Raw genomic sequence first — 144,179 nt, 5'->3', positions numbered from 1 at the left:
GGTCAGGGTTGGATGTCTGCACCCTTCCGTCCTGCACCTGTGAGCAGCACCCCAGTTTTCCTTAAGGCTGCCCTCTCTGAAGAGTGGGAGAACACAGCGCAGGGAATGCTCAAAGTGGTCAGTGGGGTGCAGGGAGACCATCTCAGACATTCTGCTTACATCTTACAATAGTCAGACGGGTCAGTGATGCGCCTTAATCCTCAGTGCACGGGTTGGCACTAGGCCCTCACTCGGCCCGTATACTGCCTGCTGCCCAGGGCAACCTGAGCGAGGAGCGCACGCTTCCCAACACAGGGGGGCTTGACAGTGACACCTGCTTTCCTGCATTCACACGCAGCGCTCTGGAAATGCTGCGGTTTACAAGTGCCTGATTAAACAATTCTAAAAGTTGGATTATCTGATTTTGACTGAATTAAGTAACAAAAAGGACAAGTGAATTTAAAAGAGTCTGGCAAAAAATATGCATTGGAGATCATTCAAATAATGGAAGTACACGAGAACATGTTTTTAAAAGCAAAAAGGGCAGAGTTGAGACTCCTCGACACCCCAATACAAGGTCTTTGGAGTCACATCAGTAAAAACAATGACAATTGAATCGAATCTGATGAAAGAACGACCAGCAAAATTAGACATGATCAAAAAGCCTTGAAGTATGAGATTGTATCCACTACACAAACAATGACCTCGCCCTAAGTGAGTGGGATGTGCCCAGAGATACTATTTAAGGAATGGTTTCAGTCACCGTGATGAGCAAGGCATTTAAAACCTCAGCACCAGGGACATGAAATCCAAACTGTGACATTTTCCAGCAGCTTTTAAAGTCATGTAATAGTCAGGGCTGGACAATTTCTCTGAAACTCCATAGAAGACGTTTTGAAGTCATTTTTGAGGTTTCTTGCGTAATAATGAGAGACAAGAAATGTTTTTCTGGCACAGACAAACAATGCGGGCTAAGATTACAGAGATGTCTTTGCAGCTGAAAGTCACACGCTTCCCCACTCGAGCTGTTGCAACAAGGAAGGGAAAGGCGGGGAGCCAGTTCCTGGGGGCCGCACACTCGCTTCTCCAGCACAGTGCCCCTCACGCTCCGTCAGAGTGATCGTGAAGCCTTTGGAACCACAGAGGGTCCTGGCAGTCCCTTACTAAGTCATCGTAAAACTCTTCCAACTTGAGAAAAAAGTGACGCATTCTCCTTTTACCATAACACAAGTGTTCCAAAATGTCAGCATTTTCCGTGGTGACTAGTAGTTCTCAATTGTACGCTAACTGGCAAATCCGTATCATAGGTATCTATCTATTTATCTATATATTTTAAATTTCATCTATCCCTTCAGAATGAAGGCGACAGCTTAATAATACCTGAAAAATGATATCACTCTTAGAGAGTAATTTAAGCTATGGATTCCGAGCATTTAAAAAGAGAAGTTTAGAAACATTGTCACTATTCTATGACTTGTGGAAGGAAAAAATGTATGTCACCATAAAAATTTAGAGCTGTGCACTCAAACCCGGAAAAGAACTTTCTAACCTGTTTTGGAATTTTCCGAAGAAGGAATTTTAGAGTTTTTTTAACTTAATATAAAAAATCAGCATATTCTGATGAATTTGAAAAATAAAATAAAAACTAAATGACATCAGAGAATACAGAAATTTACCAGCCAAATTTCAGTAAATATGTCACACGATTGATGAATAGAATTTAAAAATGAGTATCATAGTTCAAAAAGCCAAGCCATGGAGCACATATTGTTTTCAGCTATAAAATCTGTTTTAACCAAAAAGCAAAATAAACTGAATTTTGAGACAGATCTTTAAATAACTGCTACATAATATATTTAACCCATGTTTTCAAAACAATGGGGCACAGTTACTTACACTGCTTTTTTAAAAATATAATTAGTAATAGCAAAGAGTTAAATATATTAATATTCTAGTGAGAACAAAAGAGTATATACAAAAATGAATAAAACAAAGTTTTAATATTTATAAAATATTATTTGTTTCTTCTTGAGAGCACCCTAAAATGTTTAGCTTCCCTTCTTACATAGGTTTTACAATGCACAGAATGTATGTGCATATAAAAATTTAGGTTGGTATGCAATTTATAAATAAATAAATAAATGTCAGGGCAGGGTGTACAACCATTTACTACTAGGAATTACAGGTTTAAAAGAAAAGGCATGGTGGATAACTCCATTCCAGATGAGTAATGTTTTTAAATGTGGTCCATGAACTACCTGCCTCTCAGTTATTTAGGGTGCTTGTTAAAAATAAGAATTCACCCAGAACTACTGATTTGGAATCTCTGGAGGTGCAGCCCAGGGTTTTGCATTTTTAGCAAGCTCTCCAGGTGATTCCTCTGCATGCTACAGTTTGCAAACTCGGGCCTCTAGCCAAGAAAATCATGGCTGACTCTGAGCCTTTTATATACTCCTTGATCCCAGAGACCATGGACTGAGTATAAAGGATCCATCCCCTTGGCTGACAATGATAAGTCCATTAGCCCATTTTCAGACTCACTAAGAATAACTGTTGGTAGCAGTGATATGCCCAGGAAAAGAACACATCACATATTCCTTCCTGTAACAGGAAAAAAAAAAATTGGATTTTTAAAAAATTTTTAAAACTTTTTTAGAACTTTTCATCCCTAGAGCTCATGATAACTTATAAATGCTAACTTCTTTAACCATGCAAATCCCTATGAGATAATCAGGAGGCCAGACTATGAAATTCTGAATATAAAACAAAATATCTAAAGGCTAATACTATAAAGAAATATCCAAATTGAAATAGGCATTTAAAAAATAAATACTAGTTTATCTCCAAGTAAAATTACACAGGAGGGAAAAATGTGTTTTTATATCAAAATTTCTGAGAGCTTGTAAATACACGTCCATCTGCCCTCCTGCATTTTAAAGATAAATAGAAGTTGGCTTCAGTAATTCAGAACCAAGCTTAGCAATTCCAGTACTTCCTGAGGCCCTCCCTGGCCTTATAACCACAAAGTCATATGCTTTGGGGGATCTTACCTTCCAATTTAAAGGGACATCTCAGCTTTCCTCGCCGAGTGAAATGTTTCTGCATTTTCATAGTCCTGTTCTGTGTCATCTGCCTGTCAAGAAAGCAGTTGCTTGTTTGATTGTTAATTGCCCTTGTTTTTTATTATAGAACGCATTTGAATTTTGGTGAGCAACATGTTCTTCTTTGTAATTAGATATAGTAGTTAAAACGTCTTTCAATTCACCATGGCGTTCCCCTTTAATCAGCACATCAGGCTTTCTGATGATGGAACCATATCTGTGTTTTTACCACAGCAGACCTGCTCCAAGAAAATTGTGCTGCCAATACACTTCGTAATTGGAATGAAATTCAAAGGTAGGAGTGCTTTTATTTTGCAGGCCTGAAATGTGTAAGCCAAATGAAAGTAAATGGGGATACTTCGATCATTTGTATCAAGGTTCAAAGGTTTTCTGTAGGCTGCAGGACATCTGTAGCTGTAGCTGCCTGGTGACCATATATGAAGGGCCTGTTAGAAGGTGAAGGGCAGATGGGCAGGCTGGAAACGCAGACAGGATTTCTATGTTGCAGTCTTGAGGTGCAATTCCTTCTTTGGGGAACCTCAGTTTTTGTTCTCAAGATTTTCAGCTGATCGGAAGAAGCCCACCCACAGTATCGTATCAAGGGTGATCTTCTTAAAGTCAACCCATTGCAGATGTTAGCTACATCTAGGAAATACCTTCACATCTCGTGCCAACATCTCGATTAATGTTTGATTGACCCACGGTACTGTAGCCTAGCCAAGCTGACCCAGAAAATTGACTGTCACAGAGGACAAGAATGTTTTAAACACTTCCTCACTAACTTTCCTTCCAGGGAAGTTTATTAGCCCCATTTTACAGATAAGGAAACTGAGGATTAGAGGGATTATGATTTACCCAATATCAGTGAGGAAACAAGCAGGTCAATCAAGCCTCCCTGGTTCAAGCTCACAGTCCACGGAGCACACCCATCCTGTTGACACCCTCTCCTCTGTCCATTGGGAAACAGTGCAGATGTGGGGCATTGTATCCCAGTTTCCTGCATTTATCAACTGGTGACCAAGCCCCACTTCCCTCCCTTACCCTGGAACCAAGTCATTCATGAATGAGGGATCAATCCCAGTGACAAACCAAAAAAATATGGGAACCATTGGGTACAGCCAGTAAATGAAGAAGGCTCTGGAGTCAGACTCCTGAAGTTCAAATCTCAGTTTTGCCATTTACCACCTGCTGTCCACTCAGAAGCAAGTTCCTAAGGGTGGGACCTGTCACTAGCCCTCACCACTGTATTCCAACCACCTGACATGTGGTAGACAATTTAAAACTTTAAGAAATATATAATAGTGTATATAGTCAAAGGCCATGCCCAGCAGAATGGCATCCTGGGATTAACCAACTCATTGGAAAGGAAAGGAGCTAGAATCTCTCACTACGAGCATACGCAGAACGCACCATACTTCTTAAATTTTAAAAAACCGTGATGATAAACTACAACTTTTGCTTCATATATACACATTCTAAAACATATATATTTCTCTACTGCTCTTAGCCTACTCAAACAGCAGAAATAAACCCAGACACAGCACCCAGAGAGTGGTGCTTAACGTGGGTTCTCTTAGCATATAGCCGGCGGGCCAAATCCAGAATACCTCTGTCTGTTTATGGGCCCTCGGTTAAGCATGGTTTTTACAGATAAACATTTACAATTGATTTGATGGTGGACAACTAACTTCGAACGTCAATTAAGTGAAACGTTACCCCCCTAAAAAAACTTTTTTTTTCTGTTTAGTAGACCTGCATTACAAAAATTGTACACAATGATTATTGTTTTTATATTTTTAATCTTGTCAATAAAAACTTGTTGAAAATGTCTCCTCTCTAGTTATATAAGGAATTACATAATATCTTCGATTTTGCCTGTTAGCCTACGAAACTTAAAATGTATTCTCTGACCCTAGCCAGTGTGGCTCAATTGTTTAGAGTGTCATCCTGTACATTAAAAGGTGGCAGGTTTGATTCTCGGTCAGGGCACATGCCCAGGTTGTGGGTTCCATTCACCATCAGGGCACCAATCAATGTTTCTCTGGCCCTTCACAGAGAAAATTTGTCATTTCCAGTCCTAGGGAATCTAACTTGTGACTTCCCTTCCCAACAGTTGGCTACTATGAACTACAAGCTCTTGGCTGATGAGCAGATTTGCTTTGAAGAGGAGTATATTGGTGTCTGAGGACACTTCTGAAACCACAGGAGAAAACAAGTTCTCTGCCTTGGCAGTTTTAAACTACAAAAGCGATGCCCACCCAATTCCAGTCCCACACACTTAGCCATGAAATATATTTATAAAGCCATGTGATCAGAAACAATGTGTAGTGTTTTCTGGTCGTGGGAAACAGGGTCATCCCATTGCCTCAATGGATCCATTCTTTGGGAAGACGTTAGCTCATATCACATGATTAAAAGTTAACTTCTTGATTCTGGAAGCTACTATCTTCTCATTGATTTCACTTGTTTGTTTAAAATGTCACCTCTTTCCAAGAGCCCTTAAAAGTACATATTCAGCCTCGGTTTCATGCTGGATTAAGATATTTTTGGCTGTTGACGCTTCTTAAATGATGCCAGTTTATAATTTCAACTAGCTGCAAACACTGAAAGTCTATTAAACATGAGCTGATCCTCCATTGGGGGAACATAGCTCTTGCCCAATAGCCAGAAAATCAAAACTCTGGGGCCCTAACGCCTGAAGGGAAAGGAAATTGTAGAGACAATGCCCTTTATGGAGATTCAAAAAATGGTCTCTCAGCAAATTCAAAAATCAGGATCTGTGTCAAATGGCAAAAAACAAACTAACAAAAAAATGAGCTAGAAATGTTCAGCAGTCTTCAGTGAAGGGCTATGTGTATACACATTAACAAAATATCCTAAAGCACGTGAGAATATGACATAAAGGGGGTGCGGAAGTGCAGAAAAAGATCATCAGAACCGGACGGGCTGGATGGACCTTGCCTGTGTTTGGTCCAGAAAAATGATAATAAATGAGGCTAGAGGCCAATTGTGACACCTCATGCCTCAGATCTGCAGATAATCCGGCAACATCACAAAGCCTGCTCTCCCAAAATAGCAACTTTTCACTTATAGAAGCCAGAGGTCAGTGACCTCTTGGATTTGGCCTCCTTCTGTATGGCCCATTTCTAAAATTACCACCAATTCTGCCTGCAGGGTCCACGCTGGGAAAGGAAACAAAGAGGTTTTGACAATTCTTAAAAAGTAGGAAACCAAAGAAGCGATGCCTTTGCCTGTTTTTCCCCTTTTCACCCACTTGGGTCGGGAACATGGGGTTCCATACATAGCAAGTTACGGGTGATTCATTAATACATCCAAGTATTAAAACAGTTTCAGGGGGCTTCGGATGTCTCAAGCATCCACACAACACCCCTTTAAAGGGGTAAATATCTATAATTTCTCACCACAAAAATTGTAAATACACATTTGAACTAAATAATATAAACTGTCAAAAGACCTTCAGTGGTGCTTTTTATTGACTTAAAGTTCTCATAAAAAGGTCCATATAACTCCAACACTTCTATAACAAGTTTTACTACAGAAAGAACAAAAATTGAAGAGAAACCACAGAACCACAAATCTTAAAGCTGAAATTGACCTTGAGACATTAATTACTCCATCACTCAGCTGCTCCCGCTGCCTCCACGTCTACCCCACACCACAACCCAAGGAATAGCTCTCATTTTAAGCCTCAAAATATGAGATACCACAAATTTCCAAAACAAGCAATTGCCTCTTAGAGAAAATTTGACTTAGAAGTGACCCATGCATATGAATGGCTACTTTCTGTCCCTTTTGATTCCACACTAACAGTCCCGGGGCTATACCTCCTTAAGGAACCAGCAGTACCCTCGGCCTTCCTGGGAAAACCCCCCTCCCACCACCCATCCCAGTCATAAATGTAGTTATTCTCATAGGAGCATCTTTTTAGTAGAAGTCACAGGAGTCCCCAGACCCCGTATCCAGTAGCCAAATCTCTGCCTCACTCCTTTTTCAAACCCACTACCTACGTATACCACAACTTTGTCTAAATAGACCAAAAGTGGAATGGGGAAAGCACAAAAATTAAAGGCATGTAGTTATACAAATACACAAATGCATAATACATACACATTGTAAACATATATGTACATAGATGCATAGGTGTACTTATATACCTGTCTGTGTGTTATGTGCACATGAATCTATAGATACACGTAAATGTATGTGTAGGAAAGGAAAACACTTGACACGTGAAGCCAGATCTTGAGTGTAAGAGACACAGTTGGTACCCACCCAGACCCCCGCTACTGAGCTGGTGCTCCCAATCCTAATAGTTTAGGGCTGTACCCTTCACCTGAGAATTATCCTTGGCTAGAAGAGATGCCCTGCCCAAAGATGCCGGGTCCTTAGTGTCCTACACAAGAGGCCTGCCCCCTTCAAGGTGGGACAACTCTGGTGTCATTCATGCTCCAGAGCTCCCTGTGGGATCAGACTGCGGCTGGGCTTCAGTCTCACTCTGCCACTCTTCCTCCCTGACAGTGTTCACTAGGGAGCACTACCCCATGAATCAGTGGCTCAGGAATCCCTGTCTCAGGCTCTCAGCATCTTGGGAACCCAACCCAAGCCAGGGAGGAGCAGAGGAAAACACCAAATACAAACTCAGGAAAAGGGTAGGAGTTCATACAAACAAAGCCATCTGTTACATTGGGAGTTGGTTACAGAGCATTTCGGCTGGGGAAGAATCGCACACTGAGAAACAGATACTCCTCCTGCTGTTCCTAGGAGGGCGTTGGACCGAGGGCGGAACTGCAGAGGAAACCCAAGAGTTAGATTGGGGGCGGGATGGTGTCTAAGCTGCGCATTTGTTCTGTGTTCTTTTTTGTATCTGTATCTTATTTTAAAGCTTAAGAAGAAAGTCCCAGGATAGAACTATGATTAGTCCAGCTGAGACACCTGTCCTTGCTGAAGTTTGGGGGATTTTGTTCTGCAATAGCAATGATTTAATAAATTTATTGGGAGCTCTTCTCCTAAATAAATACTTGGTTGTTTATGCACCATTCCCTATTTCAATTTCATCCATCTACCGCATTTCCCTTTCCCTTAAATGAGTTCATCACACCTGAAAAATGAATACTTACATTATGCTATGCCAAAGATCCAACCCATTATAGCTCATTGCACTAAAAGAATGAATAACAAGTTCATGATCTAAAATGATGCCTCTCATTAATATGGATGATTTCACATCTTAATTATGCGTGGCTCGAATTCACACTAAGATTAAACAAAATTGAATTTTGGGCCATGAACAGAACTGATCCACAGAAAAATGGGAGAGCAGAGCTGTGTTTGGTAATTCTAGCTTGAGCACAACCTGCACAGTTTACAAGCAACTGTAGGTCCAAGACATAACCTTTCTCACCTGGACCATTTCAGTAGCTTCCTCCCCCATCTCCCTGACTCCACTTCTGCCTTCCTAGTCTATTCTTCACACAACAGCCAGAGCGATCCTTTAAAATAAAAAATCAAAACCCTCCAGTGTCTTCCCTTTGTGCTTAGAGTAAATTCTAGTGATCTGACTGTGACCAACAAGGCCTTGTGTGATCTGGACCTGTCCTACTCCCCCAGAAGCACATTCCCCCAATCTCTCTCCCTCACTCCTCCCCAGCTGAATGGATCCTCTCATATCTCTGCTCTTTCTTTTGCATTGACCTCACACTCGCTGATCCCTCTGCCTAGAATCTTCTGGCCCCAGATCATCACATTTGTATTTCTTGTCATTCACACCTGCTCAAATACCTCCTGCCCAGACACACTAGGTCTAACCCTGTACCTAAAACAGCAACCCAACCCTAACTTCCTATCCTGCTTTATTTTTCTTCTTACCATTGCAGCTTGACCTGGCACATATTTATTGCCTGTCTCTTCCACTAGGATGTGATCTCCATGAAGGTAGGCACTTTGGGTTTCGAATCTTTTTATCCCTGGCTCCTAGAGTTGTATCTGTCACATAGTAGACACCCAATTAGTGAATTTATATAGTGGCAAACGTTGGCCACAATGTAGTAATTGTGATGCTTTCACAAACAGTGGGAGCCCTCCTTACTTATTAAGAATGCTTGTGACGTAGCATTTGTTAACACTGATGATGTTATCATTCTTATAACCCTTTCCACAGTGTCACTGAAAATTGTGATATCAAAACAAACACAAAGGGTCTCTAATTAGTCTATAATGTCAGAGAAATCATTGACCAAAAGAGTGAGACAATCTGATCACTATAAATAAATACACATTAAATATACTGTGTCTTTGCCTTAACTTGATTACTATTAAGAGGATACATTTCTCTTATATTCATGGAAATAACCTGTGGAAATAAATGACTATTAATGGCCACCAATGAAAATCAGAGAAACACTAGTGTTGTAAGATTTCTGTATGTTTTCAAGTCATGGAAAGGAAAAATGCCAGCTTTCAACTCCTAGCTTTCCAGTAAAAGGATATAAAACAGCGCTGTAATTATGTCCTGCAGATGTGTGCTAATAATTTTCCCATTGCATATGAACTCAATCAGGTTGGGGGGTGGAACTGACATACTTCCATATTCAGTGGGATTAGCTCATAAGCAAGAAGAAAGCATGCTCTGCTGCACCGCATACACTCCCAATGAAAGCAGATTCCCAATGAAAGCAAAAGCCCACGGTCCTCCCAGCCAGATAACATCATAAGTGACAAATTCCTTGGAACTAGTCACCATTTGATTCAAATGGTTTTTCTTCTTTTTCTGCCCATAATTTAAAAGAACACAATCCAAAAGCATTCCATTACTCATGTTCCATGATAAATCAGCGGCATGTGAATACCAACTTATAAAGGGGGGAAAAGTCATTATAAGTCATGTTGCTTCTTGAAAGTCCTTTTGTAAATAAATCAGCATTTTAGGAAGTGGGTCTTTTTTTTTTTTTTTTGGTCTTTTTTTGCTAAAGGCATTATCTGAGTTTAGGCAATAATTTTGGCTCACTGGCCTGGAATTAGCTGAATGCGGTATCTGCAACCCCCTTGAGATAGGAGCCTCTACAGCTACTTAACACAGTAGCCTTGTTTCAAAGAATATGCTCGTCTTCAAAGTAATAGTTCCCCGCCGTGGCCGGGTCGCATTCTCGTGTCAGTGCTGACGCTCACCGAACGGGGCGAGATCTTTCTTTGAAACGGCTTTCTTGGAGCAACCATAACCCAAAAAGACAGTTAATGCCGGGAAAGAGCAAAACAGCAAGACAAAGAAAACGAAGCAATCGGCGTTGTCATATGGTTTGGATTTGGGATTTTTTTTTCTCTTCTGCAGCATTTTTTCCTCCGCTTTTCAGTTTTCTTTCCAGTAGTTGAGAAACACTGAGAGACCCGAGGGTGCACATCCCTGACTCACCCTGCAGCCTTTATCGAGTGTACGGGAGAGGGGGTAACTTCCACGGCAGGCCGCGCTGGCGTCCTGCTCATTTCCTCCCTCACTCCCTCCTTGGTCATGCGGCCGAAGGCCAGCTCAGGATCGTGATCTGCCCTAAAACCCTAAGTACTTGAGAAGAATGCTCATTTCTAAAACTGAAACCAAAATGCACTTACAGACCAAATCCAAATATGTTTATTGCAACTTTAGCTAAAACACGTTTTAATATTAGAAAGTGCAAGCTTGACTTCGCTTTTTTATAGGAAAAAATAAATTGAAGCTGAAAAAGACACATTGGTTTAGTGTATATTATTTTTAAATGATAGTCTGAATCATGCCCCTCATCTCATTGATTTGGCCTTGAAACAGAGAAAGAAAAGGCATAATCTCAAGTCTTCAGGATCGACTCCAAGTTTAGTATTTTCACTGTAGTTCTCAAACAAACAAAACCATCTTCAAACTTCACTCCCCCCAAAAAACAAAATGCATAAGTTTCTCAGAAAATGAAATCCTGAACCGTCCCGGGCAAGTCGACGGCACGGGGGGAATTTCAGATGTCTTTTTAGTGTAGTTCGCCCTGGATCAGGTCCCCTTGCTTGGTATCAGTGCCCCAGGCTTCTGGGGACTCAGAGTTCCTATTGAGTTTTACCAGCACGGCCATCTAAAGTAAATTGTTGTCTTACAAAGTAGTGAAACCCTATCTCAGCTACAAACATGCCCAAGCACACGCAAACACTCAGGTCTCCGGACAAACGACAATCCCAGCTGTTTCTGCCTCGGATCCGAATCCTCCTGGCCAAGCACGCCCCCCTTTGAAGTGCAGGGCACCTCTGCCGGCCTGCAGTTCGCAAACTTTGCACTGTTTCTCTAAGCTGACCCCTGAACTGATTGTCTGATCACTAATTCACATGCTAAGCTCGCGGTGTATCGGTATCACCGGCTCGCCTGCGTATGTCATTAAGGGTTTGTAGTAAAAGGAAAGATGAAAGAGGAAGGTGTAATATTAGACCAGCGGCCAAACATCTCATGAGTGTGTTTGGAAAATGTGACTTGGAAGAGAAATAGGCAATTCCCTTTCAATCAGTCTTTCAAGTTCTATGGAAGGGCTATATGTTTTTTAGTTCCTCACTTCCCTGGCTTGTATTCATTTCTGTCCAAACTATTGGCTACTGTTGAAAGTGTGCCTTATGCATGAACGATGTCATTGCGTAAGAAAATAAAGCTTAATTCTTAGCATTGCCTATATCTGAAACTTACCTGTCCCTCTCCCATCATCACTGTCACTGAAGCAGTTTAACAGAAATTAAAGAAAAGGGTGCCCATGGGCGCTTCTGTCTGCAAAAGCTAAGTGGCTTGTTGAATCAACTACCAATTTTTTCCTGAGCTGTGAAGACACCCTTTTGTCTTGCACACACATATGCGGAAGATGACAAATCTAATTTTTTAGATCTTTTCGTCACAAGAAATGATTTCACTTAAGCATTATTTTTGTCCACACGATTTATGTTCTGTGGATACTGTGAAAGAGAGTCTGTCGGGACATCTTGGCGAATGTTGCATCAGAATTCTTTAGAGAAATGGCAGGGCCTCTAAGTGTGGATAATGGCTCTTTGAACAGACTCTAAAGAGCCCTTTCCATAGACTGGACCAGCTCTTTTCAAGAAATACGCAACGAGAAGGCAAGTAAAAGGGGCGGGGCAAACCGAGAAGATTAAAAAGAGAGTAAAAGATTAAAAGAGGGAAAGAAATAAGGAAAATGCAAAAGGAAAAAAAAAAAGATCAAAAAGGGGATTAACCATGTTACTTGTTGTTTCTCAGAAATTAGAAAAGTATGGAGGATAAGGAATTTGTTTCCTTTTGGCCCAAGAAAAATGCCAATTATGGTAGCTAAACTGCCCGGATCGCATATCAGCATGCTTTGGAAATGTGAGAAATGGATGGGAAATATAAACACGGAGCAATAGCGTACAGTTATGTTATGAATTAAGCCAGAAAAATATCAAGATTTAGTCACTGAATGAGCTGCCAAGGTTAATTTTCCCTGATGAACTTGAGCAAGATCAGAATAGAAGCGATAGCACCATAGTTGGATGTTTTCTGCGAGACACCCCCCTGCCTTCTAGAATCAAATTCTTCGTTTTCTCAGGGAAAAGAACTCCAGGCTGAGAGCACAGTCAACAGAAATGAAGCCATGACGTTCCCCTTCATTTCTTGGTTTTTATTTGATCAGTGCCCTAGGTTCTGAGGTTAGGGCTCTGATATGGTAAAACCAGGCAGCCAGCGCTGTCCAGTCCAGTCATTTACTAACGGTCTCCGTATGTCACTACCTTTCGGCATTGTTGTTGTTGTTGTTGTTGTATCATTTTGATACCGGGAATTAATCATTTAAATTCACTTTAAAATGTAGAAAGTGTTTCAAGTTGTACATATTTGACAAAATTGATCTTATACATCTTAAGAAGGAATCTACACTTTACTATTAAATACAAGTGCATGTGTGAGGCTACTTAGTTTATTCTACTCCTGGTGAATTTATAGAGATTTCTTTTTCTTTTTTCTTTCCTGGCCCACATATTCCCTTTAGGGTTTGGCTTTTTGGTTGCAGTGGTTGCCTACTCCAGCTTACCTAAAACTAAACATGTTTAGGTCTGTTCATTTTTAAACTGCAGATTTAATTGCCAAATATTAATTGCTTTACAAATCAGAAAATCTAAGAACTAGAAGCTCTAAAACATAAAGCAGAGAAAGGGTAAATCACGAAGAAAAGCAAGAACGAAGGGAAAAATGAAAAAGGTCTTATGTTGCATGAATGCCAAAGGAAGTCTAATAAAAACAAATATTTAAATTAGAAAGCACGTGATAAAATTATATAAAAAATTCTTTATGGCATTTTGGTACTCTAATGTTATATTCAATATATTCTCTCTCAAACACTCAGGAGATTATATATATATGTGTGTATATATATGTGTGTGTATATTATATATATATATAATATACACATATACCAGCGATGCAATTTAATGGAACTTTGAATAGCATTTAGCAGCATCTCATTTTTCTTCTCCTCTTTTATAAACTACATGAAACTTTTCCTAAATCCCAGGTGCTTTTAGTTTTATTCAGAGTCCTCTTAACGGCAGGTAGCACAGAATACAATCCGGAAAAGTGCATGAATTTTATATTAATTGACCCCTTTTGTCAGTGGTCAAAAGGAGCGGCCTGTCACTTCCAAGGCGGGTCACGAGAAACAAACAGCTTAGGTCAGGAGGCACAATAGATACTTTACCTCCCGCTGTCGCCCTCTTGTGTGCACTTTGGCGGCACGGTTGGGGTGGGTGCCATGCTGAGGCCAGGGCACGAAGGATGACAGGTGACTGAACAGTGCCAAGCTGGCTGAAGTTAGAGCTGCTCACCACAGCAATCCCACTGCTGGAGAGCCGTCCTGTGGGAACAAAGTGCCAACATGGAAGGATATAGATATAGATATAAAGCCTGTCCCAGTACGTTTACTAGCAGAAAAGAAATCTGGCTATCCAGCCTTCCACCCACCCGTCGGGAAATGAGGGAATGAATTAGGACAGATCCATCCTTGGCAGTAGGATGTAGTAGGATGTCCATCCTATCAACTGTTACGTGAAAAAATAAAGCACAAAGTAATGTGCTAAAAACAAAACAAAACGCTGTAAATGTAGGTTGCACAGGAGCGTAAGGAATAAGTGAAAGGATCCTGTTAATATTGGGAGACCAGAGGGAGATGTGCAGACTCTTAAACTTTTTATTTCTATGCTTCTTTCTGGTTTGGTTATAAGAAGTATAGGATTAATATACTGACTGAATCAATTATAATAATATATATTAGACTATATGTATAGTCCAATAAAGGGTTATAAGGATAAAAATACATAAGTTTTGTCCCTTACCCACTTTTTTAAGATTCTTTGTTCTAGAATCTAATTTTTTTAACCAACCTTTAGGCCCCTGAACATGACAAAGAAGAATGCAGGGAGGGTCTCTGAGCAGGTAAAGGAAAGTGAAGTTGCAGAATAACTGGTGTTTCACAAATACCATGTGCAAAGGCCCTGAGGTAGTGGTTGCTTGAAGTGTTAGAAAATACCAAGGAGACCAATGTGGTTATGGCTGAGAAAGCAGGAGGTTTAGAACAAAAGAGGTTGTAAAGGGACCCAGGGGACAGATTATAAAAGATAGGTTTTACAAAAAATTTTACTGCAATTCAAAGTAAAAAAAAATGTCATTATTGCAAACCAGTACGTGCCTACATACATGCACACACTCAAGTGACACACACACAAACAGCACACACACACACAGAACACAAACCACAGTTTGAAAACCACATTGACTTTTATCCTAAGTGTGAGAAGCAGACATCGGAAGGAGAGGTGTTATAAGATTTGACCTACATTTTAAAGAATCAATCAGGCTGCTAAGTGGAAAACAGGCTTGGGGCGGGTGGCAAGAGTGGGAGAGAAGATTCCATTTGTGAGGTACTGGGCAAGATAAGGTGGTGGCTATACTGGAATGTTAGCAGTAGGAGTAATAAGGAGTGACTGGATTAAGGGTGTATTTTTATTTTTATTTTTTAAAATATATCTTTATTGATTTCAGAGGGAGGGAGAGGGAGAGAGAGAGATAGAAACATCAGTGATGAGAGGGTCATTGATCAGCTGCCTCCTGCATGCCCCCCAAGGGGGGTGGAGCCCGCAACCCAAGCATGTGCCCTGACTGGGAATCGAACCGTGATCTCCTGGATCCTAGGTCGATGCTCAACCACTGAGCCACGTGAGCCGGGCTAAGGATATATTTTTAATGCAAAACTACTAGAATGTTCTCATAAATTGGATGTGCAACATTAGAGAAAATGAGTTAAAAATGACTCCCAATTTGGGGGCCCAATCAACTAACTGGGTTAATGGTGATGCCATTTACTTAGTTGAGGAGCAATATGATAGACTCAGATAGTGACAAAGGGAAGCGTTCTACTTAGGATAAGTTAATTTGAGTTGCCTTCAGACATCCATTTGGAAAAGTTGAGTGGCCCCTTTTGAAGTTAGAATGGCTGTGCAGCATTCTTTGGCTAATGAAATGCGAGAACTGAAGGGTGTCATTCTGATGGACGCATAAATTTAGGTGACATCATTGTCCAAATGGCCAGCTAGTACAGCACAGAACAAATGAAAAGCTCTGAAGGCAGGATTTTTCCAACTGTGAACCTTTGCCATAAAATTAATGTAGGGGTTGTGACCAGAATTGTTTTTAATGAAATGAAATTAGTAAGATAGAACAGGACGGGATGGGACAGGATGGGACAGGATGGGGTGGGACAGGACAGGACAGGACAGGATAGGATAGAATTGGACAGAATAGATCAGAGCACAAGAACTACACACTTGGCATAAACTGCAGCCAGTTATGCGGAGCCATGTGAGAGAGACAGATCACTGTCCTTACTAGGAAATGTGATGAATGTTTGTATTAACAAACAACATTTGATTTTTACTAACCCACATCTCATTTATCTTTGCAGTAGGCGATGGTTTACCATAACAGGATAGTTAGTGTTGTCCATATTTTAGTTAAGACGTTGGGAGTGAACTTAAGTCAATAGGGAAAATTCCCAGATCACACAACCTAATGCTAGCCCCGACCCCCTTCTGCCTTTTCTCTTTCTTTGTAGCATTTTATCACTCGTATGGGCCACAATGGATTAATAGGACTGCTCCTTCCATGGTTATTTTTGCATATGCTCAAGGCTCTGGACGATAGTGTCATTTTATGCATTTATAGTCAAGCCTCTACTCATACATGAGAATACAATGAAAAGAGAGAGAGAGTCTCCATGGTGTCCATACATTTGGATGCTTACTAACTACTACCTACTATTATAGTAAGATTCAGTGTGAACAAGCCCTTAAATCTAAGTTCAATGACTTGAAACACTCACCCAACAAATACTTATTGAACAGCAATTAGGCTGCAGGAAAATTATCTTGTTTCTCATATAACCTTGAGTGGGATAAGCTAAGATCTCTATTTTATAGCCAAGAAAGCCAAGACTCATGAGGTTGAATGATTTGCCCATTCAGCTAATCAGTGGGACTTGGGATTGCAAACCAGATATTTCTGAAGCCAAGACACTCTGGGTCTTGTTACACTACATCACAGCAGCTTCATCTAAATACACTGTTAACACTGTTGTCAAAGGAGGACCCTACTTCAAAGACAAAAAGGGAGTGGTACATCCAACAATGGCCACGAATGCAGGAGAACTAGGTGATACATATAGAAAGGTTTTCAACATATATGTAGAAATAAAACAATCCAACAACCAAGAAAAGACAGAATAGTGTTTATTGAATATTCTTACTTGAGTTCCAAAGACGGGATATATACATATATTCATATACCCATCACATATGTCTACGTACATTGAGCATAATATACCAGAGCTCTTTTAATAGTGGCTGTCCCTGTAGAGAAGGACTGGGGGTCTATGGTAAGAAATGAAATTACTTTCCATGCTTTACCAAGTGTCCTATTAAACCACGAGGTCATCATGAGGGCTATATATGGTTAGAGTAATTCCAGATCTCTTCCTAGGCACAGAGTGGGAATGCATCTCCCCCAGCCTTTTTGAGATTAGGTTGTGTGGCTTGCATTGGTCAATAAAACGTGACCAGATATAAAATGAGTCATGTCTGAGTGGAAGTATTAAAAGCCAATGCCGTTTTTTTAAGGAAACAAGCTGGTGGCGTAGGTAGCAGCTGCACCCGCCGCCTCCCGCAGCCACATCAAAATCACAACTAAAATACAGAACCACCATCACTCAGAGCCCCCTGAGATCTGGCTGCACAGAAGCCCCACAACCAGGGAGCTAAGAGACCGGTAGGAGGGGCAGAGACACGGGCAGGTCCGGGCTGAATCCCAGAGGCACGGCCTCGGGCCCACACCCGGTGCTGCGGGGTAAACCCGGGAGGGCATCTAGGTGGCGGGGGTTTCCCGGAGGAGTGAGGGGTCCCAGCCTCACAGCAGTCCCCCAGCCCAGGGCTCCAGGGCCGGGACGAGACGTCCCCACAACTTCGGGCTGTGAAACCAGAGGGGACTGTCCCTGAGGGTCGCGGAGGCTGCAGGAGTCCCAGGCTTTCCTCTTAAAGGGCCCGGCACGGACTCACTCAGACACTCCCTCTGAGCCCAGCGCCGGGCAGCAGCCTGAAGGGACCTGGGACACTCGGGAGGAACTAACCTGCCTGAGATCCGGGCGAGAGGTGGAGGGGCGGCTTCCTCCCGGGCAGAAGGGCTGGCGGAGGCCGTGGCTCCTGTGGCGAGTCCTCCGGGCACAGCCGGCAGGCAGGCGCCATGTTTGAGTCGCCAGCGCCTGACTCACACCGTTGGCCCCGCCCCGTGATTCCCGGAGGCCCCGCCCCTCCCCACCTGCAGCTCATCCAGGCCATTTCCAGGGGCTTCTCTGTGCAAGTGGCCTCTTGAGCCTCATGCTCAGGACTTTCCTAAAATCCCTCAAACAAGCAGCAGCTGCCCCATACGGCTTGATAAGCGGCCCCAGGCCTGGCACTAGCGGCAGCTGCACTGGCTCACAGCTGGGCCTCTCCTGGGCTCCTCCAAGCCCAGCACAAGTAGCAGCCAACTACGGTTTGCTGTGCAGCTCATGCTGGGTGGCCCTGGGCAAGGCACTGGCACAGGCTGACTTTGCACCTCCCGGGAGGCCCCAGAGACAGTGCACCTGGTAGTAAGACTTGACCACGCTGGATTACAACCCAACCACATCCACGAGTGGCACACTCAAGGGGCACACTTGGTGAACACCAAAGCCCCACTGAAGTAAATCCTGCTCCGTAGGGGTGTCTCCAGCACAGCAGCTCTCTGGCTGTAGCTGCAGCTGATCCTCACAGCCAGTTGGCCTGGGAGTCAATTCCTCCCAGTGATGCCAACAGCAACCAAGGCTCAACTACAACAGGACAGTGCACACAGCCCACACAGGGGAGCACCTAGAAGGCCCAGCTCAGGGGACTGGGGAGGCTGAGCGACTGGACCCTATAGGACACCTACTACACAAAGCCACTCTACACATTCCAGGAGACATAGCAGCTCTACCTAAATACATAGAAACAAACACCTGAAGCAGCCAAAATGTGGAGGCAAAGAAACATGTCACAAAGGAAAGAACAGAAGAAATCTCTAGAAGAGGAACTAAATGAAATAGATCCAAGCAAACTAACACATACAGAGTTCAGAATGATGGTTATAAGGATGCTCAAGGATATTAGTAAGAGTATGACAAAAATAACTGAGAAAAACGATGACATAATAAAGTACCAATTTGAAATGAAGGCTACACGAACTGAAATGAAGAATAATTTACAGGGAATCAACAGTAGAGTAGAGGACGCTGAGAATCAAATCAGCAATTTGGAACATGAGGAAACAAAAAGCACCCAACTAGAAGACCAAAAAGAAAAAAGAATCCAGAAATATGAAGATTTATACTGTCTTCATAAATATAAGGAGCCTCAGGGACAACTTCAAGAGGCCCAACATTCGTATTATTGGGGTGCCAGAAGGCGAGGAAGAGAGCAAGAAATTGAAAACCTATTTGAAAAAATGACAGAAAACTTCCCCTCCCTGGGGAAAGAAATAGACTTACAAGTCCAGGAAGCACAGAGGGTCCCCAAACAAGAGGAACCCAAAGAGGCCCATAACAAGACACATCATAATTAAAATGCCAAAGGTTAAAGACAAAGAGAGAATCTTAAAAGCAGCAAGAGAAAAGCAATTAGTTACCTACAAGGGAGCACCCATTTGACTGTCAGCTGATTTCTCAACAGAAACCTTGCAGGCCAGAAGGGAGTGGCAAGAAATATTCAAAGAGATGAAAAACATGGAACTACAACCAAGATTGTTCTGCCCAGCAAAGCTATCATTTAGAATTGAAGGTCAGAGAAAGAGCTTCTCAGACAAGGAAAAGCTAAAGGAGTTCATCACCACCATACCAGCACTATAGGAAATGTTAAGAAGAAGCTAATGAACAAAAGAATCTGAGGAACTAAATAGATCCAGAGACACTGACGCATGTAACAGACGATCATATTTCAGAGGGAAGAGGGAAGGGGGATGGAGGGTGGGAAGAGATTAACCAAAGAAGTTCTATGCATATATGCATAACCCATGGGCACAGTCAAGAACGGGGTGAAGGCCTGGGGAGGGGGTGGGAGCGAGGTAGAGGGGGTCAATTGGGGGGGGGGGAAGGGACACCTGTAATTCTTTCAACAATAAAGATAAATTTAAATTAAAAATTAAAAAAGAGCCAATGCCCAACTCACCCTTTGTTCCAGCCACACTGAAAGCATAGGCAGAGATAAAACCTCCATCAGCCAGAGTCCCAGAGTGACCACGATGAGCAGAGTTCTCCTGCCAAACTACATTGCACACTTAGAGTGAGAAATACACCTTTGTTATCTTAAGTCACTAAGACTTAAGGTTGCTTATTATGGCAGCATCGCCCAGCCTATCCTGACTAACACAACATAGAGAAGAAATGCTAATGTGTAAAGTAACATAAACCTAGCAATTGCATTCAAACTTTTTACTATTTTTAAATGTTAAGGAGAAAAAAAAAATGTGTTTTCAAATAATAAATTGGTTCATTCATTCATTAAGCAAGTATTTACTGAGGAACAAATATGTCCCAGGCAATTATAGGCACAAGGGAAGTACCATTAACTTAGACAAGGTCCCCACTCTCACAATTAACACAAATAAATGAGCAAGGTAATAATGTGGGCTCTGATGAAAATAAAAGCCAAATGATGTCACGAGAGTGACTGGGTGACAAGTTTGGGGAGTCAGAGAGGCCTCTGGAAAGAAATCGCTTCAACTGATGGTTGCAATTACAATGGTAGTTCTAAAACCACAGAGAAGTTTTTTTAAACTTCCCCAATCTCCAAATATTCTCAAGTAGGCCTATATTTCATTTACATCAGAATAACACCATGAAATAAATACATCACAGCAGATAAAGTGATGGAGTAATACAGTGCTCAGTAGAAAACCCAGGAGGTCCTGCTTTCACCCAGAAAGTGAGGGGCCATATTTAGTTACACCTGCAGATGGAACTGATAGAATCCTAAGTGGAGACAGAAGCAAACGTTGGCACCTCTCTAAGTGGGGAGGCCACCAGTTGAAAATGTATCCCATAAAACATCAATCAAGATAGCAGTAAAAGGGGTGAAATGCATACACACGTAAAAACAATTGAAAACATGTTTGCCTAATTATACAGACAGAGATATCAAGACCAGTGCTGAAAGGAAATGAAAACCTAGGAGATGCTGAATCTCTGCTCTGATGGAACCCAACTCCAGGGCTGGTAACATGGCCTGGGGGACAAATGCCACCAATTGCAGCAACATTAAAGAGTTAATAAACCCTGTGAAGTGTTTCCAAAGAAAGGAGGATCTGAGAGAAGGAAGCCACAATCCCGCTTTTATCAGCAATTACTCGTTTATATTTCTGTATCAAGCTAACTTTATTAAATCATTCTGCAAAGGTCAAGTGGGATGTGTCTTTCCTGGTCTATTTTCATATTTTATGCCACAGACTGAGTAACTGGATAATATACACTGTATTTCCAAAGACTGGAAGACATTTACGCTCAAGTGCTGATTTCCTGTGGTGTGATATTAGTCACTTAGACAATGGGGTTTTATCCGATGCTGTGTATGTGTAGGAACTCGGCCAATTCCTTTTTTTTGGGTGCCTGAAATTCTTCCAGTTACCAGCTGTCAGAAACACAGTTTAACTGCTTATCATTAGACCAAGCAACTAGTTCCAATTCATCTCTTCCAGAAATTTCAACTATGGAGGAGATAGACAAGTTGAAAATAGTTATGAAACTGTTTATATGGGTAAGTCTGATGTTCCAGATCTCCTGGAACTATTAAAAATCACTCTATAAAGAACATTCTCACTTTCTTAAAGTGCAAACACCCACACTGCTTAACCCCAAGAAGTCCAACCTTTGACCGGATTCCTCTCATCCAAACAGCTCTGGGAATGCTAGATAAATGACTACATCTTACATAGATCTCACCCAGCCATCTCAGTCAATCATCTGGCTGTTCTTCATGACACCTTTAGCTTCTCCATGTCAGCCTTCCTCGGGCAGCGTCTGCTGGTGCTCCACCACTTCTCCCCAACTTGGGTATGGACCCTTCCTCCATTGCTCAGGACAGTAGCTGAGGCCTGACTTTTCTCTGAAAAGTCAGGAATAACAGAATCTGTGAGACAGAAACCTTAAACCTTGGTACAATCTGTGAGCCCCCTCAGACCCTCTCCACCCTGCTCTCTCTGCAGGGGACTTCTGTACAGATCCACATGCTTGGCTCCTGTGCCCTCTGGCTTCTAACTGGGTTCAGCCAGTGGGAGCCTCAGCAGGAGCTGGGAGAGTTTTGCTCGCCTTGCTCCCTTTGCAGCTGTACCTGAATGTCTGTGTCCTTTCATCACAGGCCACTCTTACAGCCAACTGCTCTACAGGACTCTCTCACCAGGTTCCAGGAAGCCCCCCCCCCCCCATAGAGCTCTCCTCTCCCCCTTGTATAATCCCTTGCAATTCCTCTACACCCCTCCAATTTTGTAAATAGTCTCTTTATTAAAAACCCTCCTCTACATTTCCAAATTCAAGAGTGGCATCTGTTTCCTGTTGACCCTGACTGATACAACCCATAATTGCCTGAGACCCAGACCCAAATGCTCCCACCGGGCTCTCCTCCTGTGTTTCTGGGAACAGTTTACCTCCCTTGAGCTGGTCTCTACTTTTCCAAACCCAGGAAGAAGGAACTGGATTCCTACAAGTAAATATAATATGTAAACATAAACCTCCACCTACAAAGATGGCCTTTGATACCCGTCTGCAAAGTTGCTTAATTTCTCAGCATCTGAACATACATCCATTCCAGGGTAGGATATTTGTTTTCACTTTTCATAACCAACAGACACACTAGGGTATGTTTGGAAAGGGGGTATAGTTTGCCCCCAAAATAATTTAAACTTGGAACTTAAAAAAGAAAAATAAGAAAGGCAGTCTTCCCATTTTTGCCCATCAAGGCTAAGCAAAGAGATCTTGGGGTCCAGCTCAGAAAAACACCCAGTTACACACCTTTAGATAATGCGTGAAAATGGATCACCCCAGGCAACCTGTGACAAAAGGCACTATGGCATCCAGAGCTTTCACTGATGAAATGCAGCCAGGCTACTAAGGTTACAGCCTTACCAACCTATGGGGGGACGGTTTAGAGAGGTGACAACCATGGCAGATACATGTTCCTTCTCCCATGAGTTTCTTATTGGGCCCTGAGGTTGAAAGTCTCTCGACCCATTTTTAAGGAATAAAGAATTGTCTTATTTTTCCTCATCTCAGATGTTCTGAACCCTATAATCTGGAGATCCCCAGAAGGCTCTGGCTGTGGGCCTGTCTTACTGGAGAATCTTGGAGGCCCAGCTCCTGTCTGATCTCTCTGGCTTCTTTTGTCTGGCAACCCCCACAGCTAGTATCGTAAAAATGGAGCCAACACCCCTTTGCCACTGCATCTGCCCAGGAATTTTCTATTGATCCCTACAGATTCAGCCCCAAGGTCACTTTTCCTGAAAAGTGTTCAATGCCCTCTCTTTGGCTTCCCACACTAACTCTTCCTTACCCATTACTTTGTATTCCAACACTTTGTTTGCTGACCTAGCTCATTCAGCGCTGTGGTCTATTGACAGCAAGAACTGTCTTACTCACCGTGACAGCCCCACTGCCCAGCATACTGTAGGAGTTCGCTAAGTAGTGGGCACATTCATTCATTAGGAAATTAAAAACCACTGCCGAGCTCCCTCACTCCGCACGTAGAAAGAGCTGGCGTGGGGGGGGGGGTGCTTATTCTCAAGGATCAGGAGCTGTATAAATGCTTGGCTTCGTGGAGTTGGGGGAGCAGGATCAAAAGGCAGTTCTTTTTTCAGTTCCATGATTAAAACTCTCCTGAATGCCACAGGATTACAAGAGCCTGAGTAACAAGATGTCAACACACTTCTTGGGGGAAGGTCCCAGCCCTGCTGATTTTTGTGTGGTGGGGCTTTGGAGACCTCCTGCTGGGGACACCATGGGATTGTAGCACACGCCAACCAAACAGCAATTCCGAGACTCTCCCTCGGGCAGCATCGCTGCTCCTCTTTACATCTCTCCCTCTCTCTCTCTCTGGGTCAAGAGCTGGTGGTGAGGTTTGGGGGGAAATGAAGCTAACATGCCCCCATACTCCAAAGTGACTTCCCTCTCTCAGCTCTGCTGTGGTAAGTGACCCTAACCCTGCTTCAGGTCCCAGAAAACTCATCAGTTAGTTTTCTGGCCAAGTGTGGCCAAGGCTTCAATGCAGCCAAAGACTTCTCCCTGAGTTCTTGCCTTGTCAGCCCTCCCTGCATCCATCTCTATGGATTCTGAGTCCATTAGTCTGGGTGCAACCAAGCACTAGTCTGTTTGCTGCTGCTGTTGTTTTAATAATTCCTCAGATTACTATATAGCCAGGGCTGAAAAACAGAGCTCTAAACAATAAACTAACTAGCTATTTCTCTTTTCTTTTCTAATCCTCCTAGTGGTGAAACCAAAAATTCAAGACTTTGTGCCATCTGCATCAGTCAGAAACAGAAATACGACTTTTAAGTGGCTTATTAGACCCCCTGCCTCTCCCTTCTTCCATAAGGCTTTGCATCAACCCAGGCTCAAGACCTGTGTACCTCTGGTTCATAAGCCAAATGGCTGGTCCCCCCAACCCCAGGGATTACTGCAATACCACCCTTGCTCGCCCCAATTCACACACCCTTGAGGTTGAGCTCCCTCTTCAGAAGATCATGTGGAGACACAGAGTATAAGAGAGTCACTCTCCATTCACTTCTTCATTCTTTTATTGAACAGGCAGACACTGGGTATCCATCATGGGTCAGGCACGATGGGATACGATGGTCAGCAATACCCAAGGGTGGGTCTATAAAAAAGATAGAGCCGGCTTATATCACTGGCATTCGACCAGAAGCCCTAGCCTACCTCTTTCTTCCTTTTCTCTCATATATCATCCAACACTAATTCCAGATCCATGAATGCATGTCTAGGACAGAGACTGGCTCTGTGAATCTCTCTGCGTAAATACTGCCACTTATTCTGCTCCTCAGCATTTCATCCCAGCTCTCCTTATCCATACATGACCAAACACCAAGAATTATTTACTCAGAATGGGTGAGGCCCAAGTCTTCATCCCCAAAATAGACTTGGTTCCTATGGAGATGGTGGTTCTGGTTCCATGTGGGAATTACGTAGTTTGAGGAGTGATTCTTCCATGGCATGTCCACACAAAGGGTATTAATTAATCCGTCCCCTCCCCTTTTAAGACTCTTCCTAAACTCACAGCAGTGAGTCAGTGACTTTGTCCATTACAGTGGTTCTGTATGCCAGCACTAATGAAGGTCCTTCTAACACAGGATGTTCCCCAAACATCCAAATGTATGTGAAAATGCATCTCCAAATTAGGCTGATTAAAAGCCTAGAACAATATGTTTGTTTCCATCACAGATGTGAAGTACGGTATCTGTTCCTAGGAAAACTGCTGCCAAGGAATGATTCAGCAGCTGACATTAATGCAGCCATTATTCAATAATTTTTAAGTTTTGATTTTCAGCTTTTACTTTTAACTTTACAAATTCAATTGTATAACTCTATGGACAAAGGGGAACCCCTCCAGACACAATCAGGTTGAAGCCCAGTTGAGTGCCAAGGGCTCAAAGTTCTTAGGGATGCTTGTCCCAGGGGGTGAAAGTAAGGACCCTGACTGGGGTTAGGATGGGGAAGTCAGGGCCCCATTCCCTTGGAGATGGATTTGATACAAAAAACAAATTAGAAAACAAATGATCTGCAGAGACTTTCAACAGGAGAAATATGAGCAAAGCAACAGACCTCAGAGGCATGCAGAAATTAAAGGGCATAAAGAAGTATATCAAAAAGAGACACAAGCCACACATGGCACATTCTGAGATCAGGAGGGAAGGGAAAGTGATATGTAAGGTCAGTTGCGGTTGTGCAATCCCATATCCTGGTAGTTTCTCTAGCGTATCGGGAGTGAATTTTTTTTAATGCCTGTTTTCAACTTGAGTTTGGCATGAGGACAGGTTGACTAACAAGGTGACTATCGCAGGCAGCATTTGAAAAGGCAAAAACAAAAACAGGTTCTGCCACTAGCCCGAGCAGAAGTCAAAGCCTGCTTCTGCTATGTCGCTATGTGTGACCCTGGCCAAGCTGACGAACAACTGCAGACCTCAGTCCACTCATCTGTAAACTGGGGCCAAAAGTGCCTGCCTCACGGGATTTTTGTGAGGATTAAACAAGGTAACAAAAGAAAGTGGGTTACCTTCCTTTCCTCTTCTTATAACAGTTTTGGAAGAAATAATTATCAAGAAAAAAGGCAATACAGTTGACTGAAAGGATGAGTGTGTGAGCTGAAAAGACCTAAGGCATTTAAAGAATTTGGAAATTTTTACCTACTACACTTCAAGTCCTTGGGGTTTTTTAAATCATTGTTGACTTTTCTGCAATGACGGGAATGTTCTCTATCTACCCTGCTCAAAGTCGTAGCTTTTGGCTATTGCACACTGGGGATGTGGCTAGTGCAACTGAGGAACTCACTCTTTAATTTCATTTACCTTTAATGACTGAATTTAAATAGCCATACATGGCTAGTTGCTACTGAATTGAAGAGTGCTCCTTGAGATCTTTCTAACCCTAAGGTTCTCCCACACCAGTCTGGACTTGAGGAGGGAGGAAGGAAGGAAAATGAAGGAAATAGGCAGCAATGATTTTCATGAAGAGTGAAGAAAGCTTCTAGAACAAAGTAAATAAAACATGAGAGCTTTTGATAAAATTTCAGCAGAGATGAAGATGAAGTGCTCTGGGGGAAAACATGCCTCCAAGGGATGGAATGTGATGCGATAGCTCCGAGAGGCCCAAGGACAGAGGAAGCTGGGTGTGACTGCGCAGCTATGGAAACACAAACATCAGTCCTTAGAAGGGTGTCTGACCAAGCTCCTTCAGGACAATACCGCTGTGAGTTGTGTGACTTTACTTGTCCATGTTATTATCTAACCTAAAAGGCACCGTTAGGTGTGAAGTGCATGTTTCGTTGGCTCCCCATTTCCAAGTTTTTATTAATACTACATTCACCAGTTCCCACAAAAAGAGCAGTGTTGGGCAAGTTTTCATAACCGTTTATTCATTATAAATAGTAAACATTTACTGCACTTTTTACATGAAAGACATTTTTACAACACATTGTTGTTGGCGGAGGCTGCAACACAAAAGATAGAACTTCTCTCCATCCGTCACCCACTAAGACCAATGTATGAACTGAGCTCGGTGCTACGTCTAGTCTAACTCACTATGTCATAGTCTCAACTCTAAAGGGAATGTATCTGTGCCTATCTCGTTCGTGATTCCAAGAACAGAAAGAAATAAATAACACTGCCTTCCCCCTTCTTGCCCCTCTTAACATCTCCAAAAGCAAATTTATTGACATTCGATAATGTCACCGCACAAATGTATGTAAACCTCAGTTCCTAGAGTCTTTTAATATTGGAGAGCGTTGTATAATTTAAAAGTACATGAGGGCCACATGGACATTTCTGTTCTTGCCCTGCCGTTCCTAGAAAAGAGAAGCATGTAAACGTAATAATTTTAAAAGCATCATTCTCGAACATGCTCTCTGGTCAAAAGGAGCAAGCCGGGTGTGGGTTGTCCAGCAAGCGGCAAACGTCGCTGCGTTCGACCACAGTGAATCGTGGGCTGCGAAAATAAAGCACCTGCAAAAATATAGTTCTGATTCTGTATCTATGAGCCTGGCATTGCCAAAGCGTCCGTGAGGTACACAGTATTGCACACTGAGGAGCAGCTGTGGGAATGCACTCACTTCTCCCCTTCCCAGCTCAGCCCCGACGGGAAACTGCGCTGGGGAACCGGCACACCCCTGCCAGGCCGGGAGAGAACACCAGCTTTTCCTCCTGCTGACCCAGGTCCTACCAGCAAGACGTGTCCTTCCGGGACATTTAGTAACCACTGAAGTCCAAGTGAGGGTACGATAACAAATAATTTATTTGGGAGGCCCTTTACATCTAGTCTAACTTCCTAAAAACGGTGCCACTTATTTCCATATCAATTTCCAGTGTGTAAAAGTCAAGGATTCCTCCGTTCCTGCTGCATTAAGGGAGCAGTCTGAAAGTTGTAGAAGCGTCAGCATGGGGCATCCATCCTGTTATACTGGGGAGAATTCTCCGACTGTATTTGGGAACATTCTGCTTGCCCGAACCAGTCCAGATAAATCACACACGCACGCACACACGCACACACACGCACAGGCACAGGCACACACACAAATGGAATGTTTCAGCGCCTACAGAGCTGGGGTGTTGGATACATAGCCATGTGAAATCGTTGCCTTAAAACGTTGCATTGTCTTTACTGTCCCGGGTCTTCCTTTTCTCCACGGCTTTGTCCAGCACGGTCAAAAGAATTGGAAACCAACTACCGGAGAAACCAAATCAATCACTCTCCTTTGTCTGCTGTCGGGACTGTCCCCCAAGAGGGCGATTTTTTTTCTGAGAAGATTCTTCATGTCTCGACTGTGGAGACTGGAAATCGGGCCAGTTGTAGCTCCAAGTGGCCGGTCCACTTACGCGATATCTGGCTTGAGATAATGGAAGGCACCTGCAAGGAAACACACATAGCTCTCAGGTCGTGCCGCGACAGCTCGTGGCAAGGGGCAAAGTCAGCTACCGGCCGACACTGTCGTATTTAATACCGTGGCATCAAAGGATTCGGACTAATATTTTTAGTCCTGAGACAAGTTTGACATAACTCTGTGTCTTTGAGATTATACTCCACATGATCCTTGAGCTGACCTTATTAAGAACATGTGTTTCTAATGCCAGGGGTTACTTCATTTTGGCCAACCCTTGTGTTTTACCTAGTGCCAATCGGGTTTCACATCTCGGCAATTAAAAACCGCAAGATGTTGTTGACATCAGTTAAGAAAATAATTATACAAGCGAGTTCTTGCTGGAACAATCTGCTGGCTTTGCCCAGAGTTGATCCTGGGATGTAAGGCTGAATCAGGCCGCCACCTCCCCTTTCTTAAGGAAATGTTGGAATTTTTAATGCTTCCAGAAGCAAACACCCCCTAGAAAGTCTTAGACTTACTTTGTCCATATTGCCCATACTGGTAGCCTGTGACAGGGTCCATGCTGTAGCCCGTGGTGCTATAGGTGGGTGGACAATACGACTGAGATGTTGGGAGACTGTCCAAGCTCTTCATATGGTCTAGTCTCTGACTGCAGCTGGCCGACACCGTGGTGGTAGGTTCCAGGCCCCCAGTGAGCGGGGAGAGCGCATAATCGGTCTGGGGCTGGTGGGGTACCCCACCATGGTTGGCCAGGAGTCCCATTACCTAAAATAAGCAGGCAGATTAGGAAGACATGAGAATGCGAGGAGGACCATAGCCTACAGCTGACAGAGCAACTGGAAACGTCCCATTTTGATTTCTTTGGGAAGCTACTGTTAAAGAGCTGTCCGGATGATGGTGACCTCAATTCAGAGTGGCAGAGGTGTTACATCATGCCCAATGAAGACATCTGACTGCAGGTTCAGAAAAAGGAAAGGGGAGGGGGGGCAGGGAAAAGGCAAAGAATTGGAAGGAGAAGGGGGGAAAAGACAGAGAGGTTATACTGTGCCGCTAGCGATACAATCAGACCCGGATTTCAAAGGAGAAAGGAGGGGGGACACAGGGGCACAGGGACAGCGCTAGGGAGACATTTCATCTGCTTATATAGAATAATGCCTAACCATATAGTACCTCTGTTTCACGTGTGATTTTAAACAGGTATTTGCTTATATCTTTTTAAAAGTTAAATGAATTCAAATCAAACTCTTTTCCTGTATTTTGCGATCTCTGTGTCTTTTTTTCAGTGTTTCCTCTCAAGAAAGTTCCTCCCGATCTTGGGAGGCCTTCAGTAATCAGAAATAATTGTTCCATCCCGGAGGCTTCCTTGTACTTTTCCCGCCCCTCCCACCGGATAACCATACATAACTTCGGTGACCTACATTGAATTGTGAGAGATTTGAGAGGAGTAACCTACTCAGCTTTACATGCCCACACCTAACAGAGTGCCTAGTACCTATTAGAGAGGGGAGGGGGGAGGGAGAGGGGAGAGTGGGGAGGGGTGGGGGAGGGGGGAGGGAGAGGGGAGAGTGGGGAGGGGTGGGGAAGGGGGGAGGGAGGGAAGGGTAAAAGATTCGCCAGCCAACTGCTTCCATTGCTTATTTTTCCTTTTCTTCTCTAAACCAACATTCTCTATAAATAAGTGTTAAATGAAAAGCCTGAAATGCAAACATGTTAGAAAAAGTCCACTCAGTTTTGCAAATAACCCTAAAGAGCGAGCGAACTTGGAAAAAAAAACAAAACTGTGATAACAGAACAGCTTTCAGATTAGCACGGAAACACTTTCGCAAACTCAAGCTCGCTGACCCCTACAACACCTTGCTCAGAAGTAAGTGGATAATTAATTTTGCAGCTGGAAACCTGTCACACGAGCGAGGAAGTGATTTTTCTCAAGTTCATACAATTCAGTGGCAGGGCTCAAAAAGCAGTTGCGGGAAAGATCGGCCTGTGGGTGAAGAGCCTCGTGTGCTTACAGATACCACCTGCTCACGAAGTGTAAAGGCAGGGCCCACAGTGGCACAGTATTGCCACAACGGTCCTGGTGTGTTTTACGATCTTTGGAGGACACGAAGCTTAAAGTGTGCACAGAAGAGCAGGAGGAGGGGGCTGTGCTGGCCTCCAAGGAAATTCAGGCCATAGAAGCCAGGAACCAGGGGTTCAGGCAAGGCAGGAGGGAGAGGCTGGTCCTGCGTCCCAGAAAGCACCTGAAATTAGGTTCCACAACAATGAGGCCACAACGCCCTTTGGGGAGGGTGTGCATAATCCTCACAGTTAAACAAAATCTTCTTGAAATAAAGCTTTAGACTGACACGTCATCAATTAGCCCCAAGACATGAGAAAGAGAGAGAGCGCCACCGTCTTCTGTGGATGACCCGGCTCCACTTCTCTGAAGCCATTCCTAGATTTTCTTGAGCTTCGTGGTGAAATATCTATTTAAAAATCTCCAAAAATTACCTATACTCTAAAAAACAGTCATATGCAACAGAGCATAGTTTTGTGTTACTGGAGATTTGGGGGAATGAAAATCACAAAATAAAGTAAGAATCAATAGGACTCACACAGCTCCAGGAGAATGGAAGGCCACTAGAGCCTGGGCTCTCTTAGGGACCTACCCAACAGTTTATAGTGAATTAACTTCATTTTCTCATTTGAAAAAGCTGAATGTAGCCTAGAAGGCATTGAAGTTATTTCCCGAACGTTCTTCCAACTACATGGGGTTTTTTCCTCTTTTGCCTTTCTTTGAGAGCTTGTATAGATGATTTTACAGTGCATACTTGGAAAATTCATAGACTTTAATTGATATACTAACTTATTAAATATTTTACTTCAAGCCAAAATTACGCATGTCTATTAGAAGAAAAGAGTCTTTAAAATAGAGGTTGTTCGGTGCCAAATGCAATATTTTTAAATCAGAGGTACCTCTTTGCATACTGGTGTAATGGGCAGCAATGGACAGGGAAGGTTAAAATACAAAAAATGTGATTTTTTTTTTTTTTTAATGAAAGGGAATAATGACACAGGTACAAATATCTTACCGTAAATAAGCTGTCCTAAGCAAAAAAGAGAGAGAGAGAGAAAGAAAAAAAGCACACCTAGAAAAAGCAGTTTTGTAACTGTCTCAATTCAGAGAAGAAAATGTCCAGTGGCACTAGATAAAAAGGAATCACATTTTCAATAGCATCCGCCACGAAGCTCCGTGCTTGAAATTCGGCTGACGGTCTGTCGCTTTAAGGGAGAATGGGGCGCCCTGCACAGTGACAGTAGGAGAGCCAGAGCCGAATTTTATTCGAAACATGCACACCCTCCCATGAGCTATATGTACATTTTTGCGATCAACTTTTTTTTAAATCCTCTGCCATCCATTTCTTGTTTGCATAACTTTGAAGGCAGCAAAAACTTTTTGACCGTGGGGGAAAGAAACAACCATGAAGATTCTAAGAGAAGAAACGAGTCGTCCCTGTGAGCAAAAACCAGCTTATGATGTTCCTGGAGCAGCTTTTTGCAGTTGCTAAATTAGAAAAAAAAATAAAAATGGTAGGATAGGATTTACATGTGAGCCCTTGAAACAGATCCACTGGGAGATGGAGGTGTCTGCCGGGGCCAGGCTCTAGGGCAGTAAAGCCACAGCTCCTCGGAGAGCCTGGCCATTGGGGAGCACGGCCGATGAGAGGGGGAGGCTGCGGGGAGGGAGCCGGCAGAGCCCCCCGCTCAGGCCCCGGCTCAGCAGCCCGCCTGCAGCGGCTGAAGCGAAGAAATTAGAGGACCGTCACCTCTGGTCCCTCTGACCCCTGATCGGGCCGGGAAAGAGACCTTCTCCCACAGGCTCCTATTCCAAAGTGACTGTCACATACTGCAATTGTGATCTGTTTCTCAAGAACCACATGAGGATGGAGAAAGAGGTCCCAATATCTCCCTACATTTGGTCCGAAATTGAAATTAATAATTATAACGAATTGCAATTCATTTCAATATTTCACACTGACAAGACGTGAGAAATATCCATCTTTTAATAACTTGTCGTTTAGAAATTAAAAATGAACTTTCTGTTGGGAAAAAAAAAAAATAGCGACTATGTAAATAGAGAATACACTGCTTTCCCCTAACATCATCTAAAACCTCAAATCTCTGCGGAAGGCTCCCATTTCACTTTTATGTGCGCTTCTTTAAAAGCTATTTTGTATTTCATGTGGTTCAAGGGAAGCTATGAACATTTCTCGTTGCCGCACAAAGAAGTTAGCTGGTAAACGATTTCTTGGAACGCCCCCAATATGGTTATGGAATGTCTTCCAGCCATATTTTCCCTTTTAGAGTACTGTCAGGATTTCTTTTATATATGCTTTTCCTGCAGCAACTGTAAGTCAAAACATAAAATAAAATCTTAATTTGTTGCAAAGCGTGTGTGTCTTTCCCCCTCATAAACCATTAGGTCATTTCTCCTACAGGGATGGACTGCACTTCTGCCTGATTCTTTTTTAATTTGGGGTGGAGGGAACACAATGGCCTGGCTTTCACAAACTATTTCAAAGGAAAAGAAATAAACTCAGGGCTACTCAATTCTGTCTACAGAACACTGGCCATATTATTAAATGCCAGACAAATCCAGGAGGTACAAGGACCAGGAAAAGAGTTGTCCTTCAATGAAAATCTCGATTCTGTCCTTCGGGAAAGGAACGCAGAGAAGACTGAGTTTTTACCTTTAGTTGAGTAGAACCCTCAGGGGAGGCATCTGAAAAAAAATCTATTAAGGATATTTCTAAATTGCTACCTCCAAAAACATCTCCCAGACACCGTTTCTACACTGTGTTATGGGTAACCTTTACAAACAAATCCAAAGCCTTAGAATCATAAGCCGATCCCTTAGTCATTCGCATTATTAGAGACATTTTCTGAAGATCTCCTTAAACTCATTCTCAAATTTCAGAATTCCAAATAGGTTGTTTATATCTTGATTGGAAGATTATATGGTTCAGGAAAAGCTAACTCTTCACAATTGCTTCATGCCACATTTCTCTTGAATTAATTTTCCTATTGTTAAGATTAAATATAAAAGATAAAAGCTATGGGCCAAATTAAGATTTACATTTAAACAATGTGTCTGAAAAATATTTGTCTTGGCGTAAGCATTATAGTTTTGCCTTCAGTCGAAAGTGCTCCAGGCTTATCAGAAATCTAAAATGATTTAGCAAATTATGGTGTGCGTCCAGACACTTCTATTTTTGTTAGTATAGATCCTGGTTCGTGTCTTTATTTATTTATTTTTGTCTTTCGGTCACCAGATGTTCTTCTGAGTTAACATTTAATAGCATACATTTAGTGGCTTTTTAGAAGACCGCTGTGAATTACAGCTTTGTATAATATAAAGGGTTTTTTTTTTAAACCTTCTATTCATCCCTCCAAAGTTTACTGACTATATATTTTTTTAATTTGGATATGACTTATTTCCAGAACCAAAAAATATATACGTATATTCAAGTGTTTATCCAAATGATTTTTACCGATACGGGTGCTATCCAAGTCATCTAACAGTTAAATCTCAGTGACTGCATCTTGGAGGCTTAAAAAGCTTACATTGGAACCACAGAGACTTCCCAGAAAATGTTGTCTTCGGATTCAAATGCCTTAGGAATTATCCTGCAGTTGATTAGCATCTAAATAATTAGATTTTGGCCCTGTCGGTTTGAAAGCTGGAAGAGGGAAGTAGCCTGAAGGCAGAAGTTTCTCTGAAGGTAAGTAGGGTGACCTTCTCACCCAGACCAGAGTTATGGGAAGGGCATGGCTGACCCTCACCCAACCAGATAGAAACCCAGGGCCTGTAAAACGTCCAGCTAAATACACCCTTTTTTTTTTTTTTTTTTTTTTAATTTTAATCATTAGCTCACATTTTACAAGTAGCAATGTTTAACGCATGATGAAAGTGTGTGTACCAGCCAAGTGCGATTCAGTTGTGGCACATATTTTCAAGTTTTATTTATGAAGAGCACAGTAAGTACTGTCTCAATTAAACTCTAAGTAACACATATGATTTAACCCCCATTCCTGTGACCAATTACAGATTCACTTCTATTTTATCAGTTCTTTAGAGCACCTATTTTAACTGTTAAATTGGTAGCACTATTTTTTAGGGACTGATGCCTAAAATATAAATATAGGCAAAGAACTAGCATAGAAAAGGTTCGCAAAATACACATATGTGCACATATATATGTACATGTATACATGTATGCATAATATGTATAGTTTACCCTAGCTAATAATGAACAATCATATTATGTCCATATATCACCAATAAAATAAAGGCCATTAAAAAAAAGCTTATTCCACCTAAATGAGAAAGTATGCCAGTTAATACATTTGGTAGCTGACTATGCTAGACCCACCGTGGGCTGTAATAAAATTCTCATATGTTTTAATTCATTTACGCATGCCTGCATTTAATATGCTTTGTGACCATGTCTACAATTAATATGATTTATGAGAAAAGAACATGTGCAATATTGGGGGGCGGGGGGCAGATACAGGATACGTATTTTTTTTCTTCTATGAATGAAAAATACAACACACCGGCTTAAGGAAGATTGTGGGCTGTTAGCACAGTGAGCTGGGCTGACAGAGCCCTGAGTAAACTTGGGGGAGTTAATGATATCCTCTTATCTGACCCTGACACATTTGCAGCATGTAATTTACAGAAGCTCTGTCCAGGGAATCTTGACAAATGCTCCTAACGATGTCAGGGCAATGTTCCATTCTAATGTAAAACAGATGTGGGTCAGATCCCCTCATTCATCACTTAACACACAGAGGCTCCAACTCTTTCTGGGAGGAATGACATTACCTGCTGTTAACTCTTCTTGGTTCAGGAAATTTCTCCCCACCACAGTAGCGCCCTTAAAGGGTAAGCACTCAAACCTATCATCGTTTCCAGAACCTGTCTGAAAACATGACTGTGGAAAATCAAACATATATCTTGGTTTAACTTCATGACGACTTCAGGACACGTTTGCTAAATATTAATGGACCCTTTGGGACCTAAAATTACAACTACAGAAAGGGAAAAGCTCTGGGCTTGGGCATCCCACAATGCTTCAATGAGGTGGCATTTAAAACTTTCTAATTGCCCATAAACTAAACCTGCATTCAAAGAAATGCAAGGCTCATTCCCCCTGATAACCATTCATAAAGGCAAACCTTGCTGAACCTTACCTACCTAGCTCTGAGAGTCACCAAAAAAAGCTTATAACGAACTAGAAATCCACTAAATTTTTTAGAAAGAAGGGACTCAATTCTGCCCCTCTGAACCTGAGGGATATTAGGCTCCACTGTATTCCCATTCCGCTAAAATTTCCCATTCCACGAAGATTTCCCTTCCACCCAAAACCCTAATAGCATGAAGGACAGACATTCCGGGCTACCGAGGGAGTTGCCCGGCTCAACAAGGGTATTTTTTCTTTCTTCCAGACCATGTGTGAGGGAGGCAAATACGTCTGCGGCTGCCCAAAGTCAAAGGCCCAAGATTCCACCTAGGAAGTGCCTGGAGATTATAAAAGAGAAGCATCCCTTTCCTTCTCTTCATGTGAAGGAAGACATGTCCTTAGGAGAGAGAAAAGGGCCACGGAACAGACCAAGTGATACTGATCTAATGAGTAGATGCCTAGAATGAACACACCTTTCAGGAATGTTTTCTGTTCACAGGCTTTGTGGTCAGGGGGGAAAGCGCTCCCTTCAGACGATGCAACAGGCAGCCACTCCTTAGATGTGGGTCAACGTCTGAGCATTACAGTCTTCCAAGAGCCAGAAGCTACGACTCCACTAAGCTAAAATCCTATCTACCCTAACTCCCTCCCTTACCCGATTCCAGGGGCACTGGACCAATGAAGGTGTTGCTTTTCCACTTGAAAATGTACCTGTGCCCTGGATCACAAGCTGGGCGGTGGCTATGCCCCCCATTGCCCAGGCAACTCTCTGCAGGCTGGCAACAGGCCGGGGAGCCGCTCACCTAGGTCTCTGGTCTACAGAAATTAGGGCCGCTCTTCCAGGTCAGACAAAACAGAGTCTTTGTGATTTAGTGCTTAAAAGAATGCTTCCCAATCAATTAACTCAAATTTAGATTGTCCCTTACTGTCCCAAAGCTTTTTCATTGAACCTCTTGTTTTAGCTCCTTTTATCTTTTGCTGGTGAGAAAATCATGAACACACCTTTCAGGAATATTCTCCTGCCTTTGAGGTCAGTATCATGCTTCCAATTTATCTAGTATCTAATATCGTAGGAGCTGGACTGTATATTTTTTTTAAATGCATTCGTGTGATATTATATTTCAATAAATCAAAACAAGAAAAAGAAAAGGAAATCAATAAATAGGATAATCCTCTCTCCTCCGCACACTTGGCCCCATGGGATGAGGGAGTGCTGGCTCTTGTTTTCATTGCAGTGGATTCTCATGCTATTGTGATCTGAATTACTCAAACTAAACCCATTTTTGTACACTGTATTTCTGGGGACTATCATAGCCCAGGCATATTACAATTACTGCATTCAGAGTGCATAGCAAGATGAGTCCTTAGTTTTTAAAAAATGTCTAAGTGGAACAACACCTGAAAATACTTTGGTCCACCAAGAAACTGCCTTTCTTTGATATGAGTCAGTTTCCACATTTGCTCTTTGTCAGAGGCAAAATAAAAGTGTTTTGGGGTGTGTTTTTTTTTGTCTGAGGTTCACACGATATTTTTAAGTAAACAAAAATGAAACAGTATTATTACTTTATCTAAAAGCATTTAAACCTCTCGTGTTTCTCAGCATAGCTCTATAGAACAACTTTTTAAATATCTTCCAGGTTTAGCAAGAACATGAAACAGAAGCTGAGATAGTTTAAGAGACTTGTCTGAAGACACACAGCTAGTAAAGGAATGGTAAGTATTGGCGTCTAGTGCCTTTTACCTTGGGGCTCCTTGTTTACATGGATGCGTTGCATCCACACTACAATTAATTCACTAAACAGTAATTCTCTTTCTTTCCTTTACTCCCTTATCAATTTTATCTAAATAAACATTAGTAAACAGTTTATAGTTTCTTCTTTAAATTACTCTTTCTTGCTAGGTTGTCGCTCAGAGGGATGGCAGTGTGTTGAAGCAGATGACATCAGATGTTTAACAGAAAGAAACTTTCACTTAGGAAAAACATCAAGGGAACCATTTTAGAAATGGACAGATCATAGTTGGATCTCCACCTGTGTTTTTTTTCATTCAGCATTTCCTAGGAAATGGTCCTCAAAACTTGGCAGTTTGATACTCAACAAAAGGGCTCCAGAGTTAAATTAGACAACACCGAGTTATACAAACATGTTTCCATACTGCAAGCCTTGTCAGAGCCCTTAGTAGGCTAATGTATACTGAGACTCTGAAAGATAAAGGGATATAATTTGTAACATCTACTAAATTGCTGATTCAGAATCCTTTTTCCCCACAAATACTGTTCCAAGGAGCCCATTTTGGGGAATAAGCCTTAATTATGAGACACTGTTTGGTTTCTGGGTGTTCAAGGATGACTTTGATCTAGTACCATTCCTCTAGGAGCTCAGAGTCAAAGGGGACATGGGCACTTTATAACACAGTGTGGTATGTGTTTTAACAAGGTAGGAACACAGTAATGTGACATCAGTAGAGACTAAACCAAGAAATTCTGCCTGGAAGAGTTATGGAAGGGTTGACATTGAACCAGAAATTTTCCCACGGAGTCATATAAGTAGAGGGTCAGCTCTATGAAGGGCTTTTAAATCTCACAACAGATGCAAGAGTTTAATTCAATTTTTTAATGCAAGATGCACAAAATGAGAAACTATTTTGTGAAAAAATAAAACGATCATGATTTCTTTAAATAATGCCTGCCTCCTTCATTAGTTCGGTGTTGAGGGCTAGCTGCTCTGTCCCCTCACAGCTAAGAAATATTCCCTTCGAGGTACAAATGCTACCCTGTGATTCTACAAAGTGCACTGTCTCCAAGGATCTCCCAATTTGCCATCCTTCCCATTGATCAGCAGGGTCAATGCAATCACTAATCTCCGAAATTCTAGTTTACTGAACTCTAGCGAAATGTCAAGAGTGATTTTTAAATATTATGCTGTACATTGAAAAATATACACCTCTGATGAAACCCAGACTGTTTTGCAGAGACAGATTCTTTAGGGGGGAAAAAAAAAACAACAAAAAAATAGTACACAAGTAATGACTAAATCCAGTCTTCTGGGTCTGCAGTACAAAGCACACATTCAGCCCCTAATTGAATAAATATGCAAGTATTCAGATTTCTGTAGATATTGCCATTTTGCAAATGCAGTAATAAATTAAAAGCTTTACATTGCATTCCAACCCCATATAAAGGGTTGATTCAGACCACTGGCCTCACACTAGAATCTGGCACAGCTCTGCCGTGTATTATTCAGCACAAAGAAAAACTTTTACTCTAGGACGTAGTTATAGACCAAGCAATCACACTCAATTTTCTCTCCTCAATGGCTAAAGGAATTCAAATGGACCTAAAAATGATGGGGCTGTTGCATTTGATTTGTCCAGTGTACAGGAGAAAGCAGCTGATGCAGTTTCTATTTAAATCAATTCAGCAGACACCAAAAAATTTTAATTCAGCAAGAAAGGTTTTCTTGTGGCTCATTTCAGTGACATGATGTAAGATTCAATCACTGGCTGCTGCTCCCTCCTTTTCTCTAAAAAGGAGATTTTGGCCAAGCAGTTGTTTCGCTCACAATTCTCCAAATCTGTAACAAACTCAAGAGACTGTGGCTAGAGCTGACATAAACCAGGGCTCTCCTCATACTCTTTAAGGGCAGCAACCACAGCCTTCGGGGGGAAACCAATGGCACCAAGTCAATTACAGTCTGCATCGATTCAACAAATGGATTAGCAGCACCGCTTTCACCACACAGAACATCCCGAAACCTAAATGCAGAATGGGAACACGCAAAGGGCCAACGGTTATTCCGGTAGAGCTGAAATGGGCTCGTTTATGGGCATAAACACCCTTGAGCCTTCATAAACATGACAGGCTCCTGCAGCCCTGGTTTTGAGCTCATGGGCTGCTTTAGCAATGAAACAGAAAGAGCTTTGGAGAGGCTGCTACTGGTGCACGGACTGCCTCTCTGTCCAAGCTTTGATGGACACCCCACCAATCTCTTTAATCAAAGCCCCTCCTTACTGTTCCACAGATGAATTTCTGGAAAGTGTGAAGGGGAGGAAGTGGCTCTGCTGGGAAATGGTTGGTGGCAGGCCACCTGCTTGTGGGGTTCTGCACAATGATAAAAGTAGGCTGAGGGCACAGGACCAGCAACCTGTGTGTGAAATGGAAAAAACAACTGGCCTGGCATCAGGTAGCTACAGGATGTGTGCCCCCCAAATGTCCAGGAGCTGGCCCCACCACCAGGGGAAATCTTACTGTTCTGACCATGTTTTAACAGCACAAGAGAAGGTCAAGGAATGACCATGCCACCGTGAAAAGGATTGTTTCGCGATATGAAACCGAAAAGTACCCATCACAACCATTTTTAATGACTATACCCCATCCACATAATAAGCCCTTACCCCTTCCATGGACAAAAAATCACCATCTTGTCTGGCAGCTAGGGAATCAGATAACTGCAAATACTGTGGTCGAAAAAATGACAAGCAGAGTCAAAAAGCAGTCTTGAGTTAACACATATTAACACTTAAATGCTTCTCCCTAATAAGTTTCAGGATGAACAAATGTTTGCCCAAAGAAACTGTGCTGAGCAATTGAAATCTAATTTGAAATGGAACCACAACAGTCTAATACATATATGCATGAAATGGAGAAGCCGCCTAACAAGCGTGGCTGACACCAAATATGCAATTTACATACATTACACACTAATAATCTCGATTTTAATATTATTCTTTAAAAGCAACTGGAGGGGGGTGGAGTTAAAGGTTTTCTTTTGTGAAATGCGAATAAGAACAAAGGATGATCCTGGCGTCTTCGGCCATTAACCACGATCTTGTTAATACAAAGATCTCTCGACTCTTTCTCGAGTTCATTTCTGGAACCGTGTCTCATCCCCAAAGCTGTGATGATTCGACCAGACTTAGCAGATGAATGGTCGGCAAACTTGATGAGATCTGCAGACCTACTCTTTGTTCTTGAGTTGCTGAGTGGCGAGCAAACATTCAAGCATTTTCAAGCCTGGTCCACAAATCTTTACGAGATTTTCTTTCTTCCCTCAGCAGATTGCCCATGAAAGAGGACAGGTGTACCGGCTATTTCATTACATCTTGCCCAAGACCTGGAATAACTCTGAAAGGAGGCTCCTGAGCACAGCTCTTACCATGGGGATTTATTAATAACAGCTAAACGTTCTCTAAAACGAAACTTTTTTTTTTTTTTGGTAATTTAAGCCTACTTTCTTATTTTGTCATTTGTTTCCCTCATAAACCAGAAACAAAAATCTGCCCATCTGCTCTAAACATAAAATGTGTTCATAATAATCCAGATTTATACCAAATGTATTTTTAAGTATTGCTGAATTGAGAGAGTACTCAAAATTTATGGCCTCGGAGGCTGCAAGGAGGACTTCCTCTTTTTAAGAAGGGAAATGCTTAAAATGAACGTAAGAAAGGCTCAGAAAGCTTCTTGGATATCAAATGGCTCCGTAAGAAAGAAAAAAAATGTCAATGATATGAGTAAATGAATCAAAACCATATGGGTCAAATTTTCCCTAAAATACACAGTTTGAAAAATTAAGGAGGAAAAGTACTTGGCAAAATGTGTTTTGGGTTTTACCAAACCCAAAACATTTGAAGAATCATTTGCAATGGTTGATGAACCCTAAATGCAGCCAAGTGGCCCGTTTCTGTATACTGCATAACAATCTTTAAAACGCTTCTATGTAACCCACTGATACCGTGTGTCACTCAAGAAATCATTAGAAGCTGTGACCAAAAACTGTAGTTTGTAGAAGTCAGGTTGGGGAGGGTGTGAGACGATAAAAGGTTGTTAATGTAATAGGCCTTGCTTCTCGGGTTTGGCTGGGTGTGCTTTGGAGATGGGGGAGCAAGGAGGGTGGTGTTTCTCGCAAAGAAAGTTAATTAGAAGAACATGTTAATTAGGCTCTGGAGTGGAAATACACTGTCTCTTTCCCTGTGCTCTTCCTCTCTTGTCTCACACCAAGAGAGCACAACCTTTCAGAAGGCAGGTACTGCCGGGGGGATCCCTCTCCAGAGCGAGCTGAATGGTTTTCCTCTCACAGGGTGTTGGTCACTCATTACATAAGCCCCAACTCCTAAAAAGGGTTATGAAGTTCAAACAAAATACAATTCAGCGACAGCAGAAAATGCCAAGGCCATCGGCCTACCCTCTCGCTCACCCACCACTGAGACTGTCGCCTCAAGGTCCCCGACAGATGCAGCCTCTGAGGCAGCCAGCAGCAAACACACAGAAGGCTCTCGGCCACACCGACAGGAAAATCAGGCCGAGCACCAGCGCCAGAGCCCACACACAACTCTCCGGGCCGCTGTGTTTCCTCAGCAAGTGAAGTGTGCAAATCTGTTTATAGAAGAATTAGCAACAATGGGAAGAGAGATGCAGCTGGCTCTTCACCCTGGCGGTAACTCCCCGTCATTTCCATGATTGTGTGCACTGGCCTCGGTATTTCCATCAGGGAAGTGGGACTGTTCCCCAGATATAGTAACTGATTCCCTCAGAACAAGATAAACTTGCCAGCAATTCAGTGGCGCACAGACCCTTTCAGAACTTGAGCAGAGATATGAACAAAGTTTCTAAGAATTTTTGTCAAAGTTCTTCGGTTTATAATGTCCTAAGTACATGTCAATCCGTTGCTGCTCCAGCCTCAGCAGCCGGACAGATGTGACTTCCCGAGTCCCTGCTTCACAAACCCGCCCCTCTCTAAGCTGAGACTTTTCCTGAGCGAAGGACTGGGGGCATCCAACAAGCACCATTTGGCTAAGGACTCTGATTCCAAGCTTTAAGAGAATCTGCGCTTGAGGGGTAGATAGGTTAGAATCCCCCCCAAAAAAGGCAACTACAGTCCACACATACAGAGAAACAGTGTGCCTGTCATGGTATCTAGTAATTCCTGGACAAGAAACTAGAAAGCCCATTGTACAAAAGTTTCCACACATTCTAACGCATGATTTTCATGTTTGAATGGCAAATAATCTATCAATTTCAATGACCCTAGGAAAAAACGTCAAATAAAATGCACATATATTTTTAACATATCAAATATCCTACAATGAATTGATCAAAATGACTGGAACAACTTTAGCTCTGATTCAATTTACTAGGTGAGGAAAGGTCTATGGTGAAGTGTAAACACAGAGAAAAGACAAGATGCCAAGTCTTATACACCATATCTCAGGTATATTTTTCAGAGTATAAGACCCAAAAGGAACAGCTAGAAGGCAACAAGCAAAAGTATTAACAGTGGTTGCCCAGGGTAATGTTTTTCTACTCTAAAGACACTTTTAAAAAATTTTCCATGTTCTACAATAAGCATACAGATTATTAGAAGTTAGGTTAGCAGAAAAAGTGTATAAAGCAAAAAAAAAAAAAAAAAAAAGTAAAGAGTGAATTAGCACAAAGAGTGTAAATTAACCTGAACACCAAAAAGTTTAGAAAACAAGTTTCTACTGAATGATTTTAAAATTCGACTGAAGCCCCCGGCCTCTATTTATCATGAAACCTGTTTCCTCTCCATCCGACTGTGAATGGACTAAAACAGACAAGGTCTAGACCAGAAGCCAAGAGCCCCAGGTCTAGTCCCGATTCTCTCACTGTCAGCCCTGTGGCCTTCGGCAGGCCCGGAGCTCTCTGAGCAGCAGTGGATGTGTCTGCATCTTGGATGTCAGATAGAGGCAGAGGAAGTGGAAGAGTGAAAAGAAAAGAAGAAATGGTAATCATAGGATTAGTTTCACTATAATATTATATGGTCCAAAATATTAATAAGCTCTTCTATAAAATAAGCAATAAGACTAAACGGTCACCGCCCTTTCTCTACTTTAGTTTATAGGTAAACCAGGCTAGTTAATGTGGGCTTTTGTCTCCAAATTTTCTTCATAATATTTTTAATATAACCAGACAATCACAAACAGGATACCCCCCCCCACACCCCGCTTCAATAGAGGCATTCCTGAGAGGTGATAAATGCCAAAAGCTATAGAAATCTGAGTTCTAATGCCCAAGTTTTCTACTCCCTCATTTTGCAAAGATGTTTGTACAGATACTGATTCACTCACACTGTCTTTCATTCTTCAATTTTGTGTGAGGAAATAAGAAACTTCTTATTACTTGTCTCCTTTCTAACTCTTTGGGGATGCTACCAGAACTAAGACAACATGGATTCCTACTGGTGGTTTGAGGCAGAAATGCAAAATATCCTGGCTATTTGCAATGTTTTAAGGAAGGATTAACATAATATGTAAGAGCACAGTAAAGAAATACAGGAAAAGTTGCCTGTGGAATTTTCCATTGCTTGATATTGGAATGATTCCCACCCTACCGCCAACTCTGGAATCACAGCCAGGCTTCTTGGAAATCAAGGATTAACAGTTTCAAGATCAAGTGCTAATAATCCCACTTTTGTCATGCTTATATTATGCAATAAAATACCCTTAACAGAACATACGAGGTGATACACGTATAAAAAGCTAGCAGTTTCACTTATAGAACACAGATTTATGTCGGTCGTTATACTTACCACGGATGAACACTAAGAAACGCCGAGGCAATCCTGGGTCTCACCTTACAGAAGTAGTTAGGCTTGACGTTTACTCATATCAAAACTTTCAACCAAATCATGCTCATAAAAAGCTTTTCCATGGCCCAAAACCACTTATACTAAAAAGTGCAGAGATAACTACTTTTGATGTTACTTCTAAACTGTGGAAGATGCTCATATGCTACAAATCTGGGCGTTTCAAAGATGCATCTATTAATAGAAAGCCAGGATTTTCATGCACAATCACATTTATAAATGCCAGCACTTGGAAATCAAATGTACTCAAGTTCTGTAGGAAGCACATCCATTGTTTTCATGTTGTTATTTTCGGCCGAGGTTTAAAGCCACCTCTTATTTTTATTTTTTTTTAGCCCAGAATGTGCTATAGGAATCTATGAAACTTAATTACATTTACTGTTACAAAAAAGGATTTATGAACTTTTGCCTTTAGGCAGAAATGTTTATTTCATTGCCTTTACTATTCATTCTTTTCAACTCCAACGGCTTTGAACTTTTTAGCTGCTCAGAGTTATCACTGTTGTGCAGCGCCCGGGAACTCCACTCCCAGGACGCAAACCACAAGTTGAAGAAAACGAAAAGGCGAAGATATATGAGTCGTTATTTTGGCCACCCTTTGTGCCATTAAAATCTCATTTTCTGCCTATTAGAATGCCCTCTTGGTGCTTAGGCAGCGGTGATAGTCACTGATTAGTGTGTAATTGACTATAATTGTCTTTTCACTTTTCATTTGTGTCATTCTGAGCTCCTCTCTGTTTTTCTCACCACCAAGAGGAAAAAGGCGGTTAAGAAAAGATAAAGCTGTTAAAACTCTCACTCTCAGCCCTGAAGAGATTCTCGATTGCAATTATAGATTGCCACCCCTTTGTGACATTTCTCCAAATTTAGCGGGCGGCTAGCCTCGCCACCTGGGCCAGGAGCTCCCTAATAAAATCAAGCGATCTGTATTTAAACAACTGCTAATAATGTCAACCCCAGACAGATGCCACATGTAGGAAATTTAACCAACCCTCTGACATGCAATTATCAAGGCAATTTATTAATAGGATCTCTCAAGAAAAGCTCATAGTCCAATGCAAATTAGAAAAACAATTACGACATTCAAATCTCTCTCTACTCCCAAAGAGCAGCAATTCTCCTGATTCCTGCATTTATGACTCATTTACCCCGGAGTTCTTCAGTCATCAGCTGGGTCTCTCCCCACACAACTTGTTTGCTTCCTCTCGACTGTTTTATAAAATCTGGCATTTTATTAGTCGCTGCTGCTCACAACCCTCTCCATGGACCACATACCGTTGTTGTTTTTTAATGTGTGTAAGTTTCTTACCCAAAGACCAAAACTAGGAGCAGAGCTGACAAACTACGTCTAAACATAAAAGCTCCAAGATTTCGTTAGGAATCGCTTGCATTTTAAGTCCAAGCTACAACTTTTGATACAGCCCGTAGGAAGGCTGGAGAGAAAGGAAACTAGGAAACTGAAATCATGTGGCTCGTATAAAGAATACATTATGGTTTAAATCTGGCAATTCATTGCCCCGCTGCCTCGGGGAATTGACTGTTCGGTTCTGGCATCCAGCACATCGCTGTCTGGGGACGCGGGACTGACCTGAGGTGAAAGGCCGTTGCCAATGGCGGGGTTCATGGGGTTGGAGGGCCCGGACGGGGGCACGAAGCTGTCCGTATAGCTGGAAAATCCATGCCTGGTGCTGGGGAGACAGTAGGCAGAGCTGCTGTCCGGGTTCGAAGGAAGGGTGCTTTGGTGTACGGTGCTCGGGGGGAGCGGCTGAGGTCTGTGCACGGTGCTGCTGGGGTCCGACACGGCTGCAACGAAGAAGACGGTCAGCCCGCAAGGCCGTCTGCGGGGCGGCCAGAAAGCGCAGCGCGGAAGCTCCGTCGCCAGGCCACCAGGGGCATCTACTGGTCGGACCAGATGTTCATTCCCAGCTGCATTTCTTACCGTGCAAATATCTCCCCACATGTGTGCAAGGACATAGCTGATTTATATGCTTTCATGGCAAACTCACCCAGAACAGGAATTCAGAAATCACATTAACAATGCTAACAAACCTATGCGGGGAGTGAATGTTATTAATCAACGTAAGAATTAACCCATGTAAGAGTTGCAAGAATCAAATTTCTTCAGCAAATATTCTTGCAAAGCACCTACGTGTTGCTGCGACGGTATAGTTTCGAACACCTAGGATGCTATCTTTCATAATCCAAAATAATTTCGTCTTGTTTATTCCCATCGCCTCTATGTGCTGACAAACAGTGACTTGATCAAAGCCCCCCCCCCCCACCCCACCCCGTTACTACTGCACTCAGTGCCCATCACAGAACGTCAAGGAATTCCGCACCGGAGTACAAATGCAGATGTAAAATTTTCACCAAAGAAAAGCAAAGGGCACATTTTTTTAGAAAGGTGGTTCGGTTTCATTGTTTAGTTCGGTTTTCAACTACTGAAATAGGATCAAATGGCAGCACAATTTATCTCGAGAGATTCAGACATGGCCCAGAACAAACTGCGGTTCTGAAATGTGACTGGCACTTTCAGGACAACCTGATGTAATGTCATTAACATGCAGACAGCACGGGTGTCACCCTGGCTGCCTTCGCAGGGAGAGCTATGGGGCCTCAGTCTCCCGCCTTGACCCCCCCCCCCCCGTACCTTGTGGAATCGCCGTGGGCTGGTACGAGGTCTCCGACAGCTGGTATGTTGGCAGGGTGGGCATGGCGGTGGGGGGGAAGCCCCCCGGAATGAGATGGTTGAAAGCCATCAGTTGATTGGCCCCAGCTTGCTTCCTCCATCTTGCACGGCGGTTGCTAAACCAGACCTATGGATTTAATTTAAAATTTGAGGGCTTCGCGGATGAAATAATAGTACATTCTTAATGAATTTTTCATGCTAAAACAGACTCAAGGCCCCTTACTGACAGGGCAAGGAGAAGTAAGAGCCCTCCGCCCTCTGCGTTGTACTGTCGGGGGACACAGGGGAGTTAAGTGTCAGGGTCACAGCGGGGCTGCGAGGGCCTTCCCTGGTCTTGCAGAGCCCCCACGAGTCCAGTCAGGACACGGGAGGAATGGCTGAGCAGGAATGGGACCAGCAGGAACCCCTCTGTCACCACCAACACCCCCACCTTCATGGATTCCAGGGAGGATCCAAGAGCCTCCAACCCCCACACAGTGTGTGTCCTAATTCGGACTCGCCTGTTCCACTAGCCCTTCTATCCTACATTCTTATAGTCTGTCTTTGTATTTCTACGGCCATTATGGGCACAGCTCCTGGATAGTCATATAAACTGACCAACAGGAGCCATTTTACCACCTATTTCAAAGCGTGAGACATTGTATTGATCATAGCGGGAATGAATGCCAAAGAGGTAAGTGTTTCAAGAAATGAGAGAATGTTATCTAAGGAGACCCCATAAGTAATTAGTTCACTATTTCTTTCAACAACAGTTTTAAGCACCTATAACACTCTGTGCCAGGCACTATGCTAACCAGGTAAACTCAGAAAAACTTGATGTAATAAAATAAAATGCCTTCAAGGAATTTAAGATCCAAGTACTTTGAGCAGCTAGAGAGAAATGGCAATAACAGAAGCAAGAAATGTAACTGAATATCTAAAATATTGAGAAATTATAATATAAGGCGATTAATGGGCCCCATGATTTTGCCTGACTCTTACACCTGCAGAGCTCAAATGTAGAACTTTGATTTTTTCTGTGTACATGTGATGTTGCCGCCAAAATGAGAAAGGATTTCTACCAATTAAAGATTTGATAATTCCTATATCAAAAGTTCATAGAAAACTTAATAAGGAGAAAGCATTGTGCCTGAGGTCAGAGAGATAAAGGGGTGAAAGAGATGATAGGAAGAGATAGGACCCCTGCACTCTAGCAGCTTATAGTCTTGTCCTCATGGAATTCAGAGTCATCAAGGAAACCAAAATAATTGCTCATTAGAATTAGAAGCTCCATGTTTGGAAATGCAGAGAATCAGGAAAAGTTTTGAGTAGACACAGAACTTTAACTCATTTTGAAGCCTGGGTATGATTTCAACAGGAAGTGACTCCAAATGGACATGATAATACAGGAGAAAGCATGTCTAAGAAAAGATAAGACCTGATTTCCTTATGAACAAAGTTAACAATTATACGACTTATTTGTAATTTTTTAAGTTGTAAAATTTTTTAGACTTAAGGGTCAATTTCTCCTTTCTGGAGCAAGAAAGCCCAATTTAACAAATATTTTTCCAAGTCATCTGCTTAAACTTTTGCTTACCACCCAAGCTCTGAAAAAGAGTTTGGTCTTCTCCGGGCATGATGCAAGATACCGTTAAGGAGAGCTGTCTGAACATCTTCAAAATACTAACTCTTAATACTCCTTGAGTTTCCAACCAAAAAAGAAGCTAAGTCAATATTTTCCCATGTTGATACAAAATTGAATTAGACCTGGGGTAAAAGAACCATGAGCAGCACTCAATTTGAGATCTGTGTCGATTGTGTTTTCTCGCTGCCAGTCTGTTGCTGTGACTCCCAGAGGCACTGGGGTAAGAAAACTGTTTTCAGAGAAGGGTTTGGAACAAGCTGTTAGCCTGAGGAGGCTGGGGTAAGAAATGAGGGGCATATTCACGCCTGAGTGCGCTGTACTGTACCACACACCATGGTCTTATTTTGTATTGTAAAACTTTGAGATTAATAAGGCCACCTGGCTCAGGTGAAGAGGTCCCCCACACCTATCTAGACCAACCTAAATATGTTGGATCTCTAGCTTTATGTACTAGGCTGGGAAAAAGGTTGAATTTCCGAAAGTTCTGATGTGACTTCATTCATTCAGACATACTATTCTCAATTGACCTGGTGAGATATTTTATGAAGAACTCAGAAGCCTGCACTTCCATTGTTATCAGAGCCTGTTACCAATCTCTCTACGCCAGCTCCCTGCTGTAACCTCTGCATAAGTAAACCCAGTCTGATTTACCCAGTGGATGGTTATACCTGATCACTCTATCAATTTACCCTACTTTTAAAAGTTTATCCTAACTCCTCCATAACCCAATTTCTTAATCAAAAATGTCTCTCCTCAAATAATAAATTAGAAGAAACATCATGATTTTTAAAATACCTTCAAATACCTTCAAATGATTGAATCCAAAAGACTAGCGGTATAAGGTTTCTGGGGGTTTGTTTTCATTTTTCCAAAATGATACAAAAAATATCGAAGACATTGAGTAAACCCACCAGGAGCTGGATTTAAAAGTTCTTATATTTGCAGTACAATGAAAGATGAAGAGAAATCGTGGGGAAACAAATCTTTACTGAAAACGAACCTTCAACAGGAGGTTCAAGAATTTGATAAAGGGAAGAATTTAAATTTGGGCTAAATAAACCCAGAGGGCTGTTCCTGAGAGAAGCAGGGCTTACTGAGGGCTGGCCTGTCTGTCTCTGGCCATTTAACCAAATGTGTCAGCATTTTGCCATTGCTAGCCTTCTGCCTCTCCTGGAACCAGCTGTCTGCCGAAAGCAGCATCAAAGGAAAAATAGACTGGAGCTGTGAATTGGGAGGTGCTTTTTGCCTTCTTTATACTTTGAAACTCATAAAAGACATATCTTCTATTTTTAACAGAAAAAAAAAAAAAACAAGTTGCCGTTGAAATAACCCTCATTTTAAATAGCCAAACCAGCCAAGCACAATTATCCTGGGGGACTGTTACCACCCATCTTTAACTGAAAGACGTCTCCTTGAAGTTTTTACCTCGTTGGATACCCTGCAGCCTGGTTCATTTTCATCTGCCCCCTGGATCTCTCCCTACTTGTCTCTCTACTGAGCCCTTCCACAGAGCTATATTCATGCAATTTGGAAATCATCTTTATATCCATTTCTGAAGTAATACAAGGTCCAATGATTCTTTAAAGCAAAATTTTAAATTAACTGAAAGGTTCCCATAATACCATGGTACCTGCGGGGGGGGTGGGGGGGGAGATAATCAGTTACAAAAGAAGAAAAAGATTTTCATAAATTTGTCTCTTCATGAGTAATATAAGTAACCAATTTGTTCAGGCCCTCAATATAAGTTGGGGAAAACTTAGTACTTTAAAATATATAGTAATACTTTTGATTCATGTGGGTGCAATGCACACCAGGCAAAAGTTGACTTGCAGCTCCCCCACTTACCATGGGACTCTTTTCTAATCTGCTAAATGGGAGAAATTAAAAAAACTACTTTACAAGACTATTGTGACAATTAGGTGAGACGGTGCAATCAAAGACCTTAAAAGAATATCTAAGAGATATTGTGTTCAATAAATGTTAGTCATTAAGTAAAAATTTTCATTGCCCCCTCTAAGAAACCCAAGAATTAAAGCCTTGCTTCGCTGCCTTAACTCCATGGTCTATAGCCAAGGTCTTTTCTGCCTATGAGCAAACAGAAAAGTGCCCAAATAACACCTCCAATCATTGAAAGCCAGTTTGGCTTGAATGGAGACGTAGGTCAAATTTGCTTCCAAGTTTCATGGATTAGTGCTAATTGTCCTGTGGTGTAAGCCTAATTTTGCCCATCCATAAATTACTGGTTCACATTTTTGGTGTGGACCTCAAAGGCAATCTAACTTACATTATTCCAGATGGGTTATTTCATATGCAATTTGGAAACATGGAGAAATAAAATAATGTAACACATAATCCTTAGAAAGAGAATTTCATAACAAGATTATGAGATGCTTGATTAAACACTAGATTCGGTGATGTCTAATGCTGCAATGCCAAATACAGGACTTTCCAAGTAGGTGAATTCAGAACAAAGTGCTCATTCCCCTGGACCTTCTCATTCACTCCACCCCCCCCCCCCCTCTGTTTCCAGGCCACACCGTCCAGGCCCTGTGATTTCGGCCACCCAGCACTGGCCACTGTGCAGCCAGTAGGCCGGGGAGAGGATGAGCACCGTGCTCCATGAGTGTCACAGGACCCCAGACACACACGAAAGCAGCTCAAAGCGGCTTTACACGTTCCAAAAGCGAGCTCCTGCAGCCAACTGCAGGATGACCATATTTTTGCTTCATGATGGAGTTTAGAGTCAGCTATTCCATATCTATCTTAACTTCTGAATGCTAAGGATCTATTAGGTGGCTTTAAATCACCATTGGGCTTCCCTGAGAATCCCAAATTACTGATGCTCGCAGGGTCCTCAGAGATCATGTATCCTAACAGTTTTTAATTGGAGGATGGAATTTCGGGAGGTGGTATTTGAGAATATGAGAAAAGCCAGAGGCCCTCTCCCTAGTTAATGCTAGAGAGAGGGAGAGAGAAGCAAAGACACAAAATTTTGTATACAAATCTCAAGTCTCCCAAAGTCATCCATGATTTTCCTGGTTGTCCACAGACCCAGTTTGAGATCATCTCATCTAACCTACCTCAAATTTCAAAATTAAAGAAAAAAAACAAAAAACCAAGGTGTGCCCAGATTATAGCAGAATTAAGTGACTTGCTCAACAAAACGCTTTGACACGCTGAGACCAAAACCCACATCTTCAGACTCCTCATTAAATGCTATCTCTAAAAGCAGCTTCCTTTCCTGTCTTCTGTTATCTTGGTGGTAAAGAAAATGGTTCTTGCCTGCTTCATGGAGTTATTAGGTGAAATATACACTAAAAATTCCGCACATCATAAATATGTGCATGTCCTACTTCCCCACGAAACTTTAATGCTTTCTATTATTTCCAAAATAACAGCTACCCAGGAAATAAATTAGGCAAATTAGTCTTCGGTGGACAATTCTTAGATTGGGTACTCAGATTTGGCTCTGATAAACACAATGTAGCTACTGTCCAAACAAATCAAATTTTAATAAAATACTGACAAAAGCTTACGTTATTATAGCTTTAGTCTCATCTCTATTCAGAAGACTTCAGAAATATTTTTCCTCAAGGGAAAAAAAATGGAATGGAAAGTGTTCATGTTTTCTTTTTTTTTTTTCGGTTTGGTGTTTGGTTTTCCCAGGTGCCCCAAATTAAACTAACTCACACTTTCTGGCTATCACTCAAACTGAGTTGACTTTGCTACTGCTTTCCCAGATCCTTCTAAAAACTACAGGATTTTGTTCTGGCATTTTAATCAGTGATTAACTACTCCCTTCTTTTTCCTGCTGGGTTAAGTAAGATCCATATGCCGGGTGTTGTAGGGAATTTGTTAGGCCGTAGATCATAGCCGTGGTGCAGGACGTGGTGTGTCTCAAGGGAACTAATGAAGCCATAAGGAATGTAAAGAGTCACCGGGTTAAAGCCACATTAGGACAGCTGTTAAGTTAATGAGGGCCCTGCTCTGGAGAGGAGGTCACTGTATAGAAAAATATGAACCACTCTTTATTGGCTTGATCCCATGTCCTCTGGAAGTTAATGGGCCTTTCTCAGTCTCCGCTGACATTCACTGAGCCCGACGCAAATGCCAGGCACTGTATAAGCACATGGGCCTGAGACTGATTCTGGCCCCCGTCCTTGTCTTTGGCAAAGGCAAGAATGAAAAAGAGCAACACTGAACACGCCTTTCAGTTTCCCATCACTCCCTTTGTTCGGTTTTTTAAAAAATCAATGTTTACTGTTTGATCTGTGTTCAGAGCTGATATTCGACCTATCTGAAAGACAGTGCCAGCGTGGGGGCTGGGCCAGCCATGGTGTGTAGGACCAAATCCTGGAATACGTGGGCACTCTATTAATAAAGGTTTGCAGAATGAAAAGCTTCACATTCAAACCAGGTAATCACAGAACTATAACAGGAGCAAAACAGGTTTGATATATATAAAATTATAGCATTATTATATTTAATATTACAATATGTATACCATATATGATTACATAACACTATAATATTTTTGTGCACGTATTATCGTGATGCATGGTTAGAGATGATCATTTCTGGGAAGGAACTCTCTGTCCCAATGTAGCAGGCAGAGCGACCAAATAGCACCAACTGGAACCTGCACTACCTGGTGCGTCTATGACTCTTACCTTCCTGCACGTCCCCACCCACCCCACCCCCGCGGTCACAATCGGGTGCCTCCGTTCCAGCTCTGAATGCTTTTCACCACCATCCCTTCCTTTCCCTTCACACGGCCACTGGCAGATTTCACAGCCACGGCCTCCCCTGCCTATCCCACAAGTGTGGGTGTCCCAGCCTGAAAGCCACGTCTTCCCCAGGGTGTCCTCAGAACAGACTTCCAGCCACATTCCTTCCTACCTCCGACGGCTCCTGACCCTCCAACGGAGCTGCACCCTTCTCTTCCCTCAGCGTGAAGGAAAACGGAAGGCCACCTGATCCCTAACGCACGTGCTTCCGACTCCGCTTCTGCTCCTCCGTTCCCTCTCATCGCCCTACTCTCCCCACCTGCCCTGTCCACTGAGTAACTATTTTGCCTCAAAAGTCCACCTTAAATCTTCCTTCTCCAAGAGCCCCTCTTGTTCACTCCAGCTAGATCTCCTTTCTTCTCAACTCTTGCTGCATTCTGGCTCTTTCTTACAGTACTTATTGCATCTGCTTTGTCTTTACAATTACTTGTATGTTTACTTTATTACCCACAGTAGATCAGAGCTCCTTAAAAGACTTAATTCACCTCAGCATTCCCTGGCTTTCTTAGCACTATGATGACCATATGAAAAGTCACACTGGATGTGACAACCCCTCCGACTAGGCTTGGCAGCCTGGAGGAGGTTACTGCTGTCAAATTCTGCAACAGCAGAGGGAATCAGCTGCAGGTGAGAAAGCGGCGATCACTCTAGAGACCAAATCCGCTGGCTAGTCCACTGCTGGGTTCCCAGCCTCGCTCTGACTGTGAAAGTGAAGTATCTGGGGATCACACATTTCCAAATACGGTAACTTAACTCCTGGGACAGGAAGGAGCTCCAGGATACACTGAGACATCTGCAATCCTTCAGACGGTGCTTTACTACCTTGAGGGGGAAGTGCATCGTTCATGATGAAAACGTTACTCTGTCACTCACTAGAAGCATATTGCGCCAAAGGAGCCTTTTCCGGAGGGTTCAGGGTACAGCTGACTCCTGAACCACGCAGGTTTGAACTGCATGGATCCACGCACACACAGATTTTTTACAGTCAATGCCTGTCGTGTTTTCGATCCGCAGCTGGGAGTCCTGAGCATCCTGAGATTTTGGTATCTGTGGAGTGTTTTGCAACCAACGCTCCACAGATACCGGGGTACAACTAAGTTTCTCAGGAGGCAAGGGTTATACACAGATTTTCAACTATTCATGGGTCAGTGCCACTAACTCCATGTGGTTCAAGGGTCAACTGTCCATCTGGGAGTTCAAAAGATAATTCAAACTGTTCTTAGAATAGTATAATTACTTGAAATGCTTCCAGACAATAAAACCCTTAAAGGAAGGGACTTTACCTTATACACCTCTGCACGTCTTCATCACTGAAAGGCCATGGAGAGGAAGCGTATGGAATCTAATTACCTCTCTCAGTTACGAGCGATACAACTTTGAGTAGTTACTTACAGTCTTACAAATAAATTAGGGATAATAGTAACAACCTAGGGTTTTCTTGATGAGTAAATGGGTTAGTTCCTGTAAAGCACTTAGAACAGTACCTGGCACAGAAAAGCCACTCAGCACCGGTTTGCCACCCCCACAGCCCACGTAACTACTGGCACATAATTAGGGTTCTTGAAATGAGGAGTGAAAGCACAAAGGGACACACCTCTGTGTGTTCTGATTCTCCTAGCGTATTCTCCTAGCAATAATCTCCAAATTCTAAAATGAAAACGCACATTTTTATAAATACTAAAACATGCTAAGAATTCCAAGGACGCCAATTCAATAGGTCACGCTTTTAAGTAACTATACATACCAAAAAAAAAAAATGACTCGTCTCAAACAACGCGACAGAAAAAGCAGTCCAACATATTCATCACAGCCATCACGAATCTAATTGGACTTACCTACCTGTGAAGAAAAATAACTTTTCTAAAATATTGCTACACAGACGTGCTTAAAACAAAAGACATGGGGGAGGGAGAGAGGAATCAGGCAAATGCAGATAAAAGGGAAAAGAACCCTGCCATCCTAACAGGGCCAACCCTAAGGCAAGGGCGCTGGGGGACGCGGGGACCCCAGAGGCTGCGGCTCCCGGGCGCGGCGCGCGTACCTGGACTCGGGCCTCGGTGAGCTTCGCCCGCTGCGCCAGCTCCTCGCGCGTGTAAATGTCCGGGTAGTGGGTCCTCTCGAAGGCGCGCTCCAGCTCCTCCAGCTGCTCCGCGGTGAAGGTGGTGCGGCTGCGGCGCTGCTTCCTCTTCAGGGGCAGGTCGGGCTCGGAGTCGATGTCAGAGCCCTCGTCCGACTGGGGCGCGGAGGCTGGGCGCAGGGGGGAGAGAGAGAAGCAGCTGAACGCGAGTCGCAAAGCAAGCGTGAGCGCGCCAGAAGGCGCGGGCCCTGGCGAAGGTGCACCGCACGACCCGCGCCCCGCCTGCCGCTGCGGTATTAAGTGGTGATGAATCCCCCCCTTTCTCGGGGCCCCCCAGGCAGGAATAATGGCAATCGGCCGCGCGCTCCGGGTCCACTGTGAGCTCTCAGGACACAGGGCCTGGACTCACTCCACTCGATGACCCCCACCCTCAGCATTGAAGGGGTAACTCAACTCACGGCTGATGGATGAATCACATTTAATTTGGCGCCCGATAAACTCTCACCAACTTTTACACCAGGAAATCTGTTTTAAAAAGTGACTTTTTAAATAAATAATCAAACATCGACTTAGTACCTAAAAAGGCAATGAGAATAAACGATCGCAGGATTCCTGCAAGTTTATAGACTCCACCTCTCCTCTAAGAAAAATCATGTTTAAATATCTCGTTACCAAATATTGGGAAAAGCTCTGGGGAGAATTTAGAAACTGTGATGGAGATCGGAAGAGTAAATTCAGGGGGAAGCGGGCACTGTCTAGTGAACTGTCCCTAAATTGAAGTTTAGAGTCGGGGTCTCTGCTGATCCGGCGGCTGCCCAGGACTACGCCTCATTTGAGGAACTTGGTGCAAAATGAAAACGCAGAAACCAGTGTTCAAAAATGTCAAGAGAGCAACAAGGGAGCGTAAAGCCAGGCACAGGGCCCTTCTGCGGGGGGCCGGGGCAACTGCACAAGTCGGTCCCTGAAGCCAGCCCTGCCGTGGATCCCTCCCCACCAAAGTCTGATTTTGCCTGGGAACGAAACCTCCCAACTTTGTGTGCAGGTAGCTAGGAAAGAGGAGGCGCTGAGAAATTAGATAGGAATTAGAGTTAATGATACAATGTGGTGTCTGTGAGTTGTGACCGTCACAGAGCACCTGTTGGCCTAGAGGGTTCTGAGGTTTGAGGGGGCACCGGGCCCAGGGCTCTGGGCGGGACAGCAGCCTTTCAGAGGGCCATCAGAAGGCTCAGGCCACACACTCTATGGTGCAGGAACCCAAGCAGCCTTGCTCCGAGTACATCCAAACATGCTCTGAAAACTCCCCAGATAACTGGGGGTTCCACTGGAGAAGGGGCTGAACTGTTCTCTCAGCAAATGAGGAGAGAAAGGCAAAAAATTGTAGATGATTAGTGTCAATGTCAAGGATGCATCTGCACCCTCAGGCTGGCAGCACCTGGGGAAATGCAGGTGGCGCTAGCGGCAGTGTGAAAACATGACGTCTCCTGTGCCACTCTCTTCTGTCTCCAGCTCACACCTAGCTCTGGCCGCAGCAATCTACACCTTCATTCTACTTCAGTGTAAATTACACCCTGCTCAAAAAGATAACCCATAAATACAAGTTTACGTTTTCAAATATTTTAATACGTCTGCATTTTACTCATATTGAAGCACTGAAATTAAGAGAGTGGATTAACATATATGACAAATTTTACAAAGTAAATACTTGAGCATAAAAGCAAAAGAGAAATATAATACACAAGCCACCTACTGTGCGTTAGACATTGTGCTTGGTTTTTCAATTATGTTATTTAATCTAAGTTAAAATGCTCTAACAGTATAAATTCATTATTTTAGGACATTTTAGCATTAATTTTTGGATGTTTTAGTATTAACTTTAAAAAAGAAAATAGATTTTTTTTTTCTTAAGTATGGGGGTAGTTTAAAGGCTTTTTAATGTGCAAAGAAATATGCCGTGCATTGCATTATAGGCTTCCAAAGCTCCCAATACGACATGCATGTGTATATTTTTGATAAGTGCGAGCCAAGTTACAAGAGCGATCATTTGTGCCTAGTTGCAGAGCAGTGGTTCTCGAGCTTTCCGAGCATCCCAGTCATCTGCAAACCTGGTTAACTCACAGCTTGCTGTCCCTCCTCCAGTTTCTGATCTGTATGTCTGAGGTGGGCTCTAAGAATCTGCATTTCTAACACATTCCTGGGTGATTGATGCTGATTTTACTGATCCTGAATGACATTCTGAGAACCACCTCTATAGAATATTCTAGATTAATTATTCTCTTCCCTCTCAAAATTCCCAAATACAAAACATTTCCTGCCACCATTTATCAAAAAAAAATTGCTTCCACATACATACTTCTTAATTATAAATAATAAGCGCCCCAAGAAACAAACTACTTATCTCCCTCAGAGGATAATGCATTTCTATAAAATGTTTTTCCTGTTATGCTTTTGGTCTAGGATGACCTGACTTTTCTTTCCCATGTGAAATCAGGTGATAACTCAAAAGCATTTAGCAACGGACCAAAAGCTTCCTCTGCCCGTGAGAACCTTAAATCTTTGCTTGTACTTTCTCTTACTATGACCCCATTAGGATAATAGTATGTGGAAATTTTCATGTTTCCTTTGGGAGTCTCCAAGGTTATTAAATGCTCCCAAGTAAATATGATGTGCCATGCACTGTCAGGTCAATTAATCAAAATCGTCTCTGGTTCCCGAAGAAAAGGGGCTGCTTAGTACCAGCAAGAGCTAATTCTGAGGGTCAAGGTCACCATTTCACCTTCACAATCAACATCTCCCAGAATATAAACTCTGGGAGCTCAAGGCTCTGCTCTGCCTTGTTCACTGCAGGAAGCCTGGGGACACAGTAGGTGCTCAATAAAAACAAGTTGAATAAATTAATGCACCAGGTAAAATTTAAGTTTTGACCTAACACTGATTTCTCTGACACTCTTATATTCTTAGATGGATATTCTGCTTATATGAGTCTCCCAGCATCATTTTACATGAGCTTTGGGGGTCTGTGAATCCACTAAAATTATTCAGAAATTCTCAGAAGTATTTGCATAGCTGCATTTTTCTGGGGAATAATTATCTTTAAAAAAAAAAAAAAAAAGGATTGTGATTTTTAAAAGATGAAGAGTCACCAACAGCTTGTGATTTAAAAGATTCAAACTATCTAAGAGTTCAATAGGACAGCCTTCACCACCCAAAATAAAAGAACTAATCACTTCTTTTATCTCTAGGCTGTTTACTCAAAAGCAATCCTCAGGCTGCATCTCATTAGGAAAGCCTCCACAGAGCATCATTTAGAAAGACACAGAGGAAAACATTTTCCCCAATTTTTTCTGGGGGAAATGATCTGAACCAACTGATCGTTTTTGGCAATAAGAAGCCACAATTTTGCAAGTTAATTCTAACTTTTCCCCATCTGCAAACCCCAAAAGGATGTGGACTTTAAAATGTTAAGTCAGCAACCCCAGATTAATCTAAGAAATACTAGCTATTTCTAAAGATGGAAATACTAGTATTTCTTACATCACTCAATAAAAATAAAATTCCTTATTTACACAGAACAAGACCCACAGTTCCCTGAATTTGAATCATTTAGTTTTTACCAAGAACAAATCTAAAACCTAAATCCCACTTCATAGCACAGAAGAAACCATTCTTTTGGAAATGCATCTATTTTACATATTCAACTTTACTCAAGATATTAGAACAAATTAGATACTAGATACCAAGTAACCTATCTTGCTAAATATTAACCAAAGAGAGCTCGACAGAAATAAATGATATATTTTCTTCTGTACAGAATACCTAATGCTATGACTTGGAAATTGCAAGCAGTGTTATCAAGACAGATACCTAATGAGTAATAAATTGATAGGATCTGGCAGTGAGGTCAAATATAATCTCTTCTGTAATATAATCTCTTCGGACTATTTCTACTGTCCACCCTTAATATTACGGGGAGATTTTTCAGTACATTCACGTTGCTAAGTCCTATTCCATACATGCCTTCACAAAGTTTACTGTATTATTCATTAGAGATACTAGCCCCCCAATTCCAAAGTCCAGAATAGGTCTCATTAGAAAACCCATATCAGTATATAATCCATGGCCTTTTAAGTGGCAGTTTTATTGCTTTAAATTGTGTACTCCAATCCATATTGTTATCAGACTTTGAAAGTTTTGACTCTGTAACCAAAATCCCCTCACAGTCCATTCTGTAGCTTACACATTCATTGAACCGCGTCGCCAGTGAGCCAGACGCATCCCTTACCAAGATGACGAGGGTTTCTCTCTCTTCCCCGGGTAACTAAACAAACACCTGCGAAGGAAACACCCACTGAACCGACAAAGGAAACTGAGACACAAAGACGTTATTCAGGTCACACCATAAGAAGAGCTAAGACGTGACCCAGGTCTGCGGGACCTCAGGGAACATACTGTCCTTCTTCCAACCTGGTGTGTCCTAAATAGGTGTCGATTGCTGATTTCCGTCCCCCCCCACCCCCCCCCCTCTCTCTGTCTCACACACACACAAACACACATACACACACACAGTCCTTTTGAAGAGAAATACCAGAAACAAACCAAAACAGGAATTCCAATGTAAATCATTTAGCTGATTGCCACTATTGCTCTCATTTGTCCCAAATTTTCAAAAACTTCCTAGAATCAAATAAAATTTACAGAAATACAACAGTTTGATCAGTATTATATACCAAATCAAGGAATTTTTCTAACTGAATTCAATTCAACACACATACGGAACTCTATATATCCAAGATGCACTTCTTAAACAACAACAAAGTCCTAAGAGATCAATTCCTTTGCCAAGATAATGAATGAATTTGAGAAATCAATTAGTCTGACCGTTAACAGTCTCCAGTAAGAGTGATCACAGACCTTGGTCCCGAGACCCAGGTCAATCTAGAACCTCCAATGGTTCACAAACAGTTGAAGTGATCACTCATTTTATACTTCATTAAAGTCTTCTCTCTTTTTTTGGTATTAAAGATATCTTAGTAAAAGGATATCAAGAGTTGTAAAGAACCTCAAATGTTTTTAGGTAATATAACAGTTTTATAGCAGTTTTAGGTTAAAAAAAATGAGCAGAAAGTACAGCTTGCACTTTCCTCTTCCCCCCTCCCCCATTCTTTCCTTCGGTGTCAACACCTTGCCTCATACATTATCATCAACTAAAGTCCATAGTTTCCACCAGGAGTCCCTCTTTTTGTCGGACGGTTTTATGGGTTTTACTAATTTATAATACTATTTACAGTGGGATACGAAGCAGTTTCACTGCCCTGGAAACACCGAGGCTCCACCTGTTCACCCCTCTCCCCCTTGCCGCCCTGGTGTACCTTTAAAACTTTGTGGTATACAGTCAATAGTTATTCAGGGTATTTACATCCATCTTTCAAATTGGTTTTAGATGAAAGTACAGGAATAAATCACTTGAAATCTGTTGAATATTCACAAGTTATTGGGCAGAAACCCCTGCGTGATGACAGGGAAATGGCAACTCCCACCAGGCGCCTGAGCGTCCCCAGTCTGTGCTCTGTCAGCAAGACCCTCCCCTCTTCCAGCCCAGGCGGATTTTAGAGCTGAGGAGCCACATCTTTCGTTATCCCAGCGACTCCACGTTAACTCCCAAGGATAACCTTGGGAAAATGAACATTATCAGTTTAAAAAAGGGAGTGGGGGGACCAAGCATAGGCAATAACCATGCCCCCACAGAATTACAAATTCTTCCTTTGGAAACAAATCAAACTGGGAGGAGAAGGCAGGAGGCGGGAGTATTACCACCAGCGGACCCACCATGAAGTTTAATTAAAGAAGGAATTATAGAATTAGAGAGTATGTCTATGTCCCTTAACCCTCTGTGACCTCTTCTGTAGCCTCAGGAAATGCTCATCCTCGTTAACGCTATTATACATGAGATCTTACCTCAATTTTGTAGGGATTTAGTCACGTGGAATTCTGTAATTATTGGTTTCCAGACCAATATAATTCGGAGATGAGAGACAGGCCGAAAATGGAGAAAACAGAATATTTCACAAGCATGGATCTGGCACACTGTCTTTCTTCCCAGCAAGGCCTTTCATTTGAATAATTAAAGAATCAAAACATGACAACCATTTAAACTCTGTGCTTGCCCCAGATATAATACAATGCGATTTACAGACACAGAGGAGGTGGGGGGAGGGTTCTCTCTCTGCGGGGCGTCGAGGCTGAACTTCCTTAGTCATCGGTCATTTACTCTAAGACAGCCTCAGACCGAATCAGATGGTCTTTTCATCTGTACTCATCTTTCCGAGCTAGACCCGTCAGCAATTATCCTCAGAGCTGCGTTCCACTGATTTAAAAAATAATAATAATAAACTATAAAAATAAAAATCGTTCCTGGGGGGGGTTCACCCCATGTCTGAGTTTAAGGGTACTTTCACAGGTATATTCCACGAGGTCTTTAACAGGTCAACTCGAAGTCTGAGGCACCTACTTGGCTAATTGCAGAATGGCTCCTGTGTTTGCAAGTTTCACAATTCAACACGAAGGGGACAATGGGACAACTCACTGTTTTCTGATCTGAAGTGGCCCTTTTACACTGAGAGAGATGTGAATGACCTCTCTCGTGTTTACTCGGGTGAAAGCCAGGAGGAGTGGAGCAAGACTGATACTCCCTCACAGGCCCAGAGTAAATGACAAATGACATTTTCCCTTTGTGATCTTTGGGATTTTTGTTGACTTATTTGGAGGCTTTTGTTGGATCCCAAGAAATGGCCTGTGGCTGAAGCCTATTCTCCCGATTTCCACGCTCCATCTGTGGAATCCATCAACGGGGCATTTACCCTCATTCAGAGCTCTGACACCTGCCTGGCAGGGAGCAGCAGACACAAAGAAAGCCGGACTGGATGAGAAAAGGGAGGTTGTTTTTTGTGGTGTTTTTTTTTTCCAGAGGAGGGAGGGGGGTTGAAATGGATGCACAGTAGGGGTTAATCCAATCCAGTTGAGAGACTTCGGCACCTGGAGGCTTCCCTTCCACATTAATTCACAAGCTAAGAAGTGGTCGGTGACATTGTTTTTCTGTGGTTTGAAATTGTATATATGTCCAGAAAAGAAAAGAGACACACGCTGAAAGGAACAAGCCCAAGAGTTACAACAAAATCCTAAGGTAGATGTAGAGAGTCTGTGCAGCTAACAATCTATCGAGTAATAAACTGAACGTCCCGGAATTCCTAAGCCAGAACTCGGATTTGAGTAATTGTTATTTTGTTAGTTGATAAATTAGAAAAGATGAATCATCACCGCCTCAGCCGTCTTGGAGGGGGTGTCACGTTTTGTTTTTAAAGCTTCTACACAACAACCTTTAACAAATGCAAAAGACAAAAACAAAAGTGGGGCACTGTATGGCCAGGAAAGTCTGGGCTTTTTCTCCCAGCAAGGTGCTTTTAAGAAACCAAATCGAATGAAGACCCTCCAGCCATTTACCCGCTCGGGCCCAGCCCAGCAGTCCGCATTCGGGGGGGGGGGGGGGGGGGGGGGGCTGGAGAAATCTACCGCTGTCCCCTCCCCTCTGACCCAAGTCCTTCCCTCGGAAGCCGCCTTCTCCCAGCACGGGGTCATTAGAAGGAAAATAAGCTCCTGCCAGGTTGGTGCTAATCAAAATAGCACAAATAAACCCTGACACTCAACAACTCCCCGAGTGCCTGCTGCCCTGGGAGGCGAGTACAGATTGGTTATGAAGACGGTCGGCCGCAGGGCCAGCCCACGAGGCCGCCGGGTGCCCCGTGGCCCGGGAGTTATTTTACATGCCCGACGTGGCCGTGGCCGGTTGGTGTTTATTTAAGATAGGGGCTGACAAGGAGGCTGGCAGAACCCCCGGCTGCCCCAGACACCCCGTGGTGCCCTCAGGTTCCAATAACCGGATTTCAGGTGCGAGCTGGATTTCCACCCACGTTATATTGCAGGCTTTCTCCGGAGGGAGCTCTCGCCCACCTGACTGTCACTTCGAAGGCCTCCTTTGTGACAACAAAGCTTAAAAACAAACACAACTCGCTTATTTCTCCTCGGTGCAGGGCCGCCCCGCCAGGGATTACTTTCAGCAGCGGTCCTCCCTGGGCTAAGTAAAAACATTCAGCGCCTGTCGCTTTCCCCTAACCCAGCGACGCTTGGCTTAGGGAAGCGGCCGAACCCCAAGCAAACCTGCTTCTGCACCTCCTTCCGAAGCTTTTACAGCGCAGGGGGGACGCTACCAGCTTAGGGCCCCTGCCACTGACCCAAACTAACCGAGCGGCGTCGTGAGCCCTTTATTCTCAGACTCCCGCGTGCAACAGGAATTCCTTTTACAACGTGAGTCTCTCCGGTCGAGTTAAGCTGAAGTCACACTTCCTGGCCCCACCCCTGCAAATAATTTCTATCTGCAAATTTTTCTAAATGGCTCCTTTGAACTCCATGGTAACCGCCACCAGAGCATTTCACAGAGAAAAAGAGCCAAAAGCCCCAAGAAAATGTGTTGCTATTCAATTAGGAAAACTGATTAGTTAACTAATTAATCAGCTAACAGCCTTCTAAGAATAGTCTCCTGTGATAAGAACTGTCCCCCCCCTCCAGAGCTTTAAAAGTCAGTCATAATTAAAGCGAAGAGGCTGAGCCCTGGCCACGGGCAGGGCCGGCTCCCTGTCGCCGAAAGCTGCGAGCCAGGTTCCGGTTTAGCGGGGTGGGACTGGCTTGCACGGGGCAGGGAAAGGTAATGTGCACACTGGAGGGGAACAGGAAAACAGTAGTTCTCCTGAAAGAAAAAGGGCCAAGTGACTTTTATTTACAATTGCCAAGAGAGAGGCTATTATTGACCATATGTGCCACAACTGCCCCTCTTATCTGGGGCCGGCCATCGTGTCCTTTGGGAGCTGTTAATGAACTGGGTAATTGAGCCGCTGACATGTGTTACCAAAACAAAACAATAGGAAGAAGAGACAAATGAACATTTTATTTGCCAATCAGAGTAGGTCCGGCTTTTCAGGGAGCTGCAGCTAAGTAACTGACTGAAGACATAAAACAGTGCATTGAAAGCAAGCAGATGCAGACACAATAATAGTTAACTGACAGCTTATGGCCCATCTGTGCTTAACATTTTGTTAAAAGAAGTGACTCGACTTGCTAAAGAGACAAATCATACAGCTGCCCTGAGCGCTGAGTTATAAGGCATAAATCGTCAGCCAAACTGTTTCATTCTTAAAATGACAATGCTTATTAACTGTTCTGTCGGGACATTTTGTCAGCACAGCTTGACACAGTTATCACTTACTAAAAACGTGACCACTCAGAGATATTCAATGGAATTGAGTGGGGGGGGGGATCAAAACAGTGCAGACAATTTGAAAGCACAATGGGCATTTTTAATCACTCACGATTCCGTGTGCGTTTCTAAGACGTTATGAATGGGAAAGAAAACTGGTGAAACAGAACAGACCATGTTCCACGTAGTAATTCCATGCAGTGCCTCGTTTCATTCATACATTTGTTTCAGAGCCGGAGAATATTAGAAATGCTCTCATTCTGGGTTGATCGCATTAATCTCCTCACGGCTATCGGAAGAAAAACTGAGTCATTTAAGAAATAATTGTATCTGGCCACTTCACTTTCCCAAACGTACTCCCCTTCCTCTTTTAGAAAAATATTTCTTTAGTAGGGAAGGAAAGCCCATGTTGCAAAAGACTACCTTTTATTAGCTTATGTTTTTGTTACTGCGTCTGAATTAAAATGACACTTTTTGGTGCAAGTGTGGCTCATCCACTCCATGTAGAACAACTTGCCCCTGACCATTTTCTATGTACACTGGTTAACCAGAGGCAGAACACACTCTCTCAAAGCCCTTCTTGTGATGGTTCCTTCAACATTCGGGGCAAAATTAAATCGATAATAGTAATGGCTATATAAGAAAAGCTGCCGTTTACTGACTTGCTGACAGCTTATAATAGCCAACTGTACCTCCTGCATCCCTTAAGTACCTTTCCTTTCATCTTTACCAAAACCCTACTTGGAGAAGTAATATCACCCCCATCTTACAGATGAGGAAAAGTGAGGTCCAGAAAGTAATGTAATGTACCTGCTCCGGGAGAACTCAGGGAGGCTACCCAACCACAAGATCATATATATCAAATACACAACCTTATAGACATTCATTTGAGGAACATGACTAACATGGGTTGGAAGAAAAACTGTGGCCAATATTGTCCCATCTTTTTCTTCCTGGTCTACAGTGCCAGGACTCAAGAGGTCACAGTCAACCCTGTAAACCAGTTGTAAAAACATGACCATAAAAGAGGAGCGACATTTTCCGTGGTGACTGGTGAGTGTGAAAATTATGTCACCCACAGTTACTAAGAAAGAATTCTGGCTACGCAACCTGAACCCTAGCTGTATTTACCGAGCTTTAAGTGCGACACAATTAGACCCGTGACACAACTGCCAAAGACAAAGAACCACCCTGCCCTCAACTTTACTTTCCACCATCGAATGTTTTCGCTATTGTGTGCGTCAGTCATTTTTAAAGCCAACAAACAAACCGGGGCTCAATACATAAAAGAGGTAACAAGTTACACAGAGAGCCTCTCAGGGGGTGGAAAACAAAAGAATGCTTCTGCCACCCTTGTTAAGAGAAGACTACCCCAAAACACACAAGACCTAAACAGCTTTATCCGCCACTACGCTTTGCCAGGATTAGCAGGGCGGGAGATGTGTGGAAAGCAGAAGAAAGGCAGATTTAAGAAGAAAGTTAAATACTATCCTTTGGGGCCAGAAACCTACGTCAGGAGGTAAAAAGATACACGATTAAGAGACCTGAAGCACCAGAGCAAAGTGTTTACAAAACAGCAGATCATCGCAAGAAACCCTTCACTTTACAGCCCAAACCCCGAGAGAGCAGGTGGGGTTGCCCCAAATCTTTCATCTTACAATAAACAATTTGTGAATCCCAAGGATGAGGCTGATGTTGTCCTTGGTGCCTGGATGCAAATATGGATATAATATGGAGCTTAAACTCGGGAACTAAAACTCAAATCCCCTAACTCCCACTCCAGTGCTCTTTCCACTGAAGCAAAGTATCGGTACAAGCAGAAGATAATCCAGCCATGCCCTGCAGCAACAGAGAGATTAAATAGCCTCTCCAGGCTGAGAAACCTAGATACATTATTTACTAACTGACTGAGCCACAGATCCTGTGAGCCTGTGATCTCTAATTTAGAGATCAAATTAATACATAACTGCTTTGACTGACACCTCCCATATGGCATTTCAAGACTGTTTCTTTGCTTTTCGTTTTCTGTTGGGTTCTATAAAGAACAGGGGCAGAGCAGGGAGTTTGTTTTGAAAATCCAAATCTTGCCTGGCAAGGTATAGCTCAGCGGTTGAGCATGGACCTAGGATCCAGACGATCGGGGTTCGATTCCCAGTCAGGGCACATGCCCGGGTTGCGAGCTCGATCCCCAGTCGGGGGCGTGCGGGAGGCAGCCGATCAATGACTCTCTCATCATGGATGTTTCTGTCTCTCTCTCTCCCTCTCCTTTCCTCTCTCTGAAATCAATAAAGATATATTAAAAATATATATATCCAAATCTTATCTGGCTCAGTTATTGCTTGTCGGGGGACAGAAAGAGGTAATCACTGAACATAAATGAAAGAGGAAACTCTTCCTGGAGGCGACAGAGAAGGCTGAGCTTAATTCTCATTGGAAGGGAATCAGCAGCAACATCAAGGTCGTCACCAGAAATCACTCACGGGGCACCTGCTATGCGAGTACTTCTCAGGAGGCTGGAGGAAACGGGTAATGAAGAAGCGAGTGTGGCTGCTCCCCTTCTGCAAAGGACTGAGGCTCAGGTCCAGGAGGTGGCTTTCAGGTTACCGTCATATCCCACCGGAGGACTCTGGGAGAAACTGGCAGCCCGGGCGAGATGACTAAGCAGATGATGTGCGGTGATTTATCACCGTCCCGGGATAGAACAGCTGCTTTTGGAAATTTTGTTTTCTTCTCTTTGTGCCTAAGCAACAGTCACCATTGAACTCAGAAGAAGGGATACGAGAGGTTTGGGCAAACGAAGCTGCACGTCATGGTGGAGACCTCCAGCTCGGGAGACAAATACCCCTTTGTTCGCTTCCTCTCTGACTGGGGCAAGATGCCTAACTCTCGGAACCAGTTTTTTCATTAGTAACATTTTCTTTAAAATATCTGCTTCCGAGGCTGGTTTTCAGGGAAGGAGACAATCTGGAAAGCACAGAACAGTTGCTGACCCAGGATGTAGCCTCACCAAAGGTAGCCGCCCCTCTACAGCCCTTTGCCTACATGTTATCCGACCCTACGAGGCATAAAGAAATTGCATGGGGGCAAATGTTCTCTATATTCTAAGACTAAGAGAGGAAAATGATCACCAAAACATTGAAGATGTGTGTAGAAGTTCCCAAATTTGTGAAATAAGTGCATCATCCAATCTCCCGTCCGCATGCTCTTCTGACAGTCCTGCCCGTGATCAGCCAGCAGACATGCATCTACTTAAAAAGGATCTTCAGCTCTTGCTCTCTTATCAATCCCCTTAAAAATCCAAAATGTAGACCAGGGTCCTCTACTGCTCCTGGCCCCAGACACATTTCTGCGCTGTGGGATCAATGATTACAGCAGCTATGAAATTCTGGGCTCCCAAATAACTCAGAGCCTAAACAAGAAGTCTGAGCTTAACAAAATCAGGCAACAAGCCGAAAAGAAATGAACAGTACGGTGATTTCGGGGGGTGGGGAGGGAGGTGGAAGGAGGCAGAGGGGGAATAAATGGTGATGAAAAATATAAAAATAATTTTTAAAAAAATGCTTGGCCTCTCCTTATGCCAACAGTCACTTTGGTTTCCACGAGGAAGAACTCTGAATATGTCTGCTTGGAGGCAGATGCTTATCTTCCTTTATGTCTACTGATACCATCTATATAGGCCAAGCAATTCACTATCTGATCACTTTGTTTAGTGCCAACAGCCAACGTGGATATACCCAGCACCCAACTCAAGGAAAACTATCAAGAATTTTGTCAGTAGCAGGTTTCTACATGAATTATTGGACAACTGTCTAGCCTCTGCACATTGCTTTTTCAGGAACAATCTGGCAGAACTGGAGGGAAAGAGATGAGGAAATGCTTGGCAGGTGAGAGAAAGGACGAGAGAGAAGAAAAGAATAGAGGAGAGGGTCAGCCTTCCTCCCTAGCAGAGAAATAGCACAGGAAGTGGCTTCAGAGTCAGCGGGTTGGCTCCAGGCACTCCCTTCTCCAAAAGACTCTGATGACAAGTCTTTCTGAGTTAGGAAAGTCTGCTCAAAGGGACTAGAGTGGGGGCTGAGGGTCATTCCTAAGAAGAGTTTATTGGACAACCCGGGCATGTGCCTCAACCTGGATCCTAGGTCGATGCTCAACTGCTGAGCCACGCCCAGCTGGGCTGGACAAAGTACATTCTGTTTCTTATGTGTGGATGTGTTTGTTTTTATATTATAAAAGTACATTACATTATAAAATAAAATTTGGACAGTGTCTAAAAACAACAAACAATAATAATCCCAGAATCCAAACAATCACTATTAGTTTTAAATTAGAGAGATTATATAAATGGATGGATGGGCCAAGAGATAGATATAGACTGACTGAACTCCCTTACTATGTTTCTTTCCGTTTTTTATCCTGGTCTGTTACTAACAAAATAGAAGTTTTTTAAAACTCTCTCTAGCAAGTATTTCAAAGGACTTGCCCACAGTCTCTGCAAGCCAGTTAGGTGTTAGAGTTCACTAAAAATTCACAGAAATGATTTCTAGATCATCTGTTTCTTAGTATCATTCACAAACTGCTTCACTCAAGTAGCATGGATATTCAAATATTGATCACTAGTAAGCAATATTTACAAGAAATAATAATTAACATATTCCTGAGTAAATCAGCTTTAATCTATAGAAAACAATTCATGTGCAGTTGACCATGTAAACAGACACCTGCTAGGAGTATACCCTATGGAATTTTAAGTTTTCATTGGGCTGGAACAAATCTACCTCCCAGAATCCCATGTGCTCATTAAAATGGACAAAGGATAGGTCACATCTTAACTTTGGCTTCCTTACTCACTGTCTATTCTGCTTAGCATGCACTGTGTGGCCATCTTTACACAGTATCATGCATAGGTCTCAAAACCCAGTTCCACAAAACCTTCCCTGAACCTCCCAGGCATAAATAATTATCTTTCTCTATAGTACAAGAGCACTTCATATTTTTCATACATTCAGCATGTTTCCCTCTTAACTGACCTATTGACTAAACTTTCAGGTCAACTCTTTCGCAACCACACTTATTTCTCTGATTAACCACATCCTTGAATTTATATAAATTTGGTTGTGCATCCCAGTGGTACTTTTTCATTTAAAGGGTCAATCAGTCAGAGGTCAGCAAAGCCACTGGTAAGTTCATATGGACAAATCTAACAAATGCACACACCACCCTCCTAAGAACAGGTTTTGAGGGGACTTGGTTTCTTGCTTGCCAGTTGAGTAGCTTTGCAAGGAAAAAATTAGAGGCCAGTCTAAGAAAAATGGCTTTGCGTGTCAAAGTTCAATGGTTATTTTGAGACCCGTGATGTTGGAGAATTCACAAAAGAAGAGAAATTGACTGATGGTGTCATGGCTTCATCAGAAAATAAGGAAAGAATAATTGGGAGGAGCATGGAGAGCATCCTACCTCAATTTTTCAGGAGTCCACTTGGGAGCCATCCACTGGCAATAAAGAGAGCCTTTCTTGACTTCAGTAGTTACCAGTGAGAGGAAATGTGCGGGTGTTTAGTAAACTGTAACATTCAGGTAACATACCTGTTTTTGCTATCATCGTCATCATATTCAATGATTATTTAGCAGGTAACTGAATACCAATTAAATAAACTTTATTGAACTATAGGAAATTAAAGGGGAATTACATTAAGCCTTTCACTTTCTACAGAAAATAAAAATATAAGTGTCATGATGCTCTTCTCTGATCAACTGAAGACACCTGCCCCTCTTTTTCTCAAACTTCCTGATTTTCTCTGAATACCGGGAGACACCAACAGTATCATCCTCCTCGGCTTCCCACCCCTTTCCCTGAGGAAATCTGTCCTTGTCACAATTTCCCTTTCAGTCTTAGGCCTTCGGGAAGATTGACTCTCAGTTCCAGAACTGTACACATCCTATCAACAAAGATGTGTTTCTTTACCTCCAAAAAGATCTGAGGAAGTCCCAGCTTGGAAATACAGAGCCAGAAGCAAATCCATGTTTTGTGAGGCCTGAAGCTTTTATAGTTTTGGGGGAGGGAGTGCTTAATGAAAAAGAAAGAACACAAAACTAGCTTTTAGCATATTTTACGAAAAACACATGATTGTGGGGCACACTGTCGGGGCCCTTGGCAGGAATTTGAAAGGATCCTTCCTGGTGAGAACTCTGAAGTTATCTTCACTGTGAATCTTCTTTCTGCTCATGAGCCTCTGGCAAAACCAGGGTCCGTAAGTGCAATGCACAAGAGGAAGACACTCTCTATATTCACCTTTCCTGCCATTAGCACAATAAACATCCGTAAACAACAGCAATGACACCCCATCCTACCCCCCAAATAGCAGGGACAGTCAAGTCAACCAATACCCCTGATTATAAACTCCCAAGTCTTTCATGGGGCCATGGGGTTTCTTCCCCAGTTCCACTGAAACCAACCCTCAGAGGCAGCCGCTCCCTCGGTCCATGAGGAAAGCCCATCCTCTGAATTATAATGGAGACATACAGGTCACAGGTAGTTCAGAGAACCTCATGATAAATATGGAAACCCATTTTTTTCTTTGTTTTCTAACCTTCAAGAAATATCTTGGGAACCTGGCACATATCCTAAGTAGGGATCTCAAGAGTGTGGTGACACTCTCATGAAATCCCCACCACGTGTGATTCCTTCACACGCATATTCCTTGCATTCATTAGACCTCAAAAGGAATGTAATTTTCAAACAACTCGAGAAATCCTATTTAAATATTTTTTCTGCAATGATTATGTATTACGTTTGTAATAATTGAGAAGTACCCCCAAACAAGCTTGGGTACTTTTATGGGAGTTTTCAAACAACCTCGAGTCAATTCAACATTTTGGACAGCATGTGAGATCTTTTTGTACCTCAGTGATGCACCCTTCCAAACATTCATGCATGTTCATTAACTTTGTAACATATTGAGTAGAAAATGTGTGCACTACAGAAACTTGAAAAAAATTATTATAAAAAGGAGACTCATACCAGACTTAAGCCAGATACAATTCCCTAGACATTGAAGTGGAAGAAATGGGGCAATTACAAAGCTACAAGAAAAAATAATGCTTTCTTAAACTCAGGCACGAGGACTAGAGTTTCACTTACCAAAGTATTTCCTTGCATTTCTTTACTTGCATCTGAAAATGTGGCTTTATTCTCATCTGATCTCTCTTAAAATCTGAATATGATATAGGACCTCACACGGTTTTACCCAAATGACTCACTGGGGTCTAAATGTCTGTACATTTCTTCACATTTTTCAATAGATCAAGCACTAATTTTCACTTATCTCAGCAGTTCTAATACACTGTCATTTGAGAAATATTTATTAAACGTGAAATTCTGAGCTGATTTTGCCAAGACTCCACAAAATTGAAAACACACACATTTGCTTTTAAAGGACCACCTACACCATCACTTTAATTGTCTTCTAGAAGTATTTCAATGTGTGGGTCTCGCTCATCTCAGGTGAATGAGAAAGACACCCAAACAATATTCACATATTTGGCTGCATAACCAGAAGCTGCCAACCCAACTCTAGTAATAGAATCACCACAAACATAAACATAGTGCTAGGAAAGACAGTAATACCTCCAAACGAAGACATGAAGGTCTCTACCAGAGTCAGCCAAACACAACCCGCTGCCTGTCTTTGCATGTCCTATGATCTGAGAATGGTTTCTACATTTTTAAATGGTTGAAAAAAAATTTATTTTAAGAATAACATCATTGCATGAACACTAAATGAAATCTTATTGTTCCTAAATAAAGTTTACTGGAACATAACCATGCCCACTCATGTCTGTATTGTTTATGGCTACGTGCTACAAAGGCAAGCTAAGTAGTTGTAACAGAGACCAAAAACTTTCACTACATAGCCCTTTACATAGAAACAATGTTCCTGGTCTACACAACAGCCAACATTTTATGGGTACTTTCTATGCACCGGGTACGTCATCAAGCATCTTTACGTGCTTTTGTTCACCTAATCTTCAAATTAACACTATTATTACCCCCATTTTATGGATGAAAAACTGAGGCACAAGAGAGAGTTACACAGCTATTATGGAGTGGAGGTGGATTTGGCATAATATCTTTCATGCAGATGTTCGTGTTTATGAATTCTGTGCCAAACTCCGTTCCACATTCCCTGTCACCACCAAAGCCCATCACTGCTATCAGACAAAAGTCTCATTTTTCCATAGCGTGACGCAAGCCCCTACCCCTGTGCAACGTGGATGGAGGGATGCCTCGTCCTGTCTTGGCTGCAGTCACGCCCCCATGTCCATGTGTGAACGAAGCCAGAGTTATGGGGGATCTTCCCAGGAGGGCCCACATCTCTGTTGTTACTCAACTTCATAAAGCAGATGCCAAACGTAGTTCATGAATTAATTACACCCAGTACCAAGCTACTGCTCATTTCACAAGGAGATAGAGAACCAGGACACTCTTTTAACTGGAAAAAAGTTTTCTGGGTCGCCTGAAGTCTTGCTGGTGTGGTTACTTTAGCTCACTACTGACCCCTGCTTTGACTTAAGACTCTTGGATTGTCTTGGATCTCTGTGCCATGAACTCAGTGACCTCTAACAGGAACCACTGGCTACGCCACAGAAAGGCTGGAACCACAGCCTCACCTGCCTCCCCCATCCTGGGCCCCGATGCCCCAAACACCACTCCAATCTTCTTCATCTCCATGGCCACCACCAGAGCAGCAAAATTACCTAATCAGTAAACAAGGAAGCTAGAAGCAGGCCAAAAGAAAGAACCGGTCCTCTATTCCCAGCTCCTGTTCTCAACCAAGATGTTCGCTTAGGCAAGTTACCTAAACCGTACAGCTCTCAGATTCCCCATCGGTGAAGGAATAACAATCCGCAGGTGACTCTGAAGGGAGAATTCGCAGGGGCATGAAGAGACTTTAGAAAATGTGGAACAGAAATATAAAATGAAAGTAAATATAATGTGAAAGTAAAAAATGTACACCCTGATTTGACATTATTATGGTAACTGTCTCAAATGCTAAAGGCATTCTGGGGTGTGCGTCAGGATCCAAAACTTCATGCTAAGCAAGACCCTGGGTGGCACACCACCAGAAACAGCAGTCAGACAAGCTGTCAAGGGACATACCCTCCACCATATGTATGTTTAGGTATATGTTTTCTTTCCTGGGGGAAGGAAGAGCAAAGTTTTTAATAACCCCATCACAAAATGTGTCTTTAATTCCACATTCATTTGTTCACCAAATGCTTATTTAGTACCAACTCTACCCAGTTCTGTGCACAGCAGAATATTCAAACAGCCGAACAGAACAGAGCTCAGTCTAGCAAATATCAAATTTAAAAGAGAGAAAAAATCTGACATCCAATCTCCAGGAAACGCCAATTGCAAATGTTTTTTTAAATGGAGAGTTTTGCTTTAAGTTTTCAGTCAGACACGTCAGATGGTCAACCAGATAACGCCTGGACTTCTAATCCCATTTTGTGTTCGGTGGCCCTGTTCTTTGCCTGGGGGTGCGGGGGAGGAGCTCTCAGCCCCTTTCACCTTACATTTCCTCAGTCTCTTCTCGCCTTACACTGAGCTTGGTTTTGTTGTACTGAAATGTGCTTGTCTGTTCCCACATGAGTCTTCCTGCAGCTCTGGCCAGTGCTTCAGACATACACAGTTACCCTGAGGATCTGAACGCAGGCTCTCTTAGATGTCCAGAATGGCCTCTGGAAATCTGGGTTTCCCGGAGTCTGTATTATTTTACCACAAAGGCATCTCTGAGACCCATCTCTGGGTCTACCCCTAAACTGACGTTGCCATCAACACTACCATTACTTAGGAAGCAAGAGAGCTTCGTGGCTGGCGGAGACCACTCAAAGATCTCTTAGAGGTCCTATTTTCATTTACTCCACAGTGTAAGTATGGCCAACATCCCAGTGAATATCCTATAGTTAAGTTTTATTTTATCATAGAATCACATATACTTAAGGCTTACTATGAAAATTTCTATTCTCAACTCAGTCAGTCAAGTTGTGACATTAACAGAAATAGAGAATTTGTTTTGTTCAAAAGCCAGACTCATTTACAGATTTAATTGGGCAAAGAGAAAACATACAGTCTTTAAAAACATGAGTCATGGGACCTGATTTGAATACTGAGAAGGGGTGAGGTAGCCCCACTCTAGGGGTGTGTGAATATGGTCGAGGTGTCAAGGATATGGGGGAAGGGTGTCAGGGTTTCCTAAATGGAGAGTCCCCACTAGGTGAAAAAGTCTTGGCATTACGATTCCATGGGGTAGCCTCTACCAGCAACAGCAGCACGATCACCTGAGGTGCTGGTTTAAAATGATGACTTCTGATCTCCGCCCCAGGCCTGCAGAATCAGAATCACTTGATGTTGATCCCAGAGATGTTCTTTTAAGCAAGGAACCCAGACATTAATGGTAACGACACCAATACTTACCAAGCATTTACCATGTCGGTCAATGTTCTGAGCATTTTACACGTACAAGCTCAGGTTCTCTCATGTGTGACTCTGGCTCTGCGAAGCCGGTGAATCACTGGGCTAGATTCTGGAGTAAGATGCACAGAGCCCAATCCTGGATCTCTCATTTTGCTAGCAGGGTGGCCATGGACCGAGTATTTAACTTCCCCGGCCCCAGGGAACTCCTGTGCAAAACAGGGCGACCATTCCCACTCTGCATGGTGTCGTGAGGATGGAATTTCTCATACATATAAAGCACCAAGTGGGCGGGCACTAGGACAGCCCGTGACCTGACTGGGTGCACAGCACCTCATGGTGGGTGCTGGGGTGCACCTGAGCGGGGATGACACGCCAGTCATGCTCTTTCCTCGCAGCTGTGGAAGCCGGCCTGGGAACGAGCAATCCACTCCGTAGGGTTGTGCCAGACCCTGTCCAGAAGCCTCAGAGCCCCTGGATTGTCTTCTTCCTTCTGGGATTGGGAGGGGGTAGGAATCAATCTCATTCCAAGGGGGCAAACTGGCTGGCACGCACATGCTCTTGGGCGGTTCCAGAGTGCCCATGAAGGCCTGTCTCTGCTCACAGAAAACCATTCTTTCCTCCAACCAGCCCCAGGACCTCACCATCGCCTGCGAGATCCCTTGATCCCAGCTGGGCCTCCTCCCGCGGGGATAAAGCCATCCCAGCCTCTCAGAGCCCCCTGCCGTCCTTCCTTGATCCCTCCCTGATCTTTCCCTCTCCGGCTTCACCCCCGCCGAGACAATCCCCCAGGCACAAAGACCCCTAACCTCCTCCAGGCCTCAGCCCCGAGACTGCGAAACTACTCTTTGATTTCCCTACTGCAAGGAATTCCCTTTCCTTCACCAGGCGCCTGGAAGCTCATTTTCTCATGAATACAAAATTAAATACTGCACGTAAGAGCGACACTTAAACTAATAATCTTTCAACTTCTAATAATCTTTCAACTTCCTTTTCCTAAAAATCAGAAAGTGATCAGGAAGATGGGATTTTAAAATTATGCTTCCACAGGGAGGGTAACCTGACTCCATCTCAGAGAGCAAGCATTGAATTTGGTGACCGGCTCCCCGTTTTGAAATGGTGCACTGTCCCTGACCCACTCCGGAGGAAACAGGTGGCCACCCAACTAAACCCTGGCTCAGTGTGCCGTTGAAGTGGATTCTGCAGGTGTGAGATCACTGTGTTTTTAGGTATACTGAAGACAGTAAATATAACTAGTAACAGGGATATGCCGTATACTGTGCTGGTAAAATCTGGAAAATATTCACAGAATGGGCACATGCAGGCACACCATGCCACGGGGGGGGGAGAGAGAGAGAGAGAGAGAGAGAGAGAGAGAGAGAGAGAGTGTGTATGTGTGTGTAAAAATTACTAAACGGGGGGGGGCTTCCACAGAGATATGCATTTTAAACTGTCTACATTTCACTTACATATCTTCAGTTACCGTTTCTTAACAGGGACATGATAAATATTTGTTGAATAAATGACTCCGCATTTTCTGGCCTTCAGATCATATCTAATTCCACACACTCTTTGCCTGACAATTAAAATATTCACATCACAGTAATTCAGGAAGTATTTTGTTTTCCTTTCCTTTTAACTCATACAAACACATAATATGTTTAACAATTTACTGCTATGTTTTAAGAATCACACTTTTATGTTTTAATAATACATAAAAGTTTAAAGCATCAGTACTATGCTAAAACATTTTTTGCCTCCGCAGCTACCAGATGAATGAAAACCTCCGTAGCTTGTAAATTTTAAAAAAATAATTATTCGAGGTTTTGTCATGCTAATTATGGAGACTCCTGTTCTCAATGACTTCCACCGAGACACTGCCTATTTTCCAGACCTTGCTTCTAAAACATCCTTTATTTTGTATAGAAAAAGTAATCGAATTAACTACCTGTCTCGGTTCATCTGATTGAAATGTCCTCCCGCAATATCATCCTAAAAAACAATGAGGACTCCTGAAGACTTGAGGGCCCTTTGCAGAGATCAGTGCCCTCGGGGCTCGCGGGCGGGCAGGAAACGGGCCCTTTTGTGCCTGCCAGGGATCCCGGGCAGTAGCCCTGGCCACCCCCGGGGAGTCCCCTGTCCGGCTAGGAGCGTTCCCACCCGGCTGGGGGACATCCAGGCGTGGACAGAAGGAGCTTTGTAACAGGGTGGACGGCAAACCCTTCTGGGGAAAGGGCAAGAAGGAAGAGGAGCGCTGGAGAGACACCCTTCCAGCCTAAAACAGATTGATTTTCTGGCGTGCTCTCCAGCATGTCTTATTTGATGTTAAATCAAATTAGGACTAATTACATCACACCATCCAAATTTTTGGAGGGAACTACAGTGGTGGAAATAATAGTCTATTTGTCTGCCCCTTACTGTGACCTTTGAAGAGGTGTTCATGTGTCGAAGCTCAGTCCATCTCAGAGCACTGATGTGAAGATTAAATTTGTAATATATGTGAAGCGTTACTATTATATCTCTATATTAATTGTGTGAGAACATTTTCCTGATTCTATTATTAAATAGTAAGGTAATTTTTCTACTAAATGAATATCCTGCCTTAAATTTATTTAAACACAAAGCTTATATTCAGAACCTGAATGACAACCTTCCCCCCTTTTCACTGACCTGGAGATAAACTTTGACCTGTCGTTTGATAATCTCACTTTCTCTGAAGGTGCCTTGTTCCTTTGAGGGATGACAGCTTGACCCCAGATCTGGAAACCGACATGGATCAATACACCTCTTCCCTCCCTCCTTGGCTCACCAGCGAGAACCCTTAACCTCTGGACTTGATTCCTAAACTTTGCGTATTGTTTGCAATCGGAGAACATTTGGGGCAGATGGAGGATTTTTTTAAAATCTGAGTTTCATTGGGTGCTGACTAAAGTGTGAATCAGAAATTCAGTTCTTAAAAGAAGAAAGTTCTCTTATCGGTGCCACTGAACTGCTGAGCTGCCCCCGCCCCCCCGAGTTTTATTCTCTTGGGTCAAATCTGGAACTGACTGCACGGCACGGATTTCACACGCGCTGTGGCCGTCTCAAGGCCCACGGGAGAACTGGAGGAAGGAGAGGGAACCCCGTGCCTGTGTACCCCTAGGGCTTACTTTCAAAAGAATTCATCTTAAAATTTTAATTTTCTGAACTAAATTTATTCTATAGTTTACCTCAGCTACAGCAGCTAAGATCTACCTTCCAAGAGTGATTGTTGGGAAAGAAAAAGCCTACTCTTCCTGCTTCTAAATGCACACACACACACACACATGCACACACACATGCACACACACACATGCTCACATGCATTTGGAAGCAAACAACACAACTTATCCAACAGAGCGTCACTGTCAAATAGCCTGTCCACTTCCCGATCGATTCTGAGATAGAAACTCCTAATTCCTGGAATCATGTTACGTTAAAGGCAGGAATCACATTGCTTCTGCCTGTTTTATATCCAGATCAAAAGGTAAGCCGAAAAGATCGTACAAAGCAAATAAGCATTTTGCAGGTAATATATGATATATCAAATACAAAGACTAGGCAGAGCATTATGCCCACTGACTTCTATTAAGAGCTTGTCAACATGAAAGGGATTTGTAACTACTGGTCCAAACAGAAAAATTACGCTGGGAAATAACACGGTCTGCATTTAGAGAAAGGGAAATGAAAACACCCATCATCTTTTGAAAGTTTTCAAAGTTGGAGCTGGTGCTACAGAAGAATTCAGCATTTTTGTCTGTTTTCTTTTTGTTTCAAAAGAAAATATCAAAAAATGTCTACAAGTTTTGCCTTAGAATCAGAAGTTCAGGACTTTGGAGACATCCTTTCCCTTTTCTCACATATGTAGGGTGGGAATTTGTTTTATCTAAAAGTAAAATGCCATTATGGGTTGGCCTCAGGAGAAAGTTCTCTTTCTGGTTCTGGTTCTGCTACTGACTACAGCTCGGTGGCCTTGGGTCAGTCATTTAATTCCTCCGAGCCTTGCTGTCCTCAAAGCAATGGCCTCCACAGCTCAAAACAACACTGAAGTGCCAGATAAAAACTACATGTGAAAGAACTATAGAAAAATACAACACTCTAATTATCACTGCTGGTGGCCAGGTAGCTCAGTTGGTTAGAGCACTGTCCTGATACGTCAAGGCTGCAGGATCAACCCCTGGCCAAGGCACATATAAGAATCACCCAATGAATGCATAAAGTAAGTGGAACAACAAATCAATCTCTCTCTCTCTCTCCCTCCTTAAAATCCAATAAATAAAATTTTTTAAAATATATCATTGGATTGTGATCATTTTACTAAACTATATTTCTATTTATTCCTTAACTTAGAAATCAGATAACTACCTTTCATTTACATATAGTTATATTTTAACATCACAAGATCTTGGATGAGGAATGGAAAAAATATTTCTGGCAACACAAATTTTAAAAGTAATGCTTTCCTTGGGAGAATTACCTAGAGCCACCTCGACTTCGTATAAATAATGGAAATGAACGCGAGTAGCCACCAACATTCAGCACCTCACCCTCCAAGGCAGTGCCATCTCAATGCGAAATTCCCATAATTATTTAGCTGATAAACTCTAACCTGGGAGAGTTACCTCAAAATGCAGCTTTTAAGGAGTAACCTGCAATAAACAGACTTCATCCAACTCGAAGTTTCCAAAATTAGATCAACAAACTGTATGATTCTGGCAGACCCGGCACACACATCACGAGCAGCCAAGATGTCCAAGATGACTGGCGTGAACAGCCTCCCTAACCCCCCCGAGTTTCACAGGCAACCCCTGCCAGCTCTGGGACTCACTGGCTAAATCTCTGATTATACTTTAAGCTCATTTTTATAATGCTCACATTGACAGTGTAAGTGTTAAATGTTAACTCTATTCTAAATGTTAGAAAATGGGTAGAGAAAAGCATGCTAAACACCTGGCACGCGTGTCAATTTGTATAAAACAAATTAGGATTCAGCATTGAAAGTTCGCGGGAACTTTGCAATGAAATTCTAGACTCGGAGGAAAAGATACCCAGAAGGTCATAAGATCTTTCTAATTACCCCCTTCTGGGGCATGGCAGGGGGCAGATGTCTTTCTTCCCTCAAAACAGAAAAGGAAAACCAAACTTCCTACCTCCTAATTCCCTCCCTGAGTTCCTGAGAGCCTAGTTTTTAACTCACGGGCCAAAACACTGGCCTGGAAACCCTACAATACTGCACATTTGCAAATGTGTTCGGAAGTACCCAAAGGCTTAAAACGCTATCAATTCAATAAATGATACAAAAGGCAAGGGCGGGTTGACCTGTTCTTCATGAACACGCATTAAATGTTTCTGGTATGCCTTCCTTGTTCTCTGAGGCTGGCTGTGAGTGGTGCGTGACAAATGGGGAAAGCAGGTTAAACACGCGTGGCAAGTCCAGGTTTATCTCTGTGTGGACATGACTTGGCTCCACCTCTATAACCTACCACCAACCGTTTCACCTGTGCTGAGCACTAACGCCGAGGAAGTACTTGGAACACAGTGACATCCCCAGCAGGGCGGGTGATTTTTATTAATTTTTGCATGCGATAAAAGTAGATTCATTCTCTTTCTCTCGGATTTCCAAAACTCTTTAAAACCAAAACAAAGCACCTTTCAAAAAATAAACTGTCCCCAGCAGGAATTTTCACAGGTATCGACAAACGGATTCTAAGATGTATGTGGAAAAGGCACTAGAGTAGCTCGAAACAGTTTTGAAGAAGGTTGGAGGAATGACATTACTGGACTTCAAGAATTACTAATTACTGCCAAACTAAAGTAATCAACGCATGTGGTATTATCGGCAAAGGGAAAGGTACACAAATCAATAGAGCAGAACAGAGTTCAGAAACAGACCCACAAATGCAGCCAGTTGATTCTGACAAAGGTGCAAATGCGATTCAATAGAGAAAGGATAGCCTTTGCGACAGGTGGTGTTGGAATAATTGGACACCCATGTGCAAAAAATAAACCAACCAGCACAGCCTTAGACATAACACCACATGCAGAAATGAACTGGAAATGGACCATAGACCTAAATGTAAAATCTGTTTTACAGGAAAAAAATCTTCATGACCATGCTAGACAGAAATTCTTAAACATGATACTAAAATGCACAAGCATAAAATAAAGATTTGACAAACTGGACTTCACTGATATCAAATTATTTTGTTCTGCAAAAGTACTGTGTTAGAGGAATAAAAAGACAAGCTAGAGGCTGAGAGAAAATATTTGCAAATCACATATCGGACAAAGGGGCTGAATTTAGAACATAAAAAGAACTCTCAAAGCTCAACAATAAAACAAAATAACTGAAAATGAGCAAAAGAATTGAACAGATACTTTTATCCAAGAGGATATTTAGATGGTAAATGTAAATTAAACCAGGGTTAAATATCACTAACACGTCTATTCAGAGCAGGAAAGTAAAAAATACTGACAATACCAAGAACTGGCACAGATGCAGAGCAACTGGAGCCCTAGTGCACTGCCGGTGGAACGCAGAACGGCACAGCCATCGTGGAAAACAGGTTAGCAGTTTCTTATAAAGTTAAAGGTACAGTTACCATATGACCCAGCAATCCCACCTTCCACACGTTTACTCTAGAGAAATGAAAATTTGTGTTCACACAAAACCTCTACACAAATGTCTATACCAACTCTATTCATAATGAACAAAATCTGGAAATAGCGTAAATTTTCTTTAAACAAACTGTGGCACATCCGTTCAACAGAATACTGTTCAGCAATAAAAAGGAAAAAAAAATTGACACACTTGGTGACTTGGATGAATCTCAAAATAAATATACGAAGTGGAAGAAGCCAGTCTCAAAATGTTATACACTGTATGATTGGATTTACATGATAGTCTTAAAAAAATGAAACTACATTGATGGAGAATAGAGCAGTGGCTGCCAGGATCTAGGGGTGGGTTTCAAAGGAAAAGCACAGGGAATTTGGGGGGGATGATGGAAGTATATGGTACCCTAACTGTAATGGTTACATGAATTTACACGTGTTATTCCAAAAAAGAACAAATACATGTACATGTATATCCATAGCAGCACTATTCATAACAGCCAAAAGGTGGAAATGACCCAGATGTACAACAATCGATGAATGAACAAACATTTTGTGATATATGCATAAGATGGAATATTATTCAGCCATAAAAAGGAAGGGCACGCTGATACATAGTACAATGTGAATGGACCTCTAAAAGACGGTGCTAAGTGAAAGAAGCCAGGCATAAGAGGTCACATATTGTATAATTCCACTTATATGAAGCAACCAGAGTAGTTAGAGCACAGAGACAGAACACAGGCTGGTGGTGGCTAGATGATGGAGGGATGGGGGGCAGCTGCTTAATGGGCACAGGATTTCCTTTTGGGGTTGCCGAAAATATTTTAGAACTAGATAGAGCTGGTGGCTGCACTACATCGTGAATGTGCTCAATGCTACTGAATTTTTCACTTTAAAATGGTTAATTTTATGTTAACAAACTTCACCTCAGTGCAAAAAATCCAAAAAGTCTATTTTACTACCTAACTTCAAAAAATAAATGTAAAAATCACAAACATAAGGAAACTAGAAAAATTTAGTAAGAGTTTGTAACTCCATGCTCAGATTGCTTCCTTGAACAAGGCATACAGGAAGAGACGGAGCTCGATTCTCACATTCCAGGGGACTCCCCATTTCTGTGCGTCAGGCTCTGCGGTTCCCAAAAAATGTTCCTGCAAAAAGGGCACTCAGGGTGCAAGAACTTTTTTGTCCCATTATAAAAAAGAAACCAAGTGTATAAAATTCATTTTCTTTTCAAACAACACTTACTTAATAACAAATGTTAAAGTGACTACCTACTGTGACAACATGGATTATGCTAAGTGAGATAAGTCAGACAGAGAAAGACAGACACTGTATGATCTCACTTACATATGAAATGTGAAAAAGCCAAACTCATAGATATAGAGGCCGGAATGGTGGTTACCCAGGACGGGTGAAGGAGATGAGAAAGATGTTAGTCAGAGGGTAAAAACTTCCATCTGTAAGATGAGTAAGTTCTGGAGAATTAACATATAGCATAGTAATTGTAGTTAATAATACTCTATTATATACTTGAAAGTTACTTAGAGAGTAGATCTTCAATGGTCACACCACAAGAAAGAAATATTATGTGACGCGATACAGGTGTCAGCTAACATGGTGATAATCATTTTGCAATATATAAATGCACCAAATCAATTCTTTACAAGTGTATCAAGTACACTTGATATATAAATGCCCCAAATCAATTCTATACAAGTGTATCAAGTCAACACACTGTACGCCTTAAACTTACACAATGTTATATGTGAATTATATCTCCGTAGAGCTGGCCAGGAAAGCATCCTGCCTCGCCTTTGAAAATATGGTTGTGCTTTAGAGTATATCACTTGTTCATTTTTAACAGAACGTAAGAGAGGGGGAAAGGGCTTATTTGGCCTTTAAAGACGGAGCCATTCTGGTGACAAGACACCTTGTCTTCAGCCGTTTGCCAGTTCCCACCACACTGCGTGTTCCGCTGCTCCATGCTGTTCCCCTGCAGGTAACGCCTTTCCTCATTAGTCCCCCTAGTGCTGGCCAACTCGGAGCAGCCACCCTCTCATTCAGCCCCGAGGTCTCCAGGAAGCATCGCTGACCTGGGGACGGCCAGGCAGCCTCCCCCTGCATTCTCACAATGCCCTGGACTTTTAAAAGCACTTCAGGGTATTAGAGCAGCAGGGTGGGCTCATGTGACCATCTTCCCCCAGACAACAGGCTCCCGGGGAGGGGAGGGGAGGGGAGGGGAGGGGAGGGGAGGGGAGGGGAGGGGAGGGGAGGGGAGGGGAGGGGAGGGGAGGGGAGGGGAGGGGAGGGGAGGGGAGGGGAGGGGAGGGGAGGGGAGGGGTAACCATCATTCTCTCTAGCAACTGGCAGAGTAGGCATTCGATTCAAGCGTAGTGGGCTTGTGCCGCCTGTCGTGTGTTTCCCACAGCACAGTCTGGGTTGATTTCTGAAGTCCTAGTCTCTTCTTGTTCCACAGGTTCTGTTACCCTTGCTTCACAATGAATTTCTGTTCCCCCAGTTCTGTGCTTTCCCAGTCGTTCTAGGTGCTGGCAGCTGCCGGCAGCAAACCCGGATTTGGGGGGACACTCTCTTTTTTAAAAGACTATAAATTGACAAATGCAAAATCTAGGTCCATAGTGAATCACAGTAAGTTCCTGTCGCTCCCTTTTGTGTGCATCTCTCGAGTGATTTATTAGCAAGGCTCACCTAGAAACACACCCCGAATGCAGCCTGGTTTCCTCTCCTCCACCTAGAACATTCTCCCGCACTCAGCAAACTCCCAGCACTCTCAGCGTTTCGTGCACATAAAAGCTCTAAGTTTAAGCTCTATTAGCTTCCTGGGAAAGCCACCTTAGAGCCACACCCCACAAATAAGATTAACAAGGTCAATACCTTGTGCTTATTGAAGGGAACTTGTGCCCCTGTGGATTCTCTCATATAATTTTTACCCCCATTTTATAAGGCAGGTACTATTATTGGTCCCATTTCATAGGCCTACCAGCTGCGGAGGTGCCAGGCACACTCCCTGAAGACAGGCTCCCTCCTCAGTACTTTCTGAAGCCACTTGTCTTCCCAGAAGCTACAAGACAGTTAAGAGTTCAAGTTCGGGAGTCAGGCACACCCCGATGCCCAGCCCTGCTCTCCCTCTCACAAGCTGCCCTACTCAGCCTCTAAACTTCGGTGTCCTTTGCGATAAAATAGGAAGCACATTTTGACTGTTGCTTTGTTGTCACCTGTCTGGCCCTTGAAGGGCCGATTGTGAACCCTGACTTGGGGGTGCCACTAAAACCATGAGACCTCAAAGATCAGACAGATCCCAGGGATTCCTTACGTACAGCTCGGGGAATGACAGAATTGGGCTCGTGCGTCATAAAGCTATGAAAACACACGGCATTGAGCCTGTGGGTACAAGCCAAATAACTACCACTCTGCTCTAGATTCAGCCACTTCAACCCAAACTGGCAGAGCGAGTGGCAGAAGTGACCTGAGTCAGAACCACAGCCTCGCCTGGAGGTGGCGCAGGAGGGTGGGCCAGGTCAGCGTGGGAACCCGAAGGAACACGGATCGTCCTTCCCCTCCGCTGTTCCCCAGCCTTCACTTCTTGCAACAAACAAGAGGCTTGTGTGGGCAAGAGAGTAAGAAAGAAGAGGCTAGAAGGGTAAAAGCTGGTGAAAATGTGCACACCACCCAGGAGGAGGGGAAGAGCAAGGGCCCCCAGTCTTCCTCCCGCGCGGGGCTGGTTTTGACCTGGAAGTCACGGCGAGGTTCCGGTGTTCCAAGGTCATGGGCATTCCCGGAGATGTGCAGACGCTATGATCTTTAATCATCCTAAAAAGGGGCGTCAATATGAGCGATGCATTTTTAAAACTAAAGTAAAACGATTTTTCAAAATTACTGAGAAAAAAGAAATGTCCTCTTCCTAAAATGTCATGGTTACTAGTGGTGAAAATATCCTAGCTTGTTCCATTTCTATTACCTGCCCCCCCCCCTTTTTCTAAACAATTATTATTTAACTACTATTTTTTTTTTTTAATTTGGGGTGTTTTGTGGCACTTTTCTCCCAAGACACCTAAGGAAATCTACAAATTCACAGTCTATTGCTGTTAGTTAAGCAGCTACTGCTCTGTTGACTCTTTCTGTGGTAGAAATGCCTCGTGGCCCCTCAAACATTTTTCTGTCATAGCAATCAACAGGACAGGAGAGAGAATTTATGGATTGACTATACTAACCACCTGAAGTTATCAATATGTTTAAAAATTAACCACGTAATTTGTTTTCCTAGTTTTATATACAATTCACCCTGGGTGACCTCCCCCTCCAAAATCAGGATTTTTTTTTTTTTTTTTAAGAAGAGAAAGTTTTCAAGCATCAACGTATGGTTGGTGTGTTTAAAGGCAGAGCCATGGAGGATCTGGTTGAATACAGACTTTTAACAAAGGCAGAGACTTTTATATTAATAGCTCCATTCTGGAACAGTTTGTCAGAAAGCTGCATAACAGATCCTTCAGATTTATCATCCTTCCTCCAAACAAAACCCATTATGCACAAAACAACATCAAAGAAAAAAATCTACAACAACCGGAATAATCTGAACAGAGTCCTCAAGGGCCTCTTTAAATCCCGCGGGGCTCTGCGATTCACAGACCTGGTCCGTCGACCTATCTGCAGACACTCATGGGGGTGCGTGGGGTTTACCCGTCTCTTACCTAATTCCCCTGGGAAAGTTGGGAAAATCTTTTTAAAATCTGCTCACACTTTCAAAAGAAGTGCTTGGTTGATGTTGTCCTTTTGTGTGTGTTTTTATAATGACCAATAAAAGTGGAATCCAAAACTCTCCACCCATCCAGCCTCCAAGCAGCCCCCCAGTCCCGCCTCCTCCCCTCGCCCCTCGACGTAACATCTGTAACTCCCAGCCCTGTTAGAGAGGAGGGTTTCCGGCCACCTTCCCCCCCAAGGGTGTGTCCACTGCCGGGCTCTGCGGGGACTGCGAGGAGCCCAGTGCCTGGCTTCCCTCTGAATCTCCCCCTCTCCGCGGGTGCAGAGGGGCCTGCGGGCCAACCCCCCCCACATTATTCCAGCATAGTTTTGGCACGCTAATTTTCTTCCCTAAAAAAAGAACTTTATTAGATGGGTAAACGTGTTTGTCTTTAAGGGTTGTTAAGAAAAATCATGCATATTTCAGCCAGCTCCAGATGAAACGAGTTAAGCGATCCTCGGGCATGCGAACGTCGGAAAATGCCACATTTGTGCCATATTTGGACCTTTTACTAGAAGCTCGACTTCAATGCAGCCCCCGCCCCCTCCGGCCCCCTTCCCCACCCTCCTCCTACCCCTTTATGTATATATGTTGCATAATTACGGAGCAGTGAGTATTTATCACCTTTTCTGGGCAGTAAGCAGAAAGACATACAATACCATTACTTCCAGTTCCTGCCTTTCCCAAGATAATTAGGTAACACAGTGGAGGGAGCCTCGCAGGGCCTAATGCTGTTCAAGTTAAGTGATTGACATGGCTCTGTCTGGCTGCTCTATTAACTGTTTCATTTTGTTGCTATTTGCAGTTTGCTTGGCTAATACTCCGAACAAATACAGACTGTTTCTTTAGCCCCTTTTTTCTCTTTGACCTTCTCCTGCCCATTTTCTTTGACTCACTTCAAACTGGCTTGAAAAGGCCCGTTGAATACACACAGTCCGTCAGAGGCCCAGGTTCATCCTTACCCTTGCCCTGAATGCCTCACTTCAAAGATGGGCCGCATTCTTTAATTGCCCTTTGAATTAATATCAAAGGGTCACAATGCGAGTGCCAAAAGAGAAAGGGGCTTTAATGAAGCAAAGAGCTGCCATTCATTTGCAGATAAGCACGTTTTTATGCCTGAATGGTCACCGGGGCTGAAGGCTTGGGGAAGGGGCGACGGTCCCCGAGGACTTTCCCCTAAGTAGTGATTAGTTCCAACAAACAAGAGCAAACAAATAAAAACACCAAAAAAAAGGCAACAGACAGCGACAACAGAAAATAAATAAGGCGAAATCCCCGAGCCCCGCTCACATCCCCCTCTTATACGTCCTTAAAAAAAAAAAAAAAGCTGCACTTAATTTAAAGCAAATCCATTCACCGTTTTCAATCCCATATTTCAACACTGACATTCCGAGGACCGAGTTCAACAACAAGCCCGAGATTAAAAGTATTTTGAGTCTGAAATTTTATGCCACGAGTAACACAGAAGGAAAATGGGATGACTTTAAAATGCAGGGACGAAATATAACTTTCACACGAAATGTCCCAGTGCTCACGGCATGATTCCTTCTGATGTGGATATTTCCGTTTAAATTATTGATGTTCCGCTAACTCTTTTCAGTAGGAAGAATTTAGTTTGAGCCTAACACAGTACAACACGTCTCTCTGTATCTCTCACCTATTTCTCCCAGAGAAATCGCTGCTTAGTGGCCACTGTCGTAATCTGTCCCCTTGTAACACTGCAGCTGCCGCCAGAGTCCACCCACGGCAGCAGAGGTCAGTGGAAGGTAAAACAGAGCTCAGATCCTAAGTGATTACAGAGTGAAACAGTAAGCCATGCTTCCCCGTCCCTCATCCTGCTGTTGGAGAGGCTGCTGATTAAGAAAGGATTTCAGTCCCGGTGAATTATCATCTTAGCCAGAGCTCAGATAGCATCCCTGCTGCCCAGCGACAAAGTGGACGGCTGGCCTCCGGTAGACATAACATTGGGACCATGGCCTGGACCGTGCTTTGGTGGAAGCCTTGGTAAACAGAGCTTATGTTACTCTCAGTGACGTCACAAGGAAGGCCCTTGTTCAAACGTCTCCATCGGTCTCCAAAAGTGAGTTGCCAGTTTTGAATCCGTGCACGTAAAATTGCCACTACTGTCTTAAAAGGGAGAAATGCTCCCTTATCTTTAAAGAAATCAAAAGCATGTTCTCTTCACTGGCCCTGTTTTCCATGAGCTTGTCCATCTGGGTCAGAGTTGCCAAAAGAGAGCGAGAAAAGGGCAGCAAATAAATGTCAGAGAGTCAGCCAGTCTGCATAAATCTCCAACCCCTTCCAGAGAAACTCCTTCCTGGCCCGCTGGGCCTTCCAATCTGGTGACATGAGCCAACAGGCATCGGAACAATGTGGAAATCAAAAGACTTATTTTTGTCCAAATCCAAACCCTCAAAGGCAGTTTCTCTCATACCACTCTTCTACTCGATATGCCCAGTGTGCTGCTTCGCAATGAAGCAATATTATCCTAGCAACTAGGTCCCAGATGTCCTGGATACAGAATTATTTCAGTGTATTTTGGTCTAACCACAGGAAGATCGACTTAATTCTTATTAATCTGAGAAAGTATTAAGACAAATCGATCGCCTACCAAATCTTGTTTCAGGGACTACAAAAGCAATGAGCAGATCAAAAGTAAATAATACTCTGTACTCGTTGAGAACTTCGAATGTGTTCAGAGCCCGTAAGACATCACCACCATCCTTTGAGGGAGCCGAGCAAGTGTTCTCGCCCCCACGGCGGAGGCATCCAGATCAGCGAGGCTGCTGTTTCCTGTCGTCACACAGCTGGCCAGAGAGTGGCCTGGGACAGAAACCAAGCGCTTTCTCCTGCCACACCTTTCAAAAACCGCACTTGTATCTGGTGTAGAGCTAGATTTGGCCGGTGCAATGGGCTGTGGTTTCTTCACCAAAATCCACAAGCGGAATAAACTTCAGGGCACTGCAAATCCAGCTTAATGAGCCACAAAAGAAGTGTTTGGACCACATGTCCCAATGCTTCCTCAGAAGCGACAGGCATATAAACACAGCCATTGATAAACTCTGTGCAAACACAGCGATAATCTGATGCTGATGATAATGACTGTATCTTGCACTTGTCCGGGGCTTTACGCTTCTGAAAAGTGTTTTTCACACCCACTATCTGATGGAATAATGTGATTCTCTGAGATGAGGGCAGTTTTTTTCACTTTCATGTCAAGGGCCAAGAATAAGGTAAATCTCTAATGTGCCTTGATGTCGGATGAAGCAATGTGAAGTGTTAAAATCTAAACAGCCTAGCCCTGGCCTGGTAGCTCGGTTGGCTAGAGCATCATCCTGATATGCCAAGGTTGTGGGTTCGATTCCCGGTCAGGTCACATACAAGAATCAACCAATGAATGCATAAATAAGTGGAACAACATATCGATGTTTCTGTGTGTGTCTCAAAAATCAATTTTAAAAAAAGACCTGAAGAAGTTATTTTTAAAAAATAATAAAATAAAATCTAACCAGCCTAGCCACTGAAGCTACCCAAGTAATAGGTTCCTTATTTCCTATGTAACTCTCACTAGAACTCTAAGGGGCACTGGATGCCCAGATAAAAGTGACATTCCCAAGGGACAAATCCTCCATGATAGCGTCTTTGCCTAGCCACCGCCCAACTTGCAACGTAAAGGGTGCTCTGACGTTCAGGTCCATGGGGAAGACCCCTCTGTGAAGCTTAACCTGCCAGCTGCAAAAATGCAACAAGAGGTGTCCCACCCTCACCGGGAGCCACTTCACTCACGGGCTCTCCCAGACTCGTCCCGATGCCAGCAGGGTCCCTCTGCACAGGGAAGGCTTTCGCTTTCTCTGTGCCACCGCGTCACTGCCACCAAGCCGCTGGGGTCGCGTGCAGGCCCCTCCTACCGGCCAACACGGACCTGGGACCTGGTGAGCACTTGGCTCAGGAAACACGGCGTAGCGGCCTCCACTGTTTACACCGGCTGGGAGTGAGCAGCACACGCGGAGGAAGCTCTCGCCTTCCTGAGGGAGAAGCAGAGCAGGCTGTCCTGAAACCTGCAGACTCACCAAGTTCGTATTAGTTGGACTTTGTGAAAAAAATTCAAGGCAGCCTCTTCGGAGCTGGCGGCCACTGCTCGGAAGAACCAGCCCCGAGTGAGTGTTATGTCAACTGCAGAGGCTTACAGGGGAGGAAAAAAACGGGATCTAAACAAACCTCTCGGAGCAGACATCCTGCAGGAGGCTTCAACGGGAAGCATTTGTTATGAAGCAATAAGAATTTGCATAATTTGGGGGAAGACTTTGTTTTCCAAGTAATTCTCTCTTTCACCTGCTTAGGTCTCTGCCGTGTATGGCTCTGGTTAAGTTTTGTTGATGGAGGCTCATGTTTAACCAACTGTTTTTAATTTACAAATTAAACTTGTCAGAAGTAGAAATCCTTCCCTTGGAACTCTTCCAATATGTCAAGAATTAATTCTAATGAAAACGGCATTGCCTAAATGCAGGCTGGCCAGTCACTTATTTTATTTACACAAAGTCCTTCTCAGTTTCTTTGATAAAAGCAGCTAAATCTTTTCCCTCTTTCATGTTTTGTCAGCACTTGATTCCTTTTGTCCCTTGGCTATTTGCCTAGCTGTGGACAATAAGGCAGGGAGAATAGAAGCAGATTGTTGGAATGGCCCTCAATAAACCTAATTATGACATGTTGACTGCCCTCACCATGACACAGTCAAGGGACCCAGGCTTATTCAATTACCCTTGCCAGGTTTCTCTTTCAGTCCTAAACTTATCCTTTGACTGTTTGTATTTCTGAACAGTATTCATGTTCATTGTGAAAGAAAATCCCCTGGACTTTGAGGGGTTTTTAAGTTGATGCTGTTATTGTAGCTAATTTTTATTAACTGAATGATAACATGATAAAGAAATAGACTTTTGTTATGTAATAAGAACAAATCAGTGTGTGCTTAAAGTTACACCTCTCCTTCCTTTCTCTCCCAGCCAGCCTGGCAGGACTTGGAACCTGAATTAATAAACAAAATAATTTCTTCGACCTGCATGCATGTCCCTCGCAGCACCGCACTGAGCCTAACTCTGCGGGCAGGGCCGCTGCTTCCCTGGGATTCTTCTTAACTTTAAAAATAATCGTCATCACATGATTGCGTGTGCGTGTGTGTGTGCGTGAACCACCAAGAGGGTCCTTTGCCCTGTTAACACCGGTGAGCGTAAGTTCATCGGTACCTTTCCGCCAACAGCTATTTCTTCAGCTGCTGGGGATGGACGGGATGAGCCGCATTTAATTAAAGCCCCGGCCGCTGGCTGGAGGAGCCCTTTCCTCCTGCCGCAGATTGTTCGGGGATCACGCCGTGGTTGCCGCAAAGCCGGTGTATAAAAGCTGCGTGTCAAGTGAACAAAAGGGTGGGAAAATGAAGGAATGCCAAAAATCAGCTCCTGATCCATCGCAGCTTTTAAGTCAAGGAGGTCCGATAGCATTAATATGCAGTCGTATTGAAAGCCACACAAAACTTTACGGGGACGATTGTTTTGTAAGTTGCAGCATCCCTGGGTATTTTCCTGTCCCTCTCTTTTCTGTTGAGGAACTCGTCGTTTCCTTTGGGTATTTGACAGCCCTTTAGACTATAATAGGATAAAAGTCCAACCACAGTGTAGCAACGTGGGCGCCGTGATTTCTTAAATTGGTTCCTCAGTTCATTTCCTCCATCAGAAAGTTCCCACCATTCGAATAACCGCAAGTCTAAATTGTAACCTGTGAATCTGGAGTTTGGGATTTCCTGGGTTTCTAGGGAAACTACCTTTTTCCATCCTAATGTGAGAAATGAACTTCACAAAGGACGCGTGAAAATAAAACGTACAGGATCCTTAGTGTCTGAAGAACGTGAGGAGTTAAGCGCTCCCAGGACGTGCCCTGCCCTGCTGGTCCCTCTTCCTTTCAAATAACAACACTTTCGTTTTCTCCAAAGTCTAAAGGGGTATTTTTAACCTCAAATATCCAAAATGAATTGTGCAATAAAGTCTTTAAACACTATGAATATGAATAATTCCAGTGGAATGGACTACAGCATACCATGTATTAAGTTACAGGACTTTACAGACTGCCATTCTGAAGTTTGGTTCCAGCATCTGTTAATTTCACTTTCTTTTATGCACACAAACTTATATTCACATTGCCTTTTAAAATCCCTCTGAACAACTGTATATAATCATATTAGTAGTCTACCTATAAATTTTTTTAAAATCCCCTTTTAATAGCAGCATGGAACACAGTGGATGTCTCCCCACTAGAAGGCTGAAGTGTTCTCCCAAAGTGTTCAAATTACTTTAACCAGCAAATGTAACCTCCTGAATAAAGGCAGTGAAAAAATAAGTCCGCTTTTGCTACTTTAGACTGGAAATGTTATTCAAGTATCCAAGATGTCTCAATATTGTAACCCGAAGCATATGTATTTTTGCATTCCCTAAAATGTTTTAATGTTTTTATATAGTTAAACAGAATAACAACTCTTCTTCGAATCTCAACTAGCACTTCCCTAAAAAAACATGAAAAAAAAAATAGAGGAAATCAAATACTCAGATCCAGTACTGCTCACCACCCCAAACTTGGCAAAGCATTATAAATGCCTGCCATTTTAAGTCATACAATAATCTTGCTACTCAAACTTTATTAAATAAATTATGCCTTAACGCTCACAAATTCAACTTCTTCCAACCTGTTGGAACCCAATTCATGTGGCAGTAGGTTTGCTTATGGATACGGGGAGGGGAGTCAATAACTTGATTTGTTTTGATTTGTATGGAGTCACTCAACAAAAATCCTAATGTTGACTAATGGTAGCTAAGATCAGATTTCTTCTTTAATCTATAGGTCAAGTAGTAACTTTCTTATCAAATGAAAATTCTGACTTGCCATTCAAGCTTCAAAATTGCAATACATTTGATCTGAGCACAGGATAACCGCTAAGAAAAACAGAAACTCTTTCATATGGTAAACAGTAGTACTTATTATTTGGACTGTATAAAGGGATATAGTTCCTCTTCCTGATGTTTTTATTTTATAATGTTCAGCTTCTATGTTAAAAGAGTGGTAGATATTTTGTAGCAGTATTTGCTTACACGTTTCCACAAATCTATTTAAGATAAACTGCACCAAAATTTGAGCCACATAGCAGATTCATAAGAAAAAATGTGCGTGTAAATATCAGTGTGGATATTTTATATGCTCTAAAATTTCCTCAAACAAAAAACAAATTTTTACAATGCGTTTTAGACTGTTAATTTTATTATTTGGTCTTTGTAATTAAGGATTATAGCATTTGAATGAATCACTGTCTATTTTCAGAATATATGCCTAAAAACTCAATATGTAGTAGATGTTGACTTTTAAAAGAATTTTCCTTCACAAAAATAAGAGTAAAAATGAGGGGGGAAATACTAAAATCTTCTCTTGATAGGCTATGACAGCTTGCCTTGAATTATTTTTAATGTAACAAAAAATATTTCTTATACTCTTTCCAAGTTTCTAAAATGCTTCTTAGGAAAGTCCTGGTGAAAACAAAAGTTTTCGGGTGTGATATTATCTCCTGTTTAATGTTGACAAGTTTTCTCACAAACTCTGTGTTGCATGGAAAAACTTAATTGATTCAGATACTCTTTTTATATTTGTAAGTATGTATGTATGTATGTATTTTAACTCAGAGGCAACAAAAATAATAAATCTTGTTGGTCCAATTCAGTTTCTGACACCTAGCGAGGGAACTGGTTTAAGTGAAAGATATGTCAGCAGGATCCTAGGAAGTGAAGGCCCCATTGTCTCACTGACTCCTCCAGCCCAGTTTCTAGCTTTCCTTGGTCGGCTACCAGAAATCGCAGGTGCCCCTCCCTGGGCACAGGGGCAAACGTCTAGGCACAGAGCATTTGGAAGAGAGAATGTCAGTCTTGCTTAAGCACCTCTAACTTAAGGGAAAGCTCTCTAAACAAGGCCCCCAGGCCTTTCCATTCCCAACTGGAAGCCACAGCTATGGCAGGAGGTGGGAGAAAACGCGCATTTTCCCACCTGGATGCATTTCCCACCTGGCTGAGGAAAAGCCAGTGTGTCCACCTGGTCAGTGGCTCAGCAAGCTCTGTTCCCACCCTCTCTGTTCCAGCACCAGGGCATCCCTCCCCCCAGAGATCGGACTGGAGCTGCTCACCTTCTAAGACATCGAGAGGCCACGGGCCTTTCCATCTTTGCCCTGATGCCCCGGCTGCCTGGAGGCCCAGCTGTTTCCTTTTTAAACAGCCTGCCCAAGCGGGGAGACACTGAGCCTTCGCCGCACCGATGCTTCCTTTTCTCGAGGCGGCCCAGACAGGGGAAGCAGCCCAGTCCCGGTACCAGCCTCGGGACCATCTCAGGACTGCCCGGTGCAGCCTAAGCCGAGGGAGCCAAGGCCCAAGGAACAGGGGCGCTGCCCACCTCCCCGTGCCCAGTGCGTGGCTGGAAGTTCCCACCCTGCGAGGAGGCGATCCAGGTGCTGCCTGGGCAAGGATGAGCCTGCGGCGCCAGGCCCAGACTTCGTAAACAAGGGGCCACAAGGGATGAAGAAGGAATTCTGACGTCCAAGGCACGGGTGGAAGGTAACAGTATTATTATTACCATTGTTATTATTTTGTTCTCACGAGCGGCTGTGCCAGGCCCACACTCCTCGCACAGGGAGCCCACCTCTCCTCACTTCCACCTTTTTCACAGGTGAGGGGCCTGGACCCCGCAGCCGCAGGTGGAATCAACCCCAGCTGTTCCACTGGACCCTCGTGGCTCACGTCCTCCAAAGCAACGTGCGTGAGGCTCCCCAGGACCCGGCGCTGAGAGTCTAGGAGTCGGGCCTCCCGGAAGCTCTCCCACTGGTCCCACTGTGGGTGCCCACTGCCCCCCGGCCTGTTGGGCAGGGCAGCCTCTGACCCCTGTCCAGGAGACACCATAAGAGAGAGCTCAGGTCAAACGTCAGTGCTCCTTGGGGAGGGTGTGGAGCTCAGAGGCATCCGGATGGCCCCCCACTGCCCTCCCGTCTACCGTTCCAGGCCACACCAGACCCTGTGCGTATTTCTCCCAGCTCTGCTCTTTGCAGGAAGCCCAAAGGCACAAGCCAAGGCCTTACCCTGGCTCCCAGGAAGTGTGGCAAATCTACCTGTGGTGGGTGCCCCAGGCCCCACCTGTCCTTGCTTCCTTCTGGGTAGCTCAACAGGGGGGCGGGGGCTGGGTACCCTGCCCTGGCAGACCGTGCTGGCCAGCAAGGAGCTCCCTCAGCACAGAACCAGTCCTGCCCGTTCATAGAGAAGATAGGAGCCGCGGGGTACCGTCTGGGGGCAGCAGAAACTATCCTTTGTCCCCACCAGAAACCTTTCCTACGTGGATACTGGACTTCTGCCACTGGGGACTCATTTTCCTTGCCAAGCTGTCAGCTCCCAGGGTCCTTTTGGGAGGGGCCACTGGTTGAGTCACGACGTGAATCAGAGCTCAAGGTTATGTCCGTGGGGGGGGGGGGGGCTGGGGCGCACAAGAGGAAGGCGAGCCAGGTGGAAGGACGGGACGGGGAGACAGGGAAGGACAGGGGAGCGGCGCTCAGGGCTGACCTCCCTCTTTTTACCAAAGGTCGTCTCTCAGAGGCCTTTGTGAAAGGAAAGGGGGGGGGCGTGACATTTTCAAAGGGTTTGGGGGAGAGAGACTGGAGGTAGAAAGATGGTCAAACATCCCTATAAAAAGCCCAAACTTGTTCTGGTAAGATCATTTCCTGTAAACCACAGTGTGAGCGACAGTTCTTTCTATTTTTCCTAACGTTGTGCCAAAAGGATTTTCCAAGTCCCAGAAATTTGAATGTGAAAGATAGTCATTGTCTTTCCTAACGAATTTAATTTGGGTTTTCCATTAAAAAAAAATAATAATAAAAAGGATTCATTTCAGGGGGGGAATCGTTAGTGTAAGCTAGTAACATTAAATTATAGTAATTCAATAAAATGATGCAAGTTAGCCAGCAAACAAAGATTCAGACCAAATTCGGTCCCCTCTGTCGTTGGGATTTTGTAATAAGGACACTGTTACTCTCATCTCCCCAAGGTGGAGGCTGGGGCCCCATTAGGAACACAACCTGTGCAACGGCTTAGTTTCAATTTTCCTGCAGAGCACAGGCAATGTGACACGAGGGTGTGGCTGGTCACGAGCACCTTGCCTTGACCTGCAGGAGCTCTTAATGTCCCCACACTCTGCTGACACTTAGACGAGGCGGCCCTTCCACGGGGTGTATGCTCAGGAACGCCTTGAGAAGACCAGCTGACACCTTCCACGGGCAAAGGGAGGACAGACAGACGGCAGGGCTCTGAAAGGTCACTGAGAAAAGCCCAGAAGATGAACCCAGCATGGGCCAGGCTCTGAGTGCCCATCCTGGCCTTCCACCTGGAGCCGCTCCCTGCACAATGGGGGCTCCACAGTATCCCTGCACCCCCCCCATGTGCCCCCCCAGCCCCGGCCTCTGCACTCCTAAGCCCGGCTCTGCAGCTTCTAACCTGATGCCAAGTCCCGGGTCCTTCATTCGCCGCCTTCAGACAAAAATTCAGCAAGTATTCAGAGCTTGGCAGGGCCAGCGACCACAAGCAGACGTCGGTTTCTAGTAAGAAACCGTAGAAGTAGACTTCCTCCTGCCCCCTGATAAATGTGTGTCGCGCCCACACAAGCCCTGGATGTGCCGTCTGCACAGAAGACAAGCCAGGCTACCACCTGGAGTTTCCACAGCGGAGCGCTTCCCGAAGCATGTTCTGTCCTGGCCCACGGCCGGGCCCCCAAGCCACTGGGAGGAGACCCCCGCTGATGCGCTTGGCTTCCGGAAGTGGACGGGCCCCCAGCCCCCTTGAGAAACAGTCTGAAAGGATGTGACAAGTTCCAAAATTTTCCAAACCATAAGCAACAAACCCAGACACGGAGATCCCATGCGCTTGGGGGTCATGAAGTGGAATATTGCAGCATCTCCCCCCATGAACTCATAGGTAACGTTTTTATTCTAAAAAGTTGCAGATCTACAAACAGAAGGAAAGGGGCAGCTTTCCCACCGAGTTCTCTGCCCTCTGCCACAGAGACGGTGCCCTGGAGGCGGCCTCTGCTGGCCACCCCCCTCTAGCTGTGTAGGTGACTGCAGTGACTACGTGTCAGAAAACTTCAGGTTTGCTTATGCTTTCGATTCGGGCCTGAACACCACTCATTTTCCGGGATCTAAACTTCTGTTGAGAACATCACAGCCACCTGACAAACAAATCAAAGTTTTTCTCGTCGGGATTAACTCTCCCTACACCCTCCTGTGTGAAGAGCCGCATACTTCTGCAGGTAGTAATCAGATGTCGCAAATTATGGGCCTGATTCAATCCAAATTATGCTCAGAGCTGGGGGGGGCGGTGAAAAGCTGCTTTTAATTCCTCTCCGCTCTTTGCAGCTGGTTTTAAGGCCAGGTCTGTTTACATTCCCGAAAGGACGCCTTCAGATTTCCACAAGCAAGTCAGAGGGGGAGCAGGAAGAGAACCCCGAGCACCCAGCTCGCCGCCTTCCACCCCAGCGCACACCCCAGCTCTAGGGTGAGGCCTCCCTCCCTGCCTCCCTCCTCCGAGGGCTATGGGACCCCGCAGCCAGAGCAGTCAGGAAAGACCGGTTTTTGTTTTTCTGGTTTGGTTTGTGTGTGTTTTTTTAACCGAATCAAGATTTTGATTTTCAAAACTAAACCCATAGCCCCTAACTCACTGTCTTACTTCTGAAAGGCCCCTCCCTAAGAAGGAAGGAATGGCCTGGAACATTCGCTTTAGAATTACTTATGGGTGTCCGCGTCTCTGGCTTTCTCAGGAGGGCTGAGAGAGGTGGTTTTTCTCTGTAGTTGAAGCATAGTCCTTCCCGGCTCATCTCACAGGCTCGAACTTCCAGCTTAGCAAGCCAGGTACTCAGCAGCATCGACGACCAAATTCTGGGCATCGGATTTGAGAAAAAGTAGGCTGAGATGATTTGAGGGAGGCAGGGTATGTGCAAAAACATAAAAAGTCCTTTGTGCACAGAAGGGAGTGGATCCGCACCCCTTAGAAGTTCGTAAAATTAAAAATCGGCCTTCACCAAACTCAAGAAACCCCTAGTGCATCAGGCCAGGACTTATCAAAAGTAAGAACTGCAAGTCCGTGTTTTCGCACTCCCAGCTGCCCTCTCACTACAGCAAACCTAATTTGGTGACCCTGGACGACAACCTCTCTTCTGGAGCTAAACAATCAGAACGCGTTGCCTCTAGATTGTTATAAACTCCCCACAATTTTTCAGGCACAGAGAGAGAAATAAGTAAGAATACTTAACATAAATACACAATTTTTGATGGGGGTGAAGTAAACAGTAGACAAGAAAAAAAAAAAAGAGTAAAATGAGGAAGAAATAAGTAAAAAAAAAAAAAAAGTTTTAGGATTTAGAGAATGTTGCATTCAGAGAAATAGAGCATTCGAGGGATTTCCAGAGGGTAGTCCCCGTTGGCAGACGTTTCCTCCTGCGAAGGAATCTCAAAGCCGATGCTCCTGCATACAGGCAGAGGTAGAGGAAAGTCTCTTTTTGCCTTGTGCCGGTGGCCGCAGGAAACACTCCCCCTGCGAGCTCTCCACGCATCCCCCCCGCCACTCGCTCTCCACACAGAGCCCGAATTCCACCAAAGCTATCAATTCCCTTTGTCCCCCCCATGGAGGAATTATTCTACAAATAAACTCACACGTGTGCCAAACGGGCTGTTGGAGGGGAACGACCTGCGGCTGTTAAGTAAATCACCGCTCGCCATTAGGGCGGAATAGTATGCAGCTATGCAAAGGGCCGGGAGCACCCCACCCGGGCCTGGAGTCCTCACCCAGACACATTCTCAAGTGGAGCAAAGAAGGGAAACAGAACAGTTTCCAGGGTGGACTCCCACTTGTACAAAAGGGGAGGAGAGAATAGTTTTAAAAGAGAGAAATGTAATTGCTTGTTTATGCCCAGTCTAGAAAGACAGCCAAGAGACGGAGGGACACGGGTGGAAGAAAGCTTGTCACTGTACATCTTCATATGGCTTTTGAATTATGTGCAAAGTGGATGTCTTACCCGGTCAGAAATAGATAGCTAAAATTAAAAAATCTGACAGCGCAGATATTTCCCTCGAGGGTCCGGATGGACAACAGTGAGGTCGTGGGGTAAAGAATGCTTCCCTTTGGAGGCCGAGAGTTGGCTCCCATAATCCAGGAGTCCCCTCCATCTGAAAGCCTTCAGGGGCCCGGCCCAGTCCAGAAGGAAGGCCCCACGGCTCGCCAGCGAATTTTCATCAGTTCACTGGGGGCCGGCTGGCCACGGAGCCCCGGCTGCCTGCTGTGACGCCTGAGCCACAACAGCTGCATAAACTGGCTGTGCCCCAGCCTGACCCATTTCGGAGACAGGTCAGACCAGTGCAGGCGGGGGTAAGAAAACAACCTTCCTTTTCCACACTGGCCGCACTGGCAGGCTGCTCCTGCGGGGAAAACTGGGGGGGCTCCTCCCCAGCCCCCCAAAGCTTTACAGGCAGGCTGCTTTCTTTCACCCTCGCATTGTACCCCCAAAACACAGAAGTCCCATTGAAACTAGATAGAGGGAAACCAAATAAAAAAGTCATTGAAATGTATACTCCGGCTGAACAAATTGGAAAGTTTCCTTAATATTTCTGAAGTCAGACTTTAAAGGCGAGGGATTAAGAAGAATCGGGCACACGGGAAAACACACAGTGTCATGTGCGGAGCTGTAAGGACATTTAAGAACAGGGAAGGAGGCTGAAGAAGGGACGTCCTGAGAAATTGTACCAAAAAATCCCACAAAGCGAAGGACTATGGCAGGGCTTCAGGAGCAAGCAAGTACGTATGAAACTTATTTTCAAAAGGCAGCTTGTCAACCTCTGATGGATGGGGGAAATCTTGTGCAAAAAAATTTTAAAAAAAGAAGAAACGTTTTTTAAAAAGCCAAGTTAATGTAAGGGAGAAAAGTACTCTTCATAGAACTAGCAGAAAAGGCAATTTAAAACTATCTTTTGACATCTCAGTGGATGGTTTTAGGATAGTATTATCGTTCATATTTTTAAATCAATAACATCTATTACATTAAGTAGTTGTTACATTATAAACTCATTTTTTTGACTCAGTAAGAGTGGATTTTCAGTGTGTGTGTGTGTGTGTGTGTGTGTGTGTGTGTTGTGTGGGGGGGGTTCCTCATTGTTGCTCCTAAGCCCTAAATTCAGCTTTTATCTGCCCTTGGCCAGGGCCCATCTGCCAGGAGGCTGGTCACTTTCTGCATGTTCAGAGGGTATTTTTCCCCAAGATTCTGAGTTTCCCCACAACAGGTGTAATCTGCACATAACTCTCACCCTCTCATTTTATTCTCATATCGCCCTGGGAAGTTGGTGTGATGTGCCCCACCTTACAGGTGTCCAAACTGAAGTTCAAGGGGTCACACCTGCAGTGTGCTTGGTCCCAATTTTAAAGCAAAATTGTTGATGCAAGAGCGTACCACATTCACGGGGGTTACTGTGCCCTCGTAAGGCAGGCAAAGACGGGGGAAGGGGCTTGGGGGGGGGGTTAAGTCAGAGCAGACAAGAAACACCCACTTGCTTTAGTGAACCTCTACCAGGAAACTGGCCAAGTAGGGATTCAGAAAGAAGAAACCTGTTGCTTTTCTTATAATAAAATGAATGGGACCAATTAATTTTCTTTAGTTCAGGTTAATCTCAGTCATGGTAATTGAAAGACACACACAAGCACACACCCTTGGGCCAAGATCTTCTTAACCATGATGATATTTAAATATTAGTAGAAGCCCTGGCTGGGTAACTCAGTTGGTTAGAGTGTTGTCCAGATAGGCCAAGGTTGTGGGTTTGATCCAGGTCAGGGCACATTTACAAGAATCAACGAATGAATGCATAAATAAGCAGAAAACAAATCTCTCTCTCCTTTCCCTTCTCTCTCTAAAATCAATAAATAAAAATTTAAAATAAATATTAGGAGAATTTTTAAATATATGTTTGAAGATAGACTCTGTGAGTCTTTATTTAAAAATAAAATGTTTTTTTAAATATAGACCTTATAAAGGAACAAGGAAGATCTTAATACCCCCATACAATGCCCAAGTGTCTGTTAACTGGATAAGTTGTGCCTTATATTGGGATTTGCCAAAAAAATAAGAAGATAAGAAGGCTACGTGGTTGTATTTTTAACATATCTGGGGACTTATAAAAATCACAAGCCTACAAATAATGACTTTCTGTTAAAAGTGCACATCTGTATGTGACCATGTAAGCATTTACTACGAAAGTCCACAAAAACTAAACCAATTCCATGCTGCAATATAAACTGCACAGCAGTCCACTGTCCTCTCTTAACAGGTCTACCCTAACTTACTGTTTCCATCTAATGGCATAAGGCCAAGTACATTTAAATTCTGCAGTTGTCTCTAGAAACATAACTACCATCCGCTTATAAAAATTTTGAAAATTTACACTTAAACCTCCATAAAACTAAACTATTTGAAGTTTCAATATGATCCTGGAAATTTTTAAATGCTGCAGATCAGTGTTATTTCCTCTCCCTTAATCCTATATTGGTCAGCCAAGAAGAGTCTGTCATCCTTGTCACAAAGCATTTTGATCAGCTATTTTAAAATGGAATCCACTGGAATTAGATCCAGGATGAGTGAGAAATTGACTGCTCGAGCTGAAAGTTGATATTCATGTACTATTGTAGATGCACTAAATCTAGCCAAATAAAAGTACATAAGAGTCGAGAAACCACTGAATGGGTTTAAGGAGACAAATCTACAGCTAGTTTGTCACTGCCTGTCGTGAGTTCCGATTTATTGTATTGGGGAAGATGCAATTTCCAATCCCTGCACTGAGAACATGAAAACTCAGACTACTGTGATCAAGTTGCTTCAGCCCAAAAGGCAGGCATTCTCTGTGGTTGATGTCATTGGCTTAAAACCCTGCAGCAAAATGTTAAATGCTGCAAACTTTGCTTAGATAATGTTCGAGGTACAACTCTTTCTCAAGATGTTCCTTTCTAGGAGAAATGTACATCCAATCAAATTCTCAATTTTACACCACTGCCCTTTATTAAGATACATTTCTTTTTAAAAGAGAAGTGGCCACTTCCATTGCAGAAATGACCTGTTTGTTCTTTTCTTAGTTTTTACCAGGAATGAAGGACAATAGACATTGACGGTAGGAATTCATAAAACCTAGTATTGCTCAAGTATCTTCAACAAATACTTCCCGTGGTTTTCATATCTCCCATGGGCAGTGGTGAAGTTTCTAACTCATCTCTTTTAAATAGATGTTTTATAATGTTAATGGACTTTTTGAGCATATTCCAATTACAAACTGGAAATGATCTATTTTCTATTCGTTTGGGAGCATAATCCCAACACAGGTCATTTGAGTGGAAGTTTTCTAAGAGGAGACATGTCCAAATTCCAGCAAAAGCTCAATGCTGTTGGAGCTCAGTGTTTGGTCCAACACTGCAAGGCAGAGCTGAAAACTGAGCTGTGCCACTCTTCTAGCAGAGACTGGCACGAACAGGCCAAGAAAATCTTTGGTGTGCATCTTCCAAGGGATTGGCAACTTCCAAAATTCCCTTTCACTTCCTCTGATCACAGTTCCCCAGCTAAAGGCAGCCAGTTCTTTTATTTTTTTAAACAATGATATCAAAGTTTTATTTTTTTTCCAATCTTTATTGAGACATAACTGACATAAGCTAGTTCTTAAGTCAGTAATTCTGCCTTGGTACTGAGATTAGGCCCAACTTAGAATTCAATTCTTCTGTCCCCTGGCAGTATGTGAACACACAGCCTGACACCCAAGGGTGTCACAGAAGAAGCCACTTTAACTGTGTATGTATATGAAATATACATGTGCTTGTAGAAAAAGCAACAAAGAACTCCCTAGTGCTGCATCGGCACCCAGGAGAAGGTACCCATAACAGATCTGAGCTGACTCACACTTCTAACTCAACCTATTTCAGGCAGTTGCTCTTTGCTCTACATTGCAATAATGAGGACTGTAGATGACCCATTAATTGGGAGATAATAATAGAAAATATTAGAAAATATCCACTAATGATTCTGACTCTGCATGTCAAGATATGTCTTGTTCAAGAGTGAACAGTAAGAATAGAAAACAAAATGAAATACAAATAAAGCCTTATGCACAATTATTTAGTACTAAAATTGAGCATAATTGGAGAAAGGGATCCTGGAAATCCCACACGCAGGCAGATCCATGATGCACAGCTGAATCCCCAAAGCCTGAATCTGGCATAAATTTCATAAACTCACGTAGAGTGATTCACTGGAACTTGCAAATTAAGCACAGAGATGGTATTTCCAAAAAAACCCTTGCAAGAATGTTAGCTCTAATACTAATAGAAAAACCTATTCAAATATATTGAATTCTTAATCAAATTAAAAAAAAAACCCAAAACCTCTAATTGTTCATCTAATAATCATCCGCAAAAAAAATCATTAAAATCATCTAGGGACCTATTTTTCCTAGCTTTTGACAGCAGTGCTAAGTGTCAATAGAGAGGCTGCGCTGTTACCTCAAATTCTGACGACTCTAGAAGATGTAATCCTTAGGAAAATAAACCTTTATTTTGTGCAACTGGATATAGTTTACCGCCAGCATAATTCCCAGTGACCAACTTATAAATAAACTCTAACGACGCACAAACTGTACACACAAACACGTATCTGCTTCTTCATTATAGGGACTTGAAAAACATACACGAGACTCATCTAACCATCTATAAACACAAAAAGTATGGAAACACATGGAGAGGAAATGCAGTCACTATAACTCTCAGCTTCCTTAGTTTTACCCAAAACCCCAACATCTTTCCTTTCCATCAACCCAGCTGGGAAGGCAACTTCAGTGAAACTTCCAGGTTCAGAAACTTATCCACATGCAGACAGTAGCTTCCATGCCTCCCACCACCTCCCCGAAATGGAAATTTATTTGATGATACATTCACCATCTTAGCCTAAGTCCTAAAGAAGAAATCACCCTAGGATAATTAAAAACACCCCGTGAATCTCTCCTCCTCAAACCCACGACGTGTAGCTGGTTTCGGTTCCCATTTCTTAGGGAGAATTTGGTCAATCCTCAGAGGTTTCGGACAAAAAGGATTTTCCAAGACAGATAAGTTGGAATGATCCCACTTTGATCTCAGTGGTTAAGAATCCCTCTCAATAGAAGACGGCCAGTGAGGGGCCGAGATCCCGGCCTTTTAATGCCCAACAATGGTATCAACAAACAGCTATTTAATCAATATTTGGCCAGAGCTGCTGAAAACTTCCTTTTCAGATTTTAATTCCTAGTTGTAAAACAACCCCAGAGCAACCAGAGAGATAAGGCATTACACCCACCGCTTAATTGCCTTGTAGTGTCTTGTTAGTTCTAGATCTACATTCTTAATGGTTCTTTAATCTTCATTTACCCGCCTGAAGAAGTTCCCTGCAGTAGAACCCCGCCGAGAGAACCTTCTCCGACCCAGCCCCGGCCACTCTCTCGCGCTCACGTCCTTTGTGTGTTTGTTGCTGTTGTGGCTTTTTATTTTCACTGGTTACTTACTTATGGACGACTTAAAACATTTACACTCATGCCTAGGAAGGCTTTTTTTTTTTTTTTTTGGTCCTCAAATTAATAAATGCCTTCGTGGACGCTGGAGCTGGGTCCAGGGGCAACGCTCCTGTCCACCTGCCTGAGGCCGCGCGCCGCGCACCGCGCGGGCTGCGGACCCCGCGCGCACTTGCTGGTTCCGCCTCAGCGCCCGGGTGGTTTTATGGCACCGCCCTGGGGACTCTTAAATAACCCTCCAGTAATTATTACGCACGGGAAGTCCTCCCCCCCGCCCCGTCCCCGTTCCGGTGCTATCAACAATCAAATCAAGCCACCGCATAAACACCCGATTTCAAGCGTTAATGAGAAAATCTGCATGTTTGCAGTAAGGCTAGAAAGTAAACACACAGCAGCCCGCCCGACGACACAGACAAGCGAGCGAGAAAAGCCCGCACCCCAACTCTGCCGCCTCCTGTTCCATCTTGCGGCGCGCAAATCGCCCCCGCCTGGTTCTCGCAAAGGGCGCGGCGTGAGGGTCCCACTGAATTCGGGTCCTGCTGTTTCCAGTGCATGTTTAACTGTTTTTAACTGTATGCGGGAGTGTTTCGAGGACTTCGGAAAATACGGACTTTAAGGACTTGGACGCCGCTGGGGTCAAATTCGCGAGTCTGACCAGCGGACTTGGGGAGCGGGCTCCCCGCCGCGGGGCCGAGCGCGCCCACCCCAGGGTCGTAACCGGTGGGAGAGCTCGTCCGCCACCCCCTCGCCTCGCGCCAAACGCGCCAAAATGTCCTTCCTTCCCTGCTAACTGGGGGGGGGGGGCGCAAAGAAACCGCCTTCCGTTCCCCTCTGTTTCAGCGGCGCTGCCGTCGATGACAAAGTGCTCTTTTCATGATTCCCCTGGACACGAAATACTTCAAGGGCCTTTAAAACCGCGCGGGCTCTTTACCCGCCGCATCTTTCGCCCCACGGGAAAGCCGACCTGCATCTCCTTAACCCTAGACGGCTCCCCGCGCGCAAACGACGGGGGCGGGCTCGAGCACGACCTTTGTCTCCCTGACTTTCTTAAATTAAAAAAAAAAAAAAGCGACAACGAAAAACAGCACCGCTGTTCCTAAACGTCAACAAGGAAAAGAGAGACAATCATCCCCAACCGACCCACGCTCGGGGTCTCTCAGCTCGGCCTTGGAAATCGCGGCAAACCTCCCACGCTCCCCGCGACGGGAACGCGGGAGAGCCCTGTGAACGTGTGTCCGCAGCCCCAATCAAAACAGCAATTTGTCCATCTGGCCTCTCCCCGCCCCCCCCGCACCCCGAGCGCCGTTTCAAAGCCGCCGCAACAAGTCAGCGATTGTAGCGTTGCATCTAAACATTTAAGCGACCGTCTCGCAGTCGCGTGTCCGTTTACAGTCCTCATCTGTCCTGTAATTCCATTACGGCGCGGAGCGACCACGCTCCCCAAACTCAGGCAGGAAAAGCGTCACCCGGCGGGGGGCGGGGGGAGGAGGAGGGGCGGGGGGAGGGGAAGGGGGGGAGGTGGGAGAGCAGGGGGAGGGGAGCGGGGGAGGGGAGCGGGGGAGGGGCGGGGAGGGGGAAGGGCGGGGGGGAGGGGAGGGGGGAGCAGTTTCCATTGATTAGTCACTGCTTTTGTGTTAAGGGCTTTCTTTAAAATAAGAAAAAAAATGGGGGGAGGTTGCAGAAATCTCACTAATGTGAGCCTCAGGCAACGGAGGGGGGGGGAGGCGCAGGGAGGGGGAGCGGGCTGCGTCCAGATGAAAGTGAGAGCGACATAAAGGAGGCAATTGAGCCGGCCGCGGCCCGGCGAGCTAAGCTGCGAGCCGGCCGGGGCGCGGGGGGGCGCGGGGCGCGGGGGGGCGGCCCATTGTGGCGGCGCCCGCGGGCCCGCTCGGCCGCGCCGCGGCAGGAACAGAGGCGCCCATTGAGGGGCCGCGGCGCGGGCCGTACCCACCGCCCCCGAGGCTGCGGCCCGGGCTGGGCTCCTGCGGCTGCGCCTGCTCGGATCTCCGCGCGGGCCGAGGAGCCGGGCGGCGGGGGCGGTGACTGTCCCCTGGCCGCCCTCCCCTCGCCTCGCGCCCGCCCGCGGAGGAGCTGGAAGGAGGGTCGCAGCGCCGGGGCGCCGGGGCCCGCGCGCTCCACGGCGGCGCGCTGCGCTGTCCCTGGATTGGGCGAGGGGCGAGGGCAAGCTGGGGAGTTCCCCTGAAAGTCAGTCTCCGCTGCACCCTCCAGGCCCACGAGGAAGCTGGGACCTCCAGAGAGCACAGCGCCTGGTCAGGGCACCCAAAGGCCCCTTCTCGGCCAGCCTCCAGCTCCTCCGCCCGGGCGCCCAGAGCTCCTTATCGACATTCATTCCATTTTGCGAGCGGGGCGACCTGTGTCGTTTGACGGCCAAACACCAGAGGGAATTTTCTGAGGTTTCTAAGCTTCCCTTCAGACTACACTTCACTGTCCCTTCCCTGGGCCCCTCTTGCCCTCCAGCGTTCATCTGTTAAAGGAGCTGGAGGCGCTGGAGAGACTGGCGCTGCGTCATCTTTGACAACCCCAAATTAAATTAGGCCTCAGCCTCGGAGGTGTGCGCCTGAGTGTTTTCAGCGGTACAGCTCCCGCCGGGGAAAACTCCCTGATTTTTAAAATGGTAGCAATTGCCCTTGAATGGCAGCCCGACCCAGCTAGACGGCCCAAAAGACTAGGAACATTTTGTAGGTGAAATGGCCACTTTTTCCACGCTGGAGAGTCCATAAAACTTCCTGGCGCAGCAGCCATTGGGGCTCATTGAATAATTCATCCCTCATTGCAAGCCCATAATGTCTATTCGCCGCCCTTTGTGGGGCTGTTTTCTCTTCTTTTCTCCTTGAATTATAAAAAGGTTGCCTTCCTTTGTTCACTTCAAGCTGCTGCGAGCCAGAGCTTTGTCTGGGCCGAGCTAAAGTGTGAGTTTCAATGGACTCTCCAGGCTTTGTCTCCCAAGTTCATCTCCAAGTGTAGATTGTGTAGAGAAGGCCTTCTTTGTAAAAGCTGGAAAAGTTGTACAAATGTTTGACCAGCTCATTTGGGGCGTTTTGTCTCCTGGGCCTCGGTTGCCTGTGCTGCGGGGAAGCCTCGGATCTGCAGCGCGGGCGCCTCGGGCAACAAGTAGCAAAGCTGCGCCTCCCCCCCCCCCACCCCTTCTGGAGTCTCTGGGATGCTCTGGGCTCCTGGCCCCACTACCCGAGGGGCCGCTGGGTTGGGGGTTGGCTAGTTTCTCACTTTTCTCCCTCCCCAGCACCTCCGCGCTGTATGTAGGCCTGGAATGAGAGCCGAGGTGTCTTCGCGGAGGCTGGGAAAGGAAGGCACCCCTCTAAAAGGACAGGCTTAGGCTGAGACTGAGACACCCCCCGGCCGCCCTGCTTTAAAGGGAGCGAAGCAACCTGCCATGGCTTTGGGTGTTTTTTCGTGATTGCCTGTGTGTGCCAGAGCCTCTAGGCTTCTGTTTATCCCCAAAATCAGCCATTTGGATTTGTACCGTCTAAATCTACGTGTCCTTTTGAGGTTGCGCACAGATTTTGCATTGGTTTGTAAAGGCCAGCGGTCTGCCCAGGGGTTGGGCAAGAAAGGGAAAGGGAAGACTGTCCACAGTCCTACCAGGCTGAGGGCCGTGGCCCCAGCTGGTCAGTGGTGATCACTCCAAGCCCACCTGAAGAGTCACCTCACCTTCTAGGCCAACTCAAAACTCCACTTTACAAAATCCAGGCCCCAAGTAAGAGACCGCCAGAGGAGGGAGGAGGGGACACCCGGGGACTCCAGACCCTTTGGGAACTTGAAGAGGTGCAACCATCCCCAAGGCCAAAACTGCTGAGGTGCAAATGGGCCGGGACTCCTCCGAGCAGTCACCCTTCCCGGTTCAGCTCCAAGGGGTTGACTTGCCTCTGGGAGGGTCAAGTAGACGCCCTTAGAGTCGGAAGTGGACCGGCGGCAGGAAAGGGGAGGCGGGCTGCGCTCATGGTTCTGAGGGAGAGATTTTCTCCAGATGCTGACAGGTCGCAGCCAACAAGGAGCAGGTAGTCCGCACCCCTGCGTCCAAAACCCAGATCCCCTTGGTTTTACTTCCCAAACACACAAATCAAACCCCATCGTATCTGAAACAAAGCAGCCAACTTACACACACGCATTTATAGGGTAGCTGAGGTGGGGCAACTTTCAGGGCCCACTGCCTATCCAAGTACCCAGTCTCCTCTCCCCCCCCTTCTTCCCTCCCTCCCTCCCTCCCCCCGCCTCTGCTGTGCTAAACTCTGGCTATTTAGGCCTTTCCTGAGGGCGCAAAAATGCTTTCAACCTCCGGGGGATCACAGCCACACCCCCCACCCCCGTCTCCGCGACCGCTCGGAGACGCCCCGTCCCGTGCGCTCGAAGGCAAGACGGTGGCCCCGCACCTAAAACACAATTCCGAGTTTTACACTCCCGGGGAGCAGAAGAAAGATTTATAAAATAGAGAAAGTAAGCAGAACAGAGAAAAAAAAAATTGTTTGGATTGCAAGTGCGTCTCTCACTTGAAGGTTCTTACCCGGGTGCCCCGGGTAGGAGCGCGGAGACCTTGCCACCGGCCGGAGCCGCGCCGGCCTCGGGCCCCCAGCGCCCGGGCGCAGGCCCTCGGCGCGCCGCCGCCTACCTCGCTCGCTCAGGATGCCGTCGATGCTGTGTTTCGCCTTCTTCTCGCTCTCCTCGGCCTCCTTTCTCTCCAGGTCCGCCTCCTCCTCCTCGCCTTTCCCGAATTTACTCCTCAAGATGCGGCTGATGGAACTCACTGGGGACGGGAGGGGGGAGGGAGCGCAGAGCACTGAGATGCGCAAGGCTGGGCAGGAGGGGCCCCCTCCCCCAGTCCGCGCCCAGGAGCCGCTGCCCCGTGGGGGGGCCTCCTGGTTCTTCTCCCACCCCGCCCCCAGCCTCCCATTCGAACCCCCCCGAGTCCCAAAATCAGCATCTAGGGAAAAGGAGACCGGAGCCTGGGAAGCTTGCACCTCCAAGCGAGGCCCGGGAACCGCCGTTTCTGTCCCTGTTCCCCAGCAGGGAACGTCCCCTTCTGGACTCTATGGACCGGGCTCTAGGTCTCCAATCGGAGCGCATTCAGCCCACCCTGCCCTCAGCACCACCACCTGCAGGCGCTGGGCGGGCTCCGCGGCGCCCGTTCCGGGAGGAAGAACCTCAGCGGACCCTTCCCCAGCAATTCAACTTTTTTTTTTTTTTAAGGCTATAAAGGGTTTCAATTTCAACTGCAGAACCGTTTCCTATTGTAAAAATCAAAAGAAAATTCACTCACCACCCCCCCCCACACACACACTTATTTTTTCCAGATTCCAGTGTGGTAAACAAATCCATGCTCTGAAATATCTCGTTCTCGCAGGGGGGAAAGGGAGTTCCCTTTTAATTAAAAACAAACTCTCCCGCGCGCCCTCGCGCTGGGCCTGCGCGCCCCTCTCCTCCCCGCGCCACCCACGGCTAGGGCGCGGCGCCGGGCGGTGCCGGGGACCCTCGGGGACCCTGCGGGCCCGCTGCGGGGCCTCCCCACGGCGGCGGACGCGGCCGGGCCTCGGGGGCCAGGCCCCATGTCCCGTCCATGGGGGTTACCAAAACATTTGTTTCTCTTTACAAGGGAACATCAATATTAATAAACGCTGGGCCCCCGCCGCGCGTTTCCTGCCGTTTCCCCGACAGAAACCCTCCTCAGGGCGCCCTCTGCGTTGCTCCCGACCTCAGGACCCGCAGCTCAGCCGGGCTCCCTTCGCGCCTGGTTCGTGAATATCTCAGAGCCGCCTCCCGAGGGCCCAATCGATCCCTGGGGTGCTTACAGCTTCGGTGACCCGCCGGGGAAATCGCTACTGACGGCTGCGCCGCAGGAAGACGCAAGTGGGCCTGGTACCTGAGGGCACGGTGTTCCGGTCGCAGACCGCGTCCTTGAGCAGCTTGTCTCGGATTTCCCAGCTGAACATGCCCGGGTTCTCTCTTTTGTACTCCTCGATTTTCTTCTCCACGTCGGGCGTTGTCACCTGCTTTAAGAGAACAGGCAGGCAGGTGTTGGTACCCAGTCCTCTGGGCCAGCGAGCCAAGCAGGATGCTTCTTCCTGCACCCCCTGGGAAGGGCCCCCTTGTGAGCAGAGGGACCCCGACTCTCAAGGCAGTTTAGGTTAAGGTAGGACCAGGCAGAAAGTCATCCTTCCCCATCCTACCCCGAAGCAATCTGAGGACCCTCCACCACCCCGGATAAACAAGGACAATCAGGATAAATGGGAAAGAGGGGTGCAGCTTCCGATCCCTGGAAATACGGAAAGGCAATTCCTTACACAAAATCAACACGAAAACGAAACTAAAAAAAGAAATGCTTGAGAGAGAAGCGGAGACACCAAGTGAGCGCTGCAACGTCTGCCTGGCCAGAGGAGCACCAACTTCGGCTAAAGGGAAAAGGAAAACGAACCGCTAAAGGCGAGCATCTAGGTTTTGAAAATTTAGTTGAGTGGATAACACTTAGGCATCATTTGAGAAACTGGCTCTTAGTTTTTTTCCAATTAAAAGAGTTTCCAGAGATTCTTAGAGAGGTTGCAAAGGGCACTGAGGAGGGAGAGGGAGAGGAGGGTCTTCGGAAGCCTTAAGTTTACCAGAACTCTCCTGTTGATTCTGCCCCGTGGCAACTAGAAAATTAAACCGCGCTTTCCCCACATCCAGAAGAGAAGGCAGACCCGGTGTAACCCCCTCCCACTCGGCCCTCCCAGTGGGACTCTCTTTCCTTTCTTTAAAGGGAACCAAAATCATTTGAGGATAGCACCAAACTGCTTTTTAAAAAGCCAAGTCACGAGAGCTCATGACAAAGAAAACAAATCACTCAGCTTTTGACTCCTTGAGGACAATTTGGACTGGACGAGACTGGGGCCTGGAGTTGGGAGAGCGACCATGAAACGAGCCGAAGTGGCCCCTTCGATTAGCTTTGGAAACGGCAGTGCCGCGGGTGGGAGCTGGGGAGATACCAGAAGAACCAGCAACAAGTGGACACACAGTTCGGTGCCTGCCCATCAAAATAATGTGCTGAGGAATTACAGGACTCGGCATTTTTTTAAAAATGCTGTATTTTCTTTACAAACGGGCTGGATGGAGTTTTCCCTTAGTGTTTATCCAGGAATCTCGGCTTAGGCAGCAACTAAGTCCCCCCACACTCACCACGCACGCACGCACCCCTACACACACGCACACCCCTCCCCAGACTTGAAAAATAACTCCTTGGAAAGTCCCAGATGGCCGCCCTTGCCCCCAACCTGCCCCTCCATCACCGAGACCGCGGGCCGGAGGCCTCCGGAGCCGGCGCGTGCTCACCTTGGGCTTGCTGCCGCCGATAGCACCGGGACGGATGGAGCCCGTCTCCTGGTACCTGCACAGGATCTTGGAGACGCAGCCGTGGGACACGCGCAGCTGGCGCGAGATGACGCAGGGCCGGATGCCGTGGTGGGCCATCTCCACGATCTTGTGGCGGATGTGGTTGGGCAGCGGCCGGCCGTTGATAAACACGCCGCCGAGCTGGTTGACCCGGCCCTGGCCGAGGGGGGTGGACACTGGGGGCAGAAGGTGAAAAGGGACGCAAAGGGAAAGTCATTTCAGGGGACTTGGGAGCGGCAGCTGGGAAGAGGAGCCCAGGAACTTCCCGCTCCTTTGGCCAACCCGAAGGTTACAGGCTCAGCCGTGAAACCGCTCACCTCCAGCTCCCGGCCCCAGCCCCTTTTTCAATCACATTTGTTCAAAGTATTAAGGAGTTCAGGGCCAGGCGCTGCTGTGTGAAAGGTACTACCAGGGCCAAATAACTTGTCCCCGGGAAGCTGTTTTCTCTTTCTGTCCAGGTAAGGCGGCAACTCTGGGGAACGGGGTGACCCTGTGGCTGGCACAAAGTGGGTGTTGCTCAAGAAACAGCCTCCTGGCAGACAGAAGTTCACCCAGGCTCGGGCCTGCTTGGACTCCGCTCACACCAAACCCTGTCCAACTGGGCTGCTCCCTTCCAGAGGGACTTGGAGGAGCTGACAGCCTTTGGGACTTCCAGCTCAGAGTGCAGCAGCCAAGGATCAAAGAGGGTCCCAGAAGGAGGCCGCAGGTGGCAGCCTGCGTCACCTGTTACACCTCCGGGCAGGGAGACGACCAGATCTGTTCCCTGGCCCCCTGGCCTGGAGTCATGCTCTGGGTATTACATTCTACTCTGGACCCAGGGTGGAAGGCAGGAGCCACCCGACCTGCATCTCGAACTGTCAGAAGGGCTTGGACTTGCAAAACTTCCCTGGTCCTGGGAATGCCAGAACCTTCAAGCTGACCTTCAGGCAGTTTCCCAAACGGGTTACGGAAACTTTCAGACGCCGCTAAAGAAAAACGAGACTCTAAATAATTAAGTAATACCAACAATCCCAAGCAGGGTGTCTGTCGCAGGGCCTCGCCACCACAACTTTGCACCGCCAAGAAAATTCTTCCCGAACTTAACAAGGGCTTAGCAAGTATGGGCAAAGCCGGGGCAATTTGGAGACGCCTTTGGGTGGGCAAAATGCGGAGAAGTTGCTTCCTGTTGCTCAGAAGTCGGCTCATCCCCTCCCCACCGTGGATTTTCCAAAACAACAGGCAACGTGGACGCGCTGGGAGCAGGCCTGGCCGCCAAGCTGCGAAAGGGCTTTCGGAGAGAGCCACGCTCCACTTGCAGAGAGAAAATCGGGCGCAGATCTCGCCCCAACACTTCCCTCCCGGGGTCGGGGTGCTCAGGGAATGGGGTCCCTGGGCGCGCTAGGGGAGCCTGAGGAGACCCCGGGTAGCGTGGAGCAGCCCGGGCCCAGCCCGGGCTCGGGCGCCGCGGAGGCCCTCGCTTACCTTCCAGCGGGAACCCGCTGCGCGGGTAGTTCTGCCCCGGGCCCGGCCGCATCATCCTGGGCACAGCTCCGGCCAGCGTGGTCATCCTGGGGGCAGCTTCGCGTGGAAATTATATCCAGGTGAAGGCGAGATAAAAGGCGAGCGCGGCGCTGGCGACCCTCGGGAGCTCCCCGGAGCGTGGAGAGCCCCTCCCCAAAAAGGCCGGAGAGAGAGGGAGGGCCGTGGGGAGGGGGGCCGCTCGCGCCTAGTGCTGGGAGAGGCTCGAGGTGGAATGGAACCGGGCTGGGGAGCCCTGAGCCCGGGATCTCGAGCCCCGGGCGGAAAAGTTTGGTGGGAGGCTGGGCGACTGGCCCCGCGGCCGGGGGCGCAGGGGAGGGGTCTCCGAGCGCCGCGGAGAGCCAGGGACGGGGGTGGGCCGGGAGCGCGGCCGGCTGGAGTCTCCCGCTGTCGTGACACCGAGTGCGGGGCTCTGGGCTCTCAAGCATTTATTAGTTCTTTCACCCAAAGCTTGGTCAGGAGCCCTGAGCTGCGATTGGCCGACGGGGAGACCGTCCCGGGTGGCGGAGACACGCGCTGATTGGGCGACAGCGGCAACTTTCTCTTCCCATCCCCGGAGGTGCCGAGGCCTCCGCCTGGCCCGGAGGGACCCGCGCTGCGCCCCTTCCCTGGGAGACCCGTGGAAACTGCGAGAGACAGCCCGAGGGAGATGACAGCTGCTGAGAGTAGGGAGGGGCCCCTGTCTCTGTCTCTGTCTGTCACTCCATGTGTGTCTCTCCTTGGCTATTTCTCTCTTTGTCTCTCTCTGTATCTCTGCGTGCCTTTCTCTGTCTCTATTTCTCTCTGGGTGTCTATGTTTTTCTACTTGTGGCTCCCTCGCCCCCCCCCACACACATACATTTTTCTTGGCTTACTGCCACTGAAGGGGGCACCATTGCATCAGAAGGCATTGGGAACCCCCAGACCTGTGCGGCCTTCCTTCCTCTGGTCAGTGCCCCTTGGCCTAGGCTTGTGAAGGGGTCCTCCCTGAGCGGTTCCTCCCAGGAGGAGTCCAGGCAGAGCTGGTCGGTCCTTTTGTCTCCTCCGTCTGGGGGCAGGGGTACTGTGAAGCCCCGCAGACTGGGGAGGCCCCAGCACTGCTAGTCGAAGGCTGGGGAGGGGAGGAGAGGGGAAGAACACTGTCTCCTTTTCTTGATTGAAAACCCGGGTCTGAGAAGCCCCAGCTCTAAATCTCGACGTATAGATCCCAACGCGCCGGCAGAGATGCGCCTATACGTTCAGGTTTTGCCCGGCTGCGGCGTTTGTTCTCAGGAATTTATTATGGTATTCAGACTAAAGTGCTGGAAAAATAAAAGGAGTGAAGTCTTGGCTAGGAGCTGAAGTGTCCCCAGCAGGATGTGACGCCAGGAGTGTTGTAAAGACTGTCTGTCCTTAGAGAAGGTACTATTGTGCATAGCCTTTTATTTATAACTTGGTAAGTGCCAGCGAACTCGCCTCCTTTACACCCCGAGTGCCAGCCCCGCGCGCTGCACTGCGCTCTGCGCGCCCGAGTCTATTCAGGGACTGTCACTCCGGGACGGCGAGGCATTCAGGGCCTTAATCAATCAAAAGGATGGGAATCGGGCAGGTTTTTCCCTTTGAAATAAAGGAAACAATGACTTCTGGGCTTCAAGTTCCCCCGTTGCCTTTTACGATTTTTTTAATTTTTCCTGCGCTGGAGTTCTCCACTCCTCTCTCTCCGCCCACGCTTCCCCAACTCCTTGGACAGTTTTTACGTGAACTCGGACTCCCAACCCCACTTCCCAACCCCTTAATTAAGGCAAACTCAGAAGGCAAGATGGGGGGGGGAGTAGCTGCTCAATGTTCTGCAAGTTGGCCATTTAAAAATTCACTCACAAGTGGGAAAGCAGGCCGCTTTGGGCTGGGCCCGGTGTCCAAAGGCTTGGTTGACCTGGAGCAGCTAGAAGAGGCTTCTGGAGATGTTCGAAAAATCCTGGACATCCCCTCACCCACCCAAGGGAGTAGCGCCCCATGTGCATTCATAGCACAAAGGAAAGACGCTGCCGACGACGGAGCCCTCCCTGCTCAACCTGGTTTTATATAAAATGATTCAATTTGTCAAGGGGGAAACTTTGTCATTTCCTTTTTGCACACATGGGGCCACCAAAGTCTGTGTCCTTGCTTCTTAAGCCCCTTCTCAGGGATTGCATCTCGGGACCTGGACTTTTTCCAAGTTTTCTGTCTCCAAAAGGTTGAGCGAAGCAGACAGAGCACTTTCTGGGGTCCGCGGTCATGGTTGGGGAGGGAGGCACCGAAAGTGTATTTCTAGAGAGCATAAGGAACTTCAAGTTGCGGCTACACGGAACCCAGGACGGCGGTGAGCGGTGGAAAAAACGTCCAGGGCTGAGTCTCACCGGTTTTTGAGCGCAGGGCTGGTTCCCAGGGCCCGGGCGGCGCTCCCCCCGCGGCGTCCCCGCGGAGAGCCGGCCGGTCGGCGGAGGCGCGCTCGCTGCGGGCTGGTTCTCCCGCGTTGCGCGTCCCGGCCGAAGTGGCGGAGCCGGAGGACCTTCGAATGGAGGTACTGACGGTGCAACTGGATCTCGAGTGCGGATCTCGAGTCCGCGCACCCATACACCGACCACCACCTGCTATAAAAATGTGCGGATGGTGGCCACGAGGGGGGGGGGGCCTGCAGCTCCGGGGTCTCTCCTTTCCGGCCTCTCCCCTAACCGGGGGCTCTGAGGTTTATAGTGGCCAGAGAGGGGTGAGCTCGGCTTTTTCCCTCCCAGCAGCGTCCAGAGGACCCCGGAGACACAGCAGCTGGGCCGGTACGGCTGCCGGGCCACTTCCAAATTCCCTGAGGTTGGCGTCCCTGAAGTCCGACCCGGAGGGCCAGGGCAGCGATGTTGGCTGAGGCTCCCGGCCCGTGGGGCCCATTCGCAGCCAGGCCAGTCCAGGCCCAGAGCCAGTCGGGGCTCCGCCGCGCGCAACAGGTCTCGGGAGGGCGGGTGATCCCAGAGTTCCCAGATTTGTTTCGAAGAGCACACTCCCAGCTCTGCACTCCAGGCCCTCCTTCCCTGCCTCGGAAGCGTGGGCCCCCCCCCCGACTTCTTTCCCAAGTCTCTCGGGAAGCCAAAGGCCCCCCACTCCCCGGAGCTGGAAGGGGCTCTCCACCCAGGCCCCTTCCCTTGCCGGGAGCCTGGGGGCCAGAGTCCCAGTGCCAAATACGGCCACGATACGGGGCCCGTCGGCAGGAGAGTGCCCGGTGGGGGGCTTGGAAGGCGAGCGCCGTCCCTGCGGCCCCGAGCCCAGGCCTGGGAGGCGGCGTTTCTCCGGGAGGACAACTCCCCAGAAAGCAGCCCGAGAGTCTCTGCGACAGCTCTGTGAACCAGCCGAGCTGTCCGCCCCGCTATCCCTGCACTTGCGAAATGAACCCGGAGCTTTGAAGGCAATCGTGGGACCAGTTGACTTTAAAAGGTGGAATGTAACTTGTCACTTCCTCTGCCCCCGGTTTCATTGGCACCGCAAGCTGGGGGGGGGGGGGTCGTGCCTCTTTACTTGAGGGTTTTCCTTCCCCGCGGGTTTGGTTGCAGGGACCTACAGTCCAGTCGGGGGGCAGTGGCGTCGGCTCGGGCTGTGCGACACCCTCGAGCGCGCAGCCCCACAGCTGTGGGCCCGGGCACAGGCGTGTCACAGCCCGTGGGCTTCTCCGGCCTCTAGCAGATGACATCATTTGCAGCTGAACGCAGGCCTTAAAGGGAAATTATGGTCTGTGTAAAATAACGTCCGTGGCCTTGTAGGGGGCGGCATCTGCCACCTCGGCCTTCCCCCCCCACCCCATCTGGAGGGACCCGCCTGGCCGCCCACCGGGGCCCAGGCATCACGCTCAAGGCGCAGCCTGACGCCTGAGCGAGCCAGGAACCCTCAGCTCCGCAGAAAGGCTCCCCGTGTTCACCCGCAGGCAGAACGCCAGGTCCGGGGCCGCGCGCCCCTCGGCTGGACGCGGCGCCCCGACCGGGGAGCGCTGGGGTTCACGCGCGCCGCGCCTTGCGCCCCCCGCGCCGCCACCGTCCGCGGGGCCCCGCGCTTCGTGGTGAAAGCTTTGGCGCCGCAGTTCTCACTGGAAAATCAGTGGGGAGGAGATCGGGTCTGCGGACTGGACGAGGGTCTGGGCGCCGCGCTGGGTGTGGCGGGAGCCCCGCAGCCGTGGGGTCGCCCCGCGGTGCCCCTGCCGGGGGGGGGGGGGGGGGGGCAGATCGAGGCCCGGGGGGGGGGGGCAGATCGAGGCCCAGCGGGTGGGCTCTCAGGACAGACTGAGGGCCAGTGGGGAGGAAAGAGGGCGGAGGGAAGAGAGAGGAGGGAACGGGAGTGTGGTCCGGACATTTGCGGAAGGGCGGGGGGGGGGGGGCAGGGATGACCATCGGGACAACTGGTTGCCTACAGACGTTCATTTGGTTCTGCAAAAATTATTTTTATGCAAATTAGGAGGACGAGAGGCGCGAGTCCGAATCTCGGAGGGGAGGGGGGAGTGGCTCATAAAAAAAAAAATTAGAGTAAGTCCTTGGTAACCTTTAAACAATGTTCTGCCCAACTTGGTCAGACTGCACGAGGGAAGCCGGGTCTCTGCTCCCCGGCGTGCGTGCGCGCTGTAAGCCTGCGGGCGCCCCGGGACTGGAGGAGTCGCGCGGAGGCAGGAGCTCGGGGCCGCGGGCTGCAACGCTGGGGGCACGGGAGGGCCCGTCGGGTTTCCCCGACGTCGGGAGCAAAGAGGAGGGCAAATGACCGCCCCAGGAGCTTCTGCCTCGGGAGGCTTGGGCCGCTCTTGGACACAAAAGCCCCCACTGTGGGTTCCCCTCCGAGGCCCCGGGAGTGCAGTGGAGCGGTGAGTGGGAGAAGGGGAGGGACCGGGAGTGGGGGGCCTAACAGGCCCTTTGCGTGGATCAGGCCAGGTCTCTCTGACGCCCGGTTTCCTAGGGCCCGAGCCAGCGTGTGAGCCGCCGCCGCCCTTCAACCCCGTGGGAAATGTCTCTGCGGGTGGATTTCAGAGGGAGGTAAGGGGGGGGGTGACTGAAGGAACTAGAAAAGAGAGGACCGTTCAAACCCAGGGGGGCGCCACAGAGGGGTCCCGGGCGCCTAAGGCGGCAGAGCCTCGAGTGAGCCCAGGACCAGCAGTCCCCACGCTTTTAAAGGCGCGCCAGGACCGGAGCCGGCGCAGCCAACCCGCCAAGAAAACGCAACAGGTGTGTGGGGGAGGCCGGGCCTCCGCGAGCCCACCCGGTGCGATTTGGCCGGAGCCGGAGGAGCGCAGGTGGGGACAGGAGGGGATACTAGGAAAAGCGTTGGGCGCCGAGCCTCCGGGCCACCCCTGGGAGCTCACGGCGCACGGGAAGCTGGAGGGACCCGTCTGCCCCCCACCAGCCTTTCAGAGGAGCGAGGAGGGGGGAAGAAGAAACTTTAAACTGGTCTTGGGTTTGGAGGCGAGCAGTGGAAGAATAATTTGGAGTTAGAAGTTTGGAGATGGGAGAATTCCGAGGGAGGAAATCTGAAGATATTAACACCGACCATCTCCAAGGCCAAAAGCGATGGAAAGAGGCCGGCCGGCCGCCGGGATGAGCTGGAGGGGGCCCCCGAGAGAGAAGTGAGACCAGCGCTGAGCCGCTGCCTCGGGCCCTCTCCGGACGCGCCCCGGGTCCCCTTGGAGGCCGCGCGGGCGAGGACCCCTCCCAGCTGTGCCGCTTTTTCCCCCGGAAAACCCCCGAGAGGCACCCCGCCCCCCAGGCCCCCAACGCCCAGCCTGGGGCCAAGAGTTAAGACAAGTAGCCCCAAGAGGAACAAGCTTCAGAGAGCGCTTTCCCTTCCACTCCTTCCTAAACGAAATCGAATACTATCTGGCTGCAAGAATATACATCACGGGCCCGGAGTCTGAAAGATTAACATTTGGATACGTAGGAAATGTAATCTGCATGGCTAATCGATTCCCAGCGTCTCCGTTGAGAGGGTAAAGATCGATATCTGCATGATGGATACTGTATTAATAGGGGCATAAATAAAGGCCGAGGAGCCCTGACCGAACCCTTTGAAGCCGCGCCCGGCTCTCGGGCCTCCACGCGGCCGCCCGGCCTCCCCCTCGGGCCCGCAGCCCCTGCTGGGTGGGAGGCACTCGCTCCCCCGCGGGAGCGGGAGGGGGAGGGTCTTGGGCTAAAGAGAGAGTTTGCAGCTCAACACAGAGGCGGCACTTTTTTTCCTGGGCTGCAGCAGGTGGCCCGTAAGGAGGGAGAGAGGGTGGTGTTTTAGCAAAACGCACCGCTCATATACTTAGAAACAGCCACAGAAGACCCGTGGAGGGACACGCACAGTCACGCACCTTCGCACACACATTCTCACGCACGCGGACACCTCGAACTCCGTGCACAGACTCGCATAGCCGCCTAGATGCACAATCGTCCATCCACAGACGCGTTGGCACGCAGGGGCAGGTTCCCCCTCCCCGCGAGCACCGACGGAAGCCCAGGCGGAGTCCGGGGACGCGTGAGCCCCGCTCCCCGAGCTCCCCTTTGGGTAGGATTAAGGGGAGGTAGGGAGGCGCAGCGGGAAGCGTGGGGTGGGGCTGGGGGGTGGGACGGAGAGAGCGGGTTCCTCCAGGTCCCTCGGCGCCCCTCGAGTGGAGAGAGGCCCACCCTTGAGCGGAGAGAGGGTAGTTGCAGACAGAGACGGGGTGGGGGGTGAGTCTCAGGGAGAATGTCCCGGAGACAGCAAGGCTAGGGGGACAGAATGGGGGACACTTCCATCCCGAGCAAGGATGCCTCAGCCCAGTGGTGACCAATTAGTCCTGGGTCCCAGCGGCCGTCTCCACCGCGAAGCCGGAACGGCCAAGGGAATTTTCCAAATGCAAATAAATCACCCTTCGCGCCCTTCTCTCCGTAATTAAGAAGGGCGTTTGGACTAATCTTTATTAATTACTCAGACCTCCGTGCGGCGTTTGCATCAATCACACCCAAATCGAAAGCACTGGGGCCTAATCCCTTCCCAGAGCGCGTGTGGAGAGGAGGCTGAGGCCGGCGTTTCCCCGACGTGCACCTTTCTGGGGTCGGGTTCCCGTCGCCGCGGGAGGGGACGCGGCTTTCTAGGCCCCGCCCGGAGGCAGTGCCCCAGCCCAGAGCCTGCTGCGCGCCCTCCCACGGCTCCCGGAGCCCCGACTCGCCAGGAAATGGGCCCCAGGGGCGTGGATCCCCCGTCGGGGCGCGCGTCACTTGTACACACAGGGAAACTCACGGAGACTCGCACGTAACCGCCCCCCCCCCGCAGGCCTACTTACAACCCCAGCCTCCCCCTTCCTGGGAAGGTCCGATGACAAAAGCGCACCCTGCGAGCCCAAGTCCGTTCTGGGCAGCGAGGCGGGGGTGGGCGGTACTCAGTTTACCCCTGGGGCGAGACGACGGGGTTGTGGGGGAAGACCTTAGGGGCAGACCAGGTGGCCGGCCGAGGGGGCGAGCGGACGCGCGCTGTGCGGGTGGAGGGGGGAGGTAGGGGCTCCAGTGCTTGTCCCAGAAACCCGGGGAAGCTCGAAGCCCCCAGGTCGCGCGTGGAAAAGCTGTCTGGAGATGGACGTCGCCGAGTCCCGGTTCCTTGGGGCAGCCCCGCAGCGCTCCCGTGCACCGACGCCAGGCAGCGCGGGGGAGGGCCTGGGGCGCGTGACTCCCATTTGGGCCGCTGGACTCTAGGCCCGCGCCCCTCTCACCCCCACCCTCCGGCGCCGCCCCAGCAGACGCCTGTCCTCTTTGCACCTTGGACCTGGGCCGTCGGGGCTGAGACTCTTCCACTCGAGCCGCCTGAAGAGTTTCTGCCCCATGTGAAAAAGGGAGGGGGAGCGACTGAGGACACAAACTTAGCCCGGCAGTGATTTCCGAGTCCTCAGCGCGGGAGGTAGGAGCTGCGCACACCAGCCCTGATCGCGGACTCGCGGCGCTGGACGGCAAAAATCCAGCCCCGGGGACACTACTCCCAGGTGCCTCTCTTGGTGTTGCAGCCCAGTTATTAATGCTGTGTGAAGCCTGGCGTCGGGCCCTCAGTGGATTCCGCCCTTGGCTCTCCGGCCTTTCGGAGGCCCCCCCCCCCGCCTTCCACTGCCCCCCCCCTGCAGAAAGTGCCCCTTCCCGGCGGTCAGAGTTCTCGCTTTAGGGAGGTGCCCCGATCTTCGGGCCCCTGGCGCACAGCCCCGGGGATCCGACGGCCTGCGGAGAACCGGGACCTGCTGCGCTGCTTTGGGCCGCGCAGGGCCCCAAGAGGTGCGGGAGGCAGTGGCCAGCGAGCAGCTCCACCTGCCTCCGCGGCTCTAGGCGCATCGCCTCTTCACTGCGGCTTCCTTCGGGCCTGCGCCGGGCACCCTGGAGCCCCACATTCTCCCCTTCTGCCCTTCACCTCGGAAACTTCTCATTAAACACGCCGGCTCCTTGCTCACCGGTTGCCTCCAGGCCCTGAGACACCTGCGAAGCTGGCCCTCAAACCGCTCCTAGGGGCAGCTTTGATTATTTAATTCTACCGTCTCCTCCTCCACTGCAGGGTGGGCTGGGCGGGTGCTCAGGCTGTGTCCCCAAAGCAGACCGGTGGCCTTTCATTCATTCCACACATACTTACGGAGCTTCTGCTCCAGGCAGTTCCAAGTGATTGAAACACACCAGAGTTTGCCTCCTGGCGGAGCTGATGTTCCAGAAAATAACCTAAAAGAACAGAAATGCAACCTGTCAGGAGACTGGTTGTGGGATGAAGCTCAGCTCTGAGACGTACTTGGTGGGGGGAAAAGCAGAGAGAGGGCAGCTGTGGGAAGCTGGGGGGTGGCGGGCCATTCTGCTTCAGCCAGGGAAGGCGGCCGGCCAGCCAGGTGGCTCACAGGAGGGCAGGGAGGGTGGGCCCGAGCATTTGGTGCCGGGAAGAAGGGAGGCTGCTGGGAGAGAGTGGAGGCCTGTGCTAGTCACAGCACTTTCGTGAGCAACTGCTGTGCTCTCTGAAGTCTGAGGTCTGGCACCCGGGCTGGGCAGCCAAACTTGCAGAGGAGCTGTGCCTGGAAAGAGGCAGCCCTTAGGGCTTGACATTCCTTGCACCTCCCCCCCCCTCCTTTCTGAAGATGCATCCTTGGGGCAGTGGAACGGATAACAGAGGACTGAATCTTCCCGGGAACAGGCAGAGGCTTCCTGGAGTCCACCCTCTCTGGCCTCTGGGAGAAAGGCGGACCTCACTATTGGAGGTCAGGGACTTGGGGGACTTCCCTGTCTCCTCCCTTCCTGTGGTCATGGCTCAAAATTCCAGCAAAGGCTCGGCCCCCATTGTCTGCAAATTGCATTTTTATTTAAAAGAAAATGACCCAGCTCCTTGGTGTCAAGCCCCCCTCCCCCCTGTCACCTGGACCCATCACTCCCAGTCCCCAGAGAGGAGGAAAGGCCTTTCAGGCTGGGTGAGCTGGAAACACCCTGTTCCACGCTGTGGGGGCAGGGGCTCCTGTCTCTCCTGAGCGACACCCGGCAGCTGCCACCAACTCAAGGCAGAGGAAGGACTTTTCCAGAGGAGCCCAAGATCCTAGAGGAGCAGTCGCCATCCCCCAGCTGGTGGCCTTGGAGGACAGACCTAAAGAGACCAGCAGGGCCATTCCGGAGAGAGCCGTGTGGACATAGCCCTGCAGCGGGGGCTTGAAGAGAGGCCGTGGCTTCCTCAGGACAGTGAGTGGGAATCCTGCTCAGCCACAGGGAGCGCTTCTTACTTGTCACAAAAAACGAGCGATACAGCAAAGCCCCACAGGCATAGTTGCTGCTCAGCAGGGGGAGGAACAGAGACGGTGTAGCTGCAGCAGAGGCGCCGAAGACTTGCGAGGAAGGGAGTCCCCAGGGCACCATCTCCAGACCTAAGTTCCCCATCTCCAACGCGGGTGGAGGGGGCTGCAGAAGGCCCAGGCTGCCCTGACGCAAGGGTCACATGAGTCGCCCCTGTAACAGACACGGTGATCTCCGGTCCCTCAGAAGGAGGCCACATTTCCAATGGGGGCTTGTGCTCTGCTCCTCTGATTGGTGATTTAGCCCCCACGTCAGAACAAACAGTGCGGTTCCCTGGGGGAGGCTGACCCAGGAGGCCAGGAGCCCGACCCTGGGCCTTTCAGGAACAAAGTGGCAGTTCACCCGGGAGCGAGGAATCAAAGCAGCTTTCCGAGCTCAGAGAGAAGGAAGTATCACCAGAATGGAAGGTTTGAGGGACACACAGAAAAGCTCCAGGAAGGAGAGAGGATTGCTCCAAAACCGAAAAGAGAGGGGAAGGGGGGGGGAATGGCCTGTTCCTGAGGAAACACTGTGCCTAAGATATTTCAGATAAAATGAAGCCTAAGGGGTGTCAGTGAAGGGACGTTAAATTCTTGCTTGTTTTGAACAACCGGGAGAATTGATTGGCCTGCGTTTCTGTGCCGAGAAGACCCGAGACAGCATCAGGCGTCGCCTCCAGCTCGGCTGGACGCGTGGTCGGAGGCCGGCGGGGTCCGCAGAAGGGCCTGAGCCCCCGCCGCCCGCGCCTCCGCTCCGGGGCTTGGAAGGTCAGCGCCCGGGCGCCCGACGCCCTCCACGCGGGCCGCCTCGCGCTCGGCTGCCCTGCGGTGTGCGAGGTCCGGGGCAGGTGGCCGGGCGGCCCCGGCTGCAAGAATCCGAGGAATTTACAGACGGAAATGCCAAGGCCCCGGAGGTGTCTCCAAGCCCCGGCCCTTCGAGCTCGGGTCCGCAGTGCGGGGTTTGTCAGGACTCCTCCCGCGCCGTCGAAAGCGGAGGGGGAGCCAGCACCCCGGGCGGGGCGGGGTTTCAGAGCCGGGAGGGGGGGGATTTGTGGAGAACCTGCTGTGGGGCCACAGCCCCGGAGAGATGGGGGACTGAAGCCACGCGTCTCCGCGCCCCGTGCCAGCCGCGCCCCCCTTTCCTTCCGATCCCGCGTGTTCGGGGCGTCTCTGCTACTTCTCAGAATAGGTGCGACGCGGAGCTTCGGGGCGGGCGTTGGGAGGGGCCCCTGGGCGCCCGGGCTGCGCGGACCCCTTTGGGTCGTGAATAACACACCCTGCAGGCCCCGGAGTGGGGGCGCGGCGTCACGGAGCCGAGGCTGGAGACCTGGATCCCGACAAACCCGAGACGAACCAAACGCGCCGCCCCGAGGTGCCGAGCGCCCGGCACGTGCCCGCGGGTGCCCCCCGCAGCCGGCGGGGAGTGGGCTGTGCCCGCGCCCTCACGGCCCCGCCTCCCCCGCGGCCCGCGCCCGCCCTCGCGGGTCCGGGGGCTGCGACGGCGGCAGGTTCCCGTCGTGGCCCGGCCGGGGGGAGGCCAGCCTGTCACCTCGGGAGGCCTCCGGCCCCGCGGGACGCGGGCCAGCCCAGGATGCGGGGCTACCCCCCGCGGGCCCAGGAGCCGCCGCTGGGAACCTGCGCGCGGTCCTGGGGCGTGAGCGGGGCGGCAGCCGCCTCGGGGTCCGCGTCCTGACGCAGAGAAACCGAGGCCGCTCTGCCCGTGTCCACCGCCCCGCGGCCGGCTCGGCGCGGACCCGCGGACGCGGGACGGCGAGGGGGGGGTGTCCGCGCGCGGGGCGGCGGGGCCCGGAGTCTGTGGGGAGAACCGGGGGGCTCCCCCGGGGGCACCTGACCCACCGCCCCGCGCGCCGCCCCGCGCGCCGCTCCAGCCCGCCCGCGGCCGCAGGTCCCGCGTCCGCTGACACCCGCGGCTGTCCCTGGCGAGCTTTGGTTCACTTAACCTCGAGACTTCCCGGTGATCCACGGAATCCACCCTCAGATCCCCGCGTTGTCACTGAGTTTTCATGACTCGCGGGACTTGGAAAACACTCGCCTGTTTTTCAGGGGCGAGGGGGAGCCCACAAAACGCCTGTAGAGCGGAGAGGAGAGGCTCAGCCCGCACCCCGCCCGTTAGGAAAGCTCGCAGCCCTCCCCACGCGGAGGCGACTATTCCCTGAACTTTCTGGAAATGCAAAGTCACCGGGAGAGAGAGAGAGGACAGGTCGGAGACCAGAACAACGATTAAACAGTTACCCAAATTATGGCCACTTCCAAAATCCAAGCACTGACCCAGGATCTCCCGGTTCCTAAGAAACCTGGCGGCGTTTAGCTCATTAAAGTGAGATTAGGGGGAGCGTCGCGTTTCAGTGAACGCGCCGTGAATAGAACCGCTCTCAGCCCCGGCTGCTCGGCGACGCACCTGGGGCGCCTTCGAAACCACCGCGGCCCCTCCCCTCCCCGGGCAGTTAAACCTGTGTCTCAGGGGGCCCCAAGGACGCTTCTGCCCCCGCCCCCACCTTTTTTTTTAAAGCTCTCCAGGTAATTCTAACCTGGGGCCGGCGCTTGGAACCTCCGCTCAGGCTGCCGTCAGGAAATAAATTTGCTGGGTCTGAATTTAGTGAGAAATGGGCTCTAGGGACAAATTGCTGGCCTTGCAGAGCTTGGCCCAAAATTTTCTTCCCCAGCAACACAACTGTCTGCTTCTCATTTGGAATTAATCGTTCCCCAAAACTAAAGTGAGGTGCAACTGCTCCCTGTCAAGTGCGACTAGGAAATATTTTGAAATGCACACACACTGGAACCTAAGTCATATAAATGTGTCGTTTCTACACCACGGAGAGGACCCGCTGTCATGGTGGTAAGAGGTCGCTGAGCCCACCATGCCATGGCTGTTAAAATAATAGCTGTTGAAATGAAAGTGTTCCGTCCTTGTGCTGATTAGACACATTCTCGCCTGTTTATTTTGCGGTGTAGTGTTGTAATAGTAGGAGCTAGGAGAACTTTGTTGCCTATTTCTTCTACCCTCTTTTCCCCCCAGTTCAACATTCTCCCCACTTCCATCCCAGGGAGATGGGTATTTCTAAAACCAGAGAGAATCCACTTTTACATGCAAAGACCGTTTATTTTCTAAAGGAAGGGTGCACATTTTTCCTGAGCTCCTAGGAATAGTTTTCGAAGCTGGACGTTGACTACTTTTACTTCCTGGAACGCATCTTATCATCAGGAATGATTGTAAATTCATCACAAAAACCTGTTTCTCTTAGGCGTAGTTGGGCTTTGCCTAAAGAGAACGGGAGCCTTAAGTTTTTGATGGACGGATAGAAACAATGCCAATGGTATATATTACAAAGTTTTTAATATGGACAATCAAATGAGATAAAGCAAAAGACAGATGAAATCTCACACAATTTCGAATTGTTATCTGACTGTAGTAATTTCTAACACGTTTCAGAAATAGTGACTGCAGTAAATATCATATATTTATCAAGTTTACACTCTAACATATACAATAAAAACATTGTTTCAAAGGAAGAAATATAAATGCAGTTTGTTGCCTATGATATAAATTTAATCATCTTTGTATCATAGCAGAAATTTAAAATACAAATAGTAGCTAACGGGAAACAAATGATTAAAAAGGATCTGAGCTGAGTCATAGAATAACGGGGGTTAACTCTGTTATGGAGTTTGTAAATTTAGCAAGTCTGTGAAGGATCATTTATTTAAAATGGCAAAGGTTGAAAAATTAACAATACAGAGAGCAACAAATAATGTGAAATGTAACACATCTTGTTCTCCACATCGTGGGAAGTTTCGCTGCAGTGTAAGTTTGTCCTGACTGTACAGGTGCTGCTAGTTTGGGAGAGGATGGTGCAGACATGCTCATAGAGGCAGGAAGCCAAAAGGAGTCATACCTTGAAATCTCACGATGCAGAACATGATGGGAAATGGTGGCCAAATGTCCTTTAGTCTCTCCAGTGGCTCCTGTCACTGAGTATAATGCAATAAAAGTTTCAGCATGATAGTGCTAACTTTCTCAAAACCCAAAGTGCTTGTCAGGTATATTTTTTCACCTTTCACAAATCCTTATAAAGTAAGGAAAAACAACCAAGTCTCCCAGGGTCTCAGGATTTACTGAGTGGCTGTGTGAGTGAAGGGAGCCAAGTTGCTTAACAGTCAGTCGACAGTTTCCCAGTCAGCCAACACAACAGAATATTTATTGACCACTTACTATGTGCTGAGGACTGGCTAAGGCTTTGTGAATACAGTGGGTGAGCAGACAAGGTTCTTTCCGTGTTTTTACATTTTGGTTGCAAGAGGTTGAGATAAAGAATGCAACAGATAAATCAAGACCACTACAGACAGTAATGTTAGGAAGAAAATAAAACTTCAGTAGGTAATCCTTTGGGATAGAGTGGTCTGGGGAAACCTCTCTGGGGAGGTGATTATCAGACCCTTGGAGATCTGAATGAAAACAAGGCCATACATAGACCCACATAGGGCTTTAGTTTCCCAAGTATTTCACCCATATACTCTCTCATGTGTAGAAATATTTACACCAACCCCACAAGGTAAGCAGGACTGATACTTTCTGTTCCCATTTTATAGATGAGGGTTTTGAGGCTCAAAAAAAGGAGAGAATCAGTATTCAGACTCACATTTCCTGGATGCAGTTACTGGTCTTTAGACCCCAAACCCAATGTTCTTTCTGGGGGTGGACACTGTTCACCAGATCATATTGCGTTCAGAGGCCAAGTATTTAATCCATCACCTGCAAGATGAGTTTTTTCACTTGAAATTTAGATCCCATAGAAGCATGATAACTCTAACCGGCAGCCCCAGAACCGAGGCAGAACCTGGGCCACGGGGACCATGACTTCTTGAGCAGGTGTGCAGGCTGAGCAGGTCTGGCTTTTTGCAGTGAAATTTCACGAAAATAGTTTTTTTCTATAAATTCTTATTGTTTTAATTAAGTGAATGCAGACATAAATAACAAATGTGTGTGCACACATGTATACATGCTTACTTTACTGGCAGTTCACATTCATGAGCTGGAGATGAGTCCAGGATTAAAACAAGCTCTTCCAAGAAGATGAGAATGTCCATGGGAAGGGAGAAAAGCACCTCACTGCCACCAGGAGCCCTCCAGACAACTCACTGATCATTTCAACCATTGCTTCCTAAACACCTGCTTTGCCTAAAGTATCGGTGTGCCAGGACCTCCCATACGATGGAAGCAGAAATGATTAAATCACACCTGCAGAATAGGGGGACACCAGAATATCAGAAAGCCACCAGAAACCAGACAAATGTTTTCCATCACCCCATCCTGCCACTTGATTGCTAAAAAGTCAGACATGAGCAATGAAACAAGGTCAGCCAAGAAAAACAATCTCTCCATGTTTAGGTGCTAGGCTATTCATTGTATCAGTTTGATTTTAAAGTATTCTAACTCAAATTTCTCATTACGAGAAACTTACATGTGCAACCCACGAAAGAAGCAAAATGTGGCTTGCGTGGTGACTAAGGCAATTTAAAGACATCTATCTCATTTATGAGGAATAATTTAGTTTGTGTCCTTGGTGGACCTTCCTCTGTGGAACGTAAACAAACTCTGTAAGAAGCAAGCTGGTCCCCAAATAACTTTAGGTAGACTTCCAGGAGGCCAAACGAAGGAAATGGAATAACAAATATGTGTGTACATGTGTACACATGGTTACATCCACAAAGCCAAGTTCTGTTGCTCATGTACACACACACACACACACACACGTGCAGATGCACTTGTATGACTAAACAGTTGTGAATGCAAATAGAATCTCAGCCCCTAGAGGTAAACAAAGAATAAGAGAAAGTGACTATAGAAGTAACACAGGTTACTTGTTGGAGGTACAAATTAAAACCAATCCCTGACATGCAATTCTCAGTATTAGGAACCTGAAAATATTTCGCAGAAATTGAGAACAAAATCGGACAAGAGTCTAGTAGATGTTATGGTAATGGATGGGTAAGCCACCTTTCCCTCCAGAATATAACATCTCCCTGGGCCTTCAGGGGTCCTGTTAAAACCCAGAAACAGCCCCATGAAATGCCCACCCTGGCGGTGTGCATTCCACGAGTTCTCCATCAGCCCCGTTTGGAATGTGAAATTAGGATTTGTAGGAGGATATGTATTTCAGGAAGAGAAAGGCCATCAAAATAACTTGGAGCAACTTCCCCATGAAATAAATTTCGTAAAAATAGGTTGGTGTTTTTTTTTTCTAGAAATGCTTCTTGCTTTAATTAAGACAACGCAGACATAAAACACATCATATTGCAATTCACAAATCCCAGCCATACCACTCATCAATGGCCAGCGAGTGACTGCTCTCTGTATACAAATGTCCACTCAAGTTCAGGGACTAGGACGGTGTCAGATACCATGCAGACAGCTTGCACAAATACACGAGGAACAGCGCCACACCCTCAGCAGCTCCTGCGATGTTTCCGTATGAAAACCTCACCTTATTCCAAATTTCAAAAGATGGCATGAAGAATGTTTTCCCATGAAATACATTTGGAACAGCTAGGTCTTTCTCTTCAAAAGGCATTGAACCCACCTACAACACACAGTGCAGTTCATCTGCTTAGTTACAAAATCACATAGATAGGTGTTCTTTTTTATTTAGTGTGACTGGATGGGAACATTTCGGTGATCTCCAGTATCAAATAGCTAAATTCAAAATAATATGTTTCCGTTAAGTGTAATATATGTTTGTAATCAAAGGAAGAAAGGCCTGTCAGTTTACTCTTCGGGCACTATTTTCTATTTTGTCAGAGAGCTGAAAGTCATTAGTAGTTTCTCAGTACAAAGTCTTGAATCAGTTACCAGCACACCTTTTGTTTCCGCTGATTTCGAAATGTATTTGGACTGGAGGTACGGAAGAAATGTTACTGCTCATCAAACATCTTTCTTGGAAATGTATCGCACAAAAATTCTAGATTTATATGTTGTTAAATAAATTAAATGAAATGAAGGAAAAAGGCGAGGAAAGCCTGCAGCTTATATTCGGCGCGAATAGCTTTCAGCATCTTCCAGGTGGGGGCAACAGTCAGTCAGTTTTGAGAAGAGACGGGAGAACAGGCTCCTGAAGTTCCCTGAGTCCAGTTACAGAGGAGATGCCTTCCCGGCCGTCCCGCCGTGAAAACCGCCACAATTCCCAGGAGCCCAGCTTCCAGGACTCTGGGGGCTCTGCGGGGCCGGGGATGGCGAGATGCGCCGCTCGGGGCGCTCCGCCGGACAGCCCGCACCCCGGAGCGCGCACGGTTGCGGGCCGCGGGTGCGCCCGGGCGCCCGCATCCTGCCCGCGCGGTGCCCGCGGGGAGCAAACGACACTCCCGGCGCCCAACGCGCTCTCCCCGGGCCCCGAGAAAGCGGGGGAGCCTGTCTCTCGGGCTCACGTCTCACCCATTCTCCCGCCGGGCAACCGCGTCCACAGCCGCCGCCGCCGCGCGCGCACTTGCAGCCTTAAAGCAACTCCAGTCGCCGCAGCCCGAAAACGGGCGCTCGTGGGGCGGCGGGGGCCCCACTCCCCTTCCCACCTCGCTCTGCAGATCCTCGGGCCCCGGGAGGGAGGGCTGAGCGCTCCGGGAGGGTGACGGTGCCGCAGGAAGCGGAGCTGGACCTCCCACAGTCCGGGAGAGACTCCCCACCAGCACCCCCGCCTCCCCCACGCCTCTCCCTGGCCCGGCGCGGAGGGGGGCGTGGAAAGCCCGAGCGGCGGACAACCGAAGCCCCGCAGTGGCCGGGTGGCGAGTGGGTGCGCGTCCGGGGGCCGAGGGGAGAAGCCGGAGGAGCTCTAGCGCACGGAGCAAGAGGCCCCCTCCTCTCGGGCCTCGCAGGGCTGAAGGCGCGTGCGGGCGGGAGACCCCGCAAGGGGCCTCGCTACGTGTCGGTGCCCCGCGCGCCGCCCGCCCGCGTCCTCGGGCCGCCGCCCGCAGCCGAGCCCGCGGCCGCGCCCTCGGGCCGGTACTTGAGCCAGCAGATGAGCCAGGTGATGACCACCGAGAAGAGGGCCAGGATGCTGGCCACCGACAGGCAGATGGGCCCCACGGGCGAGGGCGCCCCGCCGCCGTAGTGGTTGACGAAGATGAGGCCGGTGAAGAGCAGCACCACCATGGAGAGGAAGGAGAAGACGACGCACACGCAGCCGGCGGTGAGCGCGGCGCGCTTGCAGTTCTGGCAGCTCTCGTAGGCGCCCGGGGCGCGCAGGCCGGCGCGAGCGCGTGGCCCGCGGGCGGCGTCCTCCCTGGGCGGCGGCGGGGCCGGGGCCGGGGCGGGGGCCGGGGCGGGGGCCGGGGCCGCGGCGGGCGACGGGCGGCGAGCGGGCAGCGGCGGGAGGCGGTCCTGGGGCAGCGGGTCGTGCGCGGCGCGCAGGGCCAGCGGGAAGGCCTCGGCGAGCTTGGTGTTGTTGGGCAGGCCGTGCACGCGGCTGTCGGGCAGCGGCGTGCGGTGGCGGCACACGGGGCACGCGATGGCGCCGGGCGGGCCGTGCCAGGGCGGCGGGCGCGGCGCGCGCTCGGGCGCGGCGGCGGCGCGGAGCAGCAGCTGGCTCAGGCACTCCTGGCAGAAGGTGTGCAGGCAGGCCAGCAGCTTGGGCGCGCGCCGGTCCGCGTCGAAGTAGTTGTAGCAGATTTTGCACTCGTAGTCCTCGAGCGGAGGGAGCCCGGGCAGCGTCCCCGCGGCGCTGCGGCGCCCCGCGTCCCCGTGGTCCCGGGCTCCGGCCGCGGCGGGCCCGGCTCCCGTCGAGCTCCCGGGGCTGCCGGTCGGGCTCCGCTGGCCGCCGCGGTCTCTCGCCGGCGCCGCCATGGCACGATCCGCCCCTCATCGGGGGCAAGGTGAGGCGCCGTCCTCCCGCCCCGCCGCGCCCGCTCGGGGCGAGGGGGAGGCGCCTGGGCCTCCCGCCCCTGCCCGCGGCCGCCCGGTGGGGGGGGCGCCGGCCGGGGGCGCAGCGGCGACCGCCTCCGCCCCGCTCCCCTGGGACGCGGGTGCCCCGAGCCCGCGCGGCGCCGGGGGCCTCGCTGCCATCCCCCGGGGCCCGGCCGGGCAGCTCTCCCCGCTGCCTCGGGTGTCGGTTTCTGCTGGAATCGCGAGCTCAGGGCGCCTGGAGGGCGGGGCGGGGCGGGGCACGGGGTTTGGGGTGCGGCGGCTTAAGGCCGCGGAGCCCGTGCAGCACCCCGCCCCCTCAGAGCCACCCTCGGGGTAGCGGTGGGGGCCTTCCGCCTCTGCCCCTCCCCCTGGACCCGGTCACCCCGGCTGAGCCCCTGGGTCCTGGGTGCGCCCGGCGACGCCCCGTCTCCCCGCAGCAGCCAGGCTCCCCGGCGATGTAACGCGGGGCGCGCGGGGCGGGGGCGCGGCGCGGCTCGGGGCTGAGGCCGTGGTGATCTCATCCTGCGTCCGAGGGCCGCGGCCGGGGCCGCCGCGCGCGCTCCCCCTTCCCCGCACAGCGCGCGCCGCCCTGCGCCGCCTGGGGGAGCGTGGGGCTGGCGCTTTCCGCTCACCAGTGGGAGGAAATTTTGGAGTTTGAACAGTACCTTTTTTTTTTTTTTCATCCAGAAATACTGCTTCCTGAGATTTCAGGAGGCACAGACTCAGGCAGGTCGTGGCGCAGACCCAGGGGACGGCTACAGAGGCCGAGGGGAAAATGCTATTGTTAGACAAGCGCACAGAATTTTAAAGTCCAGCCTAAACCTAGCCCCTGGCATCACCCCCTCCCCCCCCTTCACTTACATTTTCAACACACAGTTTCAGAGCTGAAAACTCCTTCCCTGACACGGGCAGACCTTCCTGACTTTATTAACACTGGCAGTTCCTCTAAGCGGGTTACAAAGGGCAGCCCCTCTTGAAGGAACACGCGGGAGAGGACAGGAGTGGCGGGCCTGGGGGACCCTCCGAGGGGTGCCGTTCAGGTGTTCCTAACCAGAAAGTTCTGCGCCCCTGTTTCTCCAGGTTGGGCCTCACCTTATGAGGAGAGACACCCCCTTCCCAGCAAGGAAGGGAGAGAAGGGTGGGTGTCTGGGGCCTCCTGAGAGAGCGATGTTCTCACTGTCTCTGGGTTCTTTGCAGAAGACAGCAGGACGTCCCAGGGGGCGTGGGTGGGAGGGAAGAGTGAATGGGAAACAAGCTGACTGACGGAAAAGAAGGAAACCAAGAAACCACCAATGTACAGGCAAGAGGAGGGATTGCCATAAGTAACTATGACGTTTAAAAATACACCTATTTTTTACTCTCTGTGAATAGTGAGTATGGCAGATGGCTTACGTTTGAGGGACTCTGGGTGAAGCCCGTTAACAACCATGAGCTTTTCATTTCCTAGGTTCAGATTTTATAAATGTAATTTAGGGAAACACTTTTTAATTTTTTTTTATATTTCCTTAAAGGATATCATTTTGTGATGGGGGCTGTTATGAGCAGAAGGCAGGACGATGGGTCATTGGAAGAAGGCCCTAGACTGGCCTTGGAATGTTATGCACAAGCCTGCCTGGAGTGAGGGCCTTTGGGTGCCTGCCCTGCCCTTTCCCTCCTTGATGGTAAACAGCCTGGAACAGTGCATTTTATGCACCGATTTAATCTGGGCCCTTCTCCTTCAAGCTTGGATTAGCCCTGTGCTGAGGGACTAGTGCGCCTTGAATATTTTGACCTTCCCACCCACCCATTTCCTAGGACCTGTGTAACCTCCGTGCTGAAGGGGACTGAAAAAGAGTTCTGAAGGTCTACATGTTTGCATATGGCATGCATTTGGGCAAATGTTTAAGATTTCCAAGTTTCGCTCTATTATGCATTATCACCATTGAATGGAAGAATTGAACTTGGGGCTATCCTCAGGGTCTCCCAGCCTCAGTACTATTGACATTTTGAGCTGGATAATAAATATTTGTTGTAGGTGCTGTTCTGTGCATTGTCAGATGTTTAGCAACATCCCTGGCCTCTCTCTACCTACTTGATGTTAGCAGCAACTCTCCCCACTGATGACAACCAAAAGTGTCTCCTGGAGACAAAAATCACCCCTGTTGAGAATCACAGGTCTACACCATAGTCACCAATTTGTTTAAAGTGAAACCAAAAGCATCAACACCTCCCAGCTCTTAGCTAGTGCAAGCAAAGAGGGCGTTACCAGATTTAACTACCAGCCTTTCTTCTGTAGCTCCTGGTTCCTTAGATACCACCGCATCATTGTTGAGAGGTCCAGGTACAGTTTTTGTCAATAATACTTTCTGCTGACGGAGTCATAAGCAATTTCCAGAATTTGGTTAACGAGGCTGGAATTTACTCTCTGTTGTTTGCATAGTTTGTTTTAGGGGAAACCAGTTATTTTATATCCTAGGACCAGTCACTCATTTTTGGACTCATAAAGGTGTCACGTGGGGTTCCCGTCAGTGTAATGAAGAGCGTAAGTTTGCATAACACAGGCCACGGGCATCTACCCTAATGGATTGTGATGCCCAGTGCTCACAGTGTCCCCTGCAGCAGTAAGTAGTAAAGTATGGTCACTCATGTAGGAATTAGGTTTTCACTATAGTGAAAGATGTGTTGAAAGAGATCTTAAATCAGAAATAAGGAACTCAGTATTCACATCAGGATTTAACCTGGCTTTGCATGAATCCGGCTCATGCCTTAGATATATTAGACACTCAGTGTTTGCAGATTTTTTTTCTTTTTGAGAACCCAAATACATGGGAGACAGCGATGATCTTGGGTCATCTCTCGGATACATTCTCTCCATCCAGCATCTAAAGAGGGAGAATGTTTTAGTTTTAGGGTTGACTGTCCTGAATCCAAATGCTAGGTCTGCTCCTCACCCTCTGTGTAGCATTAGATGTGCTACTTCACTTCTCTGTGCCTCAGTTTTCCAAACTGTAAAATGGGGATGAGTAGTTCCCCCGTAAGTCTGTAATAAGGATTGAACAAGTTGTACACATAACACATCCAGAGAGTCCCGACCCCTGTTAACACTCATTCCTATTTACGTCAGGGGTTTCTATTTCTGATTTCAGTAATCCTCAAAAGGCCCAGAGGGTTCACGTAAACCAGGCAAGGTGAGCCAGCCAGCAGTAACAGCGTGGTGCAGCTCGTCCATTACTTCAGAGACAGCTACAGGGAGCCTCTCAGACCAGGAGACCTGACCTATGCATCTAACCGCACACTATTGATCTGCCCGCTGCAATAAAGCCCCGTATAAAATATGAGGACAGAGTGCGATCTCACTGGTAATATTGGAAGAGTAGCTGTGTGGGCCGATCATGCCACTCAGAAGCGAGTAGTAAACGAGTCAGTCAAACAGGTGACATTTTAAATAGTTACGGGCCTGATTCAATTCACCGTTGATTGAGGGCCTGTTTGGAAGGCATTACTGCTGCCCGGTAAGATACCTGGCCTCCAGAAGCCGAGAGTTTAAGAGGGTTTAAAAAACACGTGTGCAAAACTCAGAGGCAAGAATGAGGCAAGTTTGTGGTCAGGGATGAGGCCTGGTGGGAGTAAAGAGAGAGAAGTTATTTGTGCTGCGGGGAGTTTCTGCAGACTCATGGTCAGGGAATTGGGGATTTAGGAAGTTAGAGGGAGACATTCAAGGCCGCAGCAGCAGGGAGGGCAGGTGTGCTGAGGGCATGGCCGGAGACCTGCTTCAGAGAGAGCATGCAGTGTGTAGATGCTGTCCGGGGAAGCCTGGGATGCCACGCTAACTGAGCGGGGCTTTGTTCTGCAGAGGGCCCCAAGCGTCCCACCTCTGTGCATGACTGGAGTGCCCGCAGTGGATAGAGCTTCAGAGTGCTGGGTTGGCTGGAGCTGGGATTGGCTCTCCAGAGGCAGACATATCCATTAAGAGGTTACTTTAGGAGCTAGATCTCATTGCCACGTACTGCAGAGATAAAACTTTTAAAAGGATTAATGTGCTCCATTTATGGCAATAAGTTCTCTCTCGTGCGTGGGCTAGTGGTTCAGAACAAACACTCTGCTTCCAGACCGCCTGTGCCATTTACTAGCTACGCAGAGCTGGACAAGGTTCTTCATCTTTCTGTGCCTTGGTTTTCTCTTCTGTAAAATGGGAGAGTCCTATCTACTTCATAAGGTTGTTGTGTAGTTAAAATGAGTCTCCATATATTAAGCTTCCAACAGTGCCTGGTATATGGTGCCTTAAAAATATTTAAAAATAATAATAAAACCTACCAAACAAGCCCAAATTGCTTATTCTAGGGAAATTATTTCTTTAATGAAAAATAAAAATAATTCAGAACAAAAACTACCTTGACCAGGTGATCAAAGTTAGCATCAATTGTGACAAGTCAGGTCGATTGCACTTACCCTTGAGAGGATGTGTTGAGAATGGCACTGTCTGTAATATTTCTCTCAAACCCCATAATCCCAGTCTTATCATGGGAAAAACATAAGACAAATTCCAATAGAAGGTCGTTCTACAAAATACCCCTCAAAACTTTCAAGGTCATCAAGAAACAGGGAAAGTCTGTGAAACTGTCACAGCCAAGAGGAGCCTAAGGAGACAGGACAACTAGATGGGATGTGAGGTGATAACTGATGGGGTCCTGGAGCAACACCTACCAAAGGACATTAGGTAAAAACTAAGGAAATCGGAAGAGAGAGTTGACTAGTAAATAGCCATATATCAGTATTGGTTCATCAGTCATGATAAATGTGGCTTATGAATGTAAGATGTTCTTAATGGGAAACTGGGTGTAGTGCATATCAGAACTCTGTGCTGTGTTTGCAACTTTTCTGTAAATCTAAAATGATTCTAAAATAAAAAGGTTATTTTTAAAAATGTGGTCAATTTATGGGGAATTGCAATCGCAAAGGCCGCTTAAATTCCTTGGGGTTAAGATGCATCTGCTCACTGTGCATTTGTATCACTTCAAGTGCAATCCATTAAGCAGGTTGTAAAAACCTTTCAAGGAAACATTTGACTTTGCATTAGAGCATCTAATTACAATGTGCACAGAATAGTCATTTTTTTAATTTTACAGAAATAGTGTAACTACATTAAAGTATATTCAGAAAAGAGAACTTAAAAATTACCCTGTAACCCAGCACTCCAGCATGGCTGTTGCCATCACCAATTTATTCTTACGAGCATATGTTTTTAGTTATAATCGGGCATGTACCTTGTCGCACTTTAATTTGAATATTCATTGAAATTGCCATTTACGGTGACTCCTATCTGCCAGTGTTTTCGAGGTTGACTATATAAAAGACAGTGGACAAAACAGACATTATGCGTGACCTCACGAGCTTGTATGTGTATTTTTGTGTGGCGTAGACAATAAATAAATGAATATGTAACATGATAGCCAGTGGAAGGTGCCCTGAAGCACCTTGTAGTAGACTAGGAGGACAGGAAGCGCTGGGTACCGAAGGGGTAGTTTGCTGTTCTCCATAAGGTGGCCAGGAAGGTCCGTCTGCTAAAGCGACATTTGAACAAAGACCTTTACACTGGAAGAGAAAACTGACTGAATTGTTGGCAGAAATACATTTGTTCTTTTGCTGTTACTCCAGAAGATGGGGCAGGCTCATCAATCAGGAGCATAAAACGCTGCACCTGCCATCAGCGAAAGTCTTGTTTCTCGTTAGGTGTTTTCACTGTGATCCACCATTCAGGAGGCACCACGGAAAGAGCCCTAGGGAGCAGCAGGTGAGCCGGGTAATCTGGGGAAAGATAACTGTTCAACCAAAACCAACGTATTTTTCCATCTTCAGATGGGTGCGAGCTTGTGCTCACACTCACACACGGTGTTCCTTGGAGCTGCTGCTGTGCTCTTACGGCTCCAAGGAAGCGGGAGGGTGGGTACAACCTTCAAACACAGAAGGCCTGGTGAGCGCAGGTAGGGCCAGCCCCATCTGGAAGGGGGCTGTGAGAAGGCAGGCAGGAGAGTAAGGTGTCAGACAGGTGTGTCCTGGCTGCAGACAGGTGAGGTGGGGCCCAAGAACTTGTCCATTAGGCGATATGAAGGAATTCTTGTTGATTTTGCTTGTTATAATAGCAGATTAATCTCTTCCCTCCCTCCCTGCCCTTCCCTCTGAGATTCGTCAGTGTGTCGCATGTTTCTGCGTCTCTGGATCTGTTTGGTTCATAAGTTTATTTTGTTCATTCGATTCTACATGTAGGTGAGATCATGTGATACTTGTCTTTCTCTGACTGGCTTAGCATAATACTCTCCAGGTCATCCATGCTGTCTCAAAGGGCAAGAGATCCCTCTCTCTCAGCGGCATAGCATTCCATGGTATAAAGGTACCACAGCTTTTAACAAAAGTTTTTACGTTCCATGCAGTTCCATCTGTCTATTTTTGATTTGGTTGCCTATGATTTTGGTGTCATAGTCAGGAAGTCATTGCCAAGTCCAATGTCATGAAGATTTCCTCCTTTATTTTCCTCTAGAAGTTCTGTAGTTTTAGGTCCCATGTCTAAGGCTTTAATCCATTTTGACTTAATTCTTGTATATGGTACAAGGGTCCAGTTTTATTCTATTATACGTATCCAGCTTTCCCAGCACCATTTGTTGAAGGCGCTGTCCTTTCCCCATCAAGCAGTCTTGGCACTGTCGGAGATCATGTGATTGTGTACGTGGGACTTATTTCTGGGCTCTGTGTTCTGTTCTGTCGGTCCAGCCATCTGTCTATACGCCAGTGCCACACTGTTTGACTACCGTAGCTTTGTAATATGTTTGGAAAGCAGGAAGTGTGTGTTTTTCAACTTTGTTCATTTCCAAAGTTGTTTTGGCGATTTGGGGTCCCTTCAGATGCCATATGAGCTTTAGGATGAATTTTTCCATTTCTTCAAAAATTTGCATTGGGGTTTTTTTAGGGATTGCATTGATTAGTCACTGTTCTTTGATAAATGCATTGGGGAATCTAAAATATAGTAGTGAAAGCTACCGAGGCAGCAGGCAGAAGCTTGATAGCTAGAAGCTTGTATACTTTTTCTCAACCTCTTTGTAATATAAAACTATGACAGCAGAATATTGTACAAGTAAATATATTTGTCTTAGCCTGTCTTTTTCTCAGATCTATACAGATAGTTTAAATGGTCCCTAGTAGGCCTTAATAATAATAGTTATTATCATAGTACCATATAGTTTGTTTAGTTTTTATATATAAAGTGTTTTATATATAAAACATTTACTTTATGTTATCTAATTTTAGTCCAAAGCAGCATTTATCAAAGTTATGGTTCCTGGAATATTAGTTCCTCAAAAAAGGGTTTTGTGATCAAATACTTTGGAAAACATTACAAACTACATTTTGTATTCTGCACTTGGAGATTCATTAGTAAAAGCTCCAAGAAGTCTTGGTGCAAACATGTAAAGAAACCAGTTCAATGTTGTATAAACCAGTATTTACCAAACTTTTACAGCTGCATTTTTAAAATAAACCTATTTTTTAAACCTCTTTTTAGTAAACCAATATATAACTAAAGGCACTTGGAGCAGAGAATTTAAATGAAAAGTGTTTAAATGTTGCATTGTAAGTACTGAGGTGGTTCAAAGTGGTACAGGAAATAGGATGCATGGGGCAAGGGAGCACATCTATCAACATGGGAATTGATTTCTCCCATAATTACTATTAGGGGCAAGAGCTGGGAGTGAGAGTCGGCATGCATGGAAACCTGGGTGTGTTTTTAATAAAGAAACTGGGCAATTTCTTCCATATGCTGTTTGCATCATCTACATGAAACCGATTTGCAGCAATGCCCTTGCCGAGAAGGAACAAATGGATTCTGAGGTTATCCTGAGCCAAGCCAGGCTGGCTCTGTTAGACGAGGTCTGCTTAATTGCCTCTTCACATGCCGATGATGTTGTAGTATTTACAATAGAGGGAAATAAGAGAGAAGTCACCTTTCACCTAGCATGCTTAATCCTAATTGATTGCTTATATATTAAATGGCCACGATATATTCTGTCTCCTAATTTCTTTTGAAGGATGTTCTTCCAAAACCCTATCAGAGTTCAGAAACCTTTAAATGCTGTATTATTTATCTGTCTGGACACACAGATTCCCTCGGAGTCATTGCTGGCTCATTCCTACAGAGTCGTTAAATCCATCAACAGCAATTCGCTGACTTAATAATATGCAGACTTGGTTTTCAGGAGCCTGAGGCAGCTGGAAAGGGTAGAACCCTGAGGTCTGGTCACATCTACCAGCATGCAGGGATGGGGTGCTCACTTCAAACGGGCAGATCTAGAGGCCTGAAGCTCACAGTTTTGGAGGCCCTTTTTAAGAAAAATAGTTTAGATTATTAGATAGGAAATGAAATACTCATTTAGAATTATAAGTCACTATAACAAAACATTCAAAGCTTACAAACTCTGGAAAGATCTCAAAAATCTAGAAAATAATATTTTTATAATTAGCTAACCAATATACCACTCAAAAGTATTGTCCGTATATGTCGGATTGCCCATTCTTGCACCATAATTTGTCCTACTTTCTACTAAGAGATCAGAAGGGTGAATCAGACTTTCCTCTAGTGTAGTGGATCAACTAATGTTTTTTATTATTGGTAATGTGGAAAGCTTTCTTTTGTCTTAACAAGTTGTTATTGGTATTGGCTTGTACATTTTTAGGATTGCTATCAATTTTACGAGAACTTCTCTCAAGCGTCTTTAATATATGAGCCATATGAGCTCAAGGCGTTTCAGGGGTTGGTTTGTTGCAGGAACTAATCCTGAATACTGTATGAGTTGACACCACACTGACCCCCTTTTCTCAGTGCCCCTAATGCTGTGGCATATGCTGAGGGTCATGTCAGGGCCTGTGCCTTCATTCCACAAGGTGGAATGAGTCAGGATAGTGAGTGGTAGGGTCATTTCTAAAAATTGTTCTTACCCTGGGGCAGCCGGTAGTAACTAAACTACACACGGAAGAGTCTGTGAACCATATAAATAGTCCCGCTAAACCAAACTGTGTGTAACCCCATCAACTTCCTTAGTCATGGTCCCATGATGCCCATGGTTACTTCCATGTCACCCAGCCCAGGGGAAGTATGACTGAGAAGTGGATGTGGAAAGAGACAGTGGTCTCAACCATTTGTGGCTGAAATGTTGTACTCATAAATTTTCCAAGAACATGGATGGCCATGGACTCACTCACATGGTTGAGGATCCTTAGAACTTAACACTTTATGACTTTCATGGTAGATCCACTTCTCAGCTGTCTCCCACCCAAGCTGTTTTCCACCAGAACTCTGCTGCTGCTTTAGGAAGGATGCATGCTTGCTTCTGGAACTTAAGGACCGGACCTGCAGAAAGGGGAATGCAGCACATAGGAGAAATGCACATGGCTGTATTCTGGCCGGCCAATTTGTTCAATTCAGTAAAACAATTATTTGACATTATGTGGATCATTGACTTTGAAATCTGGCAGTAGGTTAAAAAGTACGCATTCCTTGGCCACACACCTAGAAATTCTGATTCTGTGGACCTAGGGTGAGGCCCAGGAATCCCCAGTCTTCAAGCTTCCTAGTTGACTGTGATGTGCTGCCAAGTTAGGGAACCACTGGTGCAGACAAAATATATTTGTATGAATGCCTATGCCCACTGCAGCTCCAGGACAGGATAAAAGGTGAGCTTCCAAAGAGGCTTTTGATGTGGTGTGAGCAGGAGCAGTGACTCCCCCATCAAATCAACTGGACCAGCACTTAGTAGGTTGTGAGAGGATTTATATTAGAGGATTTATATTAGATTTGGGTTTAGGCAGAGAAAGAGGCTTATCGGCTCCTGTGGTTGAAACGTCCATTTCAGGCATGGCTGAATCGAGGTTTAAAATAGCCTTACACAGAGCCCTTTCCATGGAGAAAATAACTTTCTATAACTTCCAACAGAAGTCTTGGAGAAGAGTTTTATTGCCTTGGCTGGTTCAAGTGACCGTTTCTGACCCTGTCACTATACTCAGATTGGCTCATTGGCCAGACCTGGGGCACACCACCACCCACCACAGGCACACAGGGATTAGGTGAGCCTCCTTGACCCATGTGACCTGAGAAAGGGAAGGGTGGTTCCCCGAGGGACAATCAGAGTTAAGGCAGAAACAACTCACAAATGGGTGATTAGCCCAGTGACCTCTGGAGCCACTTCCAGCTGATGGTGGACTTGCTTTCTCCTTGCTGAATTTTCTGCCCTGCCCTTCCTCTGGCGTCATGAGTATCACACCCTGCCCCTGACAATTAGGGCCATGGGGGGGGGGAGGGGTGGCTATGGAACCTGTCCAGTGATCTGTTGTTTGGGTGAGGTTCCTGCAAGTGGTGTTGTAACAGTAAAAAATCAGGTTGTAAATTAGATGGGGCTAAGTAGAGAAGTACACTTGAAACTTAAGCAAGGTCAGCCAAAGAACCTGCAAGCCTGGAGAAGGTATTAGAGCCAGATCTATACTAGATAATATCCGCCAATGAAATCGTCTTTACAAGAGAAAAGAAAATCTCAGTGATGTAAGATACTGTGATAAGATTCTGTACCTGAACTATGACCTTTAGAGTTAAAATCCTATCAGACCAGAAAAACAGAACCTGCCAGTTGCTTTTGTGATGTAGAGCTCAACTCACTCAACAAATGCAACATGGACTTAGGAATGATGTAGTACTGTTTCAGACCAACATTCATACCCAATGGGAAGTGGAGAACTAAGGCCGTTATATAGGTAATGAAGACAGGTCTTTCTTTACTGGAGATTTAGAAAACTAGAAAGACAGTCTTTAGACTGGAATGGTTAAAAATGCTCTGTGGAGACAAGAGGGTGCACTAAAGGACAGCTACTATGATCTCATGTCATAAGGCCAAGGGAAGCATCGTTTATAGTAGTGTAGAAATGGATATGCAGTGATGCAATGGTTTATTGGTGATAACAAAGTAATATACTCAAAGCATCAAAATATGTAATAATGACAAACAGTCCAAAGGAAAGTACACATTAAAAATTATACATTGGATTTGCTTTTTAAATCGTGAATTTATGTATGTTTTAGAAGAGTGGCTAATAATTTTTAAATGATACAGCAATTCGAGTTGGAGTTTAGAGATGCTCTTTTAAGCTTTGCAAGTCGGGTACAATTCTGTAGGTTACTCTCAGTAGGAATAAAGATCGCAAGTTCAACTCTGCCCTGCTGACCATCTAACTGCTAACAGTACTGGGGCTGATATGAGCATTTTCTGGCAAAATGCAGAGCTCTGAATCAATTGCAAGTGTTTAAAAAATTTAAAGTATTTACAAGAAATGTTAACGATGACAAATATCATCTCCTCGTTTTGCCAAATCTGTATTTTCAAACTAACTGCTAACTAGTCACAGAGTTTGACTGATTGCTAAAACCTTAGCAAACATTTGTATTAACTAGGTTTATATAACACCAGACTTA

At 46.5% G+C, this 144,179-nt stretch overlaps 2 protein-coding genes across 2 annotated transcripts; both read right to left on the bottom strand.

Moving 5' to 3' along the window:
- Window positions 1-26,877: 26,877 nt before the first annotated feature.
- PAX3 (paired box 3) lies at window positions 26,878-114,368 on the bottom strand. Its single transcript, XM_081142863.1, has 9 exons — window positions 113,994-114,368; window positions 112,473-112,708; window positions 111,031-111,160; window positions 109,678-109,917; window positions 55,272-55,477; window positions 46,781-46,946; window positions 45,719-45,933; window positions 28,823-29,069; window positions 26,878-28,330 (listed from the first exon to the last, which is right to left on the bottom strand). The coding sequence occupies exons 1-9, from the start codon at window positions 114,076-114,078 to the stop codon at window positions 28,296-28,298; spliced, it is 1,560 nt and encodes a 519-aa protein (XP_080998989.1). The 5' UTR covers window positions 114,079-114,368; the 3' UTR covers window positions 26,878-28,295.
- A 12,829-nt stretch (window positions 114,369-127,197) lies between these two features.
- On the bottom strand, window positions 127,198-132,637 carry RNF228 (ring finger protein 228; the record flags this gene model as incomplete). The annotated part of the gene is made up of 1 exon (XM_081142822.1): window positions 127,198-132,637. The coding sequence occupies one exon, from the start codon at window positions 132,635-132,637 to the stop codon at window positions 131,714-131,716; it is 924 nt and encodes a 307-aa protein (XP_080998948.1). The 3' UTR covers window positions 127,198-131,713.
- Between the last annotated feature and the right edge of the window lie 11,542 nt (window positions 132,638-144,179).

Source organism: Miniopterus schreibersii, assembly GCF_964146895.1.
Source record: "Miniopterus schreibersii genome assembly, chromosome: 7".
Classification (NCBI taxonomy): domain Eukaryota; kingdom Metazoa; phylum Chordata; class Mammalia; order Chiroptera; family Miniopteridae; genus Miniopterus; species Miniopterus schreibersii.
The sequence above is the reverse complement of the archived record's forward strand: the minus strand, read 5'-3'. Positions and strand labels throughout refer to the sequence as shown.

Excerpts from the sequence above, each read along its gene's own strand:
- PAX3 (XM_081142863.1), bottom strand. The coding sequence starts at position 114,078 with ATGACCACGCTGGCCGGAGCTGTGCCCAGGATGATGCGGCCGGGCCCG. Across the intron at positions 109,918-111,030 it reads CCGGAACACCGTGCCCTCAG|TGAGTTCCATCAGCCGCATC; the intron begins GTACCAGGCCCA and ends TCCCGTCCCCAG. Across the intron at positions 28,331-28,822 it reads GTATGGGCAATATGGACAAA|GTGCCTTCCATTATCTCAAG; the intron begins GTAAGTCTAAGA and ends GTTTCCTTGCAG.